Below are 144,179 nucleotides of genomic sequence, written 5' to 3' on the forward strand. Positions count from 1 at the left end.
TTAGAAATACAGATTCAAGCTACTTTTGTGGTGGCAAATTGTTTGCGTGAAATGCCTGGCGATAGGACAGGTCACGCAGTTGACAGCACCGATACTTTTAGCCCTGCATACCGTGCTGTGTGTTCAGGGCGTACACGGCTGTGTAACGCCCGGAACACACAGCACGGTACGCAGGGCTACGATACTTTCACAATTATTGGTCATTTTTGGAGCTGGATTTTCAACATAATGACATGCCATAGATGATATTCAATTATTTAATATTTTTGTTCCTCATAGAGAATAAATTCTAGTTTATTGACCTGCAGTGAACTACCTCGCTGAACATGTGTTAACTTATAGCAAGACATTGCGCCGATTCAATAAAGTATAATTATTAGTACGAGAAATCAGTAAGCCAGTGAAAACACTTGCATTTTTCCACGACGTCATTACCGTTGACTTAGCTTACGGTACGGACTCATACAACCTAACAAACTATCATACCACCATGGAGCTAAAACAGACTAGCTCCGTGGTCATCAAGTAAAACAGCTAGATGGGGGCACAGTGGCCCGTGATCACAGTAACGGACAAAAATACAAGTTGTAGGTTTTCAAAACGAATTTTATTAAGATGCAAGCTCACATTTCCCGGTCGCTCCGATTCTCACACCTGTGTAAAAAGGACATGTGGTTAATAAATTGACCGGGCAACAATAATGATAGAGCAATGTTCAGAACTATTGAAAGACTATTAGTTTGTAGAAACTGTTGATCACATCTTGGTTCGCACTATTGATAAGCGAAAGGACTGTGTCCTTGTCATGATCGAAGGGGACCCTTACAAAAATGAGGTCCTGGCAGGAGAGCGACAGGAGAGCTGCGGGAGAGCGACAGGAATGTTCTGGGACTAAAGCTGCAGAGTTCCGGGGCAGATTTCTGGCCCGCAGAATCTGCCCCGCTAGCTGGGCAGATCACTTTCTTACAAATCTGTCCGGCAGAGCGGCAGCAAATTACTTGACCGGTGCAGCATCTCTGCAGGAACATTAGTGGCCTAATAATTGTGGCTGATCAGATAAATCTAACAACAAATCTGGCCCGTAGAGCGACAGAAAATGATAGGAGTGGACCAGCATCTCTGCACTTAATGCATTTTGACTATCAGACCATGGAGGTAGCAGAGGACAGGTCGACTTATGTATTCATAGTTGCACGAGGCGATCAGTAAGCTTAATATTTGCTGCGGTATTGTCTATCACAAATATAAAAAATAAAATAAAAATAAATGAAGTTTGCAGATGGTATACATAAGCCCCAGCGATTATATACATGTATGAACGTGAGCGTGGGTTTGCAGTGCTTATAGTTCATTCACAGTGTGATAATTAATAGACAGTAAAAGCTGCTATGATGTGATTGAGGCGATCGAGCTACAAACTGCTAAAAGGGTATTCTGATGATTAACAATGCTGTTTCATGAGTACACTATAGGCAGCCACAAAAGATTCCTATGAAAATGTTTTCCTTGCCCATCAGGTTACTTTTTGAGCCAATGATAAATTAATCCGTAAGAAATTCAAAATTAAATTCATGGCAGCAACGAAAATCTCTCGAAAATCGGCCGTAGTCCACGAAGGAAATAATAATTGATAACAATAACATTTCATTGCTTGCCCTTAAAGATAGGATTTACATCACGTCTGTGACAATATTTGACCTTACAAATTATCTCATCGACAATTATTTCCAAAAACATCATTTTATTTTGATCAGTGCAGTTACTAAATCGCCGACTTTTGAAGTTTTTAAGACAAGGGAATAAATCTTGTAAATCCATTTTCATTATTGTGTTCTCATCCCATGGATGCGTGTACGTGCACGTAATACGTGTAACCTCGACTCTCCAGAGAAACACACGCGAACACAAGTTTACACAGTTGAACTTATGCGTTGGTTTTCGTATCTCACTCTGTCGCAAAGAATACAATTTTCATTGAAACTTGGGTCCCGTAAAACCGAAAAGGCACACTATAGTTCCAGTAGTACAGTACCTAAGGTTTTGTACGGTACACAGTTGTAGCACGGCGGCATATGGTTTCGCCACTATATTCCTGCTATATTCTGACATCGTGTCGCGACTTAGTCATGGCCACAGGAGCTCTCTATGTACTGTTGCTTGGATAGTCGATAGAACGCTCTAGGTTTTTTCAATGAATTTTCCGTCAGTGTACGTTTTAAACGCTTTTGAAGTCCGCTGTACTTCATGCTAGTTACACTGCAGGGATCGCGAGGACTTTGTACCGGAAGTAATAGTATCACGCATGATGACATCATAGATCATGTGAAGACTTCGTTATGATTGGTCAGATTGGTAAAACAATCAAAGGTCAAATCTCAGCGGCAAATTTTGGACAGTTACGACCTTTGAATTACTGAGTAAATTGTCGCTGATTTTTCCCTATAAGTTTGACAAAATTTCGCGTAAATTTGCTGTTTGACATCGTCGTGACGACTTCATACACGCTAACTATGTATGTAAAACCTATAGGCAATGTTTACGACGCGTAAAAAAGTCATCGTCGTCATGATCAGCTTGTGGAGATCGATCGGCTCGTCGATTTGAACAATGATCACCATAACATCCTCGTGGATCTAGGCGATCGTTTAAACTTCGGTAAGTAAATTTTCGATTTGCCTTCTCTGCGACGTGAAGACGTAGTTTTTTACTGTTTTTGTTCGGCGCAATTCTCGAGTAATACTGTTCAATTGTATGAATTCTAATAAATTGGTATAACTGGTGAGGTTGAACGTAGAGTGTACAACGATATATCGATAGAGGGACCGTGGTACAGTGTACACAAAAATGGAGTACATGCCGATACTATTATCTACAATAATGTACTTCTCTCTTGCATTGGCAAAGGTAAAACTTTTGCTCATGTATACAAATTTCCCTCAATGTACGATATAAAACAAAGAAAGAACAATACATGTAGGAATTGTTGGATACGAATTAAGTTCTCAAACTCTTGACCGAGTCTGGTACCTGCTACATGTATTCCAAAACGTACTTCTCTATGACATCAATATACATCTGTTTGCTGAACGTGTGTCCTTAAATTGAAGTTTATTTTCAAATTGTTATTAACGTATTTTGACATTTGTTTATATGTAACCTGTAGATATTTTGCTGGCATATTGTAAGGGGAATCAATGATTAATTTACAATATTTCATTACGATATTTCATTGAAGTTCTACATGAACTCTTACATCACAAAATATGCATACAATATTCTATTGCATTTAATGCTGCAACCGTTGATAAGCAAGTTAGATATAAGCTCAGTACAAAGACCTACCTTTTTTCTAACTACGTTTCAATTTGGCTTTGGAAAGTTCATGTAGGTATGCAATGAAGTGTACTCAAACCAAGCGAGTTTTACATGGTGAAGTCTACAATTTTAACGGAATTACTGCAGGGGATAAATCATCTGCAAGTTAAATTTTGTTTTATGCCAATGATTCTGCTACTTTCCTGGTTTGAAGCAAATTGCAAGATGAACAGATGGATACTAGACTACTGCTATAAATCACATTTTGTCATTCACAAGTTGAGGGAACATTTTCTTTATTTTATGAATACATGCAAATTTCACAGTCTTCAACGTTTGATGGCTGTTGAACGAGTCAAAATTTTCAACCCCAACGAGGATTCTAACTTGCATACATAATTTTGTCATAAGTTTGATAAACTTTATATCTGACTTGAACTTTTTTATATTTTTCCAGCTTACACATAGGACAACTTCAAGATGACAAGTCAAGCAATAACAGAAGCTGTAACAGACAAGTACAAGTCTTTCAGAATAATCCGTCGTTGTGACAATATGAAGTTAAGGACTTTACGGACACTTGAACATTTTTTGAACATTAAGTATTTATATCGGTCATGTTGATTGGCTTTAAAAATATGGTGGATTAAATTTTATTCCTACCAAATTTTTAGCCCTTGCATTCTTTTTGGGGGGCAGCAGAGTGGTGTAGTTTGTGAGGTGATGGCTTGGTAATGGCTTATTTTCAGCAGCAGTGATAAGTTTCAGGATGTTGGAGTAAATGTTAGTCAGAGTGTAGAAGGTAGGTTGATTTTTGTATGGCAGAGCAGCAGCTAGCCTGCCTGGCAGAGCAGTAGCTAGCCTGCCCGGCAGAGCAGCAGCTAATCTGCCCAGCAGAGCGGCAGCTAACCTGCCCGGTAGAGCGACAGCTAACCCGCCCGGCAGAGCGACACCTAACCAGCCCGGCAGAGCGGCAGCTATAACCGTCCAGCAGAGCGACAGCTAACCTGTCCTGCAGAGCGACATTAATCTTTCCGGGAGGGATCCAGCAAACCTAATTTGGTTAGCAATGCCACGCTCTCCCGGAAAGATGGTCCTGGAGAGCTCCTGGACCACTGCGGGACCTTTTCTGGAGAGCTCCCGAAAATCTTGTCGGGAAGGCTAAAATTTTCATAAGGGCAAAAAGGCAATGGCAAGGAGCTGTTGTGATGACGATAAAGATGCGTTGCAGAAATAAACAAGAACATCAGATTTCCATTGTTTTGATGCTGTGGCCATCTATTCTATGCAATACGTTCAGCGATTCTTGTACTTTTATTGCTGCTGTAATGTTGCTCAAGTGTTTTGGCAATGTTACCCTAGACAGTGTATCAAATGTCAAATGCCCTTCTTAACCCTTTTCGTCATGTTTATTACTTCAAAATAAATAAATCGTAGCCAGAGTTGTATCAACACTACCGATATGACACTACCAGCAGCACGCTTCACTGGCAAAGTTTCTTTAATAGGTATATTTTCAAAGAGTACACGATTGCAATGCATGTCCATTTGACAGCATAAGAAGGTCAAACCATGGAGGCCCAGCCTCGATGGTCAAACTGAGGCTTGACAGTCACAGTAAAATTTCAGTCATAAACACAACTTCATACGACGCTTGTCAATCCTTTTCTTACAACCTTGTTCAATAAATTAGCATATCAATGATTCTTTATCGGAGCGCTGCGCCGATCGACTCCTCTCAAAGCCGACTGCAGCTGACAAGGGTCAGGAGGTCAAAGAAATTAACCTATTGTCATATTCATGAGACTGGAAGAGCTAATTAAATAGCTGATTAGGGCCAAGGACAGCTTCCCTCCGCGTCCTGCAGAGTCTCGAGGGAGTCCTCGGCGTGCCGACTGTTTTGATTATGATTTCCTCCTTTAACTGAATGACCCTAGAAAAACTGGAGGGTACCAGTCAACTCGCACTTTTTCAAGCCCGCCCAGAACCAACTCGCCCGATTCGAACTCGCCCGATACCAACTCGCCCGATGCCAACTGGGCCGATACTATTTTGCAATTTTATGAGTACCTGGTACATATAAAACGCTTTATTTCTAACAACAATTATTTCTAACATTGAGAACCGCAGGTGCGGCTTGAAATATGTGCCAACACGGAAAACTTTTTTTTCCCGAAATTATACTTACCTACCTTCCCTTCTCTAAAGGTGCATGACACAGAACACATTTTTCCGCCTCGCGCGTTATCGTGTCTTTTAATGGAATATCAAAAGAAATGTAGTAATTTTTCATCGAAAGTTTACTTCACCGCTGTAAATTAATAACCTTGTGAACGTGTTAACGGCAAAGAAAGAAATTTCTAAAATAGACTGTTGCTCATGATAAGGAGACAGGCTGGCAGTTAATAAAATTACTCATGAACATGTCACTGGTGACCTAGGGTACATCGGGTTATATAATAATTACTGTGTCCAGCGGGCATAAATCTAGTAGGAGTAGATTACTATTATGGTTAAGCGAGATACCGGAAGCATAACAGTATGTTATCGAAACGGGTTTTTTTTTGCCCTCAGGGTTGTGTTCAACGTCAGTGACAGTGGGTTGGGAGGGGGAGCCCGTGGATGTACTAAGTTTGCTTCGGGACAAGAACGGCAGATATCAAAGGACAAGACGTCGTTAATGACTACCGGTGGATTCCATCCATTTTGCTCTGCGACAAGACAAAAATACAGGCAACCGCAGACCTTTTTAGACAAGCACACAACGCAATAGAAAGGCATACTGCCTCAATCACTCTCCTCAAATCAACCAATAGTTTCATGTTTTACCTATATTTGTTGAGTACCGGCCTGCGAATGATGCACAATGTTTGCCTGGAAACTTTATTTTGGTAAAGTTTCAGACTTATTAATCTCACAGACGAAGTTTTCTTCAAGTTCGGAATAAATTTGGCTGTGTCCCTTACGAAAAAGTCCTATAGGACCCAAGTGGGATTGACCGTGGTCCAATAGGAGTACCACAGGAACGGTGTAGGACCAGGCTGGTCCTATAGGAATGATGATTTCAAATCCTATTGGACAATCCCATTGTAAATGAAATTCCAATAGGAACTATGTGGTACCATTCTTGTCCTATGGGAACAATTCCTGAATGTCCTACAGGACAATCCTTTTTTAAATGACATTAAAATAGGATTTATTCAATTCTGTCAGAATCATTAGCTTTTGCTATTGCTCTGACAAAATTATTCTTACCATTCTCAGAGAGCAAATATTTTGCAAATTAATTTGCAATTAATCTTTGGACTGGTACTAAAGGAAACATGGTTTGTAAAAATATTGCATTTTGCTATTTCTAGAATTAAATGAAAAAAATATACAAGCAAGCAAAATACATAAATATATAAACAAACACTTAAATCAATAAAATAAATCAATAAATAGGCCCAGCAATCAAGTTTACATGCTGGCTCATGCACACATATGAGTAACACATAGTTACAATATCATTGAGTTTCCACAGACTGAAGACTATTACAACTACCAGCACTTCAAATTCATAAATGAGAATCAATATCACCTCATTATCTTAGCTATAATGTCTGATCAACACATATTTTGTACACCTTTTTAAAGTCCTATTAGACTGTCCTATTGGAAAACCTAAGCCCAGAATGCAGTTGGGTGGCTGCAGTGCATTATGGGCTAGCATCATCAAAACAAGATGGCCGCTGCAGAACAGACAAAAGGGGTCAGTTGTACGTAGCTCTGAAAAAGGACGGTGTGGCAGCATAACCGGGTGTTTTACAGCTTTTATATCACTGTAGTACAGCAAAGTTAGGTAGGAAAGATTATTATATGTCAGTGTTTTCCTTTTGAAGACTGAATAGTTATGGAAATAGCCAGATTTACAATAGTCCTTTGTCTACCTGCCTGCTCATGATCCAGTGTATACCTATTGTGTTGTGTGACTTCTAGCTTGTTGACTATGGCATTTCAGTCCACACAAAGAATATAAACAGGAGTGAAGTTTAAAGCCAAGGTAGTAATGTAGTTAGTGATTGGATACATATGGTCAAAATGAATTGATATTTATGTGAGACAAAGGAGCAATGGGACAACGGGGTTGGACCCCCTGTTACATAACAAACAGGAAGTTGATATCTCAACGATTTCTACTCATGTATTGCCATCATGAAACCTGAATTCTTTCTATGCTGATAGAGCTCATTTGGCTTTTGAATTATTAAAATTATGATACTGAAAATTAAATGTTTTGTGTAACTTTTTGATACATTACATAGCAGCATCAAATTAACTTATTACCTAAAACAAGAGCCAGCCAGGTGCAACTCAAAAATTTCATGAAGGCAGACCTTAATTTCTATGTGGATATGCTTCTGTAGTCTCAGCCATAATAGTTTAATTAGATAATTGTTACGCACAGCTTTGTATAATATTTTTCTGATTATAGAAATAAAGTTTCTTTGTTCAAAAGTATATCCATTGTAATTTCTTCTTTGCTCCCTAATGAACATTGAAACACCCACTATATAGTTTGTCTTCTTAGCGTCTGTATGTGTTAAATGCAAATGTTATTGTTTACATTTTAATTCTAGTCCAGACCAGAATTCATTCCTCAACAATAACAATGTCTACACATGTACAGGCTGAGTTCAAGGAAACGTTCTAATGTTCAAATTGGATTACCATAGGACTGTCTAATAGGACATATTATTATTAGACTACCATAGGACTGTCTAATAGGACATGTCTAATGTTCCTATTGGACTACTATGGGACAGTCTCGTAGGACAGGTGTCACATTCCTATTGGACTACTATGGGACTGTCTCATAGGACAGGTGTCACATTCCTATTGGACTACTATGGGACTGTCTCATAGGACAGGTGTCGCATTCCTATTGGACTACTATGGGACTGTCTCATAGGACAGGTGTCGCATTCCTATTGGACTACTATGGGACTGTCTAATAGGATATTGTCTCAAAATACTATTGGACAATCCTATCAGACTGATTCCTATTGGAGTCCAATAGGACTTTTTTGTAAGGGGTAGTTGTTACAAATTTATGTACACATTCAGACGCGGTGACAGTATGTCTAATGAAGATTCCCAACGACCAACCGCGTGGTCAGTTGAGAAGTTAGGTGTGTTTGTGTGTATTCACAGACTGACACTATCTAAAGTAGTACATCTAAAGCATCCCATTGGCACCTTTGAAGATACATAATGTCTTTTGGATTGGTTCAATTATGCCGGACCAATCATATTTGTGTACATTTCCCACGACCCACTGGCTGACACACACATTCACACAATATGCGACTTCTTGTGTAACTTGTCTTTTTTTTCAAATTTCGGTTACATGGACATAAAAATGGCCTAAAGTCGATATCTTCAAATAAAGACTCAAAACTGCCCGATTCAAATAAGCATTTCTATGGACTACGAGTGCCGTTGGTTATTTATAATGACACGTACACTCCACTTTATACTCTCCTCATTGCAAAGGTATACAGAATTTTAGGGCAATAAAAAATAAGCTATTTTATGTGGATTGGTGGAATCATGGAGGTAGCAGAGATTTACTCATTAAAGTTTGATACTAGTATCGGACCATTTCCTTTCAAGACTCATTTCTGCGTGGTACAACGAGGGAGGAAATCTAGTCTACTATGTTGACATTTTCAATTTAAAATAACAGATTTTTTTTACAAAAGTTCCATTTTTACTTTGTTTGGTATATTTTGTGGTCATTGCAGTGACTGATGCAGTTTGCATTCATCTCATGTTTATTTTTTGTGTGAAAAACCATAGACAGTAGAAGGGGGAATCCCCTCTACTGTCTACGGAAAAACAAGCGAGTGGATAGAGGGACTGTGGTACAACGTAACATGGATGTAATCCATGAACGTCACATCGGAGATTTCATTCTGACTGCTTGTCAATATGGTGAAATGTGCCCCGACTGACCCTAGACACTCGAGGAAGTTGGCTGTACTGGCCGCAGTTGGGAGCAGCTGGTTTTTCAACGGCACACAGTCCATGTAGTCGACAATGAGATGCAAATGATATGCGGTTAAGGTCTCCTCGACTAACTTTCAGCTGGTTGCTCACTTTCTACTATTTTTATAGCATTTTATACAAAGGCACAGACTTATTCTACCTGCAACTTAAAACTGATAGTGATTTTGTAGCTCATTCTTTACTATTTTTCATAGTTTTTGGTAGCTGGTAACAGACACTTCGTGTTCGTGTCGGCTACATGGACGATCTGCCGGTTCAACAACCAATCAGCCGACATAGCGTTTTTGTACTAACTACAACCTTATTGACATGACTCAGTGCTAGTCACACAGACTGGGCACATGGATCGCTCTCAATCCGGGGTTTATGGCACCACATGACCTATTGACTTGTCCACCAGTCTACTGACGTGGTTTTAGTTTTAATACAGATCACCACACTACCTAATACACTTTTTTTTGCTGTGTGACCGCGTATTGCCTCTCTTCGTAAGATCTTTGTTCACGCCAGGCGAACGGAACTCCACCCAGCTGGCACCCCGCAGTAGGGTATATCAGTCATCAGTCAACATGGTCCCTAACTTGAGCAAAATTTTAAAAACATTTTAGACTCTAGTATACGAAAGAGACAGCAACATTAATTTGTAGTTAATCTTGATAAACAAGTTTGGCGCCTTCTTTCATGTGCCCGCATTCCTTCCTTACGCAACAGATTTTATAATACGCAAATTGGATTTTTTTCGGATTTGTATGAAGTTTAACTTCGTAACTCGGTCCACAAGCTGGGCGGTTTTCAAAGTCGGTTCCTATTGGACCAAAGGTTCCATATGTAAATATACGTTGCTTTTTATTCTGTGTTCGCGCTGCCCATTCGCCACGTTCGCAAATGCGAATCGAAATCAGCAGTGGCGAAGAAAAATCGATCCTAATTCGCCACAGTGGCGAAAGTGATTTTTGTTGAAAAAATTCCGCAAAATAAGCAAAAACGTGGGTTTTTTTGTTTGTTGATCTGCGCTTCTCTTTCGGCGATTTGCGAAAAAACTATATCTACTTCCGTATTGTTCTCTTCGACGTACGCCATTGCAATCGAGCAAAGTCTCGCGAGAGATTTGACGTCAATTTGTATAGGGTACAGCATGCACATAAATGACTATCGCGAGAATTGAAAATGCAGGCAGACGCAATCGAGCCCTAGTCTCGCGATAAATTTGACGTCATTTTGTCCAGTGTACCATCATGTGTACAGCAAGCAAAGCGAACACTCGCGAGAATTGAAACTACAGCAGACATATGCATTTTAATCGTGGTCACAACGCAACGTTCGGTGTTGAAATTTATTTGCATCATGGTCTAGACGTTCAGTGTTGCGCATTTTAATCGAGGTCTTATTTAATGGTGGTCGATTTGCATCGCGGACCTCATGGTCCCGTATTGATGTTCATTAAAATCGCTAGCTCTGCATGGCAGGGCTGTGTGTTACCGGCGTTATGCGGCCTCCCACCACAGAGCTATAAAATCGCCGTCCTAACGACGCATTCCGTGTTGTTGTTGATTTGCATCGCGGTCTCGACGTTCCGTGTTGTTGTTCATTAGAGAGGTTATAATCTAATTACGTGTACGTCTGAAGGCACACACGCATATCCATGCTCAGTTCTGATTTTTTTGGTTGATTTTGCAGTATTGTTTTTTCAGAAACATACAAAATTCGTCTAAGTTTTAAGAAAATTTCTCTACGCGAGGACTATTCAAGCTCGTTGTATCCTCACATTAAATTTACCGATTTTCTGTAAAACAGTTATTTATGTAGTTTAGGGAAATCTGTGTGACAGCTTCAGCTAAAAAGTTGAATTAGACGACAACATTTCATTTATGTAAAGAAATCATAGCACGTACGTCTTGTACAGGTGAACTCTACGGAATTTTCTGATATCAAAGATGTTTGCTAATTTACAATGATACTCATACTTAACGAGATTTCCTGTGTAAATTCCCGCAAATCACCAAGAAAATCTAAAAATTACTACACGTAATTAAGACTACGTGCAGACGTGTCGTTTGATGACGTTCCGAACGTCTGTGCCACATGTACGCGACGTCTTGTATGACGTGACAAAGACGCTACGTGTACTGATGGAACGTAATTACGTGTAACCAAACTTCTATTTTAATCGCAGTCCGAACGTTCAGTGTTGCTGTCATGCTGTTGATTTGCATCGCGGTCCCAACCTTCCGAGTTGCAGTTCATTGTAATCGTGGTCTCAACGTTGCGTGTTGCTGTCGATTTGCATCGCGGTCCAGAATCAAGCAATTTCCAGTGTTAAAATGAAGTCTCAATTGGATACAAGGTTGATGTGTAGATAGTTTATTCTTGTGCATGCAACCGACATTGGAGATTATAGCATTATAGAAAGCTTTGTTTTCGTAAAAATGTGTGGCTAATAAAATTTGTTTGTGGCTAATAGAAATTTGAAACTATTCGCCACAGTGGCTAACAGCTTTCCAAACCCAGCGCTAACACAGTTATTGGAGCATAATGATTGGAGCAGAGACAGTAAAGATTGTCTATGATTCAAGCCTGCATAATCCTGATCATATCATGATGATCATATAAAGTCGAACTAGCGTCCAGAACACAATTTTCACTACCAGCCTGAGAATTGAGTTGGTAAAATTCTTCTAAGCTGTAGTCGAGCCGCCATCGAGAATGTCAACGTGTTCAGGCGTATATCGGTACTCCACCTCGGCGGTGCGTCGTCTTATGAAACGTAAGTACATCGTTTTCACACATAGCATATTTAACAGTGTGTTGGACTAGACAGATTTCTTATGTTTTTCTGTGTAAGTGTAGAGGAAGCAGGAGAGCTACTTCTGACAGGTGAATTATACAACTAACCCTCTTCATCACAGTTCAGACTCTGCTCGTCGCGAAATTAACTTATCCAGTTACAGTCTCCTTCTAGCTCATTGCAATAATCTTTCTCAAAACAATAAACCACAACTAGTCTTGGCTTTGTGTTCCCGGCGTTATACGCCCCCAACACGGCCCAGCTGACTCTTAGGCCTGAAGGAAAATCCGGCGGACGCGGTCCTGCTTTGGACTGCGCACGAAAAACTCCCTTTTCTAATTATTTCCGACTGACATCAACTCGATTCCACTCTATGCCAACCCGGGTAACATATCGCCCACAGGCTGCAAAATCAATTTGCTCTGATGACGTCCTAAACCGTTGAATTACCAGCGATTTACGGTCAAGGGTCCACACCGTCTGTCGGTGTGGACAGAAAGCCCCTTAGTAAAGTCGAAACGACAGTCACTGATCACCTCGGCTCACTTATGATCTAAGACCTTTGTAGCCAAGAGACGATCAGCACTGTCAATTTGCAAGCAACCTACTTCAGAAGATAAATTTATGTGTGTTGAGGGGTTTGAGGGGCGGTTGTGAGAAGTATAAAATCTTCCTGGAAAATGCATATTGCCTTGGTGAGTGGATAGTGAAAACATTTTAAAAAGTCAAGTGTCAATATGCATTAAATCTGTCATATTACCTTTCAGCTCCTGTATACGCGTTTGTGAAATTTAAACTTGACAAGACTGTATCAATAGTTCCAACAAAGAAAATTGTGACAGGGGATCCAATTGTCACCAACACCGTGTCTGTCAGATGGAGTGACAGGAAAGAATATGAGGCAACCGTGTTGATGACATCAGGTAAACATCGTTTTTCCTTTTATAACAGTTATTCATCAGTGTTTGGAACAGTTTCCTAACCATGACACTTGAAGATCACGGTGTAAAATTCAAAATGGCAACTGGTATGTTTCGCATCGTAGCTCACTTAAAAATCATGCAGAGTTACTCATTGACAGTGACAAACCTTGAGTGAAGGATGCGACCCAGGTCCATTGACACTTATTTTCAAAACAGTGCACGTGCGATTGTTTTACTCAAAACTAATGTTTCTAAGGTGTTTTTTACTCGTAGAGATGTAAGTATAAACCTCGTTGGTGATCTATTTTCTGCAATCGACACCTTATATTTTCTTGATTATTTCCATGTAACAACATCAGTGTCTATACAAAAATCATCAGAAACTTCCTTTCATCGTGATCATCATAAGTTATACTACAAGATGTGAAATTTTGTAATCAGGAAAGCTCAGTAAAATCCTATTCAAACCATTGGCAGTAGAAAAAACCCTAGTATGTGCACACAGACAAAACAAAGAATTAAATTACTTTGGCCTTTAATAGTTGGGATCTATTAAATGTCGCGTATACCTACGATTATGGCAGAGTAAAACGATGAAAACATTAACAGATTGTTAGTATTAAGTACCAGTAACTGGGTTTTTTCATAGTGGTCCCAGTTCACAAATTGGATGTGTCCCTGAAGTGTACTGGAACTGATCCTGGAGGCCAACTAGGACCGCGGCCGCGGTCCTAGAGTTAATTTTGAAGCCAACTGGGACCAGTCCCAGTTCGCTTCTGGGACCGGTCCCAGTTCGCTTCTGGGACCGGTCCCAGAAGTGAACTGGGACCGGTCCCAGAGTGCATTTTAAGCCAACTGGGAGTCCCAGTTGGCGGTCCCAGTTAGGGGTTTGAGCTACCCTTACATACCTGGGTATATTAGAGGTATGTAAGGGTAGCTCAAACCCCCAACTGGGACCGCCAACTGGGACTCCCAGTTGGCTTAAAATGCACTCTGGGACCGGTCCCAGTTCACTTCTGGGACCGGTCCCAGAAGCGAACTGGGACCGGTCCCAGTTGGCCTCTAGGACTGGTCCCAGAAGCGTACTAGCTCGACGTAACTGGGACCATTATGATTGCGGGGAAACACACTTGTATCAAATGAACTGTACCATGGAGGTAAGGTACCTCCATGCTGTAATGACGAAACCATAATATTAATGCGAAAGAAGTTTCCCATCCCACTATATGCCTTTTGTAGCAATTGTATGCACTTGTTTTATTCATATTCTCTGTACTGTTGTAAAAATTATGTAAAAAAAACTAATGATGTATTTTGTGTGGGAAAGCTAACATCTCCCAGTTTCATTCAAGGACAGTCAGGTCTCATTTCAATTTTGGGACTCGTAGCTCCATAGAGCTATGACAGACATACAGACTGAAATAGAAAACACTGAGACAGCATATACTACATATAGCTACTAGCTGTCAATGAAGTTTTGAAGCAGTGCATGTTGTTGACTTGTATATTCAAAACCCTTTGTCTTAAAATGTAATGGGACTATTATCACCTCATTGATGTCTATTTTTTCCTCGCATAACAATGAAATGATTCTGCTGTAACAGTACATGCATGCACTAATGGTTGCCCCTCTCCTATTTATGTCTATCTGTTCAGAAATATAACTACCGGTATAGGTCCAAATTAAGATATCAGTCATATACTGCAAGTGAATTGCAATTCTATTAAAACACAGCGGGTTTTCGTTAAATGTTTTGTTTGCTGTTTTTAATGTAATGAAAGCCTTGATGAGTTAATTGCTAGTCTTGCACAGTTATTTTCATCTCCTTTTTCATCTGATTCAGTACACAGTCTCTCTATCAACGTGATCCGTGCAGTAAGATTTCAACACACACCATAGCACAGGACTTACTAGTGCTAAGAATGAGTACATCGCAGTAAGACCAAAGTAATCAAATTCTGGCAGATCGTCCATGTAGCCGACACGAACACGAAGTGTGTGTTACCGGCTACCAAAACTATGAAAAATAGTAAAGAATGAGCTACAAAATCACTATCAGTTTTAAGTTGCAGGTAGAATAAGTCTGTGCCTTTGTAAAAAATACTAAAAAAATAGTAGAAAGTGAAGAACCAGCTGAAAGTTAGTTGAGGAGACCTTGACCGCATATCATTTGCATCTCATTGTCGGCTACATGGACTGTGTGCCCAAATTCTTTGTTTAGCGCACCCACTCAAATGTTTCGAAACATGAGCGGGAAGGCAGTACTAAAACACATACAAGAAAATCAAAACACACCTTATATTTCTTGATTATTTCCATGTAACAACACCAGTGTCTATACAAAAATCATCAGAAACTTCCTTTCATCGTGATCATCATAAGTTATACTACAAGATGTGAAATTTTGTAATCAGGAAAGCTCAGTAAAATCCTATTCAAACCATTGGCAGTAGAAAAAACCCTAGTATGTGCACACAGACAAAACAAAGAATTAAATTACTTTGGCCTTTAATAGTTGGGATCTATTAAATGTCGCGTATACCTACGATTATGGCAGAGTAAAACGATGAAAACATTAACAGATTGTTAGTATTAAGTACCAGTAACTGGGTTTTTTCATAGTGGTCCCAGTTCACAAATTGGATGTGTCCCTGAAGTGTACTGGAACTGATCCTGGAGGCTAACTAGGACCGCGGCCGCGGTCCTAGAGTTAATTTTGAAGCCAAACTGGGACCAGTCCCAGTTCGCTTCTGGGACCGGTCCCAGTTCACTTCTGGGACCGGTCCCAGAAGTGAACTGGGACCGGTCCCAGAGTGCATTTTAAGCCAACTGGGAGTCCCAGTTGGCGGTCCCAGTTAGGGGTTTGAGCTACCCTTACATACCTGTATATTAGGCGAAATACTGTGTCTTTGATTTTAGAAATTCGCTTTTATTTTCGCAGGATGAGCCTTCAAAGTGTCAACATGACGATTTTTGCATAAATTGTTGGCCTTTTTGAAGGTTTGTCTAGACATTTGCATTTCCAGACATTTTACCCGAAATCTGAGATAGGGTTTTCGAGTTATATTCATTCGCTGTCCGTAGGTGAAAAATGAGACAAATTTTTTCAGGCGCCGCCGATTTATTTTTTATTTGAATAAAGTATACCCTGCGAAAAACGGAACTGAGATGATCAATGCATCGCACAGCGTAGCCAAGAATTCCAACTCAAGCACAATTTTCTCCGAATTTTATTAAACCAGTACTAAGTTGAAAAATTACCGTCAGTTTTGTGCATTTACAATCTGATTAAAATCAGATGCAGAGTGCGGAGACGTCTTTACTTACGCGGTATTCTCTTGCTGTCGCCAAGGCGATACCGCAAATACTGCATATAAAGACATCGCCGTACTCTACATCTGATTTTAATCAGATATGCATTCACTTGTTCCGCTGCCGCCCGGAGAAAATGTAGTGCCAGAAAATGCCGGTATACTGTCTGTTTATGTATTCACATAAATTAATATAATGCCAAGTTAGCCTATGACGTCGGGCTTTTAAGTACGATTTCCCTCAGTTTCTGGGAGGAGAACTTTATGGGGGTGCTAACTGGTCCTGTTCATTGAGATTAGCTGATCAACAAAGGCTAGTCCCAGATCGCTTAAGATCTTTAGTACACTGGCGTGACACAGAGCAGTACCCGAATACTATATATAGACAGAAAGACGGCGGGAAGAACAGACAGTTACTAAATAATTAGGCTACTGCCCAACCGGGTTGCAGATTTTGCGACGAGACATGCAAATGTAACGAAAGCTGAGCAATGGCTGGACTCTCTCACAGCCCCCTCGCCTGCTTCACCTCTGACCATAATACCGCCCTCAGAGGGTGAGTCGAGCGAGCCGGCGAAGCAGGCGAGGTATTGGCATGCTTGGAAACACGAGGAGCCCGTTTGTTTTTCACGCTCATTAGTGAAAGATCGCTATTCAGACTCTTCACAAAGTTCTTGCACGGTCACTCCACAAATTTGAGACCATGTTTCTTGATTGTTGTTGCAGTAAGAGCCAAGGTCGGACTATTATAACTCGGCCTTTGCGCACCTCTCGGTCTTTTTTCTTGTAGCTTACCGGCGTTATACGGCCTCAAACTACAGGCCGTACAACGCCGGTAACACACAGCCCTGTCACGAAGAGTTGTTTTTCTTGCTGATTTTTGTAGCCCTCGCTGCGTTTTAGACGATACCGAGCACCACTGCCGGTGTTGGTGTGCTCGTTACTGTAAAAATGGTCTCCAGGATGTCAGAAATGTTTGCCAGTGCATCATACCTGCAACAGTCACAACATGGACATAAAAAAGACGACCATCATCATAGTGATGATGTATCGGCCACGCTAAGAATGCTCAGCATTTCCGCGTTGTCTGTAGAAGACAGCGCAAGGAATGTACATTATCTCTGCATGTTTATCCATAAACCCTCCCGAGTCTGTATGGCTATAAAGATATCGTAGTCTGTAATCAGTTAAGATAAAGGAAAAATAATGATAGTTTGCCGTTTCAGTAATAATTCCTTGAATGATGTGACCCAACACTTTTCGGCAAAGCAAAAACCATGTGTCAGTGGCTCGAAATTTGAAGTGAATATACTGAAATTGATCTCTGAACTTGAGTCCCATCGTTAAAATAACACTATCTTTTCTCCATATACAAACATAAGAGTAGAAGTCTGTTTTCTAACATTCTAGCTTTTGTCATTATGCATTTTTTGTACCACAGATAACAAGAATGAACTCATGAAGTATGAGAAGGAATTCGTAAAAAAAATGAAAACAGGAGACGGTCTTGGTCTGCCTCAGCAGACGACACCAAGGTCCAGTACACAGAATCTGGCACGAAATCGTCGGACATTGAAATTTCCCAATGAACAACAGGTAATGACATCATAATTGCCAGGTCTGAGTGCTTCTTTGCGTTGACTTTAATCACAGTCACCTGTGATCTGTTCCGTTCTGCGTCTATATATGCGCCCCATGGTCGCGTGTACATATGCCTAAGAAGACCTTCTTGGACGTTGGCGGAATAGATCACAGGTGACTGTGCGTAGTTCCATGTCAGCGGTAGTTTCTTTAACACTACAGTCTGATTAACTTAAATATTTGCCAAATAGGCCCTTTGGTGACCCTGTCAAGAACTGCTTAAATCTTAATGGTCCCAGAGACAATTCTAGCCCTGATTTTAGTGCATCCCTGTGACCCATGTCCGGTATTTTGCGGGACATTGTTGCTAATTTTGTGTCAAAAGACGCAAGAACGCACTCTGGGCAAAACACTGCATTGTGAAACAAATCGGCGTGCATCTGTATGGGGTAGGGTACTATCCTTGTGCAAAGTTTGAAAGAAATTGACCTGGGTATGTCTGAGATATCTGCGTGAACAGACGCACGGACAGACGGACGCATGGACATGACCCAATCTATAAGTCCCCCCCCCCCCGACTTCATCCGTGGGTACTAATAATACACAGAAATACACTTGACTGATTCACAGCATATTCACGTTCACCTACTTGCTGTACAGGGTGGGCATAAAGACAAAGAGCTTAAATGTAAATATACATGTACCTACCAAAACATTCACAAAGTCAGCTTTTATAAAGTCAGCCGCTATCTGACACTTGTGGCCATGGTCAGACCATGCAGTTGGAGACATCTGAACAATGAAGTCACTGATAATTATCGTGTCCTGCAAAATATGAATGAGAAGTTAAAGTTAACTTACAAAATGCCCATATATTTGATTCACGAGTTTCACTTCCAAACAATCAAATCTGTATTAGATCGGTGTGTTGAGCATGTGTATGCCAAAGTGTGGTTTTGAGAATATAGTTATATATCAGTGCAACAGGGCCAATATCTGAGCATGGATCGTTGAAACAAAAGTGTTTATAGGATAGGAAAAGTCAGCATTAGAAATAGTTGTGATTAAATACATGGAAATAATTAAAACCATTCAGCACAAATGTTTCAACAAAGTGTAGTAAGCGTAGTAATCTTGAGTAAGAACAAACCAGAGATATAAGGAATGAGCGGTATATAACCAGAGTTCAGGCAGGTATAGGTCATTTTATCGAATTACGCTCACTTTGGTTTATTTTGCCATTCAAAGTCCCTACCCAAGTTAGGTTGTTGTAACATACCCATTTTCGCTGCGAGGCGGTGCGCAGAGCATGGTGGGGTTGACTTGATGACCCACATAGACGCACGCTACCCCCGCCACAGATAGCTGCATTTTCAAAGCTAGTTGACTGGTTGAGATTAATATTGCTCAACAGTGACCTGAGGAGTAGTTGGGGTTTACAGACTCTGAGATAAATTAGCTAAAGGTCTTGGAAACCTGTTGTGGTTTGTATCCAATTTTTAGTGTCAATCTATCTTGACAATAACCTACACATGAATTATCTCCATGTTACAGGCCACAAAGAGATAATTTATGAGTTCTATAGATGGAAACCTTCCATTAACACACTTTCTAAAACAAATAGGGCTTGAACTGATAGTACGTTTCAGACCACATCACTTCATTTGAGGAGACTTCATGGCAAACACAAGCAACTTCCAAGAGTTTCTAGGACATGCCCAAGTATTTGTCTCTTCACGTGACAGTGCTTGTAACTCACAAGATGAAAAGTGGGTTTTCTTCCTCTCTGCAACTGTGTAAATCTTCTAAAAGGATATTATGAATGTAATTTACCCATAGAGACCCTCGAGGGTCTGTGTTTTAACGATAGCGCTGATCGCAAATGACGTCATATCTTACCTCATTAGTATGCACAAATCACATTTGTCCGCATTTTCCGCATAATAATGGACGAAAATAAAACCTGCCAGTGTCACAATGGCTACTAAAAGTCACACTTATTCGTGTGAATTTATGGCTGAGACTAGAAGCTGCAAACAAAATTCGTCTGAATTTCAGATAGCGTACGTTGTCCAAAACATGCATGAATGACAATGTTACCTCATGGAATGTCGCATCTATCTTGCGAATTGATTTTGGGCCTTCTACGATTCCATTCTTGAGCAATTTTATACTTGGCATTGTTATTCTGAAAGAGCATTTACAGAGAACGCCACATTAACCATGGGCTTCATGGCACAATGAAGCGAATTTAGCAGTACGCCCTCACCGACCAAATTTGCGTTATTCGTTTTATCCCGTGAACCCTGACCTCCCGTCGAGAAGGAAGTTTCCGGAACGCAGACGTCTTTCCTAAAGAAACCCAAAATAAAGTTAGCATAATAATCTCTTCTTTAGTCAGTATGTAAACACGATCCTTGCTTGTGTACACCCGCACAAGCATGCATTTGCCCACGAACGTCACGGCCGGGGTCGATCGACTACACCCGAGCTGAAATGACGTAATTTCAACCACAACTGAACACACACCGCCGCCGCACGCGACGGGCACGCGACGGACCAGCAGACGATCTCTGGTTACTAGGGCCAAGACGCGTTTGTACACTGTATGTATTAGGATGGGTATGCAACCGCTCATATGAGTTCTCAGGACGTGCGTTACCAAAAAGGGGGGACAGGGGGGACACTTTTTTCCAGGGCAGTCACCGTCACCAAAAGATTAGTAAAACTCCATTTTTTTAATTTAACAAATGTTTTGAACACTGTAAGCTCAAACAAGGAAAAAAAATTGAAAAAGATGAAAAATTCGATGGCACACTCATTTGCATATACAATTACGTCATCACAAGAGCAAGACTACTAAACATGATTCACCTTTAGTTTTTTATTGTCTTGTTTATATACAGTTCGGATATACCTTGTGCATTTTTAGGCTTACAAAATCATAGTGGAACACTTGCAGTTCATGCATAAAGTTCTGCTGGTGTACAGTCATTTTTAATTATCGAGAAAAAAATTGTAACTGATCCTGATTTTTTTTTTTGGCAGTGAAATCAAGGACTGATTTTTTTCCTTCCAACATACTTGGAATACCAAATAATTTTATAAAGGACTCGAAACTCTTAGAACAAGCTATAGGAAAGCACAATATTTTGAGGCTTTTATAAATTTGGTAATGCAAAACCACTGAACCACTATTGAAGCAAAGTAATAGTTTAAATATTTAGTTTGAAGGAAAACCTAAAGAACAGTTTTAACAATATCCAGTTTAAAGGGACAAAGTCACTCATTTTTGATATTATTTTAGTTTAGTTTCTCTTGAAACATCATTTATTCAATTCTTTGACTGAAATATGCCAAATCACCAGATGATACAAGTAAACTCTCACCCTGTACATGGTTATAACATGTATTCTTCTTCTATGATACATTTTTTATTACAAACCAAAATTAAATGATGGAAGAAATCATGCATTATGTCGATGTACAGGGTTGGACAAGAAAAGCAATATTTAGAAATCAACTAAACTTGGAAATGAGCAACTTTGTCTCTTTAATTTCAAGAAAATGTACTGTAAAATTCTATATCAGATAAGGGAGGGAGAAGGGGTGGATCTGAGGAACAGGTTATTTTTTCCTAATGGAAATTTTTAATACAGCTTCCATATGTTGGTGTGAGTGTTTGTGAAGACAACAAAATATTGCCATGACCAATTACATGTATTGACTTTATTTTCATCTCAGATTTCATGAAACATTTGCAGTAGTGTCAGGTAAAATGGTCACAGTGTCAGAGGCATACAATGTCTACTGCTGCAGCCATAATCATGGCATCACAAAAGATCAGTTTGGCAGGTGCATAATGTCTACCTTCCCACAAGTGCAAAGGATACAAAGAAGATTTGATGGTTCACGACGGTATTCTGTTTTGTTCATAAAACAATTTTGAGCGAGTCCTTGTCACATGGCATAATGAAAATTTGATGTACATACACAGGACATATTAAGGATGTACAAGCGATAAAACTGATAGTATTGTCATTTCCCTAAATTGTCGATTTTTAGATTCTTCACTGTATATCAAAATGTGTAATAAAATATGGGGGTCACTGCGCTCATTTGTGAGAAACAAGACCATGAATTTTTCACCAATGCCTTTTCTATGGGTGAAATCTTCCAATGCCATTTATCTCCACATTAACCATTGTGACCATTTAATATCATTTTATCACTATTATGTGTTTCTTTTGACTTAGCAATGTGCAAATTTTCATGAAAATGGCAATAGGAACTGCTTTTCCAGCGATTCTCAATGTAAACCTATGGGAAAGGATAAATTCCACCCGTATAATGCTTGTACATGCCTTTTTTTCTGTTTTTGTTGCAAACATACTGAATTAATTGTGTCCAACACAATGGGAATGACTGAATTCTGTAACTACCAGTCTATACATTACACTAGGTCACAGGAGGACGATCAGTTTGATTATATTCATAACAATTTTTGTCAGGCTATATGCAATTGAAAATTAATTATCAAACAGAGAAAAATCAATTATTTAAACAGTCATTTTTGTGAAGCTTCACAGGCAGTAAAATCTCCAGACAATTGCATAGAGCGAATATTATGCCACTTGTGTTGACAGGATGAAAGAAAATGTAAAATTAAACAATTATGACATGAGATGAATATTTCAGGAAATCAAAGAAACAGTTAAGTAAAAACCTGTACATTATGTTCATTGTCAGTTCCAGAACCAGACATAGAAATCTGGCATTCACAGAGGCCATGTTATGAATAACAGGAACAGAAAAATCCTATTTCCTTACATGTTATATCAGTGTTAAAATATATCTCAATAAATGATGTAGCAAGGAATTGTCTGTATAACCAGTACCTCCCCCATTATTTGCAGTTATCTTGATAACGTAAACTCTCTAATGGCATAAAGGTATAACACACAAATATGCAGTATTCGAGTTGTAGATAATCTGTGAAACATGTTTAACATTAAGAATATTGTAATATTTCATACAAAAAGTACAAAGTCATAAAAGCAAGAGTCAAACCCTAGTAACAATCAATTGTTCAACTTAACCCAGTCTTGGGTTGTTCTTTTGAAAATACAGGCTTATTAAGGTACAAAAGTTCTGCATTTTTTGTTTTTCATGGTATTGTGATGATTTTCATTTGAATCAAAATACATTTTCATGGTGATTAGCTCACCAAAGGTCCACAAAGTGTAATTTTTGGCAAAGTCTTGATTCTAACTTGTTTTTGAATCTGAATGAAGTTTTGGTCAAAAAATACCCTTTACACTACCTTAAAATATGTACAGTGAATGAAAGTTAAAATGAATGTTATTAGATTAACTCTTAGATTAACATATTTTGTAAAGCAAAATTTAACCAACAATGGAAAAATTTCTACAAAATACATGATGAATTTAAAGGTGGCCTAGTCTGTAAAGTGGCCTAGTCATAGCTGCACTATGACATTGACAATACTGTTTGATTATCAAATTATCGTAAAATGTGTGTAAATAAATCACATAGCTTGTGCCTTTCAATGGACACTATACATGTATATAGCAGCACTTCACTTACCTACAGATTGCTGAATACAGATCAATTTTACTACATGTCTACAACAGACTTTGATAATGTTTGTAACAGTGTGCCTTCTATGTTAATAAAACCTGGTGATCCATATATAACACACAATAGTGTTACTGTTTAAATTGATACAAAAACTCACAATTCATACACCTTAAGGGTAAAACTGGTATACATCAGAAAGTTGTACAGTTCCCTTACTTATATCACATACTGTTACCTCAATCTGTCACTCAGAGAAAGTGATGAAATCACACCAAATGGTGAGGGAGGATTCAGAGACCTTGATTCACAACCCTGTTAAAGGGATATTTGCAGAATCGTGTACCGCTACACAATTGAGAAATGATGCAATATGCAAGGTTGAAAAACACGGCATAGAAGACTGTCACTTATACTCAAAAAGTTGTTGCAGTATGGTCCAAAATTTCTCGAACAGATGCGAGGCTTGCAGAACACTGTACAACTGTCTGAAGTCAGCACGGTATAGGAGACGTATCAACCTGCGAGACAGATGCATCTGACCAACCAACAACATCCAGTGTCCGGTGGACCTACATGACCAGAAAACAGTTGATGCAGGCATTGAAGAGAAAAAACCAGCTGATAGAAAATGGACAGACCAAATACTATGCAACGTGTACAGTGTTGACAGGATGAAAGAAAATATAAAAATCCAGAAGCTTAGATACAATGGAAACCCTAACGAATAAGGTTACCCGGCATTAAAAAAGTGCTCGGCTACAATACCAAAGGGAAAATGACACATCGACACTGTACACAGCAGTCAGCAGAACCATGCCATCGCATGAGACTGTTCATCACCCAACTAATCGAAGTTGAAAAATGCGATAAAAATGACTGAAAAACCTAATCCACCTACCAGAAACTTGATAAATAACAATGGTACATTATCTAATAGACTAACAATAAATCTACTTAGCTGTATATTCCGAGTACCGGACGAAAACGGTAGACGATCCGACACCCCTGTGCTGTGTGTCATGCTGCCACCATGCCACACACTGATGCAGTCGCGCGAAATTGAACGACGCCGTTCTTCAAGATGACGTTTTGCGGTTAATTTTGCGACAGTCCGATTTACCGTAAAACGAAGTTTGGTAACGCACGTACCGAGAAAAAGTGACTCACATTATTTCACCATTCTCTCGAATGTTCGCCTAACTAGTGAAAAATAAACAGCTGCACGTTAGTTTTCTTTGTGTTCTAAAACGTAAACTGTGATTGGGGTGGCGTATTTCGAGGTCTATATAGGCTATATGGGAGAAGGCTGAAAATGTGTTTCATACCCTGGTATATCTAAAACCTTCTCACTCGCTTCCGTGAGACAAGTCGAACGAACGCGCGCGCGACCATAGTTACACCTAAAGACGAAACGTACACTTCAGATCATCGTCGAACGAACGCGCGCGCGTCCATAGTTACACCTAAAGACGAAACGTACACTTCAGATGGTCGTTGAGGGCGTCGCATATGCCATCTCTTGCTTTTCATTGTCCCAGGAAGCCCGTGCATTAACCCGTCAAGCCATTTAGCAAAATGCCTTGTAAAACAGAGAGTCACTTGCCAGATAACAACACACAGCACGGCACGCAGGGCTACGGATAAAGCCAGCGCACGGCTCATTGCCTGCACATTACGATGCTAACTTTTTAGGAAGCCCGCCCAGAATTTCGAGGAATAGCGTATATCTTACCCGGCTTTCATTGACATCTTCTCTACATCCTCTGGTCCACTCACGGACACGTTTGGTTATGTTGTCGCTGTGTGAGAGAGAGTCCCTGTCCATGTCCGAATGCAGTGTCTTACACACCTGTTTCATGCGGGGTTGCATGTTGCGTCATTGGGCATGTCATTATCATTTTGGACATCGACGGTCACGCAACGAATGCATTTGTGAGGGAACACCACTTGACAGGATACAACAATTGCTGGCTATTGGTATTCCTTCTGCTTAAAGTTTAAACAAAAACGGGTAAACCTGGTTTCCGCAGACGTTTCGGGGATAATTTTCTATTTCAAGCGCGAGACATACACACAAACCTGCTGCAGAAGTTCGCCATATTTGAGAACAAGGGCGAAACTATTTGAAAGAGGGTAGAGAGTTGGGCTGACTTTCCTTTGTGAGATCGACACAAGGTCCGCTGATGTTGAGCGCCACGGAAGCTGTTATCCAATTGGGTAGCTGAATTAGACTTGCTCCAACTGTATGGATATGGGCATATAACTATTAAAACATTTAATAAATTGAAGGACTGAACATCAGCAGACTGGCTCGCTAAGGGAGCCATCATTATTTACAGCAGGGGTTGGAGGAATGTGAGGGGGTCACTCAAAATATTGAAAACTACAAGGAGGGATGTGGAGAGAAAGAAGGGGGTTACTCATTTTTGGTGCAAAATAAATTGAAACTCCTCTCAGATTGCACCATTTGGAACATTAATTTCTCAAAATTTTCGATGCGCCCCCCCCCCCTCGGGTACGTGTTCTCACAGTTTTACTCAGTAAAATTACGAATTGAAAACACCTCATATTGAACCAGACTGCACCATTGCACACATCTATTTCTCAATTTTTCACACAAGGGTGAGTACAACCTCCTTTGACACTTCCTCCTCAACCCCCCACATCTTCTTCCCGATGTATTTTAAAATTCTACTCAGTCATGATACCAATCCGAATCAAATATCCATAGATAATTCCCCATTTGAATTTTTGAACTTTCAAAGAATCATTTTGTGAACTTTAAAAATAATCACTGGGTGAAATTCCAATATCATATTGTTTTTTCAGATCTGCTCTTTCAAATATAATATCCTCGTCACGTACATTTATATCAATAGTCAAACTTTTTTAAAGCACAGGTTTTAATAGCAATCAATTTTTTGCACACACATGAACTTGCAAAGTACATTAAAGGCCCATGAGCTGCAACTCTGTGAAATTTGTCCCAACCTCAAGGTACCTCCAATTTCCTCACATAGTCATTGCAATCTGCAAAGTGATATTATATACTTCAAAAACGTTTGTTTGTGGCAGAGTAGGCAAGATATTGAACAGCTTTTTGTTTGTTTTATTTGGGTGCGGCACCCGTTTATTATTTGTCTTACTGAAACCTACCCACGCAGTCCCACTCAGTGGATAATTATACTTGACTGCACATCTCTGAGTAGGACCATTTCTATGAACTAATTTTAGTCTAAATAAAAAATCCTGAAATAATGCCAAAAGTTGCAGCTCACGTGCCTTTAATATCAATAATCAAGAATATAAATACACAGATTTTGCTAGTTTGTATTTAAAGAAATTATTCACAGCTTCTCATAGACTACTCATAGATTATGTATGGAGGACCAAGCAACATTTCGGTGAAATTCCAAAGTCAAAAGTTTTTGCCAGAACTCCGTACAAACCTTTGTAAAATTTGACCCCCTTCCAATCATTGATTGTAAAAATTTCACCTCCTCCCGTAAAAACGGTTTCGTAAAAGTCCAACCCTCTGACTTCCACCGACCCCTACCCCATATCCATTCTGTAAAAATTGAATGCTCCCTTAGCTGGAGTTCAGATCGACTCTGAGGTGTCCAATTGCGATATTTAGCCACTGTGGATGAATTTTAGTAGAAATTGATATGTGATGAATGAGTTAAAAAGACACGTGATCATAACAATCTACGATACTATTTTGACACTTCAATTTGCAACTTCCCGATGACAAAGCGTCAAGTTCAGTGTTTTTACTCCAAGGTGGGTGAAGGGATGCCGGTCACGCTGGGACTGCCTTGAAGTTAACACTCTGGCCGCTAGTACGTTACAGTGGACTATTCACTCAAACTTTACGCATTGATAAGATTTTTATATTACTTTCTTGGTTCTACCATAGACTGTAGCTGTAACCTCATATTCCATGTTAGATCGATCCATAGTAGTCTATCGTTGTACGAAACAATGAGCCAGATTTTGAACAGTAGACCTGCCGTATAAAATCTCGCTACACTTGCAGGCCTAGTTCTATAACAGTCTGAAAGTCGTCTGCATAGCGTCCATAGCGTCCCAATCTACGCAGACAAAACTATGTGTGTGGGTATGGGGGGGGGGGTGCCGATGATCCGGCGGCGACTTGAACTTTCACGTTCAGCCCTCCAATTTCGGCATCTCGATTTGTTAACTGTGCATGATTGCAAATAGTCGATGTCGATTTCTTGAAACTATTGTATATTCAGGGTCACTCCACCAAGTGATCGTGGTATAATTGTCATGAAAGTTTTTTATATTAATTTTCTTTCTCTTATTTCCAATGTAAACTTTGGTTTCTCGTTGCAATGTATGTTTTGTTTTTTGCATTTGGTTTTATCCACGGTCACTCTATAAATTCTAACCGCCAAGACCATAATTATTTTATATGTGACGCGCGCATGTAAACATTGATCTTCAAATAACTCCATGGCGAAACGTAGACTTTGTCATCTCTAGTGAAACTCGGGTATTTTTTTCTTGAAAAAGTTTGTGAGCAATTAAAGATAGAAAAACGCATTTCCATTAGTTTGTTGAACGTCATTGTGGTAAAAATGAGGGTTTTTGGTTTATTCTATTTTGAATGAAAAGTGTAATAACGTTCTTTCCCTCGATCTGGACTCACAGAAATGGTCTTATAAGAACAATTACAGTGGAATTTGATTGAGTGTCCGGTTTGCCTTGCAGAGCTCGACCAGTCTACATGTTGCTTATCATTAGAAAAGTAAACATTTGCAACAAATTCAGCCGGTCTTCGTCTTTGGTTGGTGTTAGATTACAGCGCGCGGCAAACGTTTCCCATACACTGTCTCGTCACGATCACTGCAGTCGTTTCAGCATGTCACTCACAACAACATAACACTGCACTACATGCACATCACCAGTTTTCTTTTAGGTGTTTACTTTTAAATTGGGAACTTTATGAAGAAACAAGTAAATTCTTTTTTAAAAACTTTTCTTCTTCTCTCGATGTCAGCAATCACGGCAACAGTTCCTTCAGCATGCAGTCTGTAGCATTGCCAGTGCAGTCTACTCTATCAACAAGTTTGACACCATACAACACTGAATATTGTCAACCAGAAAATGCTAAACTCTCCTGCATGAAACTTTAATCCCGCTTTATCTTTTATCTCAGCTAAATGAAACTTTCTCAATTGACACTTCTCTGAGCTACAAAATAGACTTGAAGATTTTGCACAGGCAAGTGCAATTCAAATCAACACGGTACATTTTGTGCCATTGAATAACACACCCAGTGTTTCTGAAATAATTTACAATATTTTGGCACTTAATTTCCCGGGCAACATCATACACGGCAACGGGTTAGCATTGAGGGGACGGTGATATCTCTCTGCAGCCTTCAAAATATTCTTTACCCAGTGAAGAAATACAATGTTCTACTATAATAAAACGCGCCCAGGGTCAGTCCGGTTGATGTTGAGGACTTTCCTCGAGATATAGATCCGACACTCAAAAAATATGCCAGTGAGTTTTGTCCGAGTTGTATTTCCCAAATCAAAGTGTACACAAATGGCTGAAAGAAAACTTTGATGATGTGCTATAGCTATAGAGCGGTGTCAAGCTTGTTGTGCATGAGTGGCATGCTGAAACGACTGTCATGATTGTAGACTAGACAGTGTATGGGAAACGGTCGCCGCGCGCGCTGTATAATCTAACATCAAAGACTCAATTTGTTGCAAATGTTTACTTTTCTAATGATAAGCAACATGTAGACTTGTCGAGCTCTGCAAGGCAAAACGGACACTCGATCAAATTCCACTGTAACACGTTTTAATCTGACGATTGTCCAATTAATAGATCACTTGGCACGCCCACACAACTATGGACGACAACATGCGAGAAATTAGACCCTGGAACACTAGTAAAGGGTTTATGGAGAAATGTACGAATCCAGTACTTGTCTGACGTGACAAAGCAGTACATCACTGAGTAAACTTTATGTCGGGTTTTTTATCTACTTTCAACTAATTCTTGGTATTGTTGACGCCGCCCGTCACTTCCCTGAACGAACGCCAAAGAGGTGTAGTCCGTGGGGTAGAGGGGGTCTACGTGCACCCCCACAGGATAACAAACCTGTATTTTTCAGAAGCCTTGGGATCCCTAGAATACGAAATGGAATTTTAATAGAAAAAATATAGGGATGCAATAGCTGTTACAGTCATGTTTTGAAGGGTACCACAATAATCACGATTTTGCAACCCACATGCATTTTCGTCAAATCTGTCTTCTTGTAAGTCATCTGCTGAGCTTATTTTTTTTACATAACCTCACTTGTTTGGTATCATTAGAAAGGCAATTTATTCCTCTTTAAGATGACATATTGTACTATGCAATACCTTCCATAGTTTTTTTGTGAAATGTGACCAAAACGTACCCATACCCTAATTGTATTGGTGGCGGGGTTCACCTTTGACCCGCATAGCGACGCACGCTACCCCGCCAACAGATAGCTGCGTTTCCACAGCTACACATACCCCAAAGTTTAACATTGCAAATCACAGTACATCTCAAATTCTACCAATATTTTAACTAGACATAATAAAAAATGCAATGCTTTGTATGAAATCTGTTTTATTTGGTACAGGGACATGTCAGAAAAATAGACTTTTAACAGAAACAATGTTCGGACGCTACAGCTTTAATAGTCATATTTTGAAGGATACCGCAAAATCACAGTGCTGCAGATTTGCATGCATTTTTGTAAACCTGTCTTTCTATAAGTCATCTGCTGAGCTGGTTTTTGAATATAACCTCCCTTGTTAGGTACCACTGGAAAGATAATTTACTAGGCTTTAAAGTGACATATTGTAACATGCAATATCTTGTATAGTTTTCATGAAATATGACCAAAACTTACCCCGTACCCCAAAGTTTACATTGAAAATTGCAGTCATACCTAAAATCAAATTTTACCAATCTTTTTAGCTAGACACAAAAACATCTGGCCATTTTTGCTATTAAATCTGTTTTATTTGGTACAGGGACGTGTAAAAAATATGAAATAGACTTTTAACAGAAGAAAATTTTCGGACTCTAAACAGTCATATTTGGAAGGGTACCGCAATATCACAGTGTTGCCGACTTGCATGCATTTTGTTAAACCTGTCTTCCTGATAAGTCATCTGTTGAGCTTGTTTTTAAATATAATCTCACTTGTTAGAAACCATTAGAGAGATGATTTACTAGTCTTTAACATGACATATCGTAACATGCAATATCTTGTATAGCTTTCATGAAATATGACAAAACTTACCCCATATCCCTATGTTTATATTAAAAAATTACTTTGGTAGCTATCGTCAAATTCTTCCAATGTTTTAGCTAGACATAATAAAAGGGGCAATGGTTTGTATTGAATCTGCTTTATTTGGCACCGGGACATGTCAGAAATATGAAATAGACTTTTAACAGAAAAAATATCGGGATTCTATGGCTGTAACAGGCATATTCTGCGGGGTACTGCAAAATCACAGCAATGCAGACACATATGCGTTTTTGTTAATTTTGCCTCATTTTGGTCATCTGCTGAGCTTATTTTATTACATAACCATGTTTATTTGGTACCATTGGAAAGGTAATTTATTAGTTTTTAAAATGATATATTGTTATATGCAATATCTTATATAGTTTCCATGGAATATGACGAAAACTTACCCTATACCAAAAAGTTTATATCGAAAATTACAGTCGTAGGTATTGTCAAATTCTACCATTTTTAGCTCACGTGTGTGAACACGTGGGCTAATGTCATAGCGATGTCTGTCTGTTTGTTAGTGTGTGTGTGTGTGTGTCTGTCTGTCTGTCTGTCTACACGATCACTCAAAAACGCCTTAACAGATTCAAGTCAGATTTGGTAGACAGGTACCATATGCTACTTGCAAGAACTGATTAGATTTTGGTTAGTGGGGCTTGCATATTAATGAAGTTATGCAATATCATTTTTTTCCGTACATGGTTTCCCTATGGAGACGGTAATGGCAGTGTAGACATATATCAAGAAATACTGCACAAAATTTCATGAAACTTTTCACAGATGACAATCTCAGAACATTATGATGATACTGTGAGTGTCATGTCAATTATCTGCTCATTTGCATATTTAATAAACTTTTGTTATTAGTGGCATAACTCTAAAATTCCTGCACCAAACTTGATGATACGTACAACAAATAGTGATCTGATATATATCTAATTACAGTTAGAAGCACTGGGCAGTGTCAAGTTAATAAATAGCTCATTTGCATATTTTATGAAGTTTTATAATTAGTCATATAACTCCAGTATAACTGCACCAAATTTGATGAATTCTGCTGCAGACACTGATCTGACTGATATCTAACTGTGGTGTAACCCACTTAGTAGTTTCAAGTTAATTAAAGGTTTATTTGCATATTAAATGAACTTTGTAATTAGATATATAACTCTGAAATTATGGCACCCAAGTCAGTGAAAGCTGGTACAGATATTGATCTGATAAATATCTCATTGTACTGATAAGCATTTGGCAGTGTCAAGTTAAAAAATAGGTCATTTTCATATTTTATGAAGTTTTGTAATTAGTCATATAACTCTGAAAGAACTACACCAAATGTGATGAAATCTGCTGCAGATACTGATCTGACAGATATCTAATTGTGGTGTAAAGCATTTAGTTGTGTGGAGTTAATTAAGGGTTCATTTGCATATTTAATGAACTTTGTAATTAGTGATATTACTCCAAAATTACAGCATTACATTTAATGAAACTTGCTACAGATATTGATCTGATAAATATTTAATTGTACTGAGAAGCATTGGGCGTGTCAAGTCAATAATTAGCTCATTTACATATTAAATACAGTTTTGTAATTAGTGATTTAACTCTGAGAGTACTGTGCGAAAGTTGATGAAACCTGCTACATATAATGATATAACAGATATCTGATTGTTCTTATTACACGCCTCACACTGGTGTCAATTATATTGGTATTAATTGAAAATTGGGTTTATTGACAGAAATATTGAAAAACATAATACAATAAATCCTCATCAGAGATAGTTACTCTAGCAGTAGACCGTATACAAGTCTAGTCTTATCAGTAGTCTGTCTGCCACTCCGCATTGTGTGCTCATTTGAACATGTCTTTTTTCTTGTGTTTTGATTAAATGATTATCCTGAGGTCTGCAAATGTTGCGTAACATCTCCTTCCTGGCTGTTTTGTCACAGGTCTTTGAGATAGGTCAAAGGTACAATTGTTTTACGCAACTTCATAACAGTAAAAAGTATGCAGTAATTCATGTCATACTGCATTATTTTATGAGTCCAGTAGTGTCTGATAAATGTCAATACATGTCGAGTCGTCAGCAGCCAATTTGAAGCTTGATAATTACGTTTGTTATTTTATCAAACTCAAAGTCTTCCATTCAGGGGTCACATTAGCATGTCAAGTTGTTCTGTTGCGTAAATAAATGCTTAAGTTTGCTTGTCTGTTTACTGGCTAGAAAACTTTCTATGAAGCGTGCTAATATTAATGAACCTGTTGTAAAACACGTGAGCACATTCAGTTCATATCTGGTTTTAGCTAGACATAACAAATAAGGCAATATTTTGTATGAAATCTTTTTAGTTGGTACTGGGACATGTAACAAATATGAAATAGACTTTTAACAGAAAATATATTGGGACCCTACAGCTGTAACAGTCATATTTTGAAGGGGACCGCAAAATCACAGCATAATTGCCAACTCGCATGCTTTTTGTTAAAGCTGTCTTCTTATAAGTCGCCTGCTGAGATTGATTTTTAACATAACCTATCTTATTTGGTATCAATAGAAAGGTAATTACTTAAAATGACATATTGTAATATGGAATATCTTGTTTAGGTTTCATGAAATAGGACCAAAGCTTACCCCATACTCCAAGGTTTACACAGCAAATTACAGCGAATCTGAAACTCTACCATTTTTTACAATTTATTAACTTTGTATACAAAAGGCAATGCTTGTATGCAACCTATGAAATCTGTGTTTTTGTTAAAAAATTATGTCACAAATATGAAATTAACTTTTAACAGGAATATAATATGATTTTGTAGCCTTTTGGATCATATTTGGAAGGTTACCCAGGTATCATGGCAAATTTGCCGAAACACATACATTTGCCATATATGGGTTCCCCCTCCAAAAATGATCCAAATGGCTACTAAATAGTATCATCTTCCCGTTAAAAGTTTATTTCATACTTATGACATATTTTTGTAACAAACAAATCAGATTTCGTACAAGAATTGCCTTATGCATTATGTGTAGCAAAAATGGTAGAATTTAAGATAAGCCGTAATTTGCAATTTGAACTTTTGTGGTTTGGGGTAAACTTTGACCATATTTCATGAAAACTATGAAGGACATTGCATATTACAATATGTCATCTTAAAGAAGAATAAATCGCCCTACTAATGATACCCCACAAGCCAGGTTATGTTACAAAATAAGCTCAACAGATGACTTACAAGAAGAATAATTTAACAAAAAAGGTGCCAGTCTGCGGTACTGCAATTTTGTGCTACCCTTCAAAATATGGCTGTTACAACTATACAATCCGATTTTTTTCTGCTAAAAGTTTTTTTCACATTTCTGACATGACCAAGTACCAAATACAACAGATTTAATACCAAAACAGTGCCCTATTTATCATGTCTAGCTAAAAATTCGCGGAATTCGATCACGTTAGCTATGACAGTACTTTCTATATAAACCTTGGGGTATGGGGAAAGTTTTGGTCATATGTCTTAAAAACTACAGAGATATTGCATGTTACCATATTTCATTTTAAAGGCGAGTAAATAACCTTTTTAACAATACCTAACATAGCATGTTGTATTCAAAAACAAGCTCAGCAGATAACTTACAAGAAGACAGGTTTAGCAAAATCTCATGCGAGTCAGCAATATTGTGATTTGCTGTATCCTCCACCAAATTACTGTTACAGCTATAACATCCCAATGTTTTTTCTGTTAAAAGTCTATTTTATATTTCTAACATGTTTCAGTACCAAGTAAAACAGATTTAATACAAAACATTGCTGTTTTTATTGTGTTTAGGTAAAAACTCAGTAGAATTTGACGTTAGCTATGACAGTATCTTCTGATATACACTTTAGAGTGTGGGGTAAGTTTTGGTCATATTTCATGAAAACAATACAAGTTATTGCATGTAGCAATATGTCATTTTAAAAACTAGTAAATTACCTTTCTAATGATACCTAACAAGTTTGGTTATATTCAAAACAAGCGCAGTATATGACTTATAGGAAGATAGGTTTAACAAAAACGTATGCGAATCTGCAATACTGAGATTTTGTGGTACTCTTCAAAATATGACTCTTACAGCTATAGAATCCTAATATTTTTCTGTTAAAAGTCTATTTCACATTTCTGATATACTTCTGTAGAAAATAAAATGAAACCTAAAAAAGATATTGCATATTACAATATGTCACTTTAAAGACTAGTAAATTACCATTCTAATAATACCTAACAAGCAGGTTATATTTCATAACAAGCTCAGCAGATGAGGTATAAAAAGACATATTGAACAAAATGCATGCGAGTCAATACTGATATTTTGCTGTACCCCTCAGAATACGATTGTTACAGCTATACAATCCCAATATTTTCTCTGTAAAAAGTCCATTTTATATTTCTGATATGACCCAGTACAAAATAAAAGAGATTTAATACAAAACATTGCCCATTTTTTATGTCTAAGTAAAAAATTGGTAGAATTTGACATTAGCTATTACAGTAGTTTTCGATATAAACTTTGGGGTATGGGGTAAGTTTTGGTCATATTTCATAAAAACTGTACAAGATATTGCATGTTACGATATGTCATTTTAAAGACAAGCTTAATTATACCTAACAATTAACATTACATTCAATAAGAAGCTCAGCAGATGACTTATAAGAAGACATATACAGCAAAAATGCATATGAGTCAGGAATATTGAGATTTTGCCGTACCCTTTAAAAATCTGTTAAAAGTCTATTTTATATTTCTGACATGACCCATTACCGAATGACCATTACCGAATGAAATAGATTTCATGCAACAAATTGCCTGATTTTATATGTCAATGTAAAAAATTGGTAGAATTTGATTTTAGCTATGACTGCAATTTTCAATGTAAACTTTGGGATATGGGGTAAGTTTTGGTCATATTTCATGAAAACTATACAAGCTATTGCATGTAACAATACGTCATTTTAAAGACTAGTAAATTATCTTGCTAATAATACCCAACAATTTAGGTTATATTGAAAAACAAGCTCAGCAGATGATTATAGAAAGACAGATTTAACAAAAATGCATGCAAGTCGGCAACACTGCAATTTTGCAGTACCCTTCAAAATACAGCTGTAGAGTCCCAATATTTTTCCTGTTAAAAGTCTATTTCATATTTGTTACATGTCCGTGTACCAAATAAAACAGATTTCATACAAAGCATTGCATTTTATTATGTCTGGCTAAATAATTGGTAGAATTTGCGATGTTAAACTTTGGGTATGGGGTAAGTTTTGGTCATATTTCACAAAAACTGTAGAAGATATTGCATAATACAATATGTCATCTTAAAGAAGAATAAATTGCCTTTCTAATGATACCAAACAAGTGAGGTTATGTTAAAAAATAGCTCAGCAGATGACTTACAAGAAGACAGATTTGACGAAAATGCATATGGGTCGCAAAATCGTGATTTTGCGGTACCCTTCAAAACATGACCGTAACAGCTATTGCATCCCTATATTTTTTCTGTTAAAATTCCATTTCGTATTCTAGGGATCCCAAGGCTTCTGAAAAATACAGGTTTGTTATCCTGTGGGGGAGGGGGTGCACGTAGACCCCCTCTAGCCCACGGCCCAGTGGGAACTGATCAGAGAATGTCAGCGAGCTAGGTGTAAGGGACAATTCACCAAGAGTTCCAATCGGAAACAACCAACAAGGTTAACCGCTATTTTTACCGCATCACACATCAAATATCGAGCAGCGTACAAGTTAATTTGGTTGCCCTCCTAGTATTTTATATAATTTTTTGGGTTCTTCAACATGTCGTCTTCGTACGTATTCTTTGAAACGCACGTCACAAATATCTCACATCACAGAACAAATCGACAAAGAAAAAAATATTTTGGCTCCTCAAGGCCGATCTAAACTCCAGTAAATTAGAAAGTTTAGAACGCTATCTAGATCGGAATAAATATCGTAATTATCGGATATATCGCAGGAAAATATTTGGACTCCTCAGACCCGCTCTACACTCCAGCTAAATTAGAAAGTTTAGAATAAACACGATTGGAACTATTTGGGATAATTCTAATCGGATGGTGAATGAATTCTCTTTAATCTGCAAATGTAAGCTCATCTGCTTTTTATTACACTCTTGTTTTCATAAGTAATTTGTAATATTGCAACATTCATAAACTTAGGGCACCAAACACTTTTGACAAATTTGAAAAATATGAAAATCCAAGTATCCAAAATCAGTTCCAATTGTGTTAAAACTAACCAGGTCTTGCTAAATATGTAATTATCGGATACATCGCTGGAAAAAAATTTTGACTCCCAAAAGCCGATCTAAACGCCAGCTAAATTAGAAAGTTTAAATCACTATTTAGATCGGGCTAAATATCGTAATTTAGCTGTTTTAAGCTGTGTTTTATCGTGTTTAGATTATTTAGCTCCCATTGACAATACACAGAGTTTTGAACAGGGACATGGCGACAGACACAATTTCGCACCGAACTCAATTGTAAAAGGAAAATGCGATCTTTCAGTTTCCAAACCTATGAGATCAATTTACCATACGTGTGAAAATTCATGATATGGAAAAGCAAACAAATGAGTAGCTGCAATAATTGTAGCCCACTGGCAAAGCGGCCTACGACCTGTGGACTACAATTATTGCAGTTAACAAATTAGTTGTTTTTCCTGTCCTTGACATTAAACAAAACTAATACGGCTATGCAACTTCGTAAGCCAAGGGTACCTCGGGCAGAAACTCTCTCTCAGAACAATGTAAGGAAGACTCACAGTCACTTTTTTAGCAGCAATTCCTCTGCGCCTACGCGGCCCATTGACGTGTGTATACATGTCCACCCCAACTTGGCAACAAGTGACTGTAGAAAGACTGTACTTTGTCGATGTGACCTGAGCAGTCCGTGCGGACGGGATGATGACGGCCATGCAATTTCCGTTTCCTTTTCTTTTTCCTAACACCTTTTGTAAGACATTTCAGAGAAATTATTTTAAAACACGCTGCAGAACAAATCTCTTCCTCAAACTTACCATCTCATTTAACTAATTGAGTTCTGTTAAGAAAGGAAAATATGACGCGCACGTTCAGAAGTGAATGCGAGCGTAGACAAGAAGCAATTGATAAACGGAAAGAAAAATAGGCTTCGAATAGTGTACATTCTTACAATAAACACTGTATGTTGAAGAAATCTGTGTCAATATCCTGTATACCTAATTCCCTATTTATTTATTTATTTATTTATTTATTATTTATTTATTATTCATTTTACATATTGATTGTTTGATTGACGATTAAACGAAACAGTTACCTGTTTGTTAGCACACTCGTCGCCAGTTTTCCGATTCCGACAATTCAAATCAACATACTTTTCGAAGGGTAGCCTTATAACCAATAGCCTAACGACATACTTGCCATTAGCCCTGCGTACAGGTCTGTGTGTTCCCGGCGTTACACGGCCTCCACCACAGGCCGTGTAACGCCGGGAACACACAGACCTGTACGCAGGGCTAACTTGCCATATGTTGCCTGTTAACAACAATTCCAATCGCACGTTTTAACTGTGTCTGCTCTCATCCACCTGGAAGCCTGGCACCCGACGCCAGCTGATGGCTATTCAACACACGTATACTTTGTAAGCTTACAGAAGATTCATATATAAGTTGTTATTTAACGGTCACATCTCCACCTGTCTTCCAGTGCCCACCGTCGGCCATTCCATGAACATGATGGCCATTCCAATCCATGCCTTTATAGCACTTATTAACGGTCACGTCTATGGCCCGCTATACTGATTGACAGCCAGCCAATTCCACGCATTTTTTGATCGAAAAAATAATCATTATTTTATCGGACATATCTGTTACTCTGTTCCCGCCACCCGACATTCAAATCGACGAACTTTACATACGGAATATTTTTTGTCGGGTTATAAGACTCACTCGCCGATTTGTAATCCACCGTACGCTAGTTTTACTAAGCCGTCATTATTTACGGCTTGGTAGGTCTGAGGAATTTTATCAGAAACTCTGAAATTTTGAATACCCCCTGCCAACCATGATGAACTTGAGTAACCATCCCGTCTCTAACACAAAAAATTTTGACTGGGACTGACCCTGTATCATTCCCAATCAAAACTTTTCTATAACTTTTCTATGTGCCCCACCACTTAAAAATGTTATATATCGATATATGTATTTGTAAAATTTACAAAATAACAGCGCAGCAGCAGTAACGACCTTTCAAATCCTGGTGTAGCCTGCTAGATAATAATCGGTTATCTCAGGACGGTTGAAAAAGGTGAAACCACAAAATGAAATTCAAAATCACAACAAAATAAAGTGAAATCTTTAATACTATGACCAGTATCCAACCATATGATATTGCTTAATTTTGATGGGTATCATCATGACAGGGTTTTCACAAGGATTTCTGACAGGGCGGAATTAGACAGTACAGGGGAGAACACACGCTACAGGCTGAGGGGAAGTGTCATCAGAGGGGAGTGTCCTCTCGCTTGCGTAAAAAAATGAGAAATTGTGTGCAATTTTTCAGTCTGGTGCATTCTGAGAGATGTTTTCAATTTATTTGTTACTAAGTAAAACTGTAAGAACATCCCAAGGGAGAAGAGCACAAGATGGGCTGTCCCCCCTTCTCACATTGAAAGCTTTGAGAAATCGATGTGTGCAATGTGCCGTTCCAATTTATTTTGCACCAAAAATTGAGTCACACTTTCTTTCTCTCCACATTTTGAACTACCCCTCCGTAGCTTTCAACTTTTTGAATGAGCCCCCCTCAGATTTCTCCGATCCCCCAGGCTGTAAATTATAATGACTCCTTTAGTATATTCCTAGTGTTTAACTATAACATTGGTATAGCTTGATTCCCGATACCCTACACATCATAATTAAGGACTTTGCACATCCCCTCCAGTGTTGCAGCTGGCAATTTTAAACTAGAGGACACTCTGTTCCCCTGCCGTTTATTTTTTGGGAATATTTGCACATTTTCGGGTCAACATGCATCAGTTGTTAATCAAATTTTGTAATATATTTTAACAAATAAGTTTCACAAAAGAAAATTCAAGCTACCGGGACCGCTTCACTATGCTTAAATTTCAGGCAAGTACAGCTTACAAGTAATTGTAGCAGCTAGTAGGCCTATACCTTATCTGTGGCCAATCAGATAGCTCAGTCGCACTTCAAGCAGTTATACTGTAATATCAAGTGCAGCGTTTTAACAGCTAATAAGATAAATATATTGAATCTGTGATATAATCAGCGTATTTTGAAAACAAAGAAATTATTGTCTTCGGGGATTTTAACATAAATCTTCTTACTCCCATGGGGAAGAAACAATATTCATAAAGCAATGGAATCTCTGAATTTCGAGCAACTTGTCACTGTTCCCACTCGTCCATCCTCCGGTACTGTTCTTGACCATATCTATGTAACCTGTCCAATGAATATTGCTCATGTGTGCTTTCCCAAGTTGCAGTTGGTACTTCCGATCACTATCCCGTATGTGTTGTGAGGCGGTTTTCATGCCAACAACATTACTACAGGTTCTCATATTTCTATAAAATGCAGAGAGTTTTGTAATTTTTCAACTCATAATTTTATTTGTGATTTGTATGCTTCCCATTGGCCACATCTCTCTGAGATACATGATGTGAATGAACTCATTGATAAGTGGATCAATTGTTTCAACCAGGTATGTGAAACGCATGCTCCTTTTACTGAGAAACCTGTGAAAAAACTCAGACAGCCACCATGGTTCACTCAGGACATTTTTGATCTCATTCATGTCCGGGATTATCACCTTGTTAAGGCTACCCGATCCAAGTCTCCCAATGATTGGCTACTTTATAGATCTTTAAGAAATAGAGTTGTACACACTATTTCCTATGCAAATGACAGCACTACATTTCCAGACTGGTAGAGTTGACTTTTCAGATCCTCAGATTCAGATCCTCAGATCTCAGACCTCAGATCCTATACTTCAGACGCAGATTCGGAATTAAAATTTCACAACTTTCAAAGTTTGATTAATATACTGATAAATAAAATATAATTTACATTTGAAAAGGCTTTAGAAATTATTTTATTTCTATCTTGAATCTTGAACTTAAAAACTTCGATCTCAGAATCAGAACGTCATCAGTCGAAGACACTAGGGTGCGCAATGATTCGACTTGTTATATCATCATGTCAACGTTCCCTCTATAGTCAATATACATAGAGACATAGAGATAAACACACACCAGCGATCGAACGATCAAGACCGCAACGATCATGTAAATGCTGGCTATCGGCAGTCCGTATTTTACCATCGTTTGTTGATTGCGAGGGAATAAAACTAATCCATGTTAGAAGCCAATGACCCCGGGCTAAATCAGAATTCAGGGGGTCGGAAGAAGCAAGTTAGCTAATCTGTAATTGTAGACCCGTGTTCGTTGAAACTTGTTAAGCGAAAATGTTTATGTAGACGTCCGACTATTTTGTGTTCATTCATAACTGCCTTGTATATGTCATATTCAAATTATTTTTTAAAAAAATGCAATCATACTGTTAATACGGGTATTGTAAAAGGCTTGTAGATTTCAATCTTTATCTGAAGTTATAGGATCTGAAATCTGAGATCTGAGGATCTGAATCTGAGGATCTGAAAAGTCAACTCTACCTTTCCAGACTGTTTCAAATGTGCTAAAGTAGTTCCGATTCATAAGGGAGGCTCTAAGAGTGATGTTAACAACTACAGGCCTATCTCACTTCTGCCAGTTCTCTCTAAAGTACTAGAAAAACATGTTTATATTAGTCTGTACAATTTTATGCATCCAAACGATCTTTTTGTCAGCTCACAATCTGGTTTTAGGCAATATCACTCTTGTCACACTGCTTTAGTCAAGTTAACTGACCAGCTTTACACATATGGATCAAGGATTGTTGATCATAACATTTTGCCGAGAAAACTTTCTGTTTACAGGCTTTCGGATTTAGGACTGTAAAACTGAACAAGTAATCTTTGAGTAATGTTTATAATTATAATTATTCCCTTACCAAAATAGTCTGTAGAATTTCACACATTCTCATATACCCTTTCTCAAAAGCTATTTCTATTTACACACACATGCCAGGAACATACCATATTCCTTTTGCCATTTGTACATGTCATGGCTGTACACAGACAAAGATCTCTCTTTGTTAGATCCAAGGTCAAGTGAGCTGACCTGTGCCTTTGCTTTGTTGTAGAAAATGGCAGGAAAGCTAAAATGATGTTAAAACGTTTGAATTTACATACCACTTTTGACACTTATGACAGTGTTTTTCAGACTTTAATGAATCTTATTCAAAGAAACTCTCAGAAAACAGGTTATTTTGAGATCGGTTTATTATGCATTCACAGCTATCGGGGCTTTAATGAATGTCTTATATATATATATATATATATATATATATATATATATATATATATATATATATATATATATATATATATATATATATATATATATATATATATATATAAATCAAAATATACAGATGTCCTTATAGGAAATTACAGTGCTCGATGCTAAGCAGAGCTTTATAAAAATAACACAAATTACTTCACGTACAAGGTAATGAAATCTGTTACTTCTTTCTGAGGGTTGCAGGATGCATGAAACTTAAGTAAAATATTTCATTACTTTGAACTTGAAGTAATTTGCACTAATATTATATTATATATATATATATATATATATATATATATATATAGATATATATATATATTATATAAATATATATATATATATATATATATATATATATATATATATACACACCCCCGGTATATATATGAATAAAGAGAATCAAGGAACTTGTGGTTGTCACTCTACAGGCTGTCTCATGCGCAAAGCAATCATCAGGAGTGAGGATGTATATAAAGAATATATACTGGTGTGCGTATATATATATAATATATATATATATATATATATATATATATATATATATATATATATATATATATATATATATATATATATATATATATATATATATGATTTTTCTTCTTAAACCTTTGTTTGTATGAAATATTGGAAGCTACGCCAGGTAGATCACTCATAGTGTCAGAGGCATACAATGTCTATTGTACCAACCGTGACCTTAGACTTACCGTGAAAGACCAATTTGGCAGATGTATAACATCTGCTTTCCCAGAAGTGCAAAGGATGATACGCAGAATTCATGGTTCAAGAAGACAATAACCTTTTCTAGTTTATATTCAGAAACTCTAACTGGGTTACTGGTTAACTAGTCACTCAACAGTAACAGGCACTGTAGTTTTAGACAACTGGTCAATCCATACACATTTGTACACAATTACTTCAAACAAAGCAGTCAATAGAATCAGTACTTTTAGTGTTGGAAAAAGAAAAAAATTAAACGGCATTTGGAAATTCAATTGTGTATTCTTGAAAACTTTTGCCAGTTGTATTTCATTTTCCATTACTTAGAACTCTACGATCTCTACGAAGCTTGAACCTTGAAGGTTCTTGTTAAAGACGCCGTCGAGTATATTTCTCATCCCTTTTAGCACATATCATTAAGTGTTCATTTCAAAGTGGGTGTTTTCCAAACCCTCTGAAACTTGCCAAAGTTACATCATTGTACAAAAAGGGATGTCCTCTTGATGTACGTAACTATCATCCTATTTCAGTCTTACCGGTGTTAGCAAGGTTTTTGAAACCATAGTCAATAATCAGTTGGTTTCCTTTTTAGATACAGTGGAATTTGATCGAGTGTCCGTTTTGCCTTGCAGAGCTCGACAGTCTACGTGTTGCTTATCATTAGAAAAGTAGACATTTGCAACAAAGTGAGTCTTTGATGTTAGATTATACAGCGTGCGCGGCGAACGTTTCCCATACCCTGTCTAGTCTACAATCATGACAGTCGTTTCAGCTGCCACTCATGCACAACAAGCTTGACACCGCTCTATAGCTATAGCACATCATCAAAGTTTTCTTTCAGCCATTTGTGTACACTTTGATTTGGGAAATACAACTCGGACAAAACTCACTGGCATATTTTTTGAGTGTCGGATCTATATCTCGAGGAAAGTCCCCGACATCAACCGGACTGACTCTGGGCGTTTTATTATAGTAGAACATTGTATTTCTTCAGCAAGGTAAAGAAATTTTTGAAGGCAGAGAGATATCACCGTCCCTTCCATGCTAACCCGTTGCCGTGTATGATGCCGTCCGGGAAATTAAGTGCCAAAATACAGTGAATTATTCAGAAACAGAGTGTGTGGTTATTCAATGGCACAAAATGTACCGTGTTGATTGAATTGCACTTGCATGAGTTGACTTTTCAGATCCTCAGATTCAGATATTCAGATCCTCAGATTCAGATCCTCAGATCTCAGACTTCAGATCCTATAAAACTTCAGATGCAGATTCGAATTTACAAGCCTTTTACAATACCCGTAACAGTATGATTGCAATATTTAAAATAATAATTTGAATATGACATGTACAAGGCAGTTATGAAAGCAAAAAATGTCTACATAAACGTTTTCGCTCAACAAGTTTCAACGAACACGGGTCTACAATTACAGATTAGCTAACTTGCTTCTTCCGACCCCTTAGCTGTGATATCGCAGCGGTACTTGTGGCGTGTATTGACGCGCTCGGGTCATTGGGGTCATCGCCCACAGCTACCGACCCCTGAATTCTCTGATTAAGCCCGGAGTCACTGGCCTCCAACATGGATCAGTTATATTCCCTCGCCATAAATATACGAACGATGGTAAAATCGGACTGTTGATAGCCAGCATTTACATGATCGTCGCGGTCTTGATCGTTCGATCGCGCCTGGGTGTGTTTATCTCTATGAGGGAACGTTCACGTGATGATATAACAAGGGAATCATTGCACACCCTGTCTTCGACAGATGACGTTCTGATTCTGAGATCGAAGTTTTTAAGTTCAAGATTCAAGATAGAAATAAAATCATTTCTAAAGCCTTTTCAAATCTAAATTATATTTTATTTATCAGTATATTACATTAAACTTTGAAAATTGTGAAATTTTAATTACGAATCTGCGTCTGAAGTTATAGGATCTGAAGTCTGAGATCTGAGGATCTGAATCTGAGAATCTGAGGATCTGAAAAGTCAACAGCGTTGATCGCGATTTCGGATTTGTTACTAAATATAGCTGCACGCGCGCGCGACTTTCGGACAAATATGCTGAAATTCGGACAAATTTTGTTGTTGCATGCGCGGCTGCTGTTGCAGCTTGCAGTCTCAGTCATCAATTCATACGAGTAAGTGTGACGCTAAATATCCATTCTAACATTCGAAGGTTTTATTTTCGTCGTTTATGCGGAAATGCGGAGAAATGTTTACTTATGCATATTAATGAGATAGAACAGTGACGTCATTTGCGATCAGCGCTACTCTACCCACTTGCATGTGCAAAATCAACACTTTTCTTCAAGTCTATTTTGTAGCTCAGAGAAGTGAGAGAGTTTCATTTAGCTGAGACAAAGAGCAAGCGGGATTAAAGTTTCATGCAGGAGTGTTTAGCATTTTCTGGATGACAATATTCAGTGTCACTTGTATCGTGTCAAACTTGTTGATAGAGTGAGCTCGACTGCACTGGCAATGCTACAGACTGCATGCTGAAGGACTGTTGTCGTGATTGCTGACATCGAGAGGAGAAGAAAAGTGGTTTTTTTTTTGTAAAAAGATTTACTGTTTCTTCATAAAATTCCCAATTTAAACTGGTGATGTGCATGTAGTGCATGCGCAGTGTTATGCTTGTTGTGAGTGACATGTTGGAAACGACTGCAGTGATCGTGACGAGACAGTGTATGGGAAACGTTTGCCGCGCGCTGTAATCTAACACCAACCAAAGACGGAGACTCAATTTGTTGCAAAGGTTTACTTTTCTAATGATAAGCAACATCACAGTCGCTTGGTGGGCTATTCAGCTCTGGGACTATTCGCCCATAGACGAGTGTACAGAAGCGGGTTGTTTCACAGGCGACCAATAAGTTCTGAGTTTTTCACACTGTTTTCTCTATCATTTTCTCTTCTTTCTTCATGCTCTGATGATCGGAATAAATAAAATAAATGGTTTATATAACCTGACCTAGCCTCTGTGACTCTTTATTTATTTTACACTCCATTACAAGGATATATATCTCTCATACACACATGCTGTAATTAATTAGTCAACACAACTAATTATGCTAATCCGTGGACTTATCAGGGATTTTACGGGTTGGTCAACATCGCGAAAGATAGGAATGGTTACTAGAACGGGAAGGTAAGAAGCTCTCCTGAAATGTGTCCAGAAATTACCAAATTGCGGCCAGTCATGACCATTTATCCACAATCTACTGCAGCCAATGTTTTTCGATGGCCGAGGAGAGTCAGCTACTCTTATTTCAAACGTTTAAATGGTCGCGAACAGTGCAAACCCTGCCAGTGCCTTGCCTGCAGTTCATGGCATGAGGACGTCCGTAAAGCAGGAAGTCGGAAGTTGAAACCTTTGACCTTAACGTTGTTTATATGTGGGCAAACTTGTAAACATATTTCCCAGGGACAAGTCTGATTTTGAATAGGGTCAAAGTTCGTGTACGTGGTTCTCTCAATCGGGTGGTGTTGCTAAGGTTTTGTCTACCCACCGTCCGTGGGTGGAGGGACGGTGGTCTGCCTTAATAATGATTTTGCTGTATTTTTTCTCACAAACTTGGAAATTCGTTTAAGTTTTAACATGGTTTTAAGAAACATTAATTTTTATATGAGGAATATTCTAGCTCGTATCCTCGAATTAAATCAGCCGATTTTCTTTGATACAGTTTTTTATATGCTTTGGAGAACTCTTTGGGGCGGCGTCAGATAACAAGTGGAATGAAACAACAACATTTCGTCCATGTAAGGAAATCATATAGCAAGTACTTCTTACGCTGGTGCAAACTCTACGAAATATTATGATATCAAAGATGTTTTCCATGATAGTTTACAAGGTTTCTTGTCTAAATTCGCGGAAATAATCAAGAATATCTAAAAAATACTACACGTAATTGTGACCACATTTTGTATGTGTAGAGGTGTTGTTTGCCGTTCCGAACGTATGTTCTACACGTACGCGACGTATGGTTATCACTGATCAGCTGATGACGGAACGTAATTACGTGTAACTAAACTTCTCCATACGATATGTTACCGGCAGACATGGAGATAATAGCGAGTGAATAGAAATGACGGTGACTGGTTTAAAAAATTCACAGTGCTGGTAAAATTCTCACAGGCTCTTAATAAACGTAGTGGCCGACATCATCGGTGATGTCAGTTTGTGTTTCAATGTTGCGAGGTCACCGCTGACGTGACTTTAGTGACGGGCTGCCCTGAGCCTCGTCAATCGCTTGTACGCCAGAAAAAGAACGGTCTGCGAGTAGTCATGTCGGAAAAAGCTGGAAAAACGGCGATAGTTTGGTGATTTTTATTTTTGAGCGGATTTCTGTAGTGGTAGGCCCCTAATAACCATGTCGTCGATGAGTGTTGGCAATTTGGGTGGAAACTTTTCGAAATATCGACAAACAAAGTTGCGACAAGCGTGCTGTCGGGCAGAACATGGACGTTCCCAGGCAGATCGTCCATGTAGCCACAGGCGACGGAATGGTTCCTCTAATCGTCGTCGGATGGGAAGTGACGGACACTGCATGCACCGTGAGGCCGAAGGCCGAACCTCGGTACTGTATAACAATACCAAGGTATGACGCGAAAAATCGACCGGTGGCCGGAAACAAACGAAATAAAGCATCTACCTCAAAAAAATTACATCGACCGGTCGGAAATACCTTCAAACTTTCAAATCTTTACTCTGGTTACAAGCATTTCTTTCAAATCTGCCAGTTATGGGCGATAATTAACTGTCCGGCGAGTACTCGCACTTGCATTGCCACTTCGCCATTTTGAATAGCTTTTTATACTCCCGAAAGCCTTTGCAAGTGGACGAGTGACCCTGTGAAGAGTTTGTTTACAAATGTCAGATGGCGGGATTCACAAGCATAAACTTTCCCATCGTTTACGTTGATTGCCTTGTTGCCAGATAGCTGAAGTTGTATTCACTGACAGTATAAAATTTACCTAACGGTTAACGGTTGAATTTAGCGGGTGTGGGGTCACGGGGTCACTCTTCCACTCGCAAAGGCTTACGGTAGTAAAAAAGCTATTCAAATGGCGAAGTGGCAATGCAAGTGCGAGTACTCGCCGGACAGTTAATTATCGCCCATAACTGGCAGATTTGAAAGAAATGCTGTAACCAGAGTAAAGATTTGAAAGTTTGAAGGTATTTCCGACCGGTCGATGTAATTTTTTTGAGGTAGATGCTTTATTTCGTTTGTTTCCGGCCACCGGTCGATTTTTCCGCGTCATACCTTGGTATTGTTATACAGTACCGAGGTTCGGCCTTCGGCCTCACGGTGCATGCAGTGTCCGTCACTCCCATCCGACGACGATCTAGGAAACATTCCGTACGCCTGTGCATGTAGCCGACACGAACACGAAGTGTGTGTTACCGGCTACCAAAAACTATGAAAAATAGTAAAGCATGAGCTACAAAATCACTATCATTTTAAGTTGCAGGTAGAATAAGTCTGTACCTTTGTAAAAAATACTATAAATTCCCATGGCTGTGGTGGTGACGTTAAAGTCAAAACCAGCCGTAATAAATCCCATCCGAAAACACCACAGCTATGGACCCAAAGCTAGCCTAACAGTACAAACGAAGTTTTATAGCCCGTGCGCCGCTTCTTTCGGGAATTTTTTGCACTAAGAGCATAAGGCGCGATTGAAAATCGATGAATTCCTTAGACTAGTAGCGACCATGGAGCGTAGCGACCAACTCTCTTTTATTAGGCGAAAAAAGTAACCGGCGAGATTAACTCTTTGATGCCGTAGAGTCATTCTAGTCATGAGCTTGGTTGCTACCGTATACCAGAAAACAACCGACTTTGACGTCAAAGGCCTGTTGCTGGTACGTACTTTGAGACAGAAAATAACGATATGTTACTGGTAGACATGGAGCTAATAGCGAGTGCAGAGAAATGAAGGTGACTGGTTTAAAAAATTCACAGTGCTGGCAAAAATTCTCCAATGCGTGCTGTTGCTAATGTGTCACCATTGTGCCTTGAATCACGACGCGGTTTGTAAATTATACTTGGTATATACACTCCCAGAAAACGACGACGTGAAACATACATCTATATAATTTTGTTGAAAAACTCATGAAACGGCCACTCCGGTGATCTTTTTCTGCTTGGTCGGTCGATACTTTCTGGGTGGCATTTGTTACATGGAGCAGGACCATAATTAGTTATGTTAGAATTTGGTGCTTGGCAACGAAAAGCATGCGCGTTTCCAGCGTTCTTTTCGATCTAACTTCCCGTTTATTTTTGAATAATGAGCAGTGTTTGTTTTCGCATATCATGAATCTATAAGCAGTGTTCTCACCAGAAAAAAAATTTTGTGGGACATTTTGTCCCGCTGACCAAAAAAAAGCGGGACAACGGATGATTTTTGTGAGACAATATATAAATATGTTAAAAAAGTCAAACTGCAAATACGAACCTTATTCTGTGCATGGAAAAAATAAAGGACTCAACAACTCATTCAACTTAACAACTTTTTTGTAAACATTCGGTGAACATATCAACTGATATTGAATATCAGTGCCTTTTAATGAAAAGTCTATGGGACTTTCGTTCTTTCCAGTGTGAAAGTCCATTTCGGGGTCCTCTACAATAACAGTAGTTGCTAGAGTGTCCAGCCGTTCAGCTCCCAGTTGATTCCTGTCATTAGTTACTTTTTTTCGCACTCTAAACCCCCTTTCACAACCAGCAGAAGGAACAGGCCAAGTCAGCATTTATTTAGATCAGGAAACATATCCTATGATGTTTGTAAACAATCATAAACTTTTGACGTGAAATTTTGGTCGCCAGCCAAGGCTACAAATTTTGTCAATTGATTGAAGCATGGAAAAAAGACGTCCATGTTCTCACGTATAAGTTAGCCTGGAATAATATACTTATCACATGCGCAAGCCAAGAATTGATAATTTTTTGCATAATAAGAGAACTTTCCTCCAACTATTCCACATTTAAACCTCGGAACTACTTTTGGAATAATATTATCAATCGGCAGTGGGCCAGTTGTCGATCATTTCCAGTCGTGGGTACTAGGTCGCGTGGGCGAGGAACGGAGCAAATGCCTGATAACATCACACAACACGGATCTCCCGCGAAGTTTATACATGATTCCAAACATAGCAAAGACCTAAAAATTATCTCAGACAAAGTTGCGTTATTTTTCGAGAACAAAAATTCACTGAATCTCAACGGCACGAACACTATAACGTCGTTCCCGTCAAGACCTTGGTTGCCATGCGGAACTCACAGTATAATGCTACCAGCTTCGAGTTCGTTGTTTTCGAAAAATGTTCATGTAATTCCTTAGGCACAAGCTTTACATTCTTGTGTTTTCGTAGTTCGGATTATTGTTGTCGTAGCCTATGAAAAATTTATCATGCCCATGACGCCTCCAGCTTCCGCGAATTCCGTGGACATGTACCGATATGCATGCAGGCGAACACGTCAAGTGCGTCAGACTACCACAGTCTCGTGTGGTTCAATACACGACGGCCGCTGTGTGGTATTCTTGACCGCGGAGTGACGTCACTTTCACCTCACGCACGCGAGTGAGGTGAAATGGGATTTGACTATACAGGACAGTGAACAATGCAGAAATTATGTGACAAAGTACAGAACTTATTAGTGTTTATCAATGACATAATGTTGAAACTTTGAATACTGTTGTAAATGTTGAAAAATCCACACTTCAATATTTGTTCTCACGGCAGTGTGACGCAAAAATGACGTAAAAATCCGCAAGCTCCCGGATGTCCGCGTCAAGAATACGTAATAATGCATCCACACATCGGCCATCATGTATCGAATCACAAGTGACTGTGGCTTAAGTACGCCCTCTGACGGGTATTGCCTCCAGATTGCCTCGGTTTCAACCAGGAAGTGTAATACTCGCGTCAATCATTTACGTCCATGGTGAAAAGTATTGGCTGTATGATACGGCCGACCGGCGTACGGCTGGCACCACAAAAGTTTATAATTTCAAAGGCGCGCCACTATTGGCGCGCAGGCCCAAAAAATCCGCGACAAAAAAGAAAAATACGCGAGAATGTCGCGGAATCGCGGCCTGGTGAGAACGCTGTATAAGCGTCCACTAGGTTTTACGGACGTCCTCGGGACATGTTTCCCAAGATCTTCATACCTTCTCCTTTTTCATTAACATCACTATCTTTCCGATGTTGACCAACCTCTGATAAGTCCACGGATTAGCATAATTAGTTGTGTTGACTAATTAATTACAGCATGTGTGTATGAGAGATATCCTTGTAATGGAGTGTAAAATAAATAAAGAGTCACAGGGGCTAGTTAGGTTATATAAACCATTCATTTTATTTATTCCGATCATTCAGAGCATGAAGAAAGAAGAGAAAATGACAGAGAAAACAGTGTGAAAAACTCAGAACTTATCGGGTCGCCTGTGGTTGTTTCTCGCTTCTGTTCACTCGTCTATGGGGCGAATAGTCCCAGAGCTGAATAATTCAGCCCACGGGTGACTGTGGCAACATGTAGACTTGTCGAGCTCTGCAAGGCAAACCGGACACTCGATCAAATTCCACTGTAAACTTGCTGCGAATCCGTAGCCTCTGCCACTCGGGTAGCTTGGTCATTGGAGTCTCCCAGCAGAACACGTCAAGGAGTGGCAGGGCTTGTTTTCGCAGCAAACTGTAAACACGACATATATACTTTTACAGACGCAGTGCGGTTTCAGAAAAAAAGATAGCACGAAACTTGCTCTGGCGGACATAATTTCTGACCTAATGGATCAAATAGAAAAGGGCCAGACAACTATTGGTATTTTTGTTGACCTAAAAAAGGCATTTGACACAACAGAGCACACTATCCTTCTTCAGAAGCTCCTTTTTATGGTATAAGAGGTCAACCAACAATGGTTTCATAACTATTTTGATTCTCGTAAACAATTAAGCTGTTGTTATTGATGGTAAAACTTCACAGCCATAACAAATTAAATGTTGCCTCAAGGTTCAATTCTCAGTCCTACTCTATTTCTCATCTATATCAATGACATTGCTAGCTAAACTGACTACTTTTATTTTCGATTATTCGCTGATGACACAAATGTATTTAAATCGTTCAATTCCATCACCATCAACCTCGATAATGTCAATACTTAATTTAATAAAATCACTATTTGGTGTAACGCTAATAAACTCACTATTAACGTCAACAAAACTAATTTCATGATTATTAAAACACCTCAAAGAAAATTGACTTAGAAGGCAATATATTGTTATCAAATCATATGATCAAGAAAGTCACATCGGCAAGTTATCTTCAAGTTGGTATTTCCATTGACCCATAATAATTGGAATTCACACCAGAAAAATGTTATTTTAAAAATCAGCTCCAAAATTGGTGTCCTTTCTCGTATCAGATATTTTGTACCAAAGTCAATTCTTATCATGATCTATAACACCTTCATCTTACCACATCTAACATATTGCCTAGAAATCTGGGAAACACTTACACTACATTATTAAATCCCATTCTCCTCCTACAGAAAAAAGCTGTTTGTCTTATTACATTTTCTGATTTCACAGCACACTCCGAACCTTTATTTCGTCAACTTAATATATTACCTCTTCCGAAACTCAGTAAATATTCTTCTGTCTACTTATCTTTAATTCATTGAATAATAATTTCCCGACTAATATTTCAAACTATTTTGAAATCCCTACCCATACTTATTCTACACGATCATCTGATAGTGGCAGTCTCCGAATACCGAATGCCAGACTTACTATTACTCAACACAACATTGTCTTTGCTGCAGTCAAACACTGGAATTCACTGCCGTATCATCTTAAACAAATATAATCCAGACGTAAATTTCAAAGAGATTTAAAATCATATTTATCAAGCTGTGTTAACTTTTCTGTGTACTCCTTATAGTTTTTTTTTCTCCTCAACACTGTATGACTATTTTGTAAATTTTTATTACTGTTATAATTTTGGGCTGTGGACTCGATTAGTCCATTGGGACTACTTCCACGGTCCAAACCAGATATATTTCAGTATTTTTTGAATTGTAAGTTTGTAATACTTTGGTTTATGTTCAACATTGTATTTATATCTGGTTGAATAAAAGATTCATTCATTGTATATAGGAACATTAAATTGATCTCATCAAGATTTGCAAGAGATTTAAAGGGACAAAATTGGACATTTCTCATGAACTTGTTTGATACAAGACACTATTTCTATTGTTTGACATGTTGAAAGATATTGAATGAATGGGTGACCACACATATAGTCCATCCGGTTTTAGACACTATGAATAAAACTATCGCAAGAAAGAATAAATGGTCTCTATCAGTAATTCATCTCTTCACGCTGTGAGCATTGGCAAGTGAAAAACACAAGCAATGACCTGTCATGCATGGATTTACATGGCTCTAGATTGAGAATGAAGAGCGGCAGTTTTGGGATTCCATATTACCAATGCTGTTTGCCGTAGTTACATTTTGACAGTCAACTTTGCATGCAGAACTTGACGACCAATCCTGTGCTTCACTATACTGTTCTTTGCTGCAAAGGAACACGTTTTTAGTAATGGAAGCTGCAACAGTAAGAGGAGCCAACAGCCAACAACAGCAGTGAGACTGTGACCTGTTGCCTAAGGTTGGCATTGTTTTCTTCTCATTTGTTCCTTTATATACGGTAGACTTGCCCATGCCCAGAGTAAATGAAAGAATCTATTGGAGACTGATGCGTACATTGTAGCGTGAACGCCTGTACCGATGTTGAGTACCATACATCCGAGAAAAACTGAATGGTTGAGAGACAATGTATACCGATAGTCGGTCAGTGTCACCTCCATTGTCTGGTAAGCATGGTTGACTGGAAGTCACTGCATGCATGGGTACAAAGCCTGCATGGGTACGGAAGAGTGCATGCTGGTCTCTTTTACCTCTATGGTCAGATAAATACATTCGTGGCCATTGACGGTTGTAATGATATCAAATATGCCTTGTAGTTGGAAAGGCATTGTTAGGTGCCTGATCGACTTGCCCAGTACTCTGGTCATGACTGCGTGAACACACTGTATGGTACTGTTTTCAATTTGGTGATATTACTTCAACACCAAGATTTGGAACGGCAGGAAAATGTCCAAATATCTTAAAAGACAACAAAGATTTACGTACCGGTATATCAAGATTTGCTCACCATGAAATACAAAGAAAATGTATTACTCTGTACCTGTTTCACTGTCACCATAACGATCTTACATAGTTTTAGTTTTATCATTATAGAACCATTGGGTTTATGGTTTTATTTCTGTTTCACAGTCTGTGTCATTCGATAGTTAAAATTACAAGTAAATGCCGTTTTAAGTTTCAGTATTTTACAGTAATTTGTGTATGCATGTGTTTCTTGTTATCCATTGTGCTGAAGTTTGTATGAAGGTTACAGGCCGCATGATAATGTGAAGTACTTTGCATAGTAATACATAGGTGATGGGGTTCAACCATGGCGGTTAATTCGAATTGCATGGATGCCTAGACGAACATTGCCATAAAGAGCAAGAAGGCAGTTTTGTATATCCTTGAAGCCATCTATGGTCACTATTTGGGTTGCGTACTTGACTTGGGATTTTTGCCATTTAAAATTTATAGAAAATGACTGACTTTGTCCCGTTAAACTGGTCAAAAGTTATGGTTGTCATATTAAATGTCTTTTTTGAAAAAGTCGTAATCATGGAAAATGATTAAAATACCTTTCAAAAATTGAGGTACAAAGTTAGAGTAGATAGTTTGTAGAAAAAGCATATAACTTGAAAAGCTGTCTGTGTTTTTGTGTGACACTGTGCAAAGATAAACAGATCACTTTCATGGCAATGGCTCTGTCTCTGGCAATGTTGCTTACAGCTATAACTCTCACTACCTTAAATAAGTTTTGCTATGAGAGTGATATACATCTAATATGGTATAATTTAGCAATGTTTAAAAAACGGATATGTATAAATTCAAGTGGTCCTGTAAATCTTTGCACCAGAAAAAAGAAAAGCAACCTAGTGGTCAATACAGTACTGCTGTGATATTGACATACATGTACTGACACAAGGCATTTGTTATGGACTGATCGTGTATCACAGATATCAAATGAGCATTGGACAAGTGTTTTCAATAAAGAAACATTTTTTTTCTCACACACAAAAATTGCCCTAAAACTATACATACTGTAACACCATTTGTACAATGATTTTAACAAATCTTGCCAGGGTCAAGCAAATTTCAAAGACATTTTATGGGCAGATTTGGATGAGATTATTTTTTTGACTAAAACGGCAAAAGTTGCTCAAGAATACAAATATACAAATTGCACCATTCTTTGAATAAATCTGACTCTCTTCCCCCATGGGAACCTACATACTAACTTTTATAGCAGTCCAACATACAGTATACAGGAAAACAATTTTTGGCCGAAAATGGCAAAAATTGACCCCAAAATACAAATATCAAATTTTCACATCATTGTTTATAGTTCTTTTTGATGTCACCTCTAGTAAAGTGAATAACCAAATTTCAAATCAATTGGCCAAGTCATTTCAGAAAAAAAGATCAAAATTTGCTCACATCTTTCTCAGGTAACCTCTTGGAACCTGCATACCAAATTTCAAAGAAATCAGATGAGGTAGACCAAAACAGCAAAAATTGTCCTAAAATTCAAATTTTGTATTAAAGCCACAATAGCTGCGAATGTTTAATAAATCAATCTCAAAATATCCTGAGTTTTCCAAGAGTTTTCTTTAAATTAGGCCCATTAAACACTGATAAAGTGTGTAACATTTTCAACAACTACTCATGTGACAGAGAAAATAAAGATTATGACAACAAAATGTCGGCCATCGTGTAGGGTGTATTCAAGTAAATGGCATCATGCTTGTTTCTTAGATGATCACTGTGTGTTTGTGCATAAAATACTGCAGTTTTTGTACTTTTCAGTGAGCTATTTTAGGAGGGCAGCATCCATTTATTATTTAACCTATTAAAATGTGTAGGCATGGTTCAAATAAGCGAGGGGTGATACTGTTATACAAGTCATTCAGTTAGCACATTTCACAACCAACTTTGGTTTTAAAATATAATCTTGAAAATAATTTAAAAATTCACAGCTATTGGGGCTTTAATCTGACCCAGTATATCCCTGAGAACCTGCGTACCAATTTTCAAGGCAATCGGACAATCTGTTGCAGATAAAAGGCTTCTTTATTTAGGTTCATTCTTAATTTGGCCCTTTTTATGTACCACACCTTCATATTAACACATTAAAAGAGATGGTACCTAAAAGAGAATTGGAACAAATCCGTTCCTTAACTTAAATATCACATAGTTACCTCAATCAGTCACTTAAGGAATTGCACAGAAAACATATCATACATTGTATGTTGATAGAAGTACTAGTATCAATAAGATGAGCTATTCAAGTCCTGTAAAGGTATTGATGGAAAGTCTTGTGCTGATATGTACTACCAAGAAAGGATGCTATATGTAAAGCTGAACAACATGGTAAAGAGTCCTGAGTGATCTTTTCAAAGAAATGTAGTCTGGTAACAGATTCCCTCAACAGATGTGAGGCATGCGCTGCATTGTATAACTGCCTGAAATCAGCTTGGTACAGGAAACATCACAGCCATGAGTCAGATGTGTTTGATGAATCATGTAGTGTTCGATAGACATACATGAACAGAGAACAGCATCTGCTGAAGCTGAAGGAAAAAAAATAAGATCATTGAAAATGAGAGGGAAAGGAGATATTATGCTACTTGGTGTGACACAATGAAAGCAAAAACAAAACTATCACACCAAGATCATGATGACATGACTCAAATTTTCAACAAAAAATGGAAGGCACTTTTTGTTCAAGTGAACAGGAAATGGAGCTGCTTTGGCAATCACAGCAAGAACATAGTAATAACAGAAATAGTTTGCACCCAAAGTAAGTTTCATTTACTTAATACCGTTACCTAAAATGAATGTCAAATATACCCATTTCCCATAAAATATTTTATGATTTTGAAGGGAACAAAATTTATCAGAGGTTAATGACTTCCTTGACATATAATTTATTTAATCAGTAACCAAGAGGTTATACTGTATCAAGAATAGCATAGGCTAAACAATGGGTAGGTTATATATTTAAACAAGTCATTGACAATGACATAGTCCCCACTTGTAAAAGGAGTATTAGTCTTGATGGGGCAGGGAAATGTGGTCATTAAAAAGTATCGCTGGAGTGTATAAGTTCACATCTATGGGCACATAGGTTTATGTCATTTTTCCCAATTTATAACAAGAGGCATGTCTAAGTTATGGTTCTAAATCGGGAAAAAAGATCAGACCTCTAGCTGTGTTGGCCAGCCAAGAAATACATATGTGCATAATAAATGAGGTACGAGATGTGAAATCTTAAGGTCTAATATCCTATCAAATTGAAGCGTATAGAACTTGTGGTTACTGAGTTATGCATATATATGTATAATCAAGGTCTAAGGTCATCAAGGACATTTTGAAAAAAAAATTGTATTGCTAAGTTATCCCTATATACCAAAAATTAGACCTCTAGGTCTATTGGCTCGCTCAAAATTAGATATGCGCGTAATTGATGAGGTACAGTATGTGGCGTCATAAGGTGTCCAATCATACCATACATGAAGGGTGTAGCACTTGTGGTTACCGAGTTATGGACAAATATGTATATTTGAGGTCAAAGGTCATTGAGGTCACGTGACATTTTGTCAAACAAATTGTATTGCTAAGTTATCCCTATCTACCAAAATCAGACCTCTAGCTCGATTAGCTTGCTCAGAATTAGATATGTGCATAATTAATGAGGTACAATATGTGGCGTCATAAGCTGTCCCATCATACCATATATGAAGGGTGTAGCACTTGTGGTTACCGAGTTATGGACAAATATATATATTTGAGGTCAAAGGTCACCAAGGTCACGTGACATTTTGTCAAAATATCTGAGATATCTGCGTGAACGGATGGACTCACGGATGGACTCACGGACGGACATGACCCAATCTATAAGCCCCTGGACTTCATCCGTGGGGACTAAAAACTGTGTCACTGCATCCTTTTTGCAATATGAATACGATGAGAAACTAAATTTTTATTTTTCTTGGCCTTATACATGGCAGTCTATGGACTGCCTTATACATGGGAGTCTATGGACTGCCTTATACATGGGAGTCTATGGAGACTGCCTTATACATGGGAGTCTATGGAGGTGAAAACTAAAAAATCCTCTAACAGCCAAATTTGATCGCATTCTGAAACAAATCGACGTGCATCTGTATGGGGTAGGGTACTATCCTTGTGCAAAGTTTGAAAGAAATTGACCTGGGCATGTCTGAGATATCTGCGTGAACGGACGCACGGACGCACGGACGGACATGACCAAACCTATAAGTCCCCCCGGACGGTGTCCGTGGGGACTAACAAGTACTTAAGCAAAAAAAACCATACTCACTTGAGTTAACGAACTGCCAGAAATGTATGGTAGAATGTATGTGACGAATTCCATTATGTATACATCGATCACAGTCGCTTTGTGCAACATAAGAGTCCTGTTAATGTATGAACAAAAATGTAAACAATAGTTTGTTTTCTTGTACAGAATTATGGAACTTTGTTTAAGACTGTGGCACAGGCCAAAGGAAGGCTACAAAGAATTCAGAAAAAGTGGAGTTCTGAAACTTCCATCATAGAGATTACTCAAGTATCAGATAAACAAAGTCCCTGCAAAACCTTGCCTTAATCCAGATGTTCTGTGATGGATGCGAGAAGCTGTCGTGAAGTTGGTTACTGGGTTGGTTTTATGTTTTGACTAAATTAAAAAATACCGTCAAGGACACTATGTGCTCACATTCGGTTTGAATTGGTCCATTCAAAAAAATATTTAAACCAGAAAAACAAGAGTGACAAAAGCAAATAAGGTACTGGAGGTCATCTTTAGGAACATGCATGTCAACTTCTATAGCAATGGACAAGCAGATCCTAAATACATTAGCAAATATGTCAACAACAAAAAATAGACAGAGAAGGCTTGATAAAAAGAAAAGGTGGGAGTGGGGGAAAAATGTACAAGGGATCTGGTAAAAAAAGTAGTGCTACCTCATCAATCTTCCAGACCCTACCCCCTTCAGAATATCAAATGTTCCATCCCTTGTATTACATAAGGCAAGATGGCAGGAAATGTATTTACAACCTTGGGGATTTTTTAATTAATGCTATGAGTGCTATCATTCTCATGTAAACAGCACACAAGTTAGTTACAGATAGTAAAATGCCCTCCACTGTAGGAGTGATTACGACATCTGGAATTACCCTGGATCCAAATTTCTCATCAGTTCTTGAGTGTCTTACATAGAAAAGTTGCAAAAATTGGTCCGCAAAGAAAAAATTCACCTCAGCTTTGTTTTCTGGATCAAATTTTCCGACAAATTGATACCATAAATATGACAAAATTATGTTCACAGCCTTCGAAATTGTATCACAACATATCCTGGGTTGGTGTAGGTCAATTAAGGTCAAAAACTGAGAAAATTACCTAAAATATACAAATTTGGGGGTTTCCCAAGACTTTAAGCAGAAAATTTATCTAATAACATCTCTTGGGACTTTTATACCAAATTACAAAGCTATCAGACAAGTAAATTTGAGAACACGTTTTCTTGACCAAAAATGACAAAATTGTCTTAAATATACAAATTTGTATATTTCACGACGATTTCCACATATCCAACTATTGTCATCTCTGGACATCTGTGTACCAAATATAAAAGCTGTCTGTCCAGGGGCTTTAAAAAGAGAATACTTTGTAAGATTTTTTGACCAAAAATGACAAAAATTGCCCCAAAATAGCAATTTTTCCAATTTTTTCATAATTTCAACAAATTAGAAGAGTAACAACCTCACAAACATCCAACCAAAATTTGAGAGCAGTTGGGCTGACGATTTCAGAGAATAATAATTTTTACTTAAAAGAAAATTCACCAAAAATTCAGCAAAAATACAAAATTCAAGATATCTTCATGATATTCATAAAACTGTATAAGGTTCACCTAAGGTACTTGCACACAATTTTCAAAGCAATCAAAACAACGGTTCTTGAGTTATTAATTTTTGACCATTTTCACATTTTGTAAGCTCATTTGCATTATTTTGGCAATGCAGACTTCATTTGAACAAAATCCCATCTATAGCCCAGGATTCATCCACACACCAGATACCAAGCTGAAACGTGCTCAGGTACTCTACATACATACATACATACATACATACATACATACATACATACATGCAGACACCACCGACTTCAGCTTAAACTATAACCTCACATTGGTATACCAAATGTGAGCTAAAACAGGTAATCACAATTTGCAACATTTCCATTGAGATCATAACCTCAAATAAACTTCAGAAATTTGTTAACTGCTGTATCAGTTTCACCAATGATAACGTTGTGAGGGGCTGTCAATAATAAGCTGACTCACAAGAAATGTAATTCCTTCGTTTCACTTGAAACGTACCCCAAACGAAAACAAACCCAAACGAAAGTTCTTATGCAAAATCAATTTCATATTATGATGCCATTTCTGACAACCCACACGCACCTGTCTGATCCACACAACCCATGAAAAAATACCAGAAGAGCACATGAATTAATAAACCTCAACTTTACACATTTCACTTTTTAAGACACAGAACATTTTACGCTCAAAATGTTGGTTGACCGCACCTCGTACTGCATGTGTCACTGCACTGTGCAGCTCTATACAGAAAAGTGTATCAATTTCAATTCAAAAATAAAATTGCCACAGTGTTTCTTTTAAATTCATGTTTGAACTCTTCATTTTTTACTCCACAATGCAGTAAATTCAGCTCCACATTTTTCCCCACAAGCACAAGTGGTCATGATTAAAAAAAATAGACGAAAATCCTTGTGCAATTTTGACACACAAAAACTGAAATGAAATTTTACACCCACCCCCCCCCCCCCCCCCACCTGAACAAAAGAATTACATTTGTTGCGTGTCAGCTTTTATCATCAACGGCCCCTAAACAAGTGACCTGGCAACACATACAGCTATACTACCTTAGTGTCACAGGCACTGTACATGAGAGACCCAACTTCACCATGATTTGATAGTCAAAATTAAGTTGGATGTTCCAACTGGAGCAATTACCTACATGGTAATTACTCTTTACAATGACTGCTGTGTTCACTGTACGACGTACCACGAGCATGCATCGAAATGATGACGTTCATTGACAGAGTGAATTTCCTTCATTTATAAACACTGGTAATTAGAGAGACCTGCAACCAAAGAATGGAGACACTTGTGACATAGTTGCCCTTGTTGAACTTGGGGAGTACCATGATATTATGAATCAACTCCAAAATAGTGAGTAATCCCTTGCCAAAGATATCATCTTGTAACAAACTTTAGACAAGTTATGTTTTCAACTTTGTGACAAGTGTACAGACCATATGACTCTCCACCTTGTCACATCCGTGTTAACAAGCTTGTCAACACGCTTGACATGAAACTTACACAAGCGTGGGACAAGTTTGAATCTTACAAGCTTGTAACAATTCAAAATGTTCAGGAAAGTGGAAGGTTGAGAATTACAAGCTTTTAACAAGGTTGTGGAACACTATTTGTGTCTGCTGGTATATTCATCCATCAAAGGTTGTATCAAGGTTGTATATTACCCATAAGCCTTTGCTTCATCGCCAGCATTATTGCTGACCGTTGCCATAGGCAACTATATTGAGCCCAGTTGGGGTCATCATGCCACAGGCACTCAGTGCCACATTTGCGGGATATTAACCAGATTTGACTGATTTAATAACACAGTGACTTCATTATTTATTAAAAGAACCAATATTGTATGTGTTACATGTGTAGGTTTGGCAATCACGAATGAGACAACAACATGCTAGAGAGTATGTGTACACAACGTATGTCCTCAATTATGGCTGGAATAGACCATTCATGTAGACTACTCTACATTGAATACACAGCACTCTGCCAGATGTTGGTGGCTCATCAAGTTGTCACTCAAGCCTAAACAGAATACAAGACCAAATGGTTCATCTATTGAATGAAGTAATCAAATTATAACACAAATCTGAATATCCCAGAAATGTGGGTACCTGTGTTGGCCATACCAGATTCATACTGCTTCTGTCTCAAGGTCACACGCATCAAGCTTCCACTCTGACTCTATGTGTTGCAAAATGAAAAAAGGCGAATTTATTACAAAAAACTTCAAAGCACAACATTTAACAATAAAACATGTGTATAAATGTAATATTCATGTTTTAATAAAAGCTGCAACCAGCTTAAATCTGTCATTGGTTAGAATCTTAGACTTTTCATGGTAACTATGCTAAAATTCAAATAGGTGACAGTATACCTTTAATTCATATTTATAACATCGATAGAAAATGATTTTTGACTGTAAAAAGTGGAGAATTGCCCACAAACTACAGCTATTAAACAGTGAGAACAACTTTGTGTTACTTATACAAAGTCATTAATTTCTTTATAATCAAAGTACCATACATGAATCTGATGAATGGTCTTATAGATAATGATTTTTGATTGAAAAAGGGGAGAACTGCTCACAATCTACAGCTATTAAACAGTGAGAACAACTAACTGTTACTTATACAAAGTCATTAATTTCTTTATAATCAGAGTACCATACAATGCAATCTGATGAATGGTTTTAAAGAAAATGATTTTGATTGTAAAAAGGGGAGAATTGCCCACAAACTACAGCTATCAAACAATGAGAACAACTTACTGTTACTTATACAAAGTCATCAATTTTTTTTATAACAAAAGTACCATAAATGCAATCTGATGAATGGTCTTATAGATAATGATTTTTGATTGAAAAAAGGGGAGAATTGCCCACAATCTACAGCTATTAAACAGTGAGAACAACTAACTGTTACCTATACAAAGTCATTAATTTCTTTATAATCAAAGTACCATACAATGCAATCTGATGAATGGTCTTATAGATAATGATTTTTGATTGAAAAAGGGGAGAATTGCCCACAATCTACAGCTATTAAACAGTGAGAACAACTAACTGTTACTTATACAAAGTCATTAATTTCTTATAATCAAAGTACCATACAATGCAATCTGATGAATGGTTTTATAGAAAATGATTTTTGATTGTAAAAAGGGGAGAATTGCCCAAAATCTACAGCTATCAAACAATGAGAACAACTTACTGTTACTTATACAAAGTCATCAATTTTTTTTATAACAAAAGTACCATATATGCAATGTGATGAACGGTTTTATAGAAAATGATTTTGATTGTAAAAAGGGGAGAATTGCCCACAAACTACAGCTATTAAACAGTGAGAACAACTTACTGTTACTTATACAAAGTCATTAATTTCTTTATAATCAAAGTACCATACAATGCAATCTGATGAAAGGTTTTGATTGTAAAAAGGGGAGAATTGCCCACAAACTACACAGTGAGAAAAACTTACTGTTACTTATACAAAGTCATTAATTTTTTTTTATAACAAAAGTACCATATATGCAATGTGATGAATGGTTTTATAGAAAATGATTTTTGATTGCAAAAAGGGGAGAATTGCCCACAATCTACAGCTATTAAACAGTGAGAACAAGTTACTGTTTCTTATACAAAGTCATCAATTTTTTTTATAACAAAAGTACCATATATGCAATGTGATGAATGGTTTTATAGAAAATGATTTTTGATTGTAAAAAGGGGAGAATTGCCACAAACTACAGCTATCAAACAATGAGAACAACTTACTGTTACTTATACAAAGTCATTAATTTCTTTATAATCAAAGTACCATACATGCAATCTGATGAAAAGTTTTGATTGAAAAAAGGGGAGAATTGCCCACAAACTACAGCTATCAAACAGCGAGAACAACTTACTTAGTACTGTTACTTATACAAAGTCATAAATTTTTTTTTTATTACAAAAGTAACACAGATTCAAATTCAAACAGCATTAATGTGATGCTAACGTAGTCATGTATGATGATTTCCTGTTTTTTATGTTTTTCAAGTCTCTCACATCACCTGCTCTCTGGCTAGTTGCCTACTTGTTAGTTTTGCTGATTTTCTTTTCAAACGCCTCCTCGCTTGGCCGCATTCATCATTGATTATATCGTTAAAGTTTATGCTGATTCGTGGATATCTGTCCCGGACATAAGCTGTGTGTGAATACAAAAAGCAAAGAATTAGTTCAGATGAAACAAAAATATGAACCTATGACCATATAGGAAATATTCATCAGATAAATAATCAAGTGTTGCCACACCAAATATGGCCGCCCCCATGTGAAGATTAAAAAAAGATTGTGAAACAGTGCATAAACCTATAGAACGTTTACAGACAAACACATTCCATCCAATAGATCACATGGAACTGTATATACTTCTCTGAGACATGGTTTTACCTCTTTTGTTGTATTATTTGAAGTTTTGGGAAGTGGAGGGAAATTTAAAACAAACTAAAACATTAGATTTGTTAAAATTCCTGGCTGTTTTGTAACAAATTAATGCTTTAATGACATTATTAGAAATAAAATAATATCTGAGAATATCGGAAATATTTGAAATATAACAAATATTATATGATGTCGCAGCTCACAGGACATTTAATATATGTACAGTGGGAGTTTGGAGTTGACTGAGAAAAATGTTGGACAACAAAGAACATATCACATTTATTGGGCCATTAATAATCATTACGTTCTGGCCAATCATCAAAAGGGACACAAGTAGTTAAAGCCTCATCAACAGTATCTTTTTATAATATTTAAAAAATACAGTGATTTTTTAATCAAAAGCAGTTTAGGTACACTTAGGGAGATCATTTGATTCTGGGATTTTGAGAATTAGAAAAAAAAATGTCACCAGGTGCACTAGAAGAAAAAAAATTGATCCTGTCATAGCCTGAGAAAAATAATTGTCATAACAGATAGAAGTGAAAAAAACATTTGTCACAATGCACCAGATATGAGCAAAATTTAGAAACCTTATTCTCATGTAATCTTTGCTGGCTCGCCGCCATAAGCTGCGCACGTGTCAAAGCACTATCGATCACGGTGGTCTCGCAAGATTCGGAGGAATGTGAGGGGGGGGGGTTTCACTAAAAAAGTTGAAAACTTTAGAGGGCGTTACTCAAAATGTTGAGAGGAAGAAGGGGAGCAGGTTACTCATTTTTTTTTGTGCAAAATAAATTGAAACACATCTCAGATTGCACCATTGCACACATCCATTTCTCAAAATTTTCAATGAGAGAGGGGGGCACCCCCTCTCGTGCTCTCCCCTTGTGTCTTCTGACAGTTTTACTGGTAAAAGACAAATTGAGAATATTTCTCAGATTGCACTACACTTCACCGTGGTGCACATCAATTTCTAAATATTTTCACGGGATCTAGGACAAAACTGAACTGTTGTGAATTCATCCTTTATTATCACAGAAACATAATGTTTTAATGTTTTAAATTTTATTTTATATTTTTGACAGTTAAACATACCATATTCAGGCTTTCATTATAAGCTGGCAGCTGGAGAAATGACACAAGAAGGGGACAGATTTTCCGTTCCTGTATATTTATTTGTCTTCAGTCTCTGGCAAACAGAACTGTTTTTCACAAATGTATTGTCATTGTTTGGTTGTTGAATATTATGACTCAAACACTATTATCATGCAAAAAATGTAAAAATAAATCAGTGTTCAATGTCATTTTCAAACAGTTTTATACCGAGTGCAAAATAAATTGAAACTCTTATTGCACCATTAAACACATCAATTTCTCAAAATTTCCAATACGAGAGGCGGGAACCCCCCTCTCGTGCTCTTCCCCTTGGGGCGTTCTAATAGTTTCATTTATTAAAAGAAATTAAAAACACCTCTCAGATTGCACCAGGCTGCACCATTGCACACATCAATATCTTGAAAATGTCCATGCAAGATGGGGAAAGCCCCTGTAACACTTTCCCCCTCTCGCGTGTTCTCCCCTGTACTTTCAAATTCTGCCTGGTCAGATATCCTAGTGAAAACACTGTCACAATACCCAGCGAAATTAAACAATATACTACCTATGGTTAGATACTGGTTGTAGCGTGAGCTTTTATATCTTTATTTTATTGTGACTGTGAATTTCATTTTGATGGGTTCACCTTTTTTGAACCATCATGAGATAACTGATGATAGTCTAGCAGAGTACATCAGGATTTCAAAGGTCTTTACTGTTGCTGTATTTTGTAAATTTTACAAATACATGTATTGGTATTGCTCTTTTTGAAGTTAGGGGAGTTAGTCAAAATTTCAGAGTTAGAGAGAGAGGTTACTCAAATTCAACAAGGTTGGTGAGTGGGGTGGGGGTACTCGAAATTTCGGAGTTCCAGGTCGTAAGTATAATGACGGCTCCCTTATATACAAGGCATTACAAACTTGATGACCAATAAAAAAAAATTGCACTGCTACTCCATTTGAAAAAAAAATTTGATGCAGGTCTGGAAGTAGAAAAACAAAAATTTGCTGTCTCTGACAGGAAAAACAAATTGCTTCCCACTTGTACCCACTTCCTCCATACCCCCAAAATATCAAATGCTTCTCCTGTTACTGAAGTTTCGGCACAGGTATACAACCTTATACAACCTTAGATTTTAGCAAATGAACAATTTTTGGCTTTCAAGCCAAATATGGCCATAGCAATCAAATAATAGGGTGGTCAAAAAATTTAGTCATTATCAGATTGTAATTTTTGTGGAGCTCAGGGTCCATAGGGTGAATTATGAGCTGACATCTTGTTGTGGAACCATTCCACTACACTGCTACACCTGTTAATAAAGTTGATTTATGTTGGATGCCCAGTAAATCCACCAGGAAATTTTCAGTATCACAGATAACATAAAGGCGGAGCCTCCCTTTAAAAGGACGCCAAGGTATGGCAGCGTTTATCGTGTAAGTGGACACCAAACAGGCAACACGCTGGTACTCGCTCCAGAAAATGCCCCTTTTTAGTTTTCCCCGCCCGCAAAAACACAGACAGACTTCCAAGCGGTCAGCGTGACGTCGCTGCTGATCGAACTCTGTGGTTATATTCAAAGTCTAACGCGACTGGAAGACAATTTTTTAGGAAATTCGAGCGTTTGTGGTGGGGAATCAATGACCGTTGACAATTTGAACTGGCCGTCAATCAAAAGCTTGCATAAACTCTGTTTGCAGGATTAGCAACATGTGACAAAAGGTTGAGATCAGTTTGTGTAATTAATGTTATAGAAATCAAACATCATACTGGCCATGTGTTTGACTGGGAGGAGAACTCCACTAATGCGAGAACCAGGGATTGAAAAGTGCCGCTTTAATCAATTTTGCTGCATGAGTGACTGACCGTACTGGTTTATGCAAAGGACTTGTTTTACAGGTTTTTAGTTTTGACAGAATTAAAAACTGAATAATCAAGAAATGACAATTACTGCTGATAAGATGACAATTATTGCATTTTTTGGACTGTTATGAAGTTTTGTAAGAGTTTTGTAGCTTGATCTGTGTCACTTTAAAGGCGGAGCCTCCCTTTAAAAGGGTGCCAACCTATGGCGGCGTTCACTGTGTAAGTGGACACCAAGCAGGTAACGTGAGGGCACACGCTCCAGAAAATAACACTTTTTAGTTTTTTCCGACCGCAAAAATGCTGACAGACTGCCAAGCGGTCAGCACGAAGCTACTGCCAATCGAACTCAGTGGTTACATTCAAATTATAATGTGACTGGAAGACGTTTTTTAAGGAAATTCGAGTGTGGTGCTGTGGAATAAATGACCGTTGGCAATTTGAACCGACCGCCAATCAAACGATTATATAAGCTCTGTTTGCAGGATTAGCAAAAGGTGACAAAAGATTGAAATCAGTTTGTGTAATTAATGTTATAGAAATCAAACATCGTACTGGCCATGTGTTTGACTGGGAGGAGAACTCCACTAATGCGAGAACCAGGGATTGAAAAGTGCGGCTTTAAGGTTTTGTATCTTTAGACTGAAATTTGCAAGGAGATGTTATGTAATGTTTGCAGACTTAATCACAATAAATCATAGCAGTAAACAGTGAAACAAAGAGAGACATTGTCTACCCAAAGAAACACCTCACTTGAGTAGAGTGGAGTGGGCTGAAGGACTGACATTGAACAACAGTGGAGGGACTGTGATTGAACAGACTAGATGTGTACTACATAACTACCAAAATATCTATCTCTGAGGACAATATATTGTTTGTTGGTACTCCTAGCAATAAACTGACAAATTTTTTGAGCTCGTGCAAATTTTGAACGCCAGCTTGAGAGATCAAAGTGCAATAATGTCGAACAAGTCTATGGCTTGAGATTGTTTTTGATTGTTGCATTGTTGAACCAACAAATGCAGAGTTTGTGTATACAGCAAAGGCGTAACAACAACATAACTTTTAAACACTTTTGAGTGTTTTTTTTTCAGGTTTAATTCTTGAAGTTCGATGTCTAATCACGATATCGATGCGTTGTGTTACCGTATTTTATGAAATCAACTGTGCATGCGCAAACATTCTGAAAAGTTCTTTTTGGAGTTTGTGTGAGCTGATCAGCGCTCCTGAACTCTCGTTCCAACTTCGACCCTATAAATAACAACATTGTCTATTTGTTTTTAACTTCAGAATATTATAATGAGGTTATAAACGGTGTGCTTGGGTATTTGGTTGTGGATATAAGACCTGTGGGGTGATAATTAGCATATTCGGATGAAATAATCGCCTCACTTCGTTGGTCATTATTTCCCGCCTAATATGTTAATTTTCACCCCACATGTCTTCTATCTGCAACCAAATACTCTTGCTTGCCGCTTGTAATCTCTAATTGTAAATGCAGAATTCACGTAATTATGACAATCTTCAGAGTGAGAGTTTAATTGCAACAACTGGTAATTGATCATATTTTAATGAACAGATCACCATATATGACTTTCAACAGATTCAAAATCACTTTAAAATACTACGACGTGGCATGATTTGCCACTTCAGATGAAATTTTTTAAATCTTGGAAATTTAAGTGTACTAATATCTGTTTGATTTTAATGTTAATATATATATAATATATATATATATATATATATATATATATATATATATATATATATATAATATATATATATATATATACCAGGGCTCGAATTTGGCTGTAGTCCCGCATCCACAGACTACCAACTTTTCCCTGGGGCTACCAAAACGAATGAAATTGTAGCCCACAAGGACTATGAAAGCCTGGGACATGAAATTACTTAGTGGGCGACATGATGTTTTGATCGCTGTGAGATGACATGAACGCTCTTTACAGTCAACCCAGCTGGACACAGAAAGGACATGTTGATTTTGTTGCGACAAACTTTCAATAAAATATCATTATCTGAACTGATGTAATTGGATAACAGACTCGGGAAATGATGGCCAATGAAAATCCATTTTCATAGTTATTTAATCGCAATTTATCAATCACAATCAAACAGAAAATTATTCAAACTGCAAAGAAAAAGCTGTCGGGCAATCCACAAATTTCGCCGTCTGAAGTATACGAGATCATATATCCCATGATATGATGTGGAAATCTAGTCAAAATTGCCATGAAAGTATTATGAACATGACTGTACCAAGTTATCATCCTGAAATTCATAGCCGATCTATTTGTAGCCATGTTATGTTTATACGCGCTGAGTGAAATGTCTTTGTATTGCGAACATATAAGCCTTGCTTATGTGTGAATTAGGTCGTCAAACTTTGAGGCGTCACTGTTTTTACTGCACATGTTATTAACCGTTCGGCTATGATCTGCAGGTATTGATGTCAGATGACTAGAAAATTCATTTCCTGGATAGAATCATCCAAAATAAATCGTTCATTGTCTAGATCGATATAAATAAAAATATCCTTTACAAAAAACCATCTTCATTCATAGGGCTACCAGACCTTGTCGCTTGGCTACCGACTTCAGAAAATGGTAGCCCAATCGGATTGACCAGGGAAACAGTTAATTTCGAACCCTGTACATATATATATATATAATAGAGAGAGAGAGAGAGAGAGAGAGAGAGAGAGAGAGACAGACAGAAAGATCTCGACAGACAGACTCACAATGGATGTATATTGTACCAATATATTGTATGTATACGTATCTCCAAGGATTGTAAAGCCCAGTACTTACCTTTAATAGCCCCAGTAAATTCAGGATTTAATCCCTTGTTTCCTGAGTTGTTCCATTCCCGTGAAGTCACAGTAGCTTTAGATTTAGCAAGAATGTTATCATCAAAAAATGCTATCAGCAATTTACGGGTTAGAATGTTTGGGATTCTGCCTCAGGAAGAACTAGTTGACAGCTCAATAGCTTCACTCAGCTGCCGCTTGGTTAAAAAGGCATCATAGCCTTCAAATAACCTGACCATTTTTGGTTGTTGCAATTGGTCATGGCTCATGCAATTGTTGGTGTTCTCAGTATGTGGAGGTGTTGATGGTGGTTGGGGTGAGGTGGGTGGGAAATGAGTGAAGCCAGTGAGTTGGTGTGTTGTGTATGAGAGAGTGGCGAAGGCTGGGATTAGTTGGTATGTTGTGTATGAGAGAGTGGTAAGGGCTGGGATGAGTTGGTATTTGTGTATGAGAGAGTGGCGAAGACTGGGATGAGTTGGTATATGGTGTGTATGAGAGAGTGGCGAAGGCTGGGATGAGTCGGTATGGTGTGTATGAGAGTGTGGTGAAGGCTGAGATGAGTTAATGTTGTGTATGAGAGAGTGGCGAAGGCTGGGATGAGTTGGTATGCTGTGTATGAGAGAGTGGCAATTAAGGCTAGCTGGGATGAGTTGGTATGTTGTGTATGAGAGAGTGGCAAAGGCTGGGATGGGTGCTGTGAGTTATAGTTATAAGGATCCGTGTATAATGTATTTGCTGGTGTATCATGATAAGATTGACTCGGTGCATATGTTTGTGATGGTACTTGTGGGGTGTGTGAAGTTATATTTGGAGGAGTGAAGGAAGTACAGGGTGGTGATGAAAATGTTGATTGATTGTTTGATTGATTGTAAGTACGGATGTGCGCAGGCCAATCGTGGTTATAAAAGAAGCACTTCTCACGGGCGACAACTCAGGGCAAGGGATTTGTGATATTGGTGGGGGTGAATCAGGATGATCAAAGTAAGAGTATGTTGATGTTGACTGCGGTTCCTCGATGACAGTATTGATTGCATCACTTATGACACTGCCTGTGGTGTTGGTGTTGAAGATGGTGTCTGCTCTGGACAGGGCCTTTTCCCTCCGTTCCTTGGACAGCTGGGCTTGTCGAATAAGATCATCCCCTTTGCTTTAGATTGTCTCGTTTTGTCATCTTTTTTGATTTCTTCTGAGTTGCCTTCTCTGGGTTGGTATTACTGTCATACCTAGGATTTGTTTTGATACCCTACAGCCTCTTCCATGTTTGTTCTCATCATTTTCAGAAAACTCAAAATTTTCAGTTCTGCTTTCAGTGTTTTTTTATCACCTGTTAACAAATTATATTATAATATGTTACAGTATGACAGTAAGACAAAAATTCCACCAATGACACTGTTACGGTCAAAATCAACATCCCCTTATTTGGCCATAGTTCAAATTCAAAGTCATGAGTCACCATCAACTTCCGTCCTTCAATGTTTACCGTTTGTATTACGCAATGCGCACATGTACCCATAATTCCAAGCGTGCTTCTAGACACTTAAGTTAGACCTTTGGAGAGTGGATATGTCTCTGAAAGCGACCGGCTATAGTTCTCGCCAAGATTGCTTGTAAAGACCATTTGATGAAACAGCTTTGAACCTGTTGATGCGATAGTCTTACACAACTCAACACAAAATTGTTAATCGTTCCCAAACGTTCTCAACGTTTGTAGTACAACATTCTACTCAGAGAATTTGTTGTTCTCAGTCTGGAAGACATGCTTATGTTAAATTAAATTTACATACACTTTTTTATCAAAATGTTGACTAAAATCTGAAAAATAACTTGACTGTTAAGTCATAATGGTGACAGAAGTTTACTTTTGCGCTCAAAGGCTAAAACTACATAAATCACAAAAAAATACACTTTTTGATATATTCACATATGTTTTACACACTATGAAAATACCTCAAGAAACATCAAAACCAAATTTCAAAGTAACTGGATCAGTGTATTGTTTAATCAAATTTTCAGCCCAAAAGAAAAATTGCTCCAAAATACAGCATTTGTATTTTTTCAGAATATTTTTTAATTACGATAACGATATCTCTAAGGCCATATAGACTAAATTTCAAAGCATATGTACTTGTAATTTGAGATAAACAAATTTTTGACCTTAAATCAAAAAATTGCCTCAAAAGGATAATTTTATTAATTTTGTCATACCTTCTCGAAATACATAAATCTGTTATATGAGGTCCACCTAAGGTGATAGCACACTGATTTTCAAAGGAATCCTAACTGCAGATCTAGAAATATTAACATTTTACCATTTTCACATTTTAAAAGCTCATTTCCATGATTTTGGTAATGACAAATTCATTTCAATAAAGTCCCCCCTAAAGCCCAGGATGCATCTTCACACCAAATACAACTGAGGCTGAAATGTACGACGATTCTCAATTTTTGTGCAAAGGACATACATACATGTATACTGACATACATACAGACTACATACCGGTATGCGGTGTTATACTACACACACACACACACACACATATATATATATATGTATGTGTGTGTGTGTGTGTGTGGTGTGTGTGTGTGAGTGTGTGTGTAGAATAACACCGCATACCGGTATGTAGTCTGTGTATATATATATATATATATATATATATAATATATATATATATATATATATATATATATATATATATATATATATATATATATATATATATATATATTATATATATATATATACATACACACACACACACACTTCAGATATATATATACACACACACTTCAGGGTTGACTGGAGTGACAAAGTAACTGAGTTGTGACTCTAGAGTTTCGCGCTCTATGCGGTCATCAGACAACTGAAGAATTCTATCTCCCTGTATACAGAATGCTAATCGGCACCAATGTGGCGAAGGTGTTGGTATGTAGTTGGCTGTTTCATTTTCTAGGTGGGTTGCAGGAGCACTTCATTGAGTATAATTTGTTTTCGTGGCAATATTTGGAGAACCTATCTACTGATATTTATATATATTATATATATATATATTGGTCAGTCTGATTTATGGAAGTGCTAAGTATAGTCACTAAATTTGCAACAAGTCAATCTATGTATAATTTTCAAGGTGACTGCACTTTCAATGAGAAACCCTAGCTAACCAATGCATTTTTTTTAGACTTCTCCCTCAGCCCTATTGGTATCTTAAGTATGTGTATACCCACTAATGATACACAGCAAAGACACATTTCAAACAAAACAGAACAAATCAATTATTATTATTATTATATTATTATTATTATTATTATTATTATTATTATTAGTTTTGTTGTCGTTGCACAGTTGCTATGTTGTTGTCGTCATCATCATCAGTCTGCCTTATAAGTATGACTAAAACATACATAAATGCATTAGCAAAAACCTTATTACAATATTGAAAACTCAAAATTGTGTAACGTTTTATACCGGATTTCTTTTTTGATTGCTAAAATTTTTACTTGAATTTTTTATCTTGTCAAAGATTCCGAATAAATGTTTTTGAACACATCGTTATAATGGTGGACAGCCCATGACTCCTAACCTCAAGCTGTTTCGCAAATGTTTGGTATCCCCCCCCACACACATCATAATTTCTACACATTACAGCTTTATTAAAAGAACAATCTTTTACACTTACTACTAAAGAAGCAATGCAAAATATACCAACAGTCTTCAAATATTAGAGCCGTCTAAAATTCCATGTGATAGAATATTACGTTTTTCAGTATTCTTGACGGCGAAGTGACGTCAGTAAGTGAAACGCATACGAGCGCGGTGAATGAGAGATCAGACGATACAGAAGAGAAATTGTGTGGAAAAAAGCAGAACAAAAAGTTATGTCATTTATGTATATTGCTTTGGTGGTCAAAAATTCGAACTTCGATCATTTGTTTTCACGGCGCTGTGACGCAAAAATGACGTAAAAAAACGCAAGTACCTGGAAGACCAGCTGTCGAGAATGCCCGTGCATGGCATTGGCGAGCCATCGCCAAGACCAGCACACAGTAAGTGAGACTACCCACAATTCCCCTTGATTTGTGTGCTCAGACATCATTTGCTAAAGGCTTCTTCAATTTTATCAGTTTCTGAACAATTTGAAACTTAAAATTTGATTTTAGAATTATTGGTTAAAACTATGGTCCAAAATTATTGATTATGTTTAAAATTCAGGAGTAAATTGAATAAGATTCCACGTTTGAAGGTGCTAAAAATTGTACACTTGTCAAGGTAAAGTTATCAGCAACTAAGATGGTCTCATCATAACACCTGTCGGACATGCAAATTTCCTTTTTTACAAACATTCAAGAAAATCAATACCCTCTCTTTTGCCAACACAGATGCAACTTATTCCCTTAGTTTCCTTGAAAATATTGCATATGGCTGTCCAAAAACTATGTTGACAAAATCACAAAATTGCTATCTCCTCCGCGGAAAAAGGATTGATCTTCTCATTATTCACAGTGAAAAATTAGAGAATTATGATTATCAAAACTATGGTCCCAGAATTTCGAAATATGGACCAAGCTTTCTGTGTACAGAAGAAATTTGCTTCACTTCAGTGAGTGATCTCCGTGTGTACGGATCATGGAGAATAGGCCAAACCCGGAATTCGGAATCGACCACGGTACAAACAAAGTCATGTGCGCAAACGCGCATAGACGTACGTGTATTTCCATACGCGTTCGTCGTACACATGTGGTTTGTTTGTACCGGCATCACGTGATTATTTGGGCGTACTGAGTCTGTAGAACGCATCGCGTCCTTTTTATTCCGGAGTAGAACCATTGTGGGTAGCCTCACTTACTGTGCAGCACTTCATTCATAAAATCGATTTGTCAAGATGTTGGATACTTTTGTAACCGAGACTACCAATCACAATATCGTAGTCAGTCACGTGACCTTAATCAAATTACGTAGGCGCCAGCGCTAATTTCAAAACAACAACTCATACAGTATGCAGTCGTAGGTGTTTTCGCTCACCCAGATGAATGACTGAATCAGCTCGGAAGGTATCGTTAATTTTCCAATAGACCGTAAAAACTATGTTTTTCCATGTGTACATTTCAATTGCCGTAAATTTTCAGTGTCGAGATCAATGGTCCTATGGAGGGACACTGTGGTACGTGGTGCTGGGTCGGCTGGAGGAGCTGTGCTGCGCCGCCGCAGCTGTCATGCACACGTCTCGTACCATGGCATGGTGAAAGGCAGCGTGCGAGTCCCGCAGTTTCTTTTTCGCTGCCAATATTTGGATAATTTCGTAATCGATGTCAAATCAATTTATGTTTATCTGCCGCTGTTTGAACTGTACAAACGCCACAGGATTGTGAGTAATTAAGAAATGAAAATCTTAATTGTGTCATGATCACGGTGACAAGTTGATGTGATAATATTTGTTGAACTCGATCATACATGTCATATCAGTCAGTGTTTTGCTTTTTCTTCAAACGTTTAAATCAGTAAAATATGACCATACTGAAAGAATCGATCTTTAGTTACTTCTACAATGTGCCTGTGCATTTGAAAAAGTACAGTCACTGTCATTGTCGTGACATGTCAAGCTTAACACGGAAGGTGACTCGCGCGGATCGCGTCAGCATGCAGTTACACGGTTTATAACTCAGCATAAGCGGAGGTCGCCCTGCCGCGCAAAATATTCGGAAATGTTGAAAAGTGATCATTTTCTATTAGAGACGATGAAAACCGTAATAGAGAAATGAAATAAAATATTAAACACATCTAGCTGTCAGTGCGATACTTTCTGGTGCATGGTGTAACACGGACGTAACGAATCTGGGTGCGCCATGGCATGGACCTACGGGGGTCAGTCAGGTCCAAAGAATTCTCAAGTCGCTACGAGCCTCCCCCGCTGCCTTGATCTTGTTGATGGTAAGATGGTTGATGGTGAGATCGAGATTAAACAAATTCCGTCAGAGTAATGATAAGTGAAAGTAGAAAGTTTGTTGCTAAATCTTTATACTTTATAAGTAGGGTCATACAATGTCACCAAATGGGAGGAAATATTGGTGATTAGCTAGATTCCACATGAGTGTACGGCCGGTAGCAAACAAACGGCGCGTAAGACGGACAAGTGAATACAATCGTTATCGTTTACGTATTATTTTTTGGCATTTTTTTTTTCAAAGACAAATTACGCAACTAACATTTTGTGTGAGAAAACTAAACGAAAATTACACCTACTCTTAAGTCGTGTTTATTAAGTTAGTAAATAGAGATCCGTAGACAAAAAAAAAAAATTCTGGAAAATAATGAATACGAAAAACGCGCGCCAATGGCATGGTCTGTTCATATCATTTCACTGACAGACCATAGGTACGTAGATTTAGGGGAATGTGGTGCCTTCCGAGCTCGCATGTGAAATTTACAAAAGAATCTAAACATTTTTGCAAAATTTATGTACACTTTACTATTTTTAGTGGGGATAAACTTTTCTTGACAGGTGCAATAGGGAATATGTTTACTTTTTACACATCTGGGGGCTGTTGGCATAGTTTGAGAGCGAATGTAAGGTACATGGTTTTGGAAAAAGGGAAAATCAAAATCAAGAATGCGTAAATTTTATTTATGCCATCGTTACGTAAATCATTATCATCACCAAACACCTGTCACTTGTCAATTTAAAATTTCTATATCAGGTACATTAAAAACTGAATCAAAATATAGTTAAAGAACTTACCCAACTTTTTCACAACGCCAGGAAAAATCCGTACTTTCCCTCTACTCTTCCAGGCAATATTGTAGGTTGCTCTGATTCGTGCGGATTCCCCTTCCTTCAGGGCGATTGAACTTGTGTCTTGAACGCTGTAGCTATTTCATAGACCCAGTGGACAAGTGCAAACTGCGGCATTTTGAATATTTAGTGTTAACTTTGGAAATTTTGGGAGACGCGGTTTTTGTAACGCCCAGCCCGGACGGCAAGTGTAATCGTTGTAATTTGAAACCAGCGGGAAACATTGAGGGATAGCATCGCGCATGTCGCGTGATCAGCACAAGCCGCTAGCCAATCACACGCCGGGAAAAAAGTCGCAATATACCAGATGATGATATGATTGGCTAGTGGCACGTGCCAGCTCGCCTATCACGCACTATACCAGGAATGATCGACAAGTGGGCACGGGCCACTGGCCAATCATATCACAAGCCTCAATCGGTTTAAAATGTGCGCCAAAACTGCAAAGCGGGCTAATTAGTCCATCTCAAAGCTTTAATTCGGTTTGAAGAGGGCGCATTATCTGCCTAGCCTCGGCATATTTTTCAGTTTTTGCAACTGATTAACTCCAGTTTACCAAAATGGTTGACAGAGATTCGCACTTCCATGACGTTTCCTTAGAATACCTGTCAAAAGCTACGACGTGGCGGAGAAATAAGGAACTGTCGGACGCCAAACGGTCACGTAAGGAATCGGGTCGATTCGGATATTTGTTTGAAGGAGAAAGTTACGTAGTAGACTTGGCGTGCGCGTCAGGCGCGTGTGGAGAAAGCGATGATTCGGAATCCAACTGCTTTTATGTACATGATTACAAGAATGACAATGGATTTATTAGCCGAGATGACGATCACGTAGATTGTGGCAGTACACCTCATTCAGTCAACATTAATGCGAGCGGCAATGGCGATGATGGTATCGAGAGCGGGGAAAAATCAGGAAACCTTGAGGTTGACAAAGATCTGGATACAAGTGAAAGTGAGGAGGAATGTGATGAACGTGATGACTTCGATTATGACAATTTCATGAAATACAGATGTGACGAATTTGACGATCTTGTCAGTGACGCTTTTGTTGATGTAGACCATGATGATGATGATGATGATGACAGTCATGGAGTCGGTCATGACATTGGTAACTGTGATGTTCCGAACGATAGTGAGCACGTAAACACAGGTGTTGATGATCCACCGATCTATGAAAAAGCCCCTATTACAACAAGTGTAAGTATGTTGCTCATACTTACGTTCGTGATGAATTACAATTTGACTGGAGAAGCTTTTTGTCACCTGCTGACTCTTATCAGCGCACACTGCATGATACAACCCAAAACGCTGAGATCAGTGAACGCCTTTTTCAAGTACTTTAGGAACATGAAAGCACCTATGGTCTTTCACTATTTCTGTTCCTCTTGCTGTAGTTACTTGGCAAATAAGGAAAGTGAAAGGTGCAGTATTTGTGACAGTGATTTGACTGTACATTCAAGTAAGCAGTATTTATTGAGGTACCTTTATTTTCACAAATTGTTTCATTTTTTAGTCGTAGAGGTTTTACAAGCGTCTTCAACATCGTTTTAATCGTAAAAAGAAACATCATTCAAATTTAGAAGACATTTATGATGGGTCGGAGTATACCAAATACTTCCACCCTGATGCTTTCCTATACAATCCAAACAACTTCTCACTTTCATGGAATACAGATGGAGTTCCTGTATTTAAGTCTTCCAAATTCTCAATCTGGCCCATTTATCTAATAATTAATGAGCTCCCTTTCAAAGAGCGAACACATAGGGATAATATGATCCTTGCCGGCGTTTGGTTTGGTAGCCGAAAGCCAGATATGACCACTTTTCTAAAGCCCTTTCACTCAGCCATTGAATCATTATATTCACAAGGAATTCAAGTTACTTTACCAGAATCTGGGGAAAAAATTTGTGTAAAAGGAGTGCTATTGATGGGGACTTTGATATGCCAGCAAAATGTATGGTGCAGAATTTCACACAGTTCAATGGCAAATATGGCTGCCCAAAATGCAAACAACCAGGGGAGACAGTTAAAGTAGGGTTGAGGGGTCATGTCCATGCATTCCCCTTTTCTGAAGTCAATGCAAAGGGGCCACTTCGAACTCATGACAACACAGTTTTAGATGCCAGAGAAGCCATAGATCAGGGATTGTCAAAGATGGGGTTAAGGGGCCATCATGGTTGTCATGGATACCTAATTATGATATTATTTCAGGTACCCGCTATAGATTACATGCATGCCATTTGTCAGGGGGTAGCAAAGCTACTACTTAAATTGTGGTTTGAACCAGGTAATAAGAACGAGGATTTCTACATTGGAGACAAATTAGACATTGTTAGCAAGAGATTGTTGAATATCAAACCAACAAATGAAATAACACGCTGTCCACGCAGTTTGGAACATATCAAGTACTGGAAAGCCAATGAAGTAAGATCATGGCTACTATTTTATTCTATTCCATGTCTTATTGGAATATTGCCTGCAGATTATTTGGAACATTTTCTACTTTTGAGTGAAGGTATTTACATTTTACTGTTAGAATCTATTTCTATGGAAGATCTAAAACATGCTGAGGCATGTTTACAGAAGTTTGTAATGCTGTTTTCAGATTATTACAAGCAGCAGTATTTGACGTGTAATGTTCACATGGTTGTCCATTTAACAGATGTTGTACGTGAATTAGGTCCTCTTTGGACATCATCATGTTTTCATTTTGAAGACAAGAATGGTCAGTTGCTTAAACTTTTTCATGGAACCCAACATATTGAGAATCAAATTGTAAACGCAGTATCTATCTTGCAAAATTTGCCAGAAATTGCCTCAAATTGTCTTGTTCCAGGAAGTTCTGCCGAAAGCTTTTATTTGAAAATGACAGGGGCAGTTCCAATTTCCGCAAACCTTAGAGTTTTCCTGGGAAATGCAATGTTTGCTCTTGGGGCAAGTCACGTTAGAAAATTGAGTAGAGTAGAATCTGAGGCATTGTCCTTAACACTAGGGTGTATGCCAAGAACAGATGTAGTTAAATCTTATTATCGTCTATTAATTAAGGGTACAGTAATACATTCCCGCAGCTATGTCCGTGTAGTTCAGCGTAATAGCTACACTGTTATTTTCCATGGAAATGATGGAGTAGAGCACTTTGGACAGGTTGAGTTTTTTTTCCAGTATAGATTATATAGTTCTTGTTTCAATTGCAATACTGACAATTGCACATGTTGTGTTGAGAATTTTGCTGTCATTACTGAATTACAGTGTCTCAATTCTGACAAAGTGTTGAATGGCTTCCATTTCTATAAAGTCAACACTAACAGTAGTAGGTGTACCAAAGTTATTAGTCTACATAATATAAAGGAAAAATGTATTTTTATGCAGACTTCTAGCAATGCCCCTGTTGGGTACATAAGTAAGTTCCCAAACAGGTTAGAGAAGGATTAGATATTCAGGGATGAGCAAATCTTTTTTGTATCCTGGGCTACTGAAAACAGGTCAAAGTAGCTAGGTGTATGCGTTGGTAAACCACGTGATAAATTCTGTGTCTCTATGTATGTTCGTGGACTTCTTTGTTGGTACACAAAAGGATGTACTAAAGAGTTGGTGCTCATTTTTGACCAAAACGAGGAATTTTTTCTGTCATAAATTCTGATGCTATCCAACAATTGGGTTATAAGAATTTATGAGAAAAACTCTTTTTTGGCAATAAACAGATCCATGTAGGTAAAGGGCAGAACCAGGGCTAATGGATTTGCTCACCCTGATCTGATATGGGTGCTACTGTCTGATAGGATTTTTTAATAGTACAGAACAAAATTAAGCTGTAAAAAAGAATATCAACAGGCAGCAGGTATGATCAATAATGTACATAAAATGTGATGTAATAAAGTATGTTAAATTACTGACAGTGTTCATTCTAGGATGTAAAAACAAGGGCCACTGTGGGCCCCAACTCCTGTAGGGGACCATTTTAGAAAATTGGAGGCCAAATTTGTTCACTTATAAAGCGTAACAGCTCTTCAGTACTGGGTGAAGAAGATGCCAGCATATCCAGGACAGGTTTCATCTCTTCTGCTAGTTGGTCGTTCAATATTGTTCACTGCTGACTTCATAAGCTCTGCACTATAATGAAGGGCATCTTCTAAAGTGTAAGATGTACAGGCCACTAAAAATGAAAGACAAACAATCATTTCATTTATCAATACACTATATTCTTCTTAATTGATGGAATACATTCACATCATCTTTTATTCATCAAATACTATTAACAAGACTACTCGAAATTTTTACTATGAAAAAAATGCCTTGAAATTTTCAATTTTCATAATTACAGTATACTTTCAAATTATGGGCACCTAGTATCATCACTTATTCTTTTCAGAATGTCTATTCCAACATGTAAATTGCTGGTTACAACTGTGTTTACATAGTAGTACCTTTTTAATAACGGCTGCCATCATAGGGGTCTGAAGATTTTATCTGTTCGTAATAAAATTCAATTACTTGACTTATATGGCTATCACATTTCAAAAATATAGTGGATTCAGAACAAAAATTTACATTTTCTTTATTTTTCTTTTTTTCGATACATTTCTTTCATTGACAATTTTACTTGTATTCTCACATGCTCTGTTCGTGTCTTGTCCTGTAGAAGAGTAAATCCACATTACGAAACTTCAAATGAATCATGTCTGCTGGCTCACATCAAAACATACTGATCTAGCTTTTCCAACTTACATGGCTATATTTTAGTAGTTGTGTCTATGCGTTCAGACCTTAAACAAAGACAATCCATAAGTTTACAGCGATTCAATGTAAGGAATGAAAGTGTAATGATCGAAAGGCCGTTGACGTGGCTTTTGACATCTGCACTTGAAGTTCTTGTGCTGTGGCATCATGCTGCGGCTTACTCCACTGACTGATCATGCTCTTACGTGTCATGAAAGCAATACCAAGGAATAAGAGATTAATTGAGCGTGATATAAAATTACAAAACTCCCGCGAACAGCAATAAGTGTGTAACTATTAAAATACACCTACCAGAACATTTTGGACATATCCATCGACCTTTCAGAATAGTTGCCGTTGTCAACCCAACACACTCATATTGAAACCATTCGACGGTGCAGTTGTCATTGTCACAGGCAATCACGCTAATAGTTTCTTCGCCATTACGTAAACAAAATAGTTCTTGATGCGAAGTGTCGAGTTCATCTTCAATCGACGCCATGATCTTTCCATTCTGTAGAAAAATCGTCGATCAGATCGCCTACTTTGGTCATTACATGTTTGTTGGCAGAAGACTCCATACTTGTTTTAGCACATGCGTACTTTCTCGCCAACTATTCCCGAAGAACATCGAACGTATCCGAACCGGCATAATACATTTATGGGATTACCCCACAGGCGTGATGTTTTCTGGGTAGTTTCTATAAGTTTAGTTTACGCTACGTTCTGACGTTCTCTTCCATTGCCTAATCACTTCTGGTCCATTTATCTAATAATTAATGTGCTCCCTTTCAAATAGCGAACACATAGGAATAATATGATCCTTGCCGGCGTTTGGTTTGGTAGCCGAAAGCCAGATATGACCACCTTTCTAAAGCCCTTTCACTTAGCCATTGAATCATTATATTCACAAGGAATTCAAGTTACTTTTTACCAGAATCTGGGGAAAAAATCTGTGTAAAAGGAATGCTATTGATGGTGACTTTTGATATGCCAGCAAAATGTATGGTGCAGAATTTCACACAGTTCAATGGCAAATATGGCTGCCCAAAATGCAAACAACCAGGGGAGACAGTTAAAGTAGGTTGAGGGGTCATGTCCATGCATTCCCCTTTTCTGAAGTCAATGCAAAGGGGCCACTTCGAACTCATGACAACACAGTTTTAGATGCCAGAGAAGCCATAGATCAAGGGATTGTCAAAGATGGGGTTAAGGGGCCATCATGGTTGTCATGGATAATTAAATATAATATTATTTCAGGTACCGCTACAGATTACATGCATTACATTTCTACATTTCTACATTGGAGACAAATTAGACATTGTTAGCAAGAGATTGTTGAACAGGGCTCGAAATTAACGGTAGTCCCACGCCCCCAGACTACCAATTCTTGTCTGGGGGCTACCACTTTCCGAATTTGGTAGCCCACTCGGGCTACCAGAGTTACTGTACAGGGCATGGCATTGTATCATAAATTTGCTCACACTAGAAATGCCCCCGTTCGCATCATAAAGGTACAACACTTGAACAAAGAAAAATGTTACAAAAAAATCATTAAATGTAGCAACAACTTGATCTGCGACCTTCAAAATGTGACAGACAAGATTGCTTGTGCACGTCTCTCCTTTGATATTGAATAGCATGGCCCGCAACTGAAACATTGTACGTAAATATTCCCGCTCAAAAATGTCGCTCACTCCAACATATTGACAGACTGTACATTTGATACTGAGCACAAACACTGCACGGTCTGCTGCGTGCTGGTGCATTTTGACGACCTACAAAATCGCGACGGTCAAAATCATGAGTCTTTTAAATTATTTTCGTGTATCCGGACGATCACTTCAGAGTTCCGTGACCTCAGAAGGCAATCGCGAGCAGGTTGAGGAAGACAACGAAGCGACTCCGCCAAAACGACCGAAAGTCGGCAGAGTTAGGAAATTTCTACGGTCATGGATGACAGGTCGCGAAGACTGGCTGAGATATGATGAGGAGAAAGACGCAATGTTTTGTGATATCTGTATGAGAGGCACATCGATGTTTTCAAGTGATGTCGACTGCAGTAATTTTCGAATAGAACCCGTACGTAAACATGAACAGAGTATTGCACACTGTAGAGCAGTTGAAAAACTTAGAATCGAGCGTAGTTCCAATCCTCGTCCGCTTATCACATGTGTTCTAAACAGCGATCGATCACAACACGACAGGCTTCAAATAATATTTCGGACATCGCGAAAAATGAGAAGCCGTTCACCGATTTTGCTGAACTACTAACGCTACAGGAAACCAACAAAGTAAACGTCGGCAATACCTATCGAAATGATAAACAAGCTGCCAAGTTTATCCACTATATCGGTGAGTCAATGCGACTTGAAATGGCGAAGAATATTGCGGACAGTGACTTTTTCTCAGTGTTGATAGATTCCTCCACGGATCGCTCCACAATCGAAGAGGAAATTATTTATGTTAGAGTGTTGGAGGACTGTCGTCCGGTGACAAAATTTCTTAGTTTGCAAGCTATGACTCGTGGAACTGCAGAAGCAATAGTGAATGCAATAAATGGTGCATTTCATGTTGAATTGGATATGGATGAAAACGAGTGGAAAGCGAGACTAGTTGGAATGGCTTCTGATGGTGCGGCCGTGATGATAGGAGCACGTTCCGGTGTCATGACTCGCGTGCGTCTTGACGTGCCTCATCTTGTTAGCGTTCATTGTACAGCACATCGGCTGGAGCTCTCTTTGAAATCAGCTCTAAAACAGACGCACAGATATTCTGAAATTGAAGATTTCTTAGTTCATATCTACAAGTTCTACAACAATTCTCCGCGAAATTTGGCGGCGCTGAGGGAAGCCGGTAATGCCAATGGTATTGTAATATTGAAACCTGGCAACGTATTAGGGACAAGATGGATCGACCATCACAAGCGTGCCATAGAAGCGATTGACCGGGATTGGTTATCGATGGTAGTTCATATGCAGGACATTACAACTCCAGGTAGTGATCACACTGCGGATTCAAAGCAAAAGGCACACGGGGCTTTCTAGAAAAACTCACACAAGTTGATTTTGTGAAGGATATATACATTCAGCTAGATATTTATCGGATACTCGGTCGCCTGTCTCTGTTATTTCAGCGAAATGACGCGTCCGTCGAAACCGTTAAATTTGGCTTAAAATCTGCAGTTGACAATTTGCAGCTGCTACTCGAACAACCAGGACCATCAGAAACTGTATTCAATGAGTCATTCAATGATGGACGTTTTCGCGGCATCGAACAGAACCCTCAACGCAGGAGAACAAATGCCGATGTCAATGCTGGTGACGGCAAAGCTGCTATGCTAAACTCGTGCATCAGGGAAATCGACAATCGGTTCCGCTCTTTCAGGGAAGACCCCGTGCTTACTGCAGCGAATGTCTTTGATCCAACGGACTTAACTGGCCCGAAGATATCAATGAGCTTCGTAATTATGGTCGTGACGAAATTGTTACCCTTGCTCGACATTTCCACGATTTGTTAGAGCGACATACTGAATTTAGCGAAGACGAAGCATTAATGGAGTGGACTGGTTTGAAAACTACGGTCAACAGGATACTAGCGGCGAATCCAGGTTTACGGTTTCTTGACATTTGGCAGCGTATACTTCGCCAAGATTTGGCAGAGTTTAGAAATGTCCTGTGGCTTGTGAAAATAGTAATGCTAATACCTATCCATACGAGCGAATGTGAGCGAGGCTTCTCATTGATGGGCCGTATTAAGTCAGATTGGCGGGCGGCACTGAATACGGAAACTATGTGTGCGTTGATAAGAATCGCGCTTCATGGGCCAGCTCACACTCCAAACAGTGGCGGCGCTCTCACTTCCGTTTCACTTCTGCTCCAGCTTTCGGGAGCAGAAGTGAAACGGAAGTGAGAGCGCCGCCACTGTTTGGAGTGTGGGGCCAGCTGTGAACGAATTTGACCCCAATCACGCAATCGAGATGTGGTTTCAAGGAGGTCAGCGGAGACGGCGTCCTGACTTTTTACCGCGTGGGCTACGAGGGGTTCTTGAAAACGAAGACGACAGTGAATGAATTTGTAAAAATATAAAAGAAACCACACACTTCAGATCGTTTATGCATTTTATTGGCGATAAATGAAATATTTAATCGGCAATACTTACCTTTTTGATAGATTATCGAGAGTTCAATGTTTGTTTAATTGTAGTTTGAACACTGAACACATTTGACACTGAAAACTATCGATTCCTAAACTACTTTTACAGCGCAGACGAACGATTTGTTACATGAAGTTGCAGATTTATATAAATAGCGCTTCTGAGCTCATGTTTGTTGATACCAAGCAACAGTAGCCTACTAGGACATTAAAGTACGGTGACATAGCTGACGGATATTGCGGGCTACCAGTCATCAACTGCGGGCTACCAATTTGAGAACATGGTAGCCCACTTGGGCTACCAACAAAAAAAGTTAATTTCGAGCCCTGTTGAATATCAAACCAACAAATGAAATAACACGATGTCCATGCAGTTTGGAACATATCAAGTACTAGAAAGCCAATGAAGTAAGATCATGGCTACTATTTTATGCAGCAGTCTATGTAATCCATTTAGTTATCCATTTTTGTCATGGATAACTAAATATAATATTATATCAGGTACCGCTACAGATTACATGCATTACATTTCTACATTTCATGGTTGTCATGGATAACTAAATATAATATTATTTCAGATACCGCTACAGATTACATGCATTACATTTCTACATTTCATGGTTGTCATGGATAACTAAATATAATATTATATCAGGTACCGCTACAGATTACATGCATTACATTTCTACATTTCATGGTTGTCATGGATAACTAAATATAATATTTCAGATACCGCTACAGATTACATGCATTACATTTCTACATTTCTACATTGGAGACAAATTAGACATTGTTAGCAAGAGATTGTTGAATATCAAACCAACAAATGAAATAACACGCTGTCCATGCAGTTTGGAACATATCAAGTACTGGAAAGCCAATGAAGTAAGATCATGGCTACTATTTTATGCAGCGGTCTATGTAATCCCAGAGGGACCACACCTCGGGCGATACGGGACAAATGTGGGGGATTAGACTGTGTTTGCCATGAAACTATGCCTGAGGGGGGGGGCAATTGCCTCATTTTGATCCCTCTACTCACTTTCACGGACAAGTGTAGACTTTAAGAATGTCCCACCCATTGGGGTGGGGGATTTACTTGTTTTAGGTGGGGATTTTCCAGATTGTCTTGCCCCAGGGCGTGGGGCATTGACAAATTTCATAACATTAATTTCAAAATCCCCCACTATGCGCCGAGGTGGGGAGGGTGGAGGTTGACATTGACTGCCGCATTATTCTACTCCAGATCTTATTTGAATATTGCCTACAGATTATTGGAACATTTTCTACTTTTGAGTGAATTAAGGCATTACATTTTACTGTTAGAATCTATTTCTATGGAAGATGTAAAACGTGCTGAGGTAATAAGAACGAGGATTTCTACATTGGAGACAAATTAGACACCCCTTACCAAAACTAGAGGTATAAATGAGTACATTATGTATTCATCAAAGGGTGGTGATGTATGCATTCATCAAAAGATGCACATATGATGTATACATTAAAGGTAAATCTTTTTTCAGGAAGCTAAAAATATTTATCAACCACATGGCTTCTATATGAATGCACATATGATGTATACATTAAAGGTAAATCTTTTTTCGGGAAGCTAAAAATATTTATCAACCACATGGCTTCTATATGAATGCACATATGATGTATACATTAAAGGTAAATCTTTTTTCGGGAAGCTAAAAATATTTATCAACCACATGGCTTCTATATGAATGCACATATGATGTATACATCGACAGTGCATCACAGAATCATTGTCCTGACTTGATCATTTTCATTTAAAAAATGCACATATGATGTATTGGTCAAAGCACAGATTGACTCCTTTTCTTGCCAAAATGTTAAAGTTAAAAAGATGCACAAACAATGCATGCATCAAAAGTACATCACAGGACCATTGCTGTCATACAGAGGTGCATAATATATGATGTAAATACATCAAAAGTGCATCACTTAACAAATGTTACAGTCAAAAGAATGCACACATGGGCACACTTTTGAACCAAATGCACATAATCTTGAAAACACAACAATGTTTGATCTCTTTACATGAAAGGAATGGTTTTATTCACACATCTTTTCCATACGTTCATTAGGTTTTTTACACAAGGTATTTTACCATTGGCACTGCATTGCCATGCTTTCGAAAATATGGCATGGGCAGCTTCAATATCAGCTGCTGAATATGGGATAGAACTCAGCAACATTGGTAATAATGGTATGGATGCAGAGAGTGCATCTTGTGACAATACAACAGCAATTGCCTTCGATGATCTGGTTTAGTAAATCAAGGTTGTATCGACAGCTGAATTTTTAGGAAAACAAATTTTAAAAAGAAGGATTTGTCTGTCTTTTGATTACAAGTTTCTGCGAACGCCGGCCAAAGTGCAACGCAATTAATGTACGTCTGCGGACCACGGAGGTTAGGAAAGACGTCGATCTCTATACCCATTGAAAACGAGCAACAAGAACAGGTCACAGACATTTGTTACTGCGATCAATTCGTACCTTTAAAATGTCGACAAACCAGAACGTCTGATTGTAGAAACGGGCAAGTAAATGTTCATGTATACGTATGCACCGCTATTGCCTTCCAGCTGTAGGCAAACTTCCGCAAACCTGTACAGACGTCTGTACTGTGTCCTATCGATGTTGCTGACAAAATCTCGCCTTATGTTGACTTGGATTTAGGTGAAGGATTTTGTTCATACTTTCAGAGGCAGACCTATATTGCCGACCGCTTATTTGAGGTTTACGATCATTGTACTCCATTCTGAGTCGCCGTACAAAAATCCAGTACGTTGCTTCGCCATTCAACACGTCTGCAGCCATGCAGCCCAGCTGTTAGCAGCAGGTTACTCTGAGGTCACAGTTCATCAAGTTCAGTTCGCGCATTGATATTGATTCTTCGTGCTGAAAGAATTGTTATTCTGTTTTAAGTCTTTCTATGATAAAAATAACCATTTTCATAAAACCAATAAATTAAGTGTCATATCTAGTATGAAATAAAGCGTGTAGGCGCAGGTGTAGAGTCAATTTCAGTGTTTAAAAAATGGGACTACTTTATCAATCGCGTAATGATTTATAGATTGCACTTCCGTGAACGGTCATAAGGCTCGATTGGCGCGAAGTTGGATATTATTGTAGTGTACTGTTGGCCGGCTGCGTATATGTGATCGGGGAATTATCTGGTGGATAATTTGCGATCTTTCTATGGAACTACCAGCCAAATGATATCACAGTGCCGCAAAAATGAGTTTAAAGTACCGGGGACAAACATAGTTCTAAATTTGTGAACGCGAAATGCAGTAACAATGCTAACATTTTCTTAGCACTTTCTTGCACTGAGATCGAGGTCTATCTAGCAACCAGAATCAGGAACCGTCCAGCGTCTGCAAGTCCTTGACCTTCACAAATGTAAGTCAATTCGTTCTGCAATGTAAGTCAATTCGTTCTGCAACATTAGTATCGCTATGTTTGACCAAGGATAAGTTTTCCTTAGTACTGATTCATACTTAATTCACTTACATTACACGCTGTGCTGATACATATGGGAATAATTGCTGAGAGTTGTTTGTCGCTGTGCACAGCTTTATGAGCAGGAAATTTAACACAGCGCCCTCTGGCGACGAAACTGAGAAAATGTCATTTACCCTGGTTGTGAGATGAAGAAATGTTTTTATCCAGCTATCACCATATCCACACTGTTTAAAGGTGGTGTGGCCAGTCAGTAATTAAATAGAGCACATTATGTTTTTTTCTCATCATTTTACCATGTTTCACGGCTAAAATTAGATGAGAATTTCATCAGAACGTAATAAAATTTTCCCAGTTAATGCAGGTATGGTTGACTTTACAGCCCCCAAAATGACAAATTTTCATGGACCCATTTACAACACTGCACATGTAAAATTGAATAGGGAACCATTTAGTTCAACTTCCTTAGAAGACAGGGGTCGTGCAGTAACAATGCTTCAATGTCTTTGGCAGATTTTCAATAATTTATACTGTACAAGATAAGATACCACAATATAACTACACTGTAACTGACAAAGAACTGTCACAATTCTAATCAACTTTATTTTCATAAACACTTCACTTTAATGTACCAAATTTACATGGCAATGGTAACTTTATTCTGCAAACAGTCAAAATTACTGATGAGCAGCCCCACAGATCTGACAAATCCCCTTGCTCAACCTACCTCGCTTAGCACTTCCATTACACTTATACGTTTTGCCTATCCCAACACTCATCACATACCCTTTTTTTTCCAACTTTGGTGGCAGTTTTAAATAGTGCATGTTGTCTAAACACTAATTTCAAATGTCGCCTCCGGTCTCTTATCCCTGAATACATCCTATGAAGTCCATTTATTTTAGAATGGACAGATTCTAAACCATGCTCAGCCAACAAACCTATTGTCCTCCACTTCTCAACAATCAGGGACGTGTATAACAAGCACATGGAATTTAGGGGTTATCGACTCTTCAGGGAAAGCTACTGGAAACCACATCCCTAGTTTATAGCACAATTCTTTCAAGGCTTTAATCTCGTCATCACTGAGAAACCTGGCAACCATGTATTTTTTTATCTTTTCCATAATGCTGAAAAGTTGTAAATATTTTTCATAGACATTGGTATGGGGACTCAAAATCTCTAATAGCTCTTGATGTCTAGCTAAGATAGTGCTGATGTGGTTACCCACAAAAGAGTTTGAATGATATGCCTGTTTCCGAACACCGAGAACATTTTCCAGTACATTTGTTAACTGTGTTTCTAACGGACCCTTTTGCTGCTCAACAGTTTCAAATACCTTGTCCAAGTTACTCCTAGCTTCAATTTTTTTTCTTTACAAATTACATATCTGAAACATTTCATTAGCAATATCCACATTTTCAGTTTGCTTGTCAATTATTTCAGATTTAGAAAGAACAGTTCCACTACAATGAGAACACAGGAAATCATCTTGCTCTACTTCAGAAGATGCATATTCCACACAAATGCTATGATACAATTTCTCACAATTTGAGCATTGTACCCAATCTAAAGTTTCAACATCTGTTTTATAACCCCCTGAAATGGCACACAAAGGGTGATTGCAAGCATCTTCCTCAGTAGTGCAACGTCTCCTTTGCCTCTTTTTCTTTCCCTTTTTCTCTTGCTCACATACAAAGGCTGCTAACAATTCCTGACTTGACTGGTACGCTGCCTTTGCCTCCTCATATTCCAAATTGGCTTGTTCAGCTTGGTCACTTGCATCCTTCCAAACTCATATAAACTTTCATTATCGTTTCTGTCAATTTGCCTACATGTCGTCTCAAGCATATGTAAAATTTCAGTACAAGACCTAATAAAATATGAAGAGGCATTGGCACAATCTGATACACAGAATCCAGTATAGGCAGGAGCATTGGCTTAGTTATGTTTCTGTACTTCTTGCCATCTTTTTTATCATCTGAATTATATTGAATTAAATCATTCTGCATTTGGGCAATTGATCTGACTCTAGGTTCCAGTCAGGGTTGGCAATAAATGTATTGGTAACCGAATCAAGCTTTACTGAGCAATGTGGTACCCCTTTGAGAGCGGCTGTTTAGCAATATCACACCACAAGCATGGGTGCTTGGAAGCAGCACCCTGATGCCTAGCCTAGCACATTACACAAAAAAGCATAATCCCCATAAAGGAAAGCTCTCAGGACTTGAAATCTGTTGTCAGAGATCTTCACTGAAAAGTTGGTTTGTAAGGCTTCAACTTGTTCTGTATACATGCCAAATATCTGAAATAAAAAAAAGTAGCACAAGGTAAGTATGGCACCACCTTCACATAAAACAGTACTTAGAAACCCCTCCCCCTGACAACTCTAAACTATCCCTAATGTTACACATACTTCAGATTTAGTGTATCTTTTGATTTGCTTGATTTTGACTTGTGTAATGTTAAGAGTGTAATGTATGGTCAGAGTTATGTGAACGCAAACCCAGCAGGCAGTCAGATAACTACCCTGTATTGCCCACCATTATACTACTCACCTGTTTCATGTTGTCATACGAGTCGTACGCCTCAAACATTGCAACCAATTCAATATTATCAGCACTGCAGTTTCCAACATTTGCCAATTGCAGACACAGCTTTGTTGTTGTTCCACCCTTATCACCCTGTTGAGCAGAACATACCAAAAATGAGAATGTATGTCTAATTACAATACCCTGAAATTTTAAGGGCAAAGTTACCTACAGTTTAGCAAAATGATAATTTTCTGAGTATAAGCTCCAATATATTTCATTATTATCAGACTGAATGATATGCAAATGGACACGGATTTATTCAAATTTTAATTAATCAATATGAAAAGACTTTCAAACAATTATTCTGGACCTTTTTCTAAGCACAGTCGGTCTCCAGTATGATTTTATATAATTGTACTCACCCCCACAAGAACCCACACTTCATCATTAACCCTTTTCCTGCCAAGTCGGTGAAATCCGCTTGAAATTCGGTGTAGCTAGAATCTGAGCAGCCACGGCCGTTATCCTGCCAAGGCGGTGGAAATCGGGCTACTTTTTGGTACCCCCTTTCCTGCCTAGTCGACGGAACTACGTGTAGCAAACCCTTGCTCGCGCTAGGGGTCGTTTGAGGACAGGTTTTGGGCGAGGAACGGCGTTTGCTCTCGAAATGGGTTCACAGAGAGTCCAACGACAGGGAAAGGTGCGGAAGCTACCCAGCTAGTCCCCCGCCCCGGTGGGGGACTGGTTTTTTTGGGGGGGACGAGTAGCGTACTTGGCAGGTTAGCACGTTGACGTATTCTAGCGGAGTTTGGGTTAACTTGGCTCTGAGGCACTACATAGATTGCGGCCGAAATTGACCGTCTCGGCAACGCTAATCTGTAAGGCAACCGCCTAAGACCGCCTCAGCTGGCGGTGCAATTTTTTGCCAATGGTGCGAGACGAAAATCACGGACTTGGTCCTGATTGACGGGAAGTGCGGACGGATTTGACGGACTCGGCTTTCTCGAAGGCAACCGCCTAAGACCGCCTCAGCTGGCGGTGCAATTTTTTGCCAATGGTGCGAGACGAAAATCACGGACTTGGTCCTGATTGACGGGAAGTGCGGACGGATTTGACGGACTCGGCTTGATTAGTCCCTGACATGGAACTGATCCGAACGGACTTGAGCGACATTTGTGAAGGGTAACCACCGCTTTTAACCGACTTGTTACCTTCTCGAAAAGACTACCCACTCAGATGTCGGACGTTGTCGGCTGCACTTGGCTCTAGACGTTCAAGCCGTGCAACGAAACACACCGCCTCAGCCTTGCCATTCAGGAACATGGCCTCAAAATTTGATACCATTGTTCACCGACTTGGCGGCTGTGGTTAGGTGCGTGAACCGTTGTTCACCGACTTGTTACGCCTATGTTGTCCCTGTGAAGTTCGGCTAACGGCCGAGTCTAACGGGAGTTGGCAGACCTGTGTTGGTTTATACCGTAGTATGACCGACTCAGGTAGAGGTACCTGTCGGTATATTCCGAGTTTTACGCACTCGGGCGTCAATGACGGGTCGTCATCACCGCTGATGACGTAGACGTGCTGGCCACGTTATTTGAAGGAGCCATGTTTGCCCAACGGACGAGGCCGAGACAGCTGTTGACAATTTTGGCATCCTTCATCTTTGACCGCCTTAGTTGGGTAAGCTGCTCGGCAGGCGACGGTTATGACCTAAACAAGCCGCTGAAGCACTGTTCGTTGCCGTACAAGAACGAGACGGCCAGTCCATTACTGCTTAATGGGCGATCTGTCGGGTTGGCTTGTCACCGACTTGGATGACAATACGCCCTGCGCAGGCGTACTTAGAAGGGACATGAGGTTAAAGATACGGGTTTCCCACCCGTACTAAACATGGGCTTGGGCCAACGTCCTTGGGTGGCAGGTGCGCATGCCACGTACCCAGCTGGACGGAATGTCAAGTTGAGATGCTAATGACATTGACTATGTTATGCTAAGTGCTCGAGGGATTTGCATCGCAAATGAGTATTATTAGCATATCAAATGGTGCGGACAGGCAATTTACATGACGGGTAGGAATGTCAGCGCCGGTTGGTGGACTGATTGCCGTAGGTCCATTATAATAACAGGTGGATGCATATATTAACACCCCTGCGTCCAATCATGTCCAGGGCTTTGTTTCCCTGTGGCTTTAAAAGGGAGGGACCTGCTAGTCTGTCGACACTGTTCCAGACATGAGCTTGACGGACCGCAAAAGTTTTCTGAAGGCGAGCAGACGACTGAAGCTCAAAGATGCAGAGTCTCCGGGCGGTAGTGGTAGCGATCGTTGTGATGTCCCTAGTAAACGTTCTAAGAAGTCGGGCAAGAAACGCTCCCGTAAGGCGAAGCCATCTCCGGCTGAAAAACCCAGTGGTAAGCGTAAACGTAAGAGCGATCGTTCTGCCGATGAGGATGATGACGGGTCACCGGTTGCCAGTGGTTCTCACCCGGCTGCTCCGGGAGAGACTACTTCACCTGCAGAGACTACATCTGCTCTTGTGGGAGATACTTCACCTGCACAGACTACGTCTGCTGCTGCTAGTGAGACAGTGAGTAATGAGACGGCTGATGCCATTGGTTCTCCCCCGGCTGCTCCGGGAGAGACACCACCTGTTGCTACTATGAGCCCTCATCCTGCGTCAGGAGAGGTTCCTGTGCCCAGTGCGAAAGAGCTTGAGTCCTCGTCATCAGCAGAGGCTGCCGAGCCCGCTCCTGCCATAGTTTCGTGTGCTGCGATGTCCCCGCCGAAAAAGATAGTGCGGAGGGTTCGTTATCAGGATAGCCCACCTGATTTTGAGCCAGATATGATCCTTGATGCCGCTACGGGCGAGTTCAGGCCCAGACGCCCAGACGATGGTGATATCACCGCTGAGTCCGACTCGGAGGTTGACGAGGATGCGGCAGAGGACGATGACTTTATGACAGGCAGTATGTAGGTGAGGCAAGCTCTGACGACGATGATGACGTTGCTGCTGTGTTGGCGGAGGACGACACCCTCCTGTCTGGCGTATGTCGGAGACTACCGATGCTAATATATTTGAGGAGACCGATTTTGACCATGAGAGAGGACCGACTTTCACCTTGCCCAGCCACGCCCGTGAGCTCGATTACTTTTTAAGTTTATTCCAGCTACACTGATCAGATTGGCCAAGGACGAGACTAATAAATACGCCAAATTCCACCAGCGACATATCGCTAGGAAAATAGATAAATACTGGCGTAACGCTGACTACCGAGAGGTGCAGGCGTTCATTGGCGTCTTAGTCTGTATGGGTATCGACCGTAAATCATCAGTGGAGGATTATTGGTCTAGCGATCCCTTTCTGAGAAACCAGGGTATTTCTACTGTGATTACCCGCAGTCGCTTTCAGCAGCTTATGCGATACTTTCATCTGGCAGACCCAGAGAACGATCCACGTCGTGATCCTGATGAGGCACGCCGCCGACGTCGGTGTCAGGAGGATCCCCTGTATAAAATCAATCCATGGATGGAGCCCATAGTTGACCGGTGCGTAAATAATTATAAGATGGGTAGAGAGATCTCCATCGACGAGGCATGGTGCGATTTAAGGGCCGTTCTAAATTTAAGCAGAGATTACCGCATAAGCCTGATCGAGACGGTTTCAAGATATGGCAGCTGTGCGACTCCACCACTGCATACATAGCTAACTTTGCACCGTACCTAGGTGTGAAATATCGGGATCGGACTGATGGGAGACGGCAGGAGCGAGGTGTGGTGAAAAGAATTACGATGGAGCTGGTCCAGCCATTCTGTGGATATAATCACAGCCTATTCTGTGATAGCCTGTTTAGCACGGTCGTTACTGCTAGAGAGCTGATGGAGACCGGGATCTACATGGTCGGGAGTTTCAACCGCCGTAATCGTCGCACCATGCCCCCTCAATTAATTCCGCCGGGTAAGAGGAAGCGCCTTCCTCTGTCTGTTGGGGATATGAAAGCCACGACCAGAACGGACTCTCGTCTTAACATCACTGCTTATCAGGATAGTAACGCTCAGGTGCTGATCTTGAATACGGTCTATCCACCCTTGGAGTGCGTGCCAGTGGGGGAGGGAGACGAGCGGCGACAAGTGCCTCTGTCGCTGTATAATTATCGCCGGTACATGGGAGGCGTCGACCGAGCCAACCAGAAGCGCAAGTACTTTCACACTGGGCGCAAGAACCACAGATGGTGGACATATCTGGCATGTTACCTGATTGATGTTGCCCTGGTAAATGCATATATATGCTTCAAGCATGTACACCCTGATAGTAAGCTGACCCATAAGATGTTTCATCTGCGTGTCGGGAAACAACTCATTGGCGGTTATTGTGGGCGATCGCAGCCCAGTGTGAGAGAGGTCGAGGCCACTGTTTCTCTTGCCTCGTACATCAATCCACAAAATCAGCCGATGCACGTTGTCAGCCGTTTGGAGGGGCGGCAGAAATGCTGTAAAGTATGTAGCAGAGAGGGTAAGACCACTGCGAGCGGACGACTGTCTGAGACGTCCAAAGGATGTAGTCTGTGCGGGGTCATCTTCACGAGGGCGAGTGTTTTGCGGCTTTTCATCATCGCATGATGCTACGAGGTAAGAGGAGCATTGGCGTGCAGACCTCTACTCACACAGCCCCGACGACACCCATCAGCAAGAGAACCCGACGTAAATAACGGACAGGGGACAGCTTCGCCTAACAGTGGCTTGACTGTATTCTGAACACGGACCATGATCACATTTTGAGCACGGTTGTGCCGTTTGTTTGTGCTTTACGATCCCGCTGATTGTAAATTGAAACACGGATTATTTTGTACAATCCCCCGATTGTAATCTTTGTAACACGGACCATGCACTCGGACGTCGAGACAGACTCTGAGATTTATTATTCGGCATAATGTAAATTATTCCCGAATAAAATACTATCTATGGATCGCATATTTTCGTTTGTTTTGTTTAGACGGATTATTTTGTACAATTCCCCCTATTATAATTTTGAAACACGGATCTGCCACCCCGATTGTAATTTTTGAAACACGGACCATGCACTCGGACGTCGAGACAGACTCCGAGATTTATTGTTCGGCATAATGTAAATTATCCCGAATAAAATACTATCTATGATCGCATATTTTCGTTTGTTTTGTTTTTACCCCCACTTTCGTTTTTGGCAGATCCGTAAGGACGCTATAGTAATGGATGAACGTGCGTTGTATCACGTGGGAGGGGCACAGCCCAACGGAGGCTGTGCTCGTGCGACGTAGACGTTGTACCAACCATCTGTCGTTGGGGTTAGTGCATAGAGCAGTTGCACTGTCCAGAGCTAAGGTGGTACAAAACTGCACCTTAGTAACAACTGCACAACTAACGTGTTAGAAACGGTAACACTAACGAGCTAAGTGTTCACTGAACTGGCCAAACTACGTACACGCCTTCCTTCAATGGCGGAACTATGTCGTTGACACTACGTCAAAGCAGACTGCAATGTGCGACTCTTCCAAGTCGTTCAAAGTACGTGGCCAAGTGACACAACCCAGGGGAAACAGGACAGGTTTGAGGGTGCTGCCGCACCCATAGGCACTAACCCCTGGGTCTTCTACTAACCCACGAGAGAGGTGACGTTTCCCCGGTGTGGCCGTGCGTGCCGGCGAACGAGCTTTACTTCCGCGAAAGTAAGCTAGAAAAGGGCATAAAAGTGCACGTCCCCCGGGGCAAACAACGCCCGTGACCTCGTCATTTTCTGGACACAACCTCATCAGCGGTTGCCCCTCTATACGGGCATGCAAAAATTTTTGAAGTCTAACACGTATATGGTCGGTAATCGTACCCCGAAAATGCGGTATTTTCCCGCCAAATGCCTGGCAGGAAAGCGTGCAGGAGAGCCTATCTTCTGTAGACAGGGAAAAGGGGGCCGGTTTTGACCGACTTGGCAGGATAACGGACAGGGGCGCTCGGCAGGAAAAGGGTTAAATCTTGCATCAGCACTGATATTTCCCTTGGACACATGAGCATCATAGGTGGTCTGCACAATATGTTCCAAATTCGGACGACGAACATAAGCGACTTTTGAGGGACCTTTGCTGAGGCATTTTTCGGCAGTATAGCTACACCAACTTCAACATTATCGTCAGCACTATTTCGCTCTGATAAATGTAAAAATATGCATTTATTAGTAAGATTTTCGTACATTTCAGACTTGTCTATTAATGTGACTTACTGGCCAACCTTTATTAGCGTTCATTTGCACATGATACAAGGAAACCTGAATTCATGTATTCATTGTATCTTGACATTTTATCTTGCAGGGTGTCGAGAAATATTTTCAGCAATACAACTTACTTGAAATTTCGTGATATATTTTTCCATCACTTGCTAATATGTCTATACCGGCACTGAAGGAATGTTCTGAGCTCACGTAACCTTTTCATTGGTAGTCTGAGTAGTAGTTTAAGATCAAGAGTTTCGGTTGGAGACAGCACTGTGAAGAAAAAGTAGAAACAACATGAGCTACTCCGTACTAATAATGAGTCATATGAATTGTAATTCAATGTTAGACCCTTTAATGTTATTTGTTGGCCGAGATTTGATTTATGAGGGGCTCCATCTTAATGTTTTTGTTTCCAACAGAGGCTATTCTATACATTAGCACTGTTCATAGTTCTGGATAAGTCACTTACCTTGACTTGCTAATATTCCAGCCTTTATACCGGCTTGGGTATAGACATCTTTATAAATAGTCGCAAACTTAGCTAATGTTGACACTATGTCATCTGTTGTTGCCTCTCCTTTAGCAGATAGTGAATCCAAGAACTGCCAAGACAATATTAACAATTTATAGTATGTAACATTTATAATTAACAAGCAATATTGAAAGTTCCTGGGGAGAACGCTACAAAATATTTATTGTATCATAGATCATACTTACACTTTTCAATGCATTGGCTCTCTGCTCTAATGACTTTTGAGATGCTATGCTGCTAGCTATAGCAGGTTTTGCCAGTTTGTGGTATGCTGTTCCTCTTTTATCTGATTCGGGGCTACGACATACAAATGTGTCTTTATCTCTACTAAGCACCTGCACATGCGCTTTAGCTTTCAGTTGTGCTATATTATTTTCTAATGATCTAATCTTTTCATCTTTAATCATACTCTCTTCTATCACCTTGGTACACTGCTGTTTCTTGGCTTCTAATTCCTTTTCTAATAATACAATCCTAGTTTTGGCTTCTGTCAAGGCTTTTTCGTATTTAGTTATTAGATTGTGAATGTTGTGTTCAAAGCCATGATTTCTTTCTCATTATTGCTAATTTCATTATCTTTCATTTTAATTACATCTAATAATTCATTTTCTCTTATTTGTCCTTGTCTTACAACCATTGAAAATTTAGATTTTACTTCATAATACAACTGTACTACTTCCCGGTATTTCATTTGAAGTTCACATAGTTTGTCTTTGCTAGCTATGTTTTCATAAGACAATGCCAATAAATCCTTATTATACTCGTCATGAGTTTCTATTAAGCTAGTATGAATTGACCAACTAGACTGTGTAATGTTTGTATTATTCCTTGTGTGGCAGCAATCTGATCATGAACTCATCATCGCTAGGATTATGTTGCTTAGAGACAACAATTTTTTTATGAATATCATTGACTTTACGTTCTATGTTTGGGACTTTCTCACAAATTCATCGACGGACACTTTTAGTTCACAATTATCATCAGAGGGCCGAATCCAAACTGATTCATCACTGCATACTTCAGTTATTTCTGCAAACTTTAAAATTGGGAACCCTTCAGTCTCAGAGCTTTCAGAGCTGGTCACGAACATCACTTGCTGTTTCTTTAATGGGAGGGATACTTTTCTTGCTAATCTAACATCTCTAACAATTCGCTTAAAGGATCCACTTGAATTTGCCACACATACTTCCACAGCACTTTTCCTAATATCAACATTTCCACCAAAATTTCCCCGAATGAGTTTGTAAACAGAACTTGATCACCCTCATTTACGGATCTTATCATATTATTAGGGTTTAAATGGGGGAGGTTTGATTGAGCTTTACTGTTTTCTGCCAGTGAATTTTCCACATATTTAGACTTTCTGGTTAAATGCTTACTGGAAAAACAGCTTCCACAAGATATACCTGAACCAATGTTTTGTTCAACTTCCATTATGATTCAGTATAAACTTAACTCGACCTAAAGCTGATTAAGTTTAATAATTTGATATTAGTAATTTGTTACTTGTGTCCTTGTGTAATTACGTACTATTTAATCATTACCAAACAAACTACTACCACCTTAAACTAACTTCTTTATCATCTACTAAACTAACCACCACAACCTTAAACTTTATCATCTACTTAACTACAACTACTACTATACTACTACTACTACTAACTCTATAGCATAGTATACTAAGTACTATGCATCACCCTACTTAACTAACTTTATCATCTACTAAACTAACTACTAATACTAACATCTATTAACTTTATAGCATACTACACACTAGCAGCACCAGCATCTAGCTAGCTAGCAACATGACATGTCGCACATGTCAGTCTCCATCACACCTTCACCGCAGCTAGCATGAAGGCTGAAATTAAAAGAATAATATTATAAAAAATACAATAACAACGATGAAATAAAGTGTGATAATGATAGCAGTGAAACAAGTACGTAGCTGTTGTGACGAGACTTGGTAAATAAAAGACATGACTATTTCAGTTAACATCTAATTCCGGGAAATTTCTAATACATACAATTCTAAATATGCCATAAATGGTGCTAAGTGATATAACTATGATCGTACGACCATAAATTCTGCGATTTTGCCAACTTCAGCCTGCACGAGATTGTGCGTGAATATGCGAGATTTGAAAAATTCGATCACGCACATGTACTTTTTCCCCCACGCAAAATATTAGAAATACGACTGTTTTGATAACCAAACGTGCACACGATTTAATATCAATTAAAAACTGATCTTCACGATGGCATATGTAAATTTTGATTCAAGTATGAAAGAAACATGAAAAACTCACCCAAAAATCGGTAATTTTCCGGCGCCGCTCCGGAAAATCCAGTCGCGCAATGGCGCACTCCGGATATGCTATAGTCTACAGCATGCCTTTACACGTTCAACTGCATTTTGATTCAAGCTGTCTGATTGGTCAATTTTCTAATATGACCTTATAGCTAGCCACTCAAAATTATGCTTTTAACCGACGCCCAATTTGAAACCATCACGTGATCTCAGTAAAGACATTGACCAATAGGCGCGCGGCAGCTGCAGAATGCGGAAAGTAACGTTTAATTTCCATCTCCACGTACGCCGCAACGGCTGTGTGTGGTGTACGCGGGTGTGAATAATAATACAGCCGAGGTGTGCCTGTCCTTTTGATTTTAATTATTGCATTTGGTTTCTCTACTTGAATAGTTCTCATTTCGAACAATTATTGATTTCTTTCATCAATTATTGATTTCTTTCATCAAATTGTGATGTTACAATTTTCGGTCAACTTACACTCTTCCCTGAACGATTCATATTTTTCAGAACTCTTTGCTGGTACTCTAAAGGGACAAGGAATTCAGGGAACAGAAAGCCAAATCGCAGCCTTTGACAATAACGTGAATGTCATATGAAACTTCTCAGGTCAAATGGACATCTCTTAAAGACATTTGTGTTGCATGAAATCAACATGGCATGATAAAATAAATCTTACCACTGACAAATTGAATTTAACATTTTGCTTCTCTGTTTTCTTTATAACAATAACTTTATTTGCATTCACCTCTGATTCTTGTGAAGCTAGTATTTCAGAACCTGATTGGATAAAATGTGTGATGTTTTTGCTTCCTACAGTCTGCCTTAAGATTTATCAGCTATTCACGCTCAATCATATTATTGGCCATGTCTGCACAACTGATTTTAAAACTTCTGTGTACATATTTGAACCCTGATTTTGTTATTGTTGATGATTATAAAAATGTTGAATCTTGTGGTACTATGCACAAAATTTGCTGTAACTAAAGTGTATTCTTTCTTCTGTTTTCAGCATCTCTGTTCTACGTTAATAACTGCATATTTAGTTTTCATGCTGTTACTGATGTATTTGTCCTTGTAAATTTAAACTGATGAAGTGTTTATTCCAAAGCAGACTGCTGAAGAGTAATATGCCAACTTTTGAAGGACATTTTATGCATGTAGTTTGCAGGCAAATTTGCAGCAACATGCAAATTAAATGTTTGCTGCAAATTTGCTGTAAGAGGTTTGCTGCATGTTTGCAGAAAGTTCACAAGAAACCAAATTTGACATTTGAAAAAATGAACGACCTTCATATTTGCAGCAAATAGTTTGCTGCTATTATTTACTGCAAAGCTTCCAGCAAATTTGAAGCAACAGTTTGCATGGTAGCAACTAACTAGTTATGTCACATTAGATACTAGTCAATGTAATGTCTGTATGTTTAGCTCTTGAAGAATTTACATTTTTAAGTATACCATGGCCAGGGTGTGTGGTATATATACCATATTAAAACCACCTAAAGTCGGTTGATTGAGAGTTAGGTCTACAATACGGGTAAAAACAGACTTTAAATCATTTGTCTCTGAAATCAAGTTTTCAAATTCAACTGTTCAAGATGTGTACATGATGTTTTTTTGTGCTAAACCTGTGTTTTTGATGTGTACAGCATTATGAGGACATCTGTACATTTTGTGTGCATCACAGCTGTCAAAGATGGTACATTATGCATTCATTTTGTTCCAAATCTGTACTGCATAATGCATACATCAGAATGTCATCAATGTACTAATGATGAATGCATCAACTGTAAATTTTTAACAGACCGATGCATATATCATGCACAGTTGATGCACTATTGATGTACACCAAAGATGGATACATTATGCATTCATTTTGTTCCAAATCTGTACTGCATAATGCATACATCAGAAGTTCAACACTGCACTAATGATGCGTGCATCAACTGTAAATTTTTAACAGGACCGATGCATATATCATGCACAGTTGATGCACTATTGATGTACACCAAGATGGATACATTATGCATTCATTTTGTTCCAAATCTGTACTGCATAATGCATACATCAGAAGTTCAACAATGCACTAATGATGCATACATCAACAGTAAATTTTTAACAGACTGATGTACACATCATTCACAGTTGATGCATTTTTGATGTACTCCTATTTTGGTAAGGGACGCTACGGAAGAGAACGTTGGAACGTAGCATCACCGTCCATGTGGGTGGAGGGACGGTGGTAGCATATAAAAACTACCCAGGAAACATCACGCTGTAGATTAGCCGGGCAGATGCGTTATTGTTTGCTTAGCAAACAAGCGGCATGTCTCATCTCCCTCAAAGGAGACAATAGACGTGCAGGCTCCTTCTCTTCGTACCTCCATGTTTTATGCATAGACCTGGCTACTCTGGAAAACGAGATATGTCCGACCTAAAATGTTGCTCTTCAAGACGATGATTTGGCCGGCCAAGCTTGCTGCGAAAACGAGCCCTGCCACTCCTTGACGTGTTCTGCTGGGAGTGGCTACTCGAGTGGCAGAGGTACGGATTCGCAGCAACGGCCAAGCATGCATGGGATGGATGCTTTCCTGGCAGTGTTCAACGTTTCGTTTGTGTGGACGGTAGACGTTGCAAATGCTTCAACTAAAGGGACTGCCCGATCATCCTGGGTTCATCAACTATACTGGCGTTACGGTTAAAAATCCGAGTGTCGACTAGCTTTTGACCATTACGCAGTGGCCAGTGCAGTGCCTTTGCGTTCGTCGCCATTGCCACATGTGCACGAATACCGTTGCCCCTACATCAGTCCTTTCTACCCAGCTTCCTATGTACCATCCTAATTAGTGGGTGGACTTGATTGGGACGACCGGTGTAGACCGGTGCACCCGGGGCAAGTAAGTTCGTCCTTGATTGGGTCGGGGATTCTGCGCGCGCATCTATTCGGGGATCCCCGAATGGCCCGATCGATTTTGGTCGGGGCAGACGACGAATACAATATGGCGGCCACTTGATTGGAGGATCCGCCGGATGACCCCGACCACATGACGGAAAGAACCGGTCATACTCCGGTCCGATGAACACCCGGGGCTTCCCAATCAAGTCCCCCCAGTCTGGTTCCCTAACCCATTTCCCGGTAGAGGCGTGGGGAAAAATAGGGTCAGGTACCGGTAGCCATCTTGAACAGAATTTTGTTCAAGATGGCGGAGGTTAGTCACCTGACAGAACATGCTACAACAAATATGGCTGCTAACATGAAAACGCCGGTCAAAATTCGACTGGATCAGAATTATGTTCGAACACTGGTATCCAAACCAAAAACATTGGCACACGAGACGGGAAACATAAACTGAAAGGATTAATCCAGAAGTACGGGGAAATAGAGGTGATTGAAGGCTGGCTGTGATATCTCAGCAGTACTTGTGGCGTGTATCGAACGCACTAGGGTCATGGAGGTCATCGCCGACTGTGGCGTGACCCCAATGACCCGAGCACGTTCGATACACGCCACAAGTACTGCTGCGATATCACAGCTAATTGAAAGCAAACTTTGTTGGAACTGTGAACGACAATTGATTTCGATGGATAGAATGGTGTCCGAATTTCGTGAAAAATGCCAGGCATCATGTCGACGTTCTAAAAGTATCAAGAGGTGTGCTAAATCACAGTGGCTAAATCATGGAGGTAAAAAGTCTTTCTTTCTACCTCCACGGCTTTGTGGTACAAACAAGAAGTTGGTATCAAGTGAGCCTGAAAGTAGGTATTCCAAGTGAAAATTTTAAATTACTAAATTGCTTTTTAATGCAATTTCCAAAGAGTGCTTGGAAATGATGAAAAATGCTTTTTATCTGGTCAAAATCGGTTCAGTCATTCAAAAGTTATGAAGATTTTGTGTATGTAAAACCTCGCGGCCGAAGGTCACAGTATTGAAAAAAGTTAAAATTGCTAAAATTATAGATTTTAATAGGCTTGTTTTCCCTGAAATACATGACTCTCTAACAAATATGTTGCTAAAAGTATTTAAAAGTAACTTCTTTTTACAAAATAATTAAATCTTTGACCAAAGGAAATTACTCTTTGACGTAAACGCATCCAAATATGACAGTTTGTCTGATTCTGCATCGCGGAAAAATTACAAAATGACTGAAAAATACAAATTTTGGCAGATTTACAGTCATTCTGATGCAAAATTATTGGTGAACTTACAAAGCATTGTTAATCTATATGCACTACTACTGTAGTGTAATTAAAAAAAAGGAAAGTTCATGCAGGAAATGTAATTAGATAGTCAGAAATGTAGAATGAAGTTTGATTTAACTGCAAAATGTGCCTTTGCCGGACAACCAAAAATAGGGTAAAATATGAAAATTAGCCATGTTTGTCAAAATCTAGTCAAGAACATTGACATTAAAAAGTACAAACAAAGCCTATCAGCAAAGAAAAACAATTTTTCAACAAGTTTCAAATAGATATATGGTAAACTTTCTTCCCAGATCATTGTAATTTTGACCAAAAATGTCACTTTTGTACAAAAAATGACATTCACATTGGGTGATAAAATATGAAAAGTTACCATGTACAAATGTATACGCAAAGTCTGAGCGAATATTTCATAGTGTCAGACCATCTTTTCTGGGTTTTTATCTGTAGAAAACCCTTTGTTATGAGTACCAATGAACATTCAGCAACAAAACTACTCTAAATGATGAAAAAATGTGACAGAAAAACCCATTTATGCAAATTTCTTCCTTTGAATGAGTGCTGGTGGCGTATACATATGTAGATATGCTGAAAACCTGCATGCCATGGCATGGTTAGTTAATCACTGGCTATGAAAATTTAAAGTTTTGAAATGTTTATGAAGTTCATATCAAAATTTTGATGAAGGAATATCTACTTTCGCAAAAATAACCTACACCAAATGTTGCCATGGCAACCATTCTTTTAATTAAATTATCAGTTATCAACAAATTCCTTTTGTATGCCAAGACAGCTCATCTCAGAACTGCCACTGGACATACTTATATACACAAATGATTTTGCAACACCCTGAAAATTGAATGATCTTCAACAGCTCTGATTTACATTTCATAATTTCCTAAACATGCATTTTTTGTTTTTTTATTAACGCCTCAATTATATAATTTGATATTACTGTACCATTAGAATATGTGAGGTTTTAATCTTACCATGATCCACAATATTTTTTGGTTGTTGGAAAAAATCAAATTGAAAGTAAATGGAATTTGAAACTGTTGTGAAGTAATCTTCAATTGCAGATACTACAACAGAAGAGTTCAGCACTGCCAAGATAGGAGTATAGCACACTGAATTTTAAACTTCAGAGTAATGAAAATGACTGAACTGTGTCACAATAAAGTTTCTTTTATTCAATCAATCGTTTCATTTTTTCCTAAGATTGTAGAGACTAAGGATATTAGTAACTTTCAACCAGGAAAAAATACCAATATGTAGAAAGGATCAAAAGAAATCAACTTATTTTTTTCTTTACAAAACCGGAAAGTAACACATAATTCTCATTTAAGTGATTGGGGCTACATGTAGTTTCATTCTTGTCGATGTTTGATAATGGAAAGGAACACAAAAAATAACTATAACTTAAACAATCATTATAAAAATATTTACGAATTAATCTCAAAAGCAACAAAATTCCAAGCATAACATTACACTATGGTTCAGAATGTTCATTTACAAAGTTCACTCAAAATGTTCTTTGAAAACGATTGTATTTTGACAGCCGTACCGGCAGCTACTCACTAAAAAGTCTGTGGAAAAAGAGTACTAAACATCGTTGTTTTTCAGGTCAACAAGTGATTGAATAAAAAAAAAATGTCATGAAACGGTAAAACAACAATGATAAATAAGTAACGTTTCTAAAGAGTACTAGAAACGCCTAGCTGAGAGAAAATTTCATCCCGTTTCACAGAAACTGACTGCGTTTTCGAGCGCCGCAGCTATGAATGGCAGATCTGGGGAATCCCCGCGAAAATCGCTCACACTCCTCCAAAATGATGATTGTTCGCTTTTGAGCTGCATGATTCAGCTTGTCAAAAATATTTATTTTTGTAGATAATTAAATTTCTTATTTTTTTATTTCGTTTGTTAATTAAAAGTCATTTTAATGTTTTTAGAGGCTTTAAAAAAATTCAAAACTCGCTAAAAAAGCGACTATTTGGCCAAAATTCAAACGAAAAAACATGAAAATAAAGGTCGAATCATGGGCTATCTATCTATGAATACTTTCAGTCTCTATACGCTTGGGCTCAAATGCGATAGTACGCTGTGTATACACAGGCTCAGTGGTCTAAAAATAGCGCGTTGAAAACATGGCCGCCGCTCTCGCCGATGCACGATTTTTGCATCGAAATTTTTCACTCATTTTCGTTCGTATGACTTTGACACTCCAGGAAACGATTGAGAAGAAAGGGGTAACTTGAAGTATTGAGGTATTTGCTGATAATTTGCCAAATTAAACGAGAAAAAATGCTTCGAAAATTCCCACACGTTTACACACAGCGTTTTCAGAAGCCGTAGCATGTTCGTGTGGTATACCTACTGAAAGTGCGAAACCCAAGAAACATGAGAAAAAGTTACAAGTGTTACTTTCATCCAATCACAGCTTGTTTTATTTTAACCCAATAGCGTCCATGTTACATTTGCCGGTACCTGACCCTATATTTCCCCACGCCCTCTACCGGGGAAATGGGTCAGGGAACCAGACTACCATCCTATATGCTGTAGCGGGCATTTATTGTAAAGGTCGATGGGTAACTATATTGTTTTACATGCCACACATGACTGAGGTATGGCCTTCGGGGAGCCTTCGGGGAGGTACCCGAATCACGAACTACGTCAACCTTGCGTGGTCGACCCATTATAGAGTGTTGCGTCCGTGGTGGCGAATCAAACTTCGAAATGAGGGTCATTCGAGAATTTATTGCGCGAAATGCGCAATTGCGCGTCATAGAATTAACTCTGATTAAATTACAAATCAGTTTATGTCATCTCGTTTCAAAACCTAAAAATAGGTGGTTTTTATGACCCCTGCTTGACCTTCCATCGTTTGAATTTCAGTTTTTTCAAAATTTGAGAAAGTATAATTTTTCTGAAGTCACGTTTGGTGGTATATTTCTAGGAGTTAGGATATTTAGCATAAATATCCCAATCTGGTGCCCTAATAAATTTGTCATCCACTCTGACCCTAAAATACATTTCAAATCATAAACACTTGAAGTATGCCCATTTGCAAGCTGTTGAATTATATTACAATATTAGCAAATTTACCTAATTTGATGCAATTGTTGTCTTTTTCGGCCCTTAGGAACTTGTAACTCTGAAATACAAGTCCAAAGGCATTGAAATTTAAATTTATAGGGCCTTACAGATATGCTTGAAACCTGCACCGATGTGGAAAGAACTCAGGGGAATGTATTTTGGGGGATTTTTTCTCTCAATTTTGGTTAGATTTTTTTACATAATATGACAGAACCCCATGGCGAGAGAGTGCAAGCGCGCCGTACCAGCGGTATTTGCACAAGTGTTTGCGGGGGATCCGGCGGTCGTGCTTTCACGAGCGCAGCGATTGAAAGGACAGCCGGATTCAACGCAAACACGAGTGCAAATACCCCAGGTACGGCAAGCTTGCTCGCTCGCCATGGGGTTCTGTTATTATTACATATGTTTCCCCCTGTTTATTTTATCAAGAAAACAAAGGAACTAAAAAAACACAAGCGAACACATTTTACATGTAAATAGTTTACGCGACACACATTGAAAGACAAGGATAACGCGCTGTTCTATTCATTTGCATGCAGGTATGGAATAATGTTTTTTGGTATTTGCACTGCAGTGCAAATACCGGTAGTACGCCGCGCGCTTCGATGCAAGTAAACTGTGGTACATATGTAATAATATAATGATCTGATCACTTTTAAATTTGCTTCTTGAGTTCCTTACAGTAATTGTATAATGTTGTGCGAAAAGTATATGAAAATATTAAACATATCTTTTTGGATGATTTGTGTTATTGATGATTTGTAAATTGATGCAGCTTAACAATAGTTACAAGTTAAGGCTTGCAAGCCACAAATTGTTTTATTGCTAAATATCTAGATTTTGTATTCTTCAACAATATTTTAAAACTTTCTGTGGCTGTAATATGAGATAAACTTTAACTTTAGTTGGTTTTGATTTGAAATCAGAATATTAAAAATAATTATAAAATAAAAGCTAAAATGGTCAGTTGTGAGCATTTTTTGCACTTATCCCTTCATTTAAAATATGCTGTCATTGGCTTGATGACCTCAACTCACATTGAAAAAGCATTACTTAGGAATACAATACAATACATCTTTTAAAGTACTTACTAAATTTGAAGCATGAAAGTATCCAGATTTTATTTTGAAAAGTTACAGATTCAGAATTTAAAGTGAATTAACAAACTCAAAACTTACCTCTCTCATCACCAGGCCTCTATTTGAATTACCCTTCCCACAATCCAAAGTGCACTCTCAGACTTAAAACTTACCTCTCTCAGCATGCACCAGGCCTATTTGAATTACCATACCAACAATCCAAAGTGCACTGTCAGTTTCTCAGACTTAAAACTAACCTCTCTCATCACCAGGCCTCTCTATGAATTACCCTACCCACAATCCAAAGTGGACTGTCAGTCTGTCAGACTTGAAACTTACCTCTCTCATCACCAGGCCTGCATTTATTACCCTTCAAACAGTCCAAAGTGGACTGTCAGACTTAAAACTTACCTCTCTCATCACCAGGCCTGTATTTAAATTACCCTTCCAACAATCCAAAGTGGACTGTCAGACTTAACACTAACCTCTGTCATCACAAGGCCTCTATTTGAATTACCCTACCACAATCCAAAGTGGAATGTCAGTCCGTCAGACTTAAAACTTTCCTCTCTCATCACCAGGCCTCTATTTGAATTACCTACCCACAATCCAAAGTGGACTGTCAGTCTGTCAGACTTAAACTACCTCTCTCATCACCAGGCCTCCATTTCTATTACCCTACCCACAGTTCAAAGTGCATTCTCAGACTTAAAACTTACCTCTCTCATCTAACCTGTTGTTATTACACTACCCACTTAGTATGCAAAGTGCATTGGCAGAGTTAAACTTACCGCTCTCATCATCTTGCTTTTTTAAATAAACTTTTATCTTAATAATTGTTAACCTTAAAAGTACACATTTTCCCAACTTTTGTGGTTATCGGTAATTTTTTTCAAGTGACTTTTTGTTGAGATAAAATTATGGTTATAATATTTGCATTTATACCACTTAATTATTATCTTTGTTTAATACCGTGTTACATAAAGACTTTCAGCATTGAAATATATGTATATCAGAACAAAAATTCCTGAATCAATCAGTTTTCCATCATAGAGAAATGTTGTTCCCTAAATATGATGAATATTATTTGCAAAATAAATTATTTTCAAATAAATGTACCAACATTTTGTTTGTAAAACAGGGCAGTCCAAAATCTTTTTGAAAAACCTCAATTACAGTACTATTGAACTGGGACTGTATTGGTTCCCTGTTCATCAATTTCAAAGTATTCGCGTATTATACATCTATTTGCATAATGAATAGAGTTTCATTGTACAGTAAATTCCGGTATCCAAGGGCGTGGAGTTGGGATAACCCCCATGTGGGTAAAGGACAACTCTGACACACAGTTTAGCTGAGTGTGCTGTTGGACCCTAGACCTCACAGTGTTTTTATATAAACACAGCTCACAATGATATTTTTTTTCCAATTTTTTCAGAGAAAGACATTCCCACTATGGTGAAAGTACACAACAGATGAAGATTATTCCTAAAACTACAATTTCATGCAAAATAATTCAAAACTATTAATGATTTCATTCACTGGGTCAAGTGCAGGAGGGCAAATAAGCTTCTGTCGAGAGGGCCCTCCTGAACTTGGGCTAAAAAAAAAAACATATTCAGCACATATTGTAAAGTTAACCCTCAGTTATCAATCATAAGATGGTTGCAACTTGCACTTTGACTGAAGTGCTTGTGAAGTGCTTGTGACACACTTGAAGTTAACAACCTTCAATTAAAATATGACAAGCTTGGTACAAGATTGTAAGTTTTCACTGGATTTCTTACAACCTTGACAAACCTTGAAACAAGTTAAGGTCTTGCCTTTAAAACATGTGTGAAGGTTGTTGCAAAGTTGTACAAGCATGGCACAAGGTGATATCTTTGGCAAGGGTTGTCACATTTAACCTTTGAACCCGGTTCAGACATAAATGTCCGATGGTGTCATAGAGTACCAGGGTGTCAGGGTGCAAAGGGTTAATCAAACTTGGTCAGAAATTAAAAGTAACAAGTCATTGTTGATGACACAGTCCCCACATGTTGATGGGCACTATTGATTACAAGTCCTTAGAGAGGATATAGCTCTGTTCATTAATTGGGGCTAAGATTAAGAATGAGTTACATGGTGGTGAAAACGTAAAACCAATGTGGGCTGCCATTTTAGTAACTGATTTGGTAACTAATTGACATGATTTTGCCAAACAATGCATACTATCATAACACTGACTGATTATCACATGTACCACCACATTTCATAAGCAATACTGCCAAGTGTCAATGAATTGTATAACAACACTGTGAGATCGGTATATGTGTACAAAGTTTCATGTAACTGGATGAAGTGTTTCTGGACATATCACTCCAATTAGGAAAGTTCATTACAAATATAAATTTAATATTGATTAACATGATACTGCATTGTGTCTTTATTCAATGCTAAAGCAATGTGAGCTCAACATCTGTACCAAGTTTTATGAAATTTGATGAACCATTTCTTGCCACATCAGCTTAATTACAAAAATTCAATAAATATGCAAATCAGCCGTTAATTGACATGATACTACTATACCAATACATGCCATTACATCACCAAAAGATCAACATCTGTGCCACGTTTCATAAAATTTCATGCAATATTTCTAGACATTACACTAATTACAAAAGTCTATCAAATATGCAAATTAGCAATTAATTGACATGATACAGCTTTATGTCTGCAAACAGCATTACAGTACTGAGTGAAAACATCAATACTGTGTTTCATCAAATTTCATGCAGTGGTTCTGGAGATAGCCCACTAATTAGGAAAGTTCATTAAATATGACATTGCTAAGTTTCTTTGTAAACTTATGTGAAACTATGTGCTAAAGATCTATACAAAGTTTCATCAAATTTGCTGTATTTCTAGAGATATAAGCCTAATTACAAACACAGGGCCAATGTCCCTGAAGCTACTACAGACATTGATACAAAATTAAATATTTCCTGAATCATGCATTATCTCACTAAAGTCAACCAGGGACCTAAACTATTTGATGTGAATATTCATTAACTACACAATGCTTTCTTAATTGGTTCATTGTCCGACAGTACACAATACTCTATTACTTCCGTGCTATCATAGACAAGAAAGTATTTAACATGAGTTTTCAATACTGATTTCAATACTTATTAATAGTTTTATCTTTCTGTATCCCATTTGCAATAGTACGTCCACAGTTAGGAAAATCACCAGTACCATACAGCATCCTGGCAGTATCATGGAATTATACAAATACCCACAGACTAGACACGAATTCGCCGATGTTACAATTTGCATTAGGAAATAAAATATGCGAGTACTACTATACTGTTCGCATGCAATGTCTTCAAATCTTTATTTGTCACATGATGATGTATATCAATTTTGCTACTTTTCTTGTGATCGCGCTTTGCTACTTTTATTGTGATCGAAATGTTCAACCCAAGGGAAACATTTTAGCTCAACCGTTGCATCCTTGCATCGTTGCATCCTTTCCAAATACCCTGACAAAATAAAGACACTTGTTCTCTTCCACAGATGTCTGCTCATAGATGGTGTACACATGCCATACAGGGGAGATATTACGACCCTTGGCTCTGAAGACTACATATCAAAGTTGCCATTCCAAATTATCTTCAAGAAAGACAACGGAACTGTTATAGAATTGAGGTAAAACTACTTTATCTTTTTAGTCCTTCCACCAGAAGACATTCAGAATACGCAAATTCACATAATATCATAACATTACACATATTTCAACCAACCATACACCTACAATAACATTAGATCACATATGCAAGCCACAGTTTCCTTATTTTCTCCTGCTAACCATTTCCTGTCATTTTCAATAATTGCATCCCATTCTCCTCAACACAAACATCTCACAAAATTTGTCACTTGACGCTTGATTATTTTTTCTTTACCACAGACCACTGGAACAACCACCATCCACACATGCTGAGACTACCAGAAAGCCATCAAAGATGCCATCACGAAGTGCCACCAAACACAAGTAGCGATTGCCATCACCTAGTAGCGGTCCTGAACCGGCTTAAATTTGCGACACCATTGCTAGCCCAACCAGCCAGTGTAGGGATTCATACACATACATTTAATCAGGTTTAGTACCGACCCAAAAAATTGTGCGTGAACGGTCTGCAGTACTCCTGAACCGGCTTCAACTTTTGACAGTATTCCTGGCCCAACCTGGGCCAGTTTAGGGATGAACTACATTCGTCAAATCATGTGTTCACAGTTCAACCAGTTCAGAACTGGCTAAAAGAATTTTCCAGTCTTCCTATTGACTCATGTTTACGTTTGTTCCCATTTTGTTTCCTATTATGTTCTGTAATTTGCACTTTGCGACCTCAAGTTTCGGCTCTGGAATATTTTAATGGATGAACAAACAGTCCAAAATAAAACTCTCATTGAGAAAATATTAAGTAAATTTCATAGGTATGGAGGTTCCTAGAGTGACAAAATGTCAGAATCTCCTTGACTGACTTTTATGCAGTTCCCTGTGGGCTACGTTAACCATGTTTGTTGCAGTCAATAGTTTTGGATATTACCTATTGTACAAAATGATGTACTTGTTCTTTGTTCATGATAATGTTCACAATAAAAAAATTGAAAATCTGTCACTACTTGCTCTTATTCCTTTTTTAGCTCCCATCACTATATTCGGTGCTGTCTCTGCAGCCGTCTGTGCACACAGCTATCTCAGACTTGCCCAATTTCTTCCAAAAGATGTACAAGGATAATACCTTATGACATACATCTGCACATTGATTTCTGCGATCATTAATTTAAACTTAGCCCTGTTACAGAACTTTATTTTTAAACTTTTCCATAGAATCCCAAGTATTAGCAGATGTGGACATTTGCAAGGGCAAATCTATTCGCTGTAGAAATTTAAAAAGACGGAACAAAATTTTGAAACCTACACTTGTAAAAAAAAAAAAAAAAAAAATCTGAATCCCATCCTGAACTTACCAGCCCCACCCCAGGATAACAGTCCTTGCACTCCAAGACCAGATATGTAAAAGCGCCCTCAACCCCAATTGTTGATCCGCGACTTTCACCTCTCCCCCTCTTAACACGTGACGGCTCACGTGTTCAATTTCAAGTATCCCTTTACAAATTTAACCATGGCGGATAGCTGGTACACTGCTGTCTCTGTATGCTGCCTTCGCTATCTCAGTATCTGATATCAAAAGATTTGTGCTAAACGATAGCAAAAGTAACGGTTACTTCCCTGATCATTTCACTTCAGAACTTACACAAACTTGGCTAGACACAACCATTGTACAATATTCAAGTGAAACTCTAAATTTATTTTGTAGATCCAAAGCGCCCCCAGTGGTAGACATTGCTTTTTTACCAATCGCAAGCCTGTTCACTAGAGACAAGCTAAAAAAAAAATACTTAAAAAAAAGAAAATCACTATGTATATGTCAATACTACATCACAGTGTCATAACGTACTATATCTGACAGAAATATAAAAATGTAATACAGCTAATATCTGATAATCTACAAAGTACCAAGACTAACTTTACATTGACTTTCAAAACTTTTATTGCTATCTCAGTTTAACAAGGAAGTCATCTTCTACATGGCCATTTCACCTATATTGAAAGTTCCCTGAACATTGAGTACTATAAACTTTCCATTTTCCGGTTTTCTTTAATAAGAACAAAATTTTGATCCAGAACATAAATTTTCATGTTTCTATTAAAGATAAATACAAAGTTAACAGATTGTCCGAACTTTCATGAGACTGAATTCTTGGCAGAAATTTGATGAAAAAGCCAAAAATTGTCATTTTTCATTATTAAAAAATTCATAACTTTTGATTGAATGAATCAAGCTCCTTCAACCTTTTATTTTTCACCTTCGTACCATACCACTTTACTGTCAAAAGTAGAAAAAAATGCCTTGGCCACCCAACTATAAACAAAATCGGTTCCAACACTTTTATCTAATGTTCTTGTCATTCTGTCAACCAATCACAGTAATGCACGTGAGCATATTCAGTTCATATCTGGTTCTCGTCTGCTCCCTTATGGGACTAGGGTTGAGTTCTTGTTCCACGGAACAACCTTCGGCCATTTCCGTGAATTCGCAGAATATATACGTAGGTACTCGTTGTTGCCGAACGCCGTTCTCGTGTCAAGAACAGCGCACCTAAACGCACCCATAAGGTGTCCCATCATACCATATATGAAGGGTGGTAGCACTTGTGGTTACTGAGTTATGGACAAATATGTATATTTGAGATCAAAGGTCACTGAGGTCACAAGACATTTTGTCAAAAAAATCATATTGCTAAGTTATCCCTATATACCAAAAATCAGACCTCTTGCTCTATTTGCTCGCTCAAAATTAGATATGAACATAATTAATGAGGTACAATATGTGGCGTCATAAGGTGTCCCATCATACCCTATATATTAAGGGTGTAGCTTGTGGTTACTGAGTTATGGACAAATATGTATATTTGAGGTCAAAGGTCATTGAGGTCACGTGACATTTTGTCAAAAAAAATTGTATTGCTAAGTTATCCTATATACCAAAAATCAGACCTCTAGCTCTATTGGCTCGCTCAAAATGAGGTATGCACATAATTAATGAGGTACAATATGTGGCATAATAAGGTGTCCCATCATACCAAATATGAAGGGTGTAGCACTTGTGGTTACTGAGTTATGGACAAATATGTATATTTGAGGTCAAAGGTCACCAAGGTATAATAATGATTTATTTACCCTTTATCAATGTAGATGTACATAGCTGTTTTTTCAATATAATTCATATATAAGTTACAGGGTAAATAGGAAATGGAAAAAAAATAGCAAAATTGCTTGTCAAAGTCCATTTCCTCTTTGAATACAATTATGATTAATCTAATAAACACATATTTGAGGGCGATAGTACATCAATTCTTGTGCAACATGAAATAATTCTCCGTCATGTCTATGGACGCATGTTTTTTATGTGTATGTCAACATTATTTTGAGGGATTGTCGGAAGGAGCTAAGAGATGCTTTTGATCTAATATCATGTGGTAGGGTGTTCCATAAAATACTTCCTGTGTAAGATATTGCATGTTTGCCAATAGTTGTGTTGATAGTTGGTACAAAAAGGTTTTCTGTCTCTTTCTGTCGAGTACTAGTGTGATGGAATGGAACAGTAATTTGAAAAATGATGAGGCAAGGTATCGTTAATTAACTCGTACATAAAAGAACAAACTTGTAATTTGTGAAGTTTGAAAATATCAAGAATGTGTAACTGTCGAAATAAATCGGATGAATGTGCTGTGAAATGACTAAAGGTCATTGCTCTAACTGCCATTTTCTGTGCTAGATGAATACATGTCAAATGAGACCGGTATGTGGTTCCCCAGACCTCTAGTCCATAGGTTATATGAGGTTGAATGAAAGCTTTGTAGATTAATACCGTACAAGAATGTGTTTGGGAAGGTACTTTCTTAGTTTGAAAAGAATGCCTACTTTTTTCCTGACTGTAGATTTTACCTGTTCAATATGTTTTGACCATGTCAGATGCCTGTCAATAACAACACCTACAAATGATGTGGCTTCCACTTCTTCAATAATCTCACCATTGATATGGAGTGAACCTAGCTGAGTTATCTTTCTCTTATTATTTCTAAAGAATTAGTCTTAGCACGATTTACAGTAAGTTTATTAACATTACACCAATCTGTAACTTTTTTGAATTGCAAGTTGACATCATGTAGATTTATATTAAAGTAGTTTTCAGGGAATGTGGGGAAAACATTTGTGTCATCAGCGAACAAACGAAAATTTAAGAAGTTGGATGAGCTGGCTATATCATTGATAAATAGTAAAAACAATGTAGGGCCCAAAACTGACCCCTGTGGTACTCCACATTCGATACTAAGACTTGGTGAAGTGTTATTATTGACAGACACGTATTGGTACCTTGCTGTAAATAGTTTGTAAACCACTACATGGATCGAATTCCTCGTATACCATGGTATGCTAATTTTTCAAGAAGTATATCGTGATTAATAGTGTCAAAGGCTTTGGAGAAGTCGAGAAAAATGCCAAGAGTTACTCTGCCCTCATCCATTTGTTGGATTATATAATTTATGAGATTAATTAGAAAAAGTTTTGTGCTATATTTTTTGCGGAATGCATATTGATGTTCATAAAAAACATTATTTTTTTCAAGAAAATTTATCAAGCGAGCGTTGACTATTTTTTCCATCACTTTACTTAGTAGAGGCAAAACTGAAATAGGCCGGTAATTCCTTGGATTTTCGGTGGACCCTTTTTTAAAGACCGGTATCACTTTGCTGCTTTTAGTAAGTTAGGGAAAGTACCTGATAGAAAAGACAGGTTAAAAATATAAGAAAGTGGTTTGGCTATCACAGTTGATGCATCAATTAAAAGTCTGGCTGGCATTCCATCATGACCACAAGCTTTTTTTGGATCAAGTGTGTTAATTGTTGCTTTAACCTCTGATTCGGTTGTAGGCGTCATGAAAAAGGACATTGAACTGGGTTCTTGAAGATAATCTGTATAACTGCTACTTGTTTTAGTGATGTTAGTGGCTAGATCAGGCCCTATTTTGACAAAATAGTTATTCAACGCTTTAATGATATTATTTTCTCCTGAAACCATGTGTTCTACACCATTTATGGATGTGCACAGACTCTCTGGCAGAGATCTGCCTGCATTTTTACTCTGACTTCAAAGTACATTGTTGATAGTTTTCCATATATTATTGCTATCATTTTTGTATTCAGTAAAAGTATTACTGTAGTATATCTTTTTAGCGTTCCTTAGAATAGCTAGCAACGTATTCCTATATTTTTTATACTTGCTGACAACAGAAGAGGTAAATTTGATTTGATTACCTTACATTTTATGCTTGGTATTGATAGACTTTTTGATTGCTTTTGTAATCCACGGTTTTCGAATTCTATTATTGCTTACTGTTCTGGTAATAAGTGGTGCATGTCTGTCACTTATTTCATTGAAAATAGAATGAAACTTTTTGTACGCTAAATTTACATCAGTACACTCAAACACACAATCCAAATTTGAATTTCTAAGATCCTCACAGAAGTTAAGGGCATTATAAGAATTGTAATTTCTATGTGTAATCTTATTTTTAAAACTTGGTTTGATTTTGAAGTTTTCAAAAAGAGCATATACATGGAAATGATCAGAAATATCGGTAAGTAATGTTCCAACCTTAATTGGTCCTTAATTGGAAAACGATTTATATTGCTATAAATATGATCAATCAAAGTCTCTGATGAACTTGTCACTCTGGTTGGAGTTGAAATCAGCTGTTGTAAGCCAATACATTCTATAGAAGTGAAATAAGAATCTACGTTTGCTGAAGTACTTCTAGTATTTGCATCAATGTTGAAATCTCCCATTAGAATACAATCAGTCCTATCGATATTGTGTTGGTACAAAGTGTCAAGCAAGCTATTTTGAAATTTACACATATCAGAGTTTGGCTTTCTATAGATAATACCAACTAACACTTTGCTCTTGTTCATTGACACCTCCAGCAAAAGAGACTCTGAATGAGCTAGTCCTTTACATTCAGTATTTTATATGCTAATGAGGAGTGAATGTATGCTGCCACTCCACCACCTTACCAGTATCACGGGACTTCATTTCAAGATTGTACCCTTGCAAGTTGTAGCTATCTAAGTTATTTACATCCCATACTTCAGTGACACCTATTATAGAAAATTTGGACTGAATAACATCTTCAAACAGATGTTTTAGACTGTCAACATTTCTGTTCAGAGATCTGATATTTACATGGGTTATGCAGAAAGAGCGATTAAATACTGAATTTTTTTAATAATAATAATAATTTACTTAAGGTCACATGACATTTTGTCAAAGTGTCTGAGATATCAGATAGACTCACGGATGGACTCACAGAAGGACATGTCCAAATCTATAAGCCCCCTGGACTTCATTTTTGGGGACTAAAAACTGTGTCACTGCATCCCTTTTGCAATATGAATACGATGAGAAACTAAATTTTTATTTTTCTTGGCCTTATACATGAGAGTCTATGGAGAGCTGCCTTATACATGGGAGTCTATGGAGATGTAAACTAAAAAGTCCTTTAAAGGTCTGGTGAAATGCCCATGTTGCAAAATCACAGAAATACAGTTGATGGTCTATAAAACAGTTACATTCATTTCTTTTTTCGTTTAGCGCGCGTGATTATGAAATATGGCAAAAGAAAAATGCAATGTGGGCGTGTCCCCCGAGCCTCTCCAGTCGACTTTTTCCGGCTTTCCGAAGTTTGCCCGACGCCGTATCTCATAACGGGAAGTAAAGTATTTCACACCTCCGTAAGCTCCCTACGGGGGGTAACTTCTAGGGTTTCCGCTTACATGAGCAGGACAGTGTCCTCCTTCACAATGGGAAAACGTTGTTCTTTTGGTGGCTGTGACAGCGGCAAGAACATGAACGGCTCAACTGTAAACTTTTTCAAGTTCCCGTAGGGAAGTGTTGAATGTTTGAACCATATTATGTGCTTGTCTCTGCTGGTTCGTACGATCGGCCATGGTCTCTCGGCTGAGCCTGCCTCGCTACTCGCTACACAGAAGGTTGGGACCGCAATGCAAATCAACTGCATGAACACCAACACTAAACGTTGTGACTGCCATTAGAATGCACTTGTCTACAACACGGAACGTCGGGACCGCAATGCAAATCAACAGTAACTTAAAACGTAAATGGGACCGTGATTAAAATGCACTACAACTACAACACGGAAGGTTGGGACCACGATGCAAATCAGCTGCATGAACAGCAACACTGAATGTTGAGACTACCATCAAAACGAACAACAACATGGAACGTAGAGATCGCGATACAAATCATGGAGGTAGAGTCCTCCATGATACAAACATGGAACGCGTCGTTGGTACGGCGATTAAATTGAAGAACAACGGGGAATACCGGACCACGAGGACCGAGATGCAAATCGACCGCAACATGGAATGTTTAATACCGTGATTAAAATGCACAACACAGAACATCTAGACCGCAATGTAAATCAACTGCAACACCGAACCTTGTTGCCTCGATTAAAATGCGTATGTCTGCTATGTATAGCAAAAGTTTCAATTCTCGCGAGCGAGCGTTCCTATGCCCGCTGTACACTAGACGAAATGACGTCAAATTTATCGCGAGGGCTCGATTGCGTATGTCTAAGTTTCAATTCTCGCGAGAGCTATTTATGCATGCTGTACACTAGACTATATGACGTCAAATCTCTCGCGAGACTTGGCTCGATTGCAAATACGTAGGACGGAAAGAACGCAATAATACGGAAGTAGACACAGTTTTTGCGAATCGCGGAGAGAAAAGCGCAGATTAAACAACAGACTAAAAAACCCACGTTTTTTCTTTATTTTACCATATTTTTTAAACAAAAATCAGTTTCGCCGCTGTGGCGAATTAGGATCAATTTTTTTCGCCACTTCGGATTTCGATTCGCATTGGCGAACGTGGCGAATGGGCAGCGCGAACACTGTTTTGTTAGCGGATACCGGACAGAGATAAGGCGGCGTTGGACCGCTATTCGATGTAAATGAACACACCTGTGACGTCACAGACGGCCAACCATTATCCCCGCTATGGGCGTGACCTGAGTGTCGCAAAATGACCCCATGAAAGCCGCGCATAGAAATATCAAAAAAATTAACACTTGCGCGTACTTTTAGGTTGAAATTCTGTTGCAAGTGTAATAGTATTGACCCCCTGGAAGATATTCAGTCACACGAACGGGACCATTTCACCAGACCTTTAACAAAGCCAAATTTGATCGCATTGTGAAACAAATCGACGTGCACCTGTACGAGGTAGGATACTATTCTTTTGCAAAGTTTGAGAGAAATTGATTTGGGCATCTCTGAGATATCTGCATGAACAGACGGACAGACGCGCGCACGCATGGACATGACCGAACCTATAAGTACCCCCGGACGCTGTCCGTGGGGACTAATAAGGACAACAATGCATGTGTTCATGGTTGTGTGTGAAAACTTTGTTGACAGGGTGAAATTAATCAATAACGCTCTCTGAAGTTTGCAGAGTACGGTTGGGTATAGCGAGTACATGCGATGTGTATTTACCAGTTGTAAAAGCTCCTTCAAGTCCTTTGCAATTGGCCATCTTGAGCAATGTGGTTTCTGCTTCCCGAACCATACACCAACCAACAATCTGTTTCTCCTGTGATACCTGTAAAAACAATGAGATCCAATTTTATACAATACAAATTATTTTTGGGTCAAAATGTATGTTTGTGTCTCTTGATGTTTTTATGAGTGCTCTGATACAAGGATACATCTTTAGATTGCTTGGAGATACCTTTCAGGCAATACTGTAGGATTCAACCCACTAATGATGAATAAGGCTGGGAGTGTTCCAAATGCACGCTATTGCATGTGAAAATCGTTACAATTTACATTCGTTTTCTATGCATTATCGCCTTCTGCTCTTGTGCAAATGTTTACAAGATTTCAAGTCTGCCAATTTTCCATTTGTTAAAATGAATTTCGGCAGAAATGCAGACACGGCAAAGATAAATAAATTCTCGATAATTTTTGAGATATGCCTGAAATAAGACTAAAAATTGTATGAAATTACAGGGTAGATATTTGCCATTATAAAACATATTGTTGTTTCATGGCTGACCAAATCCATTCTCAGGAATGTGAAGGAGTATGTCACTGTGTAAAAATTTGGGGGATTTTGAGCAAATTTGGAGTGGCCTAATCTTTTCAAAAAAATGCTGTGCTAATCTAATCTGTATATCTATGATGTCACGTGGTCTATGACCGGCAACCATGCATCTGCTTGGTTTTGGTGCCATAAGTTTGCTTCTTTTGGTCAATAAATGTACAATAACTCTTATTTTCATGGATTTGACAAATGTTCTACCCACTGTCTAGATAATTGAATCCTTTGGTATCACCTCAATTCCTTAGAAATACAAGTTTTTTAGCACAGGAAGAGGCAACCCTTATCCCACATAACACAACAAAGTCAGAAACTACAAATTGTGCAAAAAAAATGAGTGACAAAAATCTTTTCACAATCGTGTACCTTAATGTTTATTGAAAAAAGTTATTCTGGATTCGTCACTGGAGACTTCAGTTTTGAATACCACATATCCTTTGTTACCATTAAATGAAAATGTTATATAAAGATGCTTAATTGTACCATGTCATTTATTTCAGTATTTGTGTTTGCACTTCAGAAAATTTGCTTTGCCTCAAGCTGACTAATGATTTTATTAGGATTTGAGAAAAATTACAGCAAGAATAGTAAATAAATATTTTTTTTTAACTAACCATGAGTTTTCTTCATGATTTAAAGTAAGTCATCTAGCATTAAAATTACAAAACTCACCTTTGTTGAGGTGACAATTCATTGACAATCAAATAAACAGGCCAGATGCTGAATTTTGAGGACCTATGCCACACCGTCAAAATTAATCTGGAAAAATATATGAAGTTCTTCACACTTTTTTTCCTGAGCAGTTCCTTTACAGAATCCAAAATTTCCAAAATGCTCTCTGTAGAGTTTGCCATCAAGAACATCTGATATCATGCCACTTGGTTCCCTGTTGTGTCTGTACTTTAACTCATCGCACTTTCCATCTTCTGTGGAACAAATGCATTTTGATGCGCTGCATCTTTGCTAAACATACCACATATATGACCATCAACTTGTTTGCTTCATGAAAGTTTCAACGACATCTTTTCAACCCAATCACAGAATATCAATCTAGATGTTTCATCCATTATGCAGGACATATACCAGACGGCGTGTGGCTCACAAGTCTTTTATCAAAAGCCCCTTTTTGGATAATATACCCATATTAAATGTTTGGAGCACAGGTATTTATGGCCTTGGTAGTAATAATGAAATGAACCGTAATAATTGCGATGTAGTTGCTACGAAAGATACAACTAAAATGCAAATCCCTAAAATCAGATTACTTTGGGTTGTGTAAGTGACATGTCAAATTAATTGTCAGTTCCATGTATTACATAGCTCTTCCTTAAGTCATGATGCATCAAACTTCTTACTTGATATACTGGTAGTATTTATCTATCTATTATTAACCGACTATGATGAGTATTAGTGTATCACCTACAAGAATTCAGAAGCAAAACGAAATAACTACTTACGTGACAACATACTTGTAAGCTGAGCAGCTAACGGAATACGAGAAAATATGCTGACTTGCTATCACTGCATACTCCACAACTGCTGCATGTCTCTTCATTTGCTTTCCAAAATAAGTGTTGCACTTCTGACAATAATAATATCTCTCTATATGTGTTTTCACTGATTGGAAGAAATCTCTACATAACTCTGTAGATGTTCTACAAAGATTGGGGACAATACAGTGACGTTCAGTTAGAGTTATAGGTCTGATAAGGCGTCTCCTGACAAACCATGTCTGATAACAAATGATATGATCAAGAGTAAACTTGTGGCAACTGTAACTTGGGCTCCAGCGTAGATTGGAAGAGCTTCATCAGAGGGTTGAGCTGTGTCTTCCTCGGAGGGTGGATCGCCAGCATTTTCAGAGTCACCGTTACACATACCAGCTTCACTATCACTGAACTGCTCATCTTCACCAGTATTTATAACTGTATCACTGTTGGGCAATGTTGTAGGGTCACTATTGCCACCTATCTCTGAATAAACATCATCACCATCAAATAAATCAGTTGTAGATGCTGTAGTGTTATCAATGTCTATTTCATCGTTCCGTACAGTACACATTTCTTGCTGATATTCTTGTGTGGCTGCAGGAAGTAAATAAACAGGATTAAATTAGATTGTGTTCCTTTCCTTCATGTGATTATAATCATGAATAAATAATTTAAAAGTGCATCATCTGGTATGACAGATCTATCAACTGGAAAGACCACTCTTCCTAGATGCCTTTGTGATATTATTGAGTGTGACACTATTTACCCATGCTGTTCTGAAAACTCTTGCACCACCTGGTCTTGGTTTTCTGTATTAAAGGCTCTCACCGCTGCACCCCATGATTGCTTGAGTGGTCCAAAGAGACCGATGGCTGAATTAGATGAGAAGCATTTGGAAGAAGGCGATAAAAATTGATTTGATTGGCGACTTCGAACTTGAAGCTTTCATATGAGATATGCGATGTGTGGCTGTCGAGCAATAGCACTACATGACGAGCTGGAGGAAGATGTAGTATGAAGAGGTTGACAAACCACTCGTAGAATGCTTTCGTCTCCATCCACCAGACTCTGTGAAATAGCAGGCTGCCCAATCTACACAACCAGCCAATGGGGACCAAGACACTGGAGCTTGTTTGCCAGGAAATAACATATGGTGGAATACACCCACCAGCAGCATTTACACAGACAAGCACAGTGATCTGGCTCTTGTTGTTGCTGCATACATATGGAACTGGTATTCTGGATTGAACTGGACCGAGCACTTTGCTTGACTTTGGTGATAAAGAGAACCCAGATTCATCGCAGTTCCATATTTGCCATGGTTTATCCATCAGATCATGATCAGAAAAGAATATTTCAAAATCTCGGAACCACTGGTCGATATCTGATTTTAAAATGACTGCCCTCTTCATTGACAGGTTCCTAACAGATACCAATTTCACCCCAAGATTTCATTTCTTGAACTGCCTCAGCCATTTTCGTTCAGGTCGGTTTGGTATTTTGTTGTGCTTCAACATACTTGGTCAGCCATCTCTATCCAATATTTCTTTCACAGTGTCCTGTAGTTGGGCTTGAGAAATGCCAAAACCTCTCTTTGCCATACCAACAATCCAAGACAAGAGCTTCTTCTTCTCTTCTTGAAAGAATGGGTTGAGGGACTCTATTGCTACCTATCTGGACCTTTGCAGTTACATGGTCATGCAGTGTCGTTTTTTCAAACCATACTTTCTAGCAGCAGCATGAATCGTTAGCCCTAGGGAGACATCTGTCATCGCCATTTGATACCTGTTACTCTTTTCATCCATGTTAAAGATGTCAAACTACCAGTTACGCTTGATGTTCTGAAACAAAATCAATAACAGCTAAAGGTTGTCACTTCTTGAGCAGTGATTGATACTTATGACTACCTGAATTTTTTTTATAAAATTAAAATAACAATAAATTTGCTCAAACCAATGTATATTTAACAAAATACGTTCTTGTTAATTGAATAAATTTACAGACACAATAATACAATCAGCAGACAACCCCAATATAGTTTAATTGAATAGAAAAATGTAAATAACCCTTACAAAAAAGTCCTACAGGATCCCTGTAGGACCCAAGGATCCCTGCAGGAGTCCTATAGGGCTACCTCCATCCTATAGCACTTGTCCTATAGGACAAGGCCTGTGCTGTAGGATTTATGTGTCATGTCTTATAGGTTCGTACTAGTCCTACAGGCTCATATTTGTGCCCTATAGGACACCCTACAAGATGATTCTGCCTGACTTTTAGGACTGTAAAACTGAACAAGTAATGTTTGAGTAATGTTTATAATTATAATTATTCCCTTACGAAAATAGTCTGTAGAATTTTACACATTCTCATATACCCTTTCTCAAAAGCTACTTCTATTTACACACACATGCCAGGAACATACCATATTCCTTTTGCCGTTTGTACATGTCATGGCTGTACACAGACAAAGACTCTATTTGTTAGATCCAAGGTCAAGTGAGCTGACCTGTGCCTTTGCTTTGTTATGTAAATAGTTTCCTGCATTTACAATGGGCTGATTACATAATAGTACAGCCACGCATTATTCATTTGCACTTGAGGCAGTGCACCAGTGAACATGCATGGCTCTTGTTAATGTAAAGTACTAAGTTCAACTCCAAATTGCATGGAACATTAGGATCCAAGGTCCATTACCAAGATTGTAACAGTGTTATGGAGAAGGGAGCTCACTAATATGTCACAACTTTAAGAGTCGACATTGCAGCATCAACTGAACTGACCTCTTAATTACCTGAGTTAAGATACACATCTATTCAGTTAATAATGCACTTGGCTGAGGTGACAAGTCAAAGGTAGGCCTTGCATTCATATGTGTAGGTTGCTTTATATTTTGTAGTCCCTGTATGTTGTATTGATTTCTGTTTTGATTGATTGTTAATCTTAATTCCTTTAGAAATAAACTACATGTTTATAATTACTTGTTTTGTAAGTTGACTGACTTTTTGTGAGTTTTGCAGTTATTCATTGCATTTGGTACCAATAGCAAAATCAGAAGGAGTTATTCCTTACTTAACAAAATTTCTTCACTCTTTTACAGAAGTTTGTTTGCCTTGTGCGAGTTCAATCTCTTAGAAAGTATGATAACAATATGTAAAGCATATTCTGTACCCTATAGGGCTGCCTACAAGACCCCCTATAGGGCTCCCTGTAAGACCACTATAGGGTTCCCTATAAGACCCCCTATAGGGCCCCTATAAGACCCCCTATAGGGTTCCCTATAAGACCCCCTATAGGGTTCCCTGTAAGACTGCGTTCCAAAATCCTGTAAGACTACTACTGCCTGATGTCCTATAAGACCCTACATGCCTCTACCCTATAGGACTGGTATAGGATATTTTTGTAAGGGAAAGAATAAATCTTAGATATTATTATAATAAATCATTATTATTACTATTATTTATAATATATATATGACAAATAAATATTTAATGATGATAAAAACGCCCTGACATTTCCCTAGAATTTGACGATATCTACCTTACTTTACGTTGTACTCTTCCACTTCGACATCCCTACTATCAACACTACAAATATACACTAAAAAAGAAAATACATTGTTCGAAATTAGAATAAAAACATGCTCGTTAACGCAGTCACGTCATGGCTACAAACTAGGACGCGTACGGTTATCTTGGCCACACACAGTTGACGTAAAATACATTAATTATTTTTAACGGCAAAAGCTTGAAACAAAGTTGCAGACGACAGATGTCAACAAAGATATGGAATGCGCGGACCTAACTGCATTTGTTGCAAAAGTGACGCGTTTTTTTACGAATGTCACCTCAAACATAGAAGTGTGTACGCAAGTACCATTAATTCGGCGTGATTTCTAGCGCTCAAAAAAAAAGTTTAATTTTTTAGAAAAATACGGCACAACGATCTTACCTACTGATATTGTACAATCGGTATAGTTTCAGAGATTTACCCACAATGCAACTGGCAGGTGAAATGACCTGGAAGGGGTTAAAATGTAAACATGTACGGAAACTGGTGACGTATGAAAGCTGGGCCACTGACTGTACATGCTTTAATCTTTGTGAGAACATGGGAAGAGACTGTAAGAAAAAACTTAATATCATTTTCAAATCTGTGACAAAAGTTTATCGCTATAACCGCCGACACAGCAAAAGTTTGAAAGCGGTGATGAAACAGCACGGCAAAAGTCACACAAAATGCACATAAAAGTACTGGTCAGAACGCAAAGGTCACTGATGCCAAACCATCTTGGGTTGCGGTGCCGATGTGACTTGGGGTAGTGTAGTCAATGGACGCGTTTGCCTATTCTGTTGCTATGTTACCAGCGCTGAAGTTACAGTTTGTGTAATATTGTAGCAACATAAAATGACCGACTGATCCAATATTATATTATTCAATGACTTTACGGCGACAGTTTTCGATGAATATTTCAAGCATTGATGAAAAATAAAGGTAAAGTCACACAACATTTACTGACTCATCTTAAAGCGGGCGCCATCTTAGGTTCATGAAAGGAGTAGATAGCCGTTCTCTCGAAACTAGAATTCTCGTGTGATCGTGTAGTAGAAATGATGCAATTGAGCATGTAATTGCTGTAGTTGCACTACATGTCGAAAAATGTGGCGGTGAAATTTAGCGTTGGCATTATATTTTGACTCCTTGGATGAGTTAAGGTAAAACGCACCTCGGGGACAGACATTCGGACTTACAATTCTCTTCTGATATACCACATGTGGGGGTTCATTTTAAAGCTCTCGGTGCAAGAAAATTTTTCACCGGCTTAGTTTTTCGAAATTCGAAAATTTTTATTTTTCTCCATAGAGTTAACACAGGGATGGCAGCCATTTTGAATTTCTAATATCGGGAAATCTTGGGAAATTTGTTTCTCTAGTTCCAAAATTTGCACGGTGACCCTCTATTTTTATTCTTGATTTTGAAAGAGAATGATTGAAAGATTCCTTGAGGAAAGTTAGAGCAAAAGTTTAAGTCTTTCACTTTCGAGGTGCACACTACCTTAAAGGTAAACGTTTGCAAAAGTATGAATTTAAAGCTAAAGACAGCGGGTGCAGCAAAGACACTCATGTATTTACGTCGGTATGACGTCCAAGAAAATGTGCTATTTTTTGGAGAGTACCGGTATGCTCAAGTATGCTCAAGGGTGTTTTATGAACCCGGAAGTAAAGGTAGTTAAAGGACATAGTCAGTGCTGCCTCTCCATTGTTCCGAGCGTGGCAACAAAGGCATTGTTACCCAGCAACTGGCTATAATTACTAGGACAGGTTTGGGGCAACTTAATATATACTGCATTTGAAAATGCCTTTGACTGTAAATATATGTATTGTGCAGCAGCCATCCATTGAAGTGCATGTCACCAATATAGACAGTTGTGTGCCGTTTAAAGTAGATATCATGAATGATAAGTAGTAAGTAAGTAGTGTTAGCTGTCTTTTCCCCCAAGTTTCATTTATTTCAATGCTTTGTCTATCGGGGTCTGTGAGAAAGAAGATTAATATGTTTAGCTAGTTGACTTATAACTTGGTTTGGTGAACACATAGCAGTTGGCCCTTTTGATTCTTGTAATATTGTCATCACCCCCCCCCCTCGAAAAAAACAACAACAACAACAACAAATAAAAATAAAACCTGGCCCTGGCATTAGTGGACGTGTGAACTGCTCACAAGCAGTTTGTCAATCGTTTCTCCTCCATTAAAAGGGTTTGCATGATATTTCTTTTAGTGGAATTAATTGTAATAATAATTTTTATTGTAACAGATTACAATTGAACTATAGCAAACTACAATAGCAGACAAGACATTGTAAACAAGGTAACTGAAATTGGAATGTCATGGTCAGTTAATGTTTGTACACTGCATATTTATTAAGGCCATTGCATGAATTGTACTAATTATTTTGTTTCTACAGCAATTTCTCCAATCATGTCAGAAAGTTCTCCAATTGGTAAGTGGTGAAACCAATAACATAAGAAAAGAGCAAATTGTAGAATATTTTCATGCTCATGGTCGAGATGGCCACAGCCTGCTGGTTAGAACACATGGATCAGAATCTTAATAAACCAGAGTACAAACATATTATCGCTCAGTGACACGGGTGATTGAGAAGTATTCAAAATTGAAAAAAAACAAGGGTCACCCTGAGGGAGCATATAAGCTTCTCACATTTTTGGATGAACAATATTCATTTCCGAAGTGTGGTGGAAATATATTGGGTTCAAGAGAACCATGCCCGAGAAGCTACTTCAACCATCAAAGGATGTATACGAAGTTGTCACAGTTGCCTTGGCTGAAGAGCTTGCAAGTACTCAAGCTGATCTAAGGCAGCAAAAACAGAAAGCTCAAGAAAAAGATGAAGAAATTCATAAAATGCTGGATGCCCTATCCACTGAGCTGAAAGAAAGCAAAGAATCTGAGCAGCATGTTTCTGAGGAGCTCACACTAAGAAGCGGCAAGATCTCAAAAGAGTGCATGCCCGTGAGGAGTACTGGTGGGGTAAATACAAGAAATTAGATATAGAGACAAATATAGACCATAAAGAAGAAGAAATAAAGCCACTGAAATCTAAAATCAAAGAACTGCAACAACAGATATTGGCGCTGGAAATTCAAGTTGATGCCCTTAGTGACAACATGATTGAGTTGTATGATGCAACGTGTGGCCAGTACAAGCATGATTTGCAAGTCAGTGAATATATATACCGGTACTTTGTTGGACCACCATGTTTTGAGTAAAAATGTTGGCCCAGTCATAGATGCATGCCTGAAGCTTGCTGGCAAGACACCAAATCGTGTTCCATCAACGACAACAGTGAACACCATGAACGTCCAGCGCCTTTGATTAGCCCAAAATCAACTTGCACAAACGTATGCACCACTACAACACACGACAATGCACACCGACGAAACTACAAAATATGGAGATCGCTATGGTGCTTTTGCAGGTCGGGATCAACAACTTAGGCACATACTATTGTCTCGGTCTGCGTGAAATGCAAACAAAGTCTGCAAGCAATTCACTAGACACACTAAAGACAATACTGACTGACATTGACAGACGATCTACATGCCGACACACAATCTGACATAGGAAAAAAAATATTAATTATGCCACATTTCCAACACAATGAGCGATCGTGCTGCAATGGGAAAAAAATTTAATGAGCTCCTAGATCAGTACCGTCAAAGGCTTTGACAACGATAAAACCACACCATGGCCAACAAGAAGAGGACCGGAATTACGTCGACCATCTGTCCAATTTCTTTTGTGGTTTACACAGTCTGGTGCACATGGCCGAAACTTCAAGAAGTGTTTTCAGCCACCTTGAAAAAGAGTGGTTTGATGGCCACCCTCCATACAGCAATGAACACACCAATGAGCTGGGCACTTTGGCATTGGTGAGGATGGGAATGAAAAATTGGGGTGCTACCGTCCCTTCACTACATATCTAAAATCAAGTGGTTTTCTGCAGTCACACAATTAGCTGTGGGTCCATAGCTGTGGTGTTTTCAGACGGGATTCATGCCTTTTATGGGCTGGAAAATCGTAAAAGTCAAAACCAGCCTGTAAAAGGCATGAATCCCGTCTGAAAACACCACAGCTATGGACCCACAGCTATCACACAATTTGCTTTCTGTTCCTCTGGTACCATACCGTGGAAATCGTTTTAATATTCTGTTTGCAAATGCTGGCCCTGTTAACAAAATCATCCAATTTCTCACCATTCAACCCACTAATAAATTGACAGAGTCTGTTTTGAGCCATTGCAATGAGTCATTTTATGTTTAGTGGCTGCAGAGCACTTGGTTTACAGTCCAAATTTAGGACAACAACATTGTGGAATCTGATGGAGAATGCTGAAATCCATACATTATATATATATATATATATATATATATATATATATATATATATATATATATATATATATATATATATATTATATATATATATATATACAGAGTTCGCGTTTACGCAAAAATCGTGCGTATTTACGCATTGAAATTGACTCTCTACGCATTTTTTCATCGTTATGCGTTTTCTATACGCAAAGGATAACACCGAAAGCACTCCCCACGACTGAGCTTAGGCGACAACCAGACGAAATTTGTTGCAACACATTTCTGTCAATCACTCATTTTGTGTGGAAAGTTTCGAATTCTCTGGGCGTTGTCTGAAAAATCGGCATCGTAGTCCACACGTTATCACGTTAGGCACGTTATCATGTCAGCTGTGCCTATGAATTACGTTGCTAATTTTCAGGCGAGCGATAGTTTCTGAAAGTGAGTGATTGACAGAAATGTTGCGACAAATTATATAAATGCCAACCGTGCAAGATCATCGCGTCTCGCTGTTCCCAAATTTTGATCAAGCACAAATGCAGCATGGCGTCGCAGCAGACAAATCTGTTTTAATTTCTTTCAACTTTGCTCTACGAGTCCGTGAAAGAAATGATTCATTGGTAGAGCTCGTCGGAATCCCGATAAAGTTTGAACACTGCAGAAGTGTCTGGATGGTAACGGGTCGTTCAGGCACAAAGTCGTTTCGGCCCAAGTCGTTTCGGCCTCTCAATTTCCGGTCCCAAGTCACTTCGGCACCGCAACCCAAGACGTTTCGGCATCTGTGTTTCGATTTTTTTTCAAACTATTTAGTAATTGACTGATCCGTCATATTCGTAAGCGTGACCTTTGCGTTCTGACCAGTACTTTATGTGCATTTTGTGTGAATTTTGCCGTGCTGTTTCCTCACCGCTTTCAAACTTTTTCCGTGTTGGCGGCTATTGATATCGATAAACTTGTGTCACAGATTTGAAAATGATATGAAGTTTTTTCTTACTGTCTCTTCCCGTGTTCTCACAAAGATTAAGCATGTACGTGAATGTTAGTTAACACTATACTTTTTAGTACTTTGATTTGTACCATTACGCTCCAGCACTAGTTCCCACAGGTAGCCTTCAGCGGTGTCGAAACGTCTTGGGTTGCGGTGCCGAAACGACTCGGACTTGGGGCCTGAAATTGGAAGGCCGAAACGTCTTGGGCCGAAACGACTTGGTGCCGAAACGTCCAGAAACCGTCTGGATAAGCTGCCATAACTCTAACTTTTGGGTAGCTGCAGTACAGTAGCTCGAGGTTTTGCCTGGATATTTGGGTCAGACGGCAAAACCAGAGCTACAGATCCAACCGTCCAGAGAGAGTGCAGGTGCCGAACGTCTGGCCGTTTGGCGCGCCTTGCAAAGTTATTCGGCGAATCCGGCGTTCTTCTCCTTACCGGTTTACCTTCTAATACTATGGCCTTTTTCTGGTTTTGCCGTCCGACCCAAATACCCAGCGAAAACCTCGAGCTACTGTACTGCAGCTAACTTTTGGGTTGCCCGATGTGTTGTGACGGTTGCATGTATACCCTTCGCTGTTACGTTTCAACATTGTTCAAGTTGTTCGTTAAACTGTTTTCATTAAAATAATGTTACATGTCGTACAATCCGAATATGTAGTGTAGGTTTATTCAACGGCACATTGTATTCTGCTGTCGGTTTTTTCATCAATCGAGTGCGGAAGTGAAATTACGCACTCAAATCCAGCCATTACGCAATTTTAGCAGACTAATGCGTATGCCGTACGCGAGGAGAAAAAAGTCACCGCGAACACTGATATATATATATATATATATATATATATATATATATATATATATATATATATATATATATATATATATATATATATACATATATATATATATATAGTTTTATTCAGAATATTAGGCCACCAACCTTTTATACAATACATGAAATGAAAAGTCGATACAGACACATTGCACCTATATATCAATTACATGTAACCGATAGCAAATCGTAAAAAATCAAAATGGCCGCCTGACGCATGCGCAGTTTGTACTCTCGTATAAGTCCGTATGATCGAGCGAGTAATTTGACATCACGAATGTTGTCATTTTTAGAGGTTGCAGCATTTTCTTTCATATGTTAATAACATGGCTGTCACTCGTTATCTCGATCTCAATCTCTTTCGCTTTATTCCGCTCACGGAAGGCTCCAGTGACAGGAGAAAAATGACAAGAAAACTATTTTTTTGAACTGGGCGAATACTTCCCGCCTGAAGGACATATGAATGTGTACATAAATAATGGTGAGTAAAGCATAAATATGCGTTAAACTGCACTTGTTGCCGGACACGATTGAATTCTATTGTTCTCTGTCATCGTTACACAAGCACTTACCCGTGGGTAACTTTTGAGAATGGATTTTACAAAGCCATTTTTTTTTGTTTTTATATGTCTGTGAGAGCTTGTGTGAGTGTTTAATTTACACACATTGTTTTGCTGTTCTTTTCTGTCTGTCCCTTTTTTCAATTGAAGTAAGGTTGAAAAAATTTTCTGTAAAGCCCAGTATTGTAACACACTACACAGTACTTTGTGCATTTTTTCAAAAAGATTTGTGAAAGGGAAATAGTTTTTTGGTAATTTAATCAATGTTATATTTTTTACATATATCAGGTCATATATCGATCACAAAGTTCAAATAATGAGAATAAAATTAAAACTACATATATTTCATAAAAAGAATTTTTATTTAAAACATTTAATACGTTTAAAAAATAAGATAGTTATATGTGTTTGTATAAATGTATTTTTCATGTAGGTGATGGTGTGGTAACAGTCTGCACACTTGGCGGTGGAAGATGGATGAGAGTACATGGTCTCTTTCCAATGAGCTGTACTCATTATCATTTGCTGTAGATGACACTCAGACGTCGACGTGGAAAGTGTGCAGAAACTTTCCACAAGGGGAGCATTATGTTGTCACCACTCCATACTGCTGTGATGCTGAACATGATCAGTACCGCTAACACAGTCAAGTTGTTGGTGTGGGGTGGATATCATTTGGGTTCACTCTTTTGTACTAACGAGGCTGTTACGATGGAAATACAAAAGAAAACTGCTACCTGTGTAATTTACAAAGATCCCAATGATATGAGCTTCCACCTCCCAGATGAGAAACATCAGTCTGGAGACATTCCTTCAGCTCGTTGTGGCTTCAGTCTAACACCTATCCCAGGACAACATGCTGCTGTTCTGTTTGGTTGGGCAGAAATGCCAAACAGATTTCGTAGAGTGCCAAGTTTTGAGCAAGATACAAAGGATGGACACTTTTATGTTTTGATTGAACACTGACTCTTTGTCGTGGAAAAAGCTGAATGTGCCACAGCTAGAACCCAGAGCTTTCCATACTGCCACTTGCCTTTCAAGCTCTTCAACCATTTGTTATGTAGGGGAGCATACAGAGACCTAAAGCCATACAAACGACATCAAATCAACGAGGTGACACTTCTCAGTATCAGTGCAACCAATGAATACACTGTTAAATCTGTGTTTTTATCTGAGTCACTGCCTTTAATTACCATGTATCAATGCATGGGGCCCTTGAGTTCAACGACCAGGTGATTGTCTTTGGGGGATATTTTACACCCTGTGAATAATATAAATCAAATGCAAGGCCAGCCAAACCAAGTTCATCCATGTTTTTGTTAAACACAACTTCAAAGGTACTGACAAGACTTGAGGCACCAGATAGCTTTGCCTCTACTGGTTTGTCAATGGTGTCCCTAGACAACATAGCAATCATGGGATTGGGGGGAACCCACAAAAATATATTTGTTTTCACAAGTAAGGCCATGTGCCCAGCTCCATGTGATTTACAGGATGAGTGTACCATTTGAGATACTCCTGAGATTAGCCCCATCGCATGGATTCAGTGTGAGGGTAAATGTTAGAGGTGGCTGCACCAATTTTGTATTAAACTTGAAGTACGTCCCAAAGGGTAAATATGTGTACAATTCATGCAAGACGACTGGGGGAAGAAAACGTTCAAGGATAAATTGAAGACCATGACAAAACACAAACATTAAAGTAATGACAGACAAAAATAAGCAGAGAGATTTTTATTTATTGTTCATTTATTTATTTTTTTCATCAACATTTTATGATCAAATATTGCTTCACAGTTTGTGTAAAATGTAATACAGCAGTATTTTTAAAAAATATAGATTTGAAGTTTGTTATAAAACATTTTTCTCACAGTGTTAACTATTTTTTTAAAAGTATTTTACAAGCATCCCCTCTATTTCAAGGGTCAGTAGCTGTTTGGTACTTGATACATGATATTCAGTTTATTTTCATTTATTGTTAAGTTATGTATTTTATTGAACAAAATTTATGATCTATTATTACTGTGTCACAATAAATCTCCTAAAATCTGTCCAGCGGTATACTAGTAATTTCTTTTGCTTCTGTGATGGCCTCTTCCTTTTCAGAAATTTCAATGGTCAAAAGTTTTCTCTTGACTGATTCAACTGTTAGTTCTGAACTATTGCTGGTCGACGGTATACCACTACTGGTCGACGGTTTATCGCTACTGGACAATGGTATATCACTGCTTGACTTTTTGTGACCTCTACCTGGCCCTCCATACTGACCCTCCATCACATTTTCTTTTTTGTGGTCTTCCTTTAGCCTTTGGAGCCGTGCCTGTAGTAAGTTGTGCTTGCTGATCACAAACTACACAGCCTTGGTCTTGGTGTGGCACAAATGTAGCAACCTCTATTTGCATTGGCTGGAAGTCTGCGGCTGACCTTCTACATCTTTGCAAGCGGTATGTGCATGCTTTACAGAGTTTAGTTGGATGAATCTGTAAATACGATTATAATAACAATAAACCACCATGTTACAAAAAATGTCTGCATGAAATGATTTCCAACAGTGACCTAAAATCATTGAACAAACATATACACCATTTCTTATTTCTGTACCATTCATATAACAAGCTTGCATACATATTATCAGGAAAACTGTATTTTATCGTTATAATGCATTATACCTTGTGTGCATCTGCCTGTTTAAGCCAAAATAACATCCTTCTAAAGTCCACTCCGGAAATACAAGATACATGTACACATTGCACTGGACTTTATCTTAAGAAATTTTAACAATATTACTTTTACTTATGAATTTTCAGCAGTACCTGGTTATCATCGTCGCCAACTTTGATATTATATAACTTGTTTAGTTCTGCAGCATATACATCTGCTCGAGTGGCATTGTTCCCAATGTATTTTACTACACACCCGACAAAGAGATTGCAAACGGGATGATTGATATTGCATGCCTTCTGTGGTAAAGTGGAGAATCTAAAATGTAGAAAACATGAAAACATGGTCATGAATAAAAACAGAGTTCGCCAAGAAATCCGGCGAGTTCAATCTTGAAACTATGCTCAAACGCTAGCTTAGACTGTAGATGACCTTGGAAAAACAATTGTATATGGTAAAAAAATCGGCACAAAAGGCAACAATGAATACAAAAATCCTACATTTTTGGCTTCAAAACTTCAAAAATTTTATGGCAAAAACAGGTCGGGGCAGAAAAAACCACAGCTTACCGGCAAATTCGTCGATTTTCATGCGGTTTTCGGCAAAAAATAAGCTCCTAAGCTGCTCTAGGTATTGCAAATGCGAATATGCGCATGCACACGCATTTTCTTCCTTGCTATTGGACAGTTTTTCTCCACTGGCCTTCCAAGGCAAACTGCCGGTGTTGATGGGGGCACTGTGCCAGAATGACATCATACACTCAATATAATTTTAATTATTTATAATTAGCAACATGGCGTTCATTTACATTTCAATAGCTGCTCGCAAAGTGCATTGGGCGCAATTATTTCATAGAATGCATGTTTTTGAGTACTGAAGCAATAAAGTATTATTGGACACTACGAGATATTTCTTCTCTTAATCTATAAGCGTAAAAAATGAACTTAGCTAGATTTAGACGAGTTTTGCTCTCTACTAAAGTAGAAAATTTTACCTGGGAAGGAAATTCCCAAAAAAATGGACAAAGAAATTTTCTTCTTAAATCATTGAATAACGGACAAGTTAAACAAAAATGAAAGTCAGTTTCGACCTGATTTAAATGGCACATCTGACAGATTCTATTTTCTCTTAATAAATTCTCAGCCCTCCCACTTTCTACACGTAGGTTATGGTTTGATGGCCTAATACGACAGAGGGCTGTTCGAAAAATGTTAATTTTTACAACACGAAAGTAATCTTCTAGTAACAAATTATGTTTGAATAAGCGATATGAGTCTAGCTCGGGAAAAGTTCCTAGATCAATTTCCCATTTTTTGAGATCCAATATCAAAACATCTACAGTAGATCTTTAACTTTCTTTGCCCAGCAATTGTAGCCCTTCTCGGACATTTCAAATTGATAATTGTAACACTGTCTGATGAATCTACTACTATCACAATGTAGTATCTTCAACCAGTATTTTATAATACGTGGAAATCTATGTGTTCTCAGGGAATGGCATCCCAGTTCACCTTCCCTTACGAAAAAGTCCTATAGGACCCAAGTGGGATTGACCGTGGTCCAATAGGAGTACCACAGGAACGGTGTAGGACCAGGCTGGTCCTATAGGAATGATGATTTTAAGTCCTATTGGACAATCCCATTGTAAATGAAATTCCAATAGGAACTTTGTGGGACCATTCTTGTCCTATGGGAACAATTCCTGAATGTCCTACAGGACAATCCTTTCGTAAATGACATTTAAATAGGATTTATCCAAATCTGTCAGAATCATTAGCTTTTGCTGTTGCTCTGACAAAATTATTCTTACCATTCTCAGAGAGCAAAATATTTTGCAAATTAATTTGCAATTAATCTTTGGACTGGTACTGAAGGAAACATGGTTTGTAAAAATATTGCATTTTGCTATTTCTAGAATTAAATGAAAAAATATACAAGCAAGCAAAATACATAAATAAATAACAAACACTTAAATCAATAAAATAAATCAATAAATAGGCCCAGCAATCAAATTTACATGCTGGCTCATGCATACATATAAGTAACACGTATAGTTACAATATCATTGAGTTTCCACAGACTGAAGACTATTACAACTACCAGCACTTCAAATTCATAAATGAGAATCAATATCACCTCATTATCTTAGCTATGTCTGATCAACATATATTTTGTACACCTTTTTAAAGTCCTATTAGACTGTCCTATTGGAAAACCTAAGCCCAGAATGCATTTGGGCAGCTGCAGTGCATTATGGGCTAGCATCATCAAAACAAGATGGCCGCTGCAGAACAGACAAAAGGGTCAGTTGTAGCTCTGAAAAATGACTGTGTGGCAGCATAACCTGGTGTTTTACAGCTTTTATATCACTGTAGTACAGCAAAGTTAGGTAGGACAGATTATTATATGTCAGTGTTTTCCTTTTGAAGACTGAATAGTTACGGAAATAGCCAGGTTTACAATAGTCCTTTGTCTACTTTCCTGCTCATGATCCAGCTAGTGTATACCCATTGTGTGACTTCTAGCTTGTTGACTAGGCATTTCAGTCCACACAAAGAATATAAACAGTAGTGAAGTTTAAAGCCAAGGTAGTAATGTAGTTAGTGATTGGATACATATGGTCAAAATGCATTGATATTTATATGTGAGACAAAGGAGCAATGGAACAATGGGGTTGGACCTCCTGTTACATAACAAACAGGAAGTTGATATCTCAATTTCTACTCATGTATTGCCATCATGAAGCCTGAATTCTTTGTATGCTGATAGGACTCATTTGGCTTTTGAATTATTAAAATTATGATACTGAAAATTAAATGTTTTGTGTAACTTTTGGATACATTACATAGCAGCATCAAATTAACTTATCACCTAAAACAAGAGCCAGCCATATAAAGCTGCGACTCAAAATTTCATGAAGGCAGACCTTAATTTCTATGTGAATATGCTTCTGTAGTCTCAGCCATAATAGTTTAATTAGATAATTGTTACACACAGCTTTGTATAATATTTTTCTGATTATAGAAATAAAGTTTCTTTGTTCAAAAGTATATCCATTGCAAGTTCTTCTTTGCTCCCTAATGAACGTTGAAACACCCCACTATATAGCTTGTCTTCTTAGCGTCTGTATGTGTTAAATGCAAATGTTATTGTTTACATTTTAATTCTAGTCCAGACCAGAATCATTCCTCAACAATAACAATGTCTACACATGTACAGGCTGAGTTCAATGGAACGTTCCAATGTTCCCATTGGATTACCATAGGACTGTCTAATAGGACATATTATTATTAGACTACCATAAGACTGTCTAATAGGACATGTCTAATGTTCCTATTGGACTACTATGGGACAGTCTCGTAGGACAGGTGTCACATTCCTATTGGACTACTATGGGACTGTCTCATAGGACAGGTGTCACATTCCTATTGGACTACTATGGGACAGTCTCGTAGGACAGGTGTCACATTCCTATTGGACTACTATGGGACTGTCTCATAGGACAGGTGTCACATTCCTATTGGACTACTATGGGACTGTCTCATAGGACAGGTGTCACATTCCTATGGGACTACTATGGGACTGTCTCATAGACAGGTGTCGCATTCCTATTGGACTACTGTGGGACTGTCTATAGGATATTGTCTCAAAATACTATTGGACAATCCTATCAGACTGATTCTATTGGAGTCCAATAGGACTTTTTTGTAAGGGTAGGACGGCAACGTTACATGTTGTGTGGCTGACTTGTAGTATGTATTTACAGAATGCTACATAAACCCTTTCTACATCGTTACCTTCATGAAAACCACATACTTCACATCTGTACATAAGAATTGGGAGAATTTTACAATCGAAAATCCGCAAAGCAACATCAACATTGACATTACAAAACTGGCTTAAACATTTTTTAACATTAAACGCAGCTCTCTTTCCTTGTTTGGCCAAGTTTTCTTGAGCACATGTCCAAACTCCTGAGCATGATCGAGTTAGTCCAAGATAATTAAAATAAGAAACAGTCTCTAAACGTACCCCATCGAGGTTCCATTTTTCATACTTTTTCATTTTGCCACCATTTCGAAAAACAACAACTTTAGTTTTACGTACATTGACTTTCAGTTTCCACCTTTTACAGTACAATGACATTTTATCCCGCTGTCTTTGTAGAACAATTACTGAATTACCAATGATAGACAGATCATCTGCAAATGATAAATACAAGAGTTTTAAGACACCTACATATACTCCACAAAATAATCTGCTCCTAAGAGTTTCACTGATATCTTCAATAAAAAGGTTAAACAAAAGAGGAGATAAAACAGAGCCTTGCTGCACACCAAAGGTACAATTGAAAAAAATCATTAATTCCTTGGGGAGTCCTTACACACGATTTCACAGTATTATACATGGATTTTAAGAGCATTCTGCCATTCAAAATATATTTCTTAAAGATAAAATAACTAGATGGTAACTGATTTCTTAACTAAACTGAAATATTATAATCAACAAAATCCAATAAGTCAATGCACAAATCAAATAAAGAAAAAATTGATTTATGTCTCTGGTCTTCCCCCACACACAAGCTGTAGTCCAGGCTCTGAATCACCACCTCTGACATGGAACTGTCCAACAACTCCAACAGCATGTTGTGCAGCTGGTCATGTTTTTCTTCTTCTTTCCAGACCTTCTTGGCCCTGGTCAACAAGGGAATGTGCCACGCTTTTTTCAACCACTGGATTTACACTTCCATTTTGTTGGTGTTCCTTCAACCATAGAATAAAATTCATCTGTGAAAAAAAAACCAGTCATAAATTCCGTAAGTATTTTTAACATTCACCATAACAGGCAAGTACCATTCTTGTTTAGGACAATGGTATCAATGCAGCTTTCAGAAATTTACAGGCTTCCTTACTAAGTTGTCATGTAGTAAATTACAAAAATAGCACCAATGGCACTTGATCACAACTGGCACATTGTGAAACTACTCTATCTCTGGGTACACCTGTACATGAAATACAGAATGGGTAGGTGCTGCGGGTTTGGAGTTTGTCAGTACACACACCCACACAATCATATCATATACTTACAGACCAACTTAAAGACAGACAATCTCAAACCTATAAGAAGAGTTTTCACTGGCACATATACTCTTGGCCATATGGGAGTTTGAATGGGTTAGCTCTACATACTAACATAGAGGAGAAGTTGTTGATTGTGCCTGCACTTCAAATGTTAAAGAATAGCCACCTGGTATTTGTAGCTGACAGCTGGGGAAAAGTGACATGGGACAAGTATGGATTTTAACTGTAAACAAATTTTATTCAATATATAAACACTGAACAGTATTAAAAAATCAAGCAGGTAGTATTTTGTAAAAAATACCGTCAAGGACAGTGTGCTCACATTCAGTTTGAATTGGTCTATTCGAGAAATATTTAAACCAGGAAAAACAAGAATGACAAAAGCAAATAAGGTCTGAAAGGTAGGTACTGGAGGTCATATTTGGAAACATGCATATCGACTTCTATAGCAATGGGACAAGCAGATCCTAAACGCATAAGCAAATGTCAACAACAAAAAATAGACAGAGAAGGCTCAATAAAAAGAAAAGGTGGGTGTAAAAAATGTACAAGGGATCTGGTAAAAATGTAATGCTAACTCATCAATCCTCTAGACCCTACCCCCTCCTGACTATCAAATGTTCCATCCCTTGGTATTACATAACGCCAGATGACAGGAAATATATTTACAACCTTGGGAAGTTTTTAATTACAATGGATGAGCGTTATCATTCTAATGTAAACAGCACTTAAGTTAGTTACAGATAGTGAAATTCCTTCTGTTGTGGTCGGTGATTACAACATCTGGAATTATCCTGTATCCAAATTTCTCATCAGTTCTTGTATGTCTTACATAGAAAAGTTGCAAAAATTGGTCCGCAGCGAAAAACTTTACCTCAGCTTCGTTTTCTCAATCAAATTTTCCTACAAATTGATACCAAATATGGCAAAATTATGTTCACAGCCTTCAGAATTGTCTCATAATATATCCTGGGTTGGTGTACGTCATTTAAGGTCACAAACTGAGAAAATTACCTAAACTATACAAATATGGGGGTTCCCATCACTTTGAGCAGAAACTTTATCTCATAACATCCCTCGGGACTTTATACCAAATTACAAAGCTATCAAACAAGTTATTTTGAGAACAAGTTTTCTTGACCAAAAATGACAATATTGTCTTAAAAATACAAATTTGTATATTTCAGGACAATTTCCACATATCTAACTATTGTCATCTCTGTACATCTGTGTACCAAATATAAAAGCTGCCTGTCCAGGGGTTTTAAAAAGAAAATGCTGTTTAAGATTTTTTGACCAAAAATGACAAAATTGCTCCAAAATAGTAATTTTCCAAATTTTGTCATAATTTCAACAAATTAGAAGAGTAACACCTGTGCAAAGATCAAACCCAAATTTGAAAGCGATTGGGCTGGCAGTTTCAGAGAAGAATTTTTACTGAAAATGAGAAAAATCACCAAAAAAATCAGCAAAAATACAAAATTAAAGATATCTTCACAATATTTATAAAACTGTATAAGGTTCACCTAAGGTACTTGCACACAAATTTTCAAAGCAATCAAAACAGAGTTATTATTTCTTGACCATTTTCACATTTTGTAAGCTCATTTGCATAATTTTGGCAATGCAAACTTCATTTGAACAAAATCCCATCTATAATAGCCCAGGATGCGTCCACACACCAAATACCAAGCTGAAACGTGCAGCGGTTTGCGTGTTTTTGATGTTGACGGACATACTGTACGTACGTACATTATAACATACACACATACATATTGTCTCGGGACCTCCAGTGTCCTATTGTTTTGTAATATATAACAAGTGTGCCATGAGCTTCGTTGAATACACTGATATCAAACAGCCAGGTAGCTGTAAACTGGCGCAAAATGGTTTGATCCATGCAGAAGCTTGCATAGGGAGATCGAGTGGAGATAGCACAGCAGGCACAGTGTATGTTTTCTGACCAAAGTACCTCAGAGTTTTCCAAGGGATATTGGAAGATTGGAGGGAAAGTGATAGGGGCTTATCAAAGTTGGTCTGCGGTTCATTGGTGTGCTGTTGTAAGAGTCCTTTGTTCTCTCACTGAACGGATTGATCACACCATACACGTTTTTTATCCAAATGCACACACAAAACAAAGTCCCGAAGTAGCGAATTCCAGCCATTTTCAAACCACACTGTTGTCAGTGGGGTAAACAATATTCGCAAAAATCACATTTCCAGGCTAATAGACTATCTTTTACAAAATCAAATAAAACGATCTTTGTCTTTAAATCAATGCACCAGTAAACAGGTCCAGCAGCTGGTTATGTCATCAAGTCTG

General features: G+C 38.4%; 1 protein-coding gene and 5 long non-coding RNA genes across 6 annotated transcripts in view; 3 read left to right on the forward strand and 3 right to left on the reverse strand.

The window, feature by feature from the left end:
* The first annotated feature begins 2,177 nt into the window (after positions 1-2,177).
* LOC139145750 (uncharacterized) lies at positions 2,178-3,982 on the forward strand. Its single transcript, XR_011555007.1, has 2 exons — positions 2,178-2,655; positions 3,773-3,982. It is a non-coding gene; the product is annotated as an uncharacterized lncRNA (long non-coding RNA).
* A 13,855-nt stretch (positions 3,983-17,837) lies between these two features.
* LOC139145754 (uncharacterized) lies at positions 17,838-101,875 on the forward strand. Its single transcript, XR_011555009.1, has 2 exons — positions 17,838-17,982; positions 101,692-101,875. It is a non-coding gene; the product is annotated as an uncharacterized lncRNA (long non-coding RNA).
* Positions 90,155-92,811, reverse strand: LOC139145751 (uncharacterized). The gene is made up of 3 exons (XR_011555008.1): positions 92,525-92,811; positions 92,127-92,252; positions 90,155-91,873 (listed from the first exon to the last, which is right to left on the reverse strand). It is a non-coding gene; the product is annotated as an uncharacterized lncRNA (long non-coding RNA).
* On the reverse strand, positions 98,084-100,195 carry LOC139145753 (uncharacterized). The gene is made up of 4 exons (XM_070717061.1): positions 99,056-100,195; positions 98,808-98,940; positions 98,470-98,608; positions 98,084-98,273 (listed from the first exon to the last, which is right to left on the reverse strand). The coding sequence occupies exons 1-3, from the start codon at positions 99,275-99,277 to the stop codon at positions 98,496-98,498; spliced, it is 468 nt and encodes a 155-aa protein (XP_070573162.1). The 5' UTR covers positions 99,278-100,195; the 3' UTR covers positions 98,084-98,273; positions 98,470-98,495.
* An 11,239-nt stretch (positions 101,876-113,114) lies between the features above and the next one.
* LOC139146352 (uncharacterized) lies at positions 113,115-114,213 on the forward strand. The gene is made up of 2 exons (XR_011555119.1): positions 113,115-113,245; positions 113,505-114,213. It is a non-coding gene; the product is annotated as an uncharacterized lncRNA (long non-coding RNA).
* Positions 114,214-141,212: 26,999 nt separating this feature from the next.
* Positions 141,213-144,179, reverse strand: part of LOC139146354 (uncharacterized) — a 13,987-nt gene continuing 11,020 nt past the window's right edge. Inside the window, exon 3 of the long non-coding RNA XR_011555120.1 lies at positions 141,213-141,562. This is a non-coding gene — a long non-coding RNA (uncharacterized lncRNA). The remainder of the gene's footprint in view (positions 141,563-144,179) is intronic.

The sequence above is a fragment of the Ptychodera flava genome, chromosome 12 (assembly GCF_041260155.1).
Source record: "Ptychodera flava strain L36383 chromosome 12, AS_Pfla_20210202, whole genome shotgun sequence".
NCBI classification, from domain to species: domain Eukaryota; kingdom Metazoa; phylum Hemichordata; class Enteropneusta; family Ptychoderidae; genus Ptychodera; species Ptychodera flava.

Coding starts and splice junctions, on each gene's coding strand:
- LOC139145753 (XM_070717061.1), bottom strand. CDS start 99,277: ATGATTAAAGATGAAAAGATTAGATCATTAGAAAATAATATAGCACAA. Junction 98,941..99,055: donor GAGCCAATGCATTGAAAAGT/GTAAGTATGATC, acceptor TTGTCTTGGCAG/TTCTTGGATTCACTATCTGC. Junction 98,609..98,807: donor TGGAATATTAGCAAGTCAAG/GTAAGTGACTTA, acceptor TTTTCTTCACAG/TGCTGTCTCCAACCGAAACT.